Source organism: Microchirus variegatus, assembly GCF_963457635.1.
Source record: "Microchirus variegatus genome assembly, chromosome: 8".
In the NCBI taxonomy this organism is placed as follows: Eukaryota; Metazoa; Chordata; class Actinopteri; order Pleuronectiformes; family Soleidae; genus Microchirus; species Microchirus variegatus.
In genome coordinates, this window is record NC_139809.1 from 9,043,194 (window position 1) to 9,161,117 (window position 117,924).

Below are 117,924 nucleotides of genomic sequence, written 5' to 3' on the forward strand. Positions count from 1 at the left end.
GTGTGTGAATGTCTAAATGGCAAAACTGTAGTGTAAAGCAGCTCATCAAGACTAGAAAAGCTCTTTATAAATACAGATTACCAACTCTTCTTCTTTTGATTTTATTTGGTAGTAACGAGTAGCAAAGGCAGGAAATGCAGTGGAGTCAAAGTAAAAGTTGCCAGACATATTAATAAAGTAAAGTACAGTAACAGTATGTGTACTTTATTATGAGGCCCACTAAACTATTCTATTATTCAGCTGGCTCATTTCTTCACAGTTAGTTACCTGTAGCTTTAACAACTGACTGGAAACTGCAGGATTACGTCTATTTCCTGTGCGGAAAAGTGAAGTTATACATACACACTATATAAATTGTACGTACTGTATACGAATGTGTGTATCGAGCTTTGTCAGCATGACCGCTCCAACTACACTGTCCTTTGTAAAGGTGCGGAAAGCTTATGTACCCAAATGTAACATATATTATATACACAATCGAGCACACACAGCAACGTCTGTCAACTTGCTAACCGCTAAATGTTCATCGTGCAGAGAGGAAAAAAGGAAATGTAAATTATGATGACTTGTTTAACGAGATTAGCATGGCAACACTGCAAGTATGATTTCAAACACCCCTCCCAATTGACAGCTATACACAGTGCGCATACAAACACCCACATGCGCACACATGCACACGCACACACAGAGTTGCAAGCAGAGGAGTGTGTGACAAACTTGCCGGCGCCCCTCACAGAGTGACGCTATAGTTGATTTGGGAATTACAATTAGATTTATGATGTGGCTGCATATGGCTGAGCTCTCGCTTTCTCGCTCTCTGAAACTGCTGCGATTGGCTGCAGCGAGCATCGGCGCCGTGGCGTATACACCACAGCACATTCATAATGTTTGGCATTAATTCACACACACACGCAAGCATGCACACACAGAAGAGTAGAGCTAGGGAAAGAGAGAGAGAACAATAGGCCACATTTACTGTAATAGGCCACCAAAATATAAAGACCAAGAGGAATAGTCCAACTGTGGAGACAAAAAAGCCCTGCTTTGGAAATCATTAGATCCCTGAATGGAAATAAAAACCCCACCTGAATCTTGTGCACAGTGCTTACCCGTGGGAAAGGTTTTGAGTACTTTTCTGCACAAATATTAACATCAGAGAAACACTTGGTAAAACAAGGACGAAATGACAGATTGACTTAAATTTTTATTCATTTATTATTATTATTTTTTTTGATTGTCTTTCTCACCAAGTTGTACTGACACTTTTAGAGCCAAAGCTGGCTAATAAATACAATGAAATGTTAAAACGCACAATTGAATTTTCAAATACAATACTCATCACAAAAAAAAAAAAAAAAAAAAATGTGTGTGACAATAAAACCTGTATTGTGTTTCTGCAGGTCACGACTAACGAGAGCATGAGGTTACCTTTCTGAAGATCAGAGGTGATGTGACTACTATAGGCAACAAAATGTATTTAAATTAATGAAATGATTCTTGAGGAAATGGCAATGGCAGTTTACTGGTGCTCGACATGTACAAGGCTTCCTCAAGAGCACAAACGACTTTTGACTGTTCTAATTTAGCATGATGCAAATGAAACAACTTCACATTAGTCAATACTAAAAAAAAAACGAAAAAAAAAAAACATACAACTCATATCCAGTGCTTATGTTGCGTATAACACTAACATGAGGCTTATTTCCCTGTAATGCAAGCGAAAAACCAATGTTTAGTCCCAGCTTGTGAAGCTTTTACCAATCAAAAACCCCCAGATTATGGTCATGAAGAGAAATATGAAGTCCGCTAAACTGAGCATCCAGAAACCACCTTGAAGACGCAGGTGTCAAAAATGGAAACCTTTAAATTGAGTGTGGAGAAAAGAAATAATGTGTCTTCAGAGAAGGATTGTGACATGTGAGTAAAAAAGAAGAAAAGAAGCGTGCAAACCCAGCGTGGAGCTGACCAGTGGACCACACCGAGATGAAAGAGGAACACCAGACTGTGTGTGTGTGTGCGTGTGTGTGTGTGTGTGTGTGTGTGTGTGCGTGCTCTGATGATGCTATTTTATTTCATTTTTCCCCACCATTCTTCTCTCAATATTTTACTTGTCATCAAAATATACATGCGACGTAAAATACCTATTTGACCCCTTAGCATCTATATATAAATTATTATTTTTAAAACACAACTTTGATGTTTCGGTCGATGCTGAGAACACATTTAAAAAAAAAAAAAAAAAAAAATGAACAAACTAATAAAATAGGAACATTTTGCACATTTTTTGTACCAATTTAAAATACAATTCAAAAACAGTAAAGGGATCCAGAATATTTCAATCTCTTATCCTACAGTATAATATCTCCTACTTCCTGTTCTTGTCCAATGTTATGATGCTGAATGGACATTCACTGCTTTTCAGACTGATCTATCCGTCTGGCCAAAAACACATATTTGCCTTTAGACCAATTATTGTCAGATATGAATGGTAAATGTTAGGGTTCAACACTGTGCCGAAACTTTGCCGCACAATGTGTTTGGCCTCCAGAAACTTCTGGGCATTATGGTTTATGAAAGCACCAGCGCAGTGGAATAGACGAGCAGTCTGTGAGAGCTACACAAACTGTGCGTTCTTGTGTGTGTGTGTGTGTGTGTGTGTGTGACAGAGCGACTGAATGACTGAGCGAGTGTGATGAAAACACATTGTCCCTGAGCTCTGGCTGAGACTGGGCCAGAGGGGGAGCCAGCAGTTACCAAGCAGGAACTCATCTCATCAGAAAGGAGAAAAAAAAGCTGATTGTGTAAGACTTTTTTGCAGCACTGTAACTTAAGACTAGGACATCCCAAGTGAATGTGAATGTAGGTTTGGCACAATTGAAGTAAATTTGTATTATGTCTGGGTACTTAAGTTATTGATAATAATAATAACAATAATAATAATAATAATAATCATAATAATAATAATAATAATGTGATATAAGGGATTTTGTTCCCTAACTTTCATTGACAGTCTGTATATTCCTACCACTCGTTTTGTATGAAAACAAATAAAACAAACAAAAAAAGAAACACATTCACAAGCTGGCACATCATACCTGAGCTGGGATATTAAAAAAAAAAAAAAAAAAAAAGTCTAACACTAATGTCATGTAAGCAGTTTGTCAGAGAAAACAAAAAAGATGTAAATGCACTGTATTTGTAAGAAACAAAAGTAAGACTATAAGATTACAAGAGCTAGGGTTTATATTAAAACTTTTCAAATTTCAAGTCCAGAGTTTGTACAGGCAGAGACCTGTCAGACAAAAGTCTATAGACAACAAAAAAAAAAATCTAAAAAGTAAATACATAATGATAAAAACTAAATCACTCCTTAAACATTTAAGACCAAATAGCCGTTGAAGACCAATTCCTGATGCTTCAAAATCCATGCATGCTCTTTACAAACCACACATCCATGTGTTTTGTCGTTCATTTGTTCTTTGTCCCATTCTCTCACTCTCCCTCTCTCCTAACTCTTGTTCACTCCTATGAAGATTGTCACCGTGTAGAAACTGAAGTTCATCGTCATCGTCTGAATGGATGTCACAATCTATCTCCACCAGGCCTCTCCTTCAGCTGGACATCCATTAGTACATTGTCCAAAAATGTTTTCAGCGTTTAGTTTAAATCCTGTCTGGGCATGCTCAGTGCATGACACAGCACGTCCTGAAAAGTTGCCTGAAGGTCTCTGTAATAAACTATGTTTTTAAAAAGTGTTTCTGCGTATAACAGGAGTTTTTTTTTCTCTCTCTTTTTTTTTTTTTTACAACAGGCACCCTGAGCCACACTCAGTTGGCACTGACGGCTTCCCGCGTCTCATGGTCGCTGCTATAGTCTGACTTGGGCTCATCTTCAAAGTCATCGTACATGTCCATGTCATCGTCTCCGTTGGTGGGATCACTGGCCATATTCAAAGCTCTGACTCCACCGCCGTTGCTGCCGCCGCCGCCGCCAGGCTCGGTCTTTACCCCGTACGTGCTCTTAATGACGGGGATGGCTGGTTCGGGGCTGACGGAGTTGCTGGAGCAGTCTGAGGTCAGGTGCGGGGATGGTGTGGCTGCTGTCGCCATGTTTATGGCACCTGGGTAAACTCCGCCTGGGCTGTTACCGAGAGGAATTGACGGCTGCGGCCTGAGAAATGAGAAATAGGAGAAAATGAAGGGATGTCAGTGAAAGATGTCAAACATTCAAAACTTTCAAGATTTCAAAATGTGTTTGGTCACATCCACAGGGGGAAAATCATCATATCAATATACCAATTATGAGTGACTGACACTGCGGTCCCTGCAGCCATGCTATTAGCGCTGATAAAAAGATTTGCATGAAAGAGACTGCAAGAAAGAAATGAAACACCATAGGTCATAGAACAGTTGACGTATCAATTGCCGATGGTACAACGAGGCTGACAGCTTTTGACAGATTGGATTGTGATTCATGATTCATTTACAGCTTTGAACAAAACCGCTTTGAACCAAATATTAATTCTGAGGCCACTTAAGTTAACAGCAAAGCTTCTCATCTGGTCGGGCATGTGCTAACACAGAGCTCTCGCTGCCAGCTCGCAGCAGCAGTGTCAGCTAAATAACCTGTTGAGATGCAGATGGAATGAGGGTTAAGATTGCTGTCACTTTCCTTACCTAACAGCTCTCTCCCTACTCTGTCTCCTGGAACAATTACCGCTGTGCACCCAGACCGGCTCATTTACACATGAAATTCTTTAAAAACGTTTCTAAAGTGCCAGAAAGCGGATTGTGAACTGGCTACGAGAAGCTATTTGATTAACGTTTTGATTGAAATTCCAGGCCTTAAGAATCATATGCTTTTTTTTTTTTTTTTTGCATTTGCTTGACCACACACAGTAAATGTGGCATTTAGCTTGTGACGTCTGCTTCACTCTTGTTCCCCTTCAAACATCTGCTTACATTTCATATTCCACTATGTCTGTCTGTGTCCAATTTCACTGCCCGCAAGCGCCCGGCATTGTCCTAATTTAATAAATGACAAGCTATTAAAAATCGCTCCTATTCAAAGCCGTGGCCTCTGGTAAATCCATCTCAAACACAGGCCACTGTGATGGCTTTAAACACATCCATGGCTGGTTCCTATTAAGACAATGCCACTGTTATTCCCCTTGCTGTGTTCGCTACACACTAAAAATGTTAAGCTCTTCAGAAAGCGTTTAAAGGGTTTTGCAAATAGAACCACAAGAGACTCCGAGAAGGAACCTTTCATAAAGGGTCTATAAACCCCGATCGTCACTCAACACACAAACCTCAAACTAATGCGTCTTAAGTTAAGAATCTCCAAGCGTTGTATTTTTATATATTCATACTGACATGCATAAAAGTGTCAAGAAATATCTGAGCGAAAAAAGCAAAAGGGAACACATTTGTTGGTTAAAATACGCATATTGAGACCAGTGTATCTGGCACAATGATGAGTTAATTTAAGAGAGACGAGTGAAGTGAGGGGTTAAAGTGTCATGATGTCAGAGTCATGGTCTCTTTAACCAAGACACAAGATCTTAGATCATTGTGTCTGCCAATGCACAAAAGCCACTCTAATAAAAAAAAAAATTTTTTATATTGAATGTGCAGTGGAGGACAGACTACTTCTGTTAAAAAAAAAATACTGCCTACCTTATATTTAAAAAAATATCTGTGACTTAACGGTGCCTTATGTAATAAATCTAAAGCAACTGGCCATAAAATCCTCCTAATATGTCACAGAGACTCAGGAATAATGTTCATATAACAAACTGAACTCACCAACAACAACAGTACAGACAAAATATTTGCATTAAAAAAAATATTTTACAGACTGCGAATCTTGTTTATGTTTTGAAATCATGTTTTGGCATGTGGCGCCACCTACCGCCGTCTACCAATCATTGCAGTCAGTAGAGTCTCAGCTGCCGAGCAACCACGGGTTGCCAGTTACGTCAGAAAACGAAACCTAAAAGACCTCGGTATTTTGAATTTGAATGTAGTAACTGTTTTTGGCCACATTCTTACATATGGCACCTTTAAATCACAGAATGTAAAGAGACCTTAATCAATAAATGTACTTTATTGTATATGTTGAGGAAAAAGACAATAGCTGAGGGTTTCACCCCCATCAGAACCCAGGAATGAAGCAAATGAGTGGGCCCTTATTTATGTAACTTAAATTATTATTATTATTAGTAGTAGTAGTGGTACTATTATTATTATTATTATTATTATTATTATTATTATGCCATTTCAAGGTTGTGACATTAATAGTTTCTCTACTCACCCCACAAAAAATTGCCTCATCTCCTGACGTCGTGACCGCATCAACTGTTTGTACTCGCCGATGCGCAGCTTCTTGCCATCGATGATGCAGGTTCTCTTGGGCCGCGGCTTGTATTTGTAGTTGGGATATTTCTCCAAGTGGATCTTGCTTAAGCGAGCCTGCTCCTCGTAGTATGGCTGTTTCTCCTGGTTGGTCATGGCTTTCCAACGGGAGCCTGGAGCAAACGATTGAGATTTTAGTTTTGTCACAATTTCTGGTTTTGGTTTAGTTTGGCATTTATTACTTTAAAAAAAAATTGTTGTTGTTGTTAAAACAGATGAAATCTGCAATCAATTATTAATCCAACAATACAAACATACTGAAATTTCAGCTGCAGATGATGCTGTTTGAAAGCAGGAGTGGATTACACTCTGTTTCCTCTTAGACACATTGTGTACTTATCATTTTCTTTGGTAAGAGGACCCTCTGAACAAGTGGACAAGGCCATTACGACAGGAATGCAGGACATCTGTGCACTACTCTGACAACTGATTATACACACCACACTGCTCCTCTGTTTATCAAGGTTTATCATAAACTACTCTTGTATTTTTGTGGCACAGGAAACAGGGGAGTTTTTTTTTTAAGGCCACCCACTCCTGAAAGTCCAGCTGTGTTATTATGTTAGGAAGACATGCATTGTACACATGTAGCTATGAACACATACACAATTATGTTCTGTCCTTTTTGTTCCATATCTGGAAAATTGCTGCGCTTGGTGTTCAATGGCAGGAGGATCTCAGAGTTATCATCTGACGATTAAACAAACAATTTTGTTGTAATAAAATAGCAATTAGAATTCTGTAACTGAATTCAAATTGTTCAAATTGCATCAAACAAATTAAAAGCATTTAGGAAAACACAAACCCTCCCTTTACCAGAGTCCAATCAAAGCTCTAAGTCAGTCAGACAGACAGATGCAGCTCACTTTGATAATGTTGCTCAGGAGGAGCATTTACATGCAGACTACATAAAGCTGACTGGGCCACTGTGTTGGACAGTGGAAGTCTTGGGAACGTTACGCTCCGCACTGTGTGAATGGGTATCTGTGTCGACGAGGTCAGTATCAACACGGTTGCTTTTAAAGTGAATGCATCCATCACACCAGTCAGTGCTGACACAGTGGAGCTCTGTGTGCGCATGAGTCCCAGGTTGTAAAACACTAGTCCTTCTTATAATCCACAGAATATTGGTAAGAAACCCTGTGAACTGTGGAAACCAGTGAGCTAACGAGCAGAGACGCTGACCTTGAAATAATCCAAGGATGTCAGGGATGTTTGATCAAGATAGTGTAGGGATGCAAAATGACTGTCTTTTTGTTCCTTAATTGTGGGTATTGTTTTTTTTCTCTAACCTGGCATGAGCCAGTTCATATTTGTGTAATATTTAGGTTTTCAGTTTGCAGTATTTTAAATGTTCAATGTGTGTATCTAATAGTCGCCGAACAGACCAACATCCAATCAAAGCTACTGCTGATGTAGAAGGAAATGAGCTGTTCATAATGTGACTATTGATACTGTTGATAAAGTATTTTTCTATTGGGCTAAATTACAGATCGAATCCCCTTTTTAATCAGTCAGATTAAAACCTTACATATGTTAACTACATGTATTAAATGTGATCAGAGAAAACAATATTTAGGATTTGTATTTCATGTTACTAATTCTCTCTCTTTCCTGCCCGTCATAAAGCTGAGAAATCTCACCGAGGATCTTGCTGATGTTGGAGTTGTGCATGTCAGGGAACGTCTGCAGGATCTTCCTCCTCTCGTCTTTAGCCCAGACCATGAAGGCGTTCATGGGCCTCTTGATGTGGGGCTCATTGTTGTTCCGGCCTCGTGCTTCCCTGAACACTCGCGCCTCAGTGATGTTACTCCCTGTGTAAAACAAAGAAAAAATCACCGAGATGTTCATCTTCCACACTTTCACACTTTGAATGCACACAACAGGACAGATAAGAAAACGCTTGTGTTGTTTGGTTCTTCTCTCGCGATCCCCCCCCCCCTGTTCTGTCTTGTAAGAGGATGTATAACAAAAGTCTGATGGGGGTCTTTGCAGCAGGGATGTCCTTGACACGCTCACACTAACAGATAGTATCTAAATGCATATATACTCCCATATTTACTCGTCTCACTCTAAACTAAACCACGAGGAGCACTCTTCAACCCCTCATTGCCCGTAAACAGCGGTGCTTTATGAGAAACAGGTGGGCGGCGCGAGAAAAGAAAGACATTCTCACAAAGTCAGTGTCTTCACACTGCACGCAGAGAAAGCCAAAAAGTCACTTTCAAGTAAGTTTTTATTGACAATTGACAACAGACCTGTTTTCACCTGTTTTTGTTTGTGTGTGTATTTCTGTCACAAGCACAAATTCTGCTTTTTGTCTTGCACTTAATAACAGCACAACATTTTTTTAAGAGCATAAGATGTTGACGTTGAGCACTCTGTTTAGCTCCAGAGAGTATCCTTCACCTTCCTGTCCTTCTAAGCTTCCTGAGGAGGACAATAAATATTTGTGTTTGCTAAATTCATGTATGTTCTAACTCTCTGGCAGCTGCCTTCAGCTACACCGGAGCTCTGAGATATGAGGTCAGCAGAAGCAGGGCCTCTTCTTTGTGGGGCCCACAGAATAAAGAGCCACTGGTATTTTAGTAACTTAAGGCTCCTTTAACCTCCCCTTGGTCCTCCATTAACTTTCCTTTTTTTGTTGTTGTTATTTTGCAGTGATTTCTTTATTTCCAAAGATTTCCAACATTGGCAGTACTTACCGTCCAGATCTTCTGGTCTCGTCAGGTCAATGACTCGGTGGACCATTTTCCCAGCATCCTCCCCAAGCTTGCCCAGGTGCTGGCTCAGTGTCTCATAGTGCAACCTCTCCTGTAATGTGAAAAAGGTTATGAAGGTCAGTATTACAAAAAAAAAAGCTGCTTGGAATAACTTTGATGGTAATGACAATAATTCTAATTGCTGGGCTAAACTGCGATGGAGAAAATGTCAAGCTTCAAAACCACACTCTTCAAATTCAAAGCAATTAATTTCGCAGCAGCTTTGCTACTTTTGTTTCTTGCAGTATCCAAGGAAAATGAGTAATGATGTTGTTTATATGATTAGCTAACAGTCGAGTCAAAGCTATACTTCAAAGTCGTGCTAATCATCAGTGTCTTCCTCTGTCTCCATTTCTGTCTCCTCGCCTGCCACTCCACTTCTGAGACATGGAACTCCGGCCATCAGCCTGCCTTGGGGCCTTCCAGCTAAAATTACTGCACCACACTCCCAAACTGTGGTGGAAAACATCGAAGCCTCCACACAGCTACCGCACATCCACGCTCCTCCTTTATTCTCTCTGCTCTTCTTGTCCTCTGCCCTCCCTCCCCCCCTCCCCCTCCCTCCCTCTCCCTCCCTCGCTGCTCTCCCAGCTCTCCACCTTTTTCTGGTGACAGAGGCATTTTGTTTGACGCAAGGAATGGTTGGTGGATGAAGTCATGCCACGGTAGCCGCTGGCAGAGTTGGTGGAACTTAAGGGTTGATGTGTGTGTGTGTGTGTGTGTGTGTGTGTGTGTGTTTGTGCGTGTGTGTGTATGTGTGTGTCTGTGTTTATAGATGAGGAGTCGGCGCGGGCCAATGTCAGCACTACAGCAGGGCTGTAATCAGGCCCACCACAGAACATGTGCCTGGGCAGTGCCATGCTCACCGCAGGAAGCAACTGCCTAACAAAGGAGTAAAGAAAAGAGAGGAAAAAAGGCAATGACAGAACGAGATAGAGAGCACAAAAAGAACAAAGTCTGAAATCCAAGTGGAAGTCCTTTTAAAGTTTGTACTGCTGAACTATAGACTGTCAGACATCTGTCTCTGAATGCTGCTTTGCCGAAGATTAAATCAGGAGTTTTCAACTAAACACGGCTACTTTTGCATAGGTGTTTTGTAAGGCATACTTTTTTAAACATCGTGAGTAGTTTCAGACTTGGAAATATTGCTGGTAAATGGAAGGAGACGAGTGGAAAAAACTAACGCAGAGTCAAGGTTTTGGAAAAATGGACTAGGACGACATCAATAGAGGTAGACGAATCCAAAGCACAGATTAACAGCAGACCTGGGTCAAAATTTGCAAATATTCCCTGTGGTTGGTCTACTTTGGTGTATTTGAAAGTTCTTGTGGCATATGCAATAAGGAACTGTCTTTGCTTTGTTTAGTCGAGATTGAAATAGGTCTGGCGTGTGCGCCTGCTGGTTTGATACTGGACGGCTGCCTCTGGAGCAGCAGCACGATTCAATGTTCTTTCATGTTGGTCCATTTATGCTGTGAGCACTGTTCAGTTCTGCTCGTGCGCTTTATCGCAATGAACTACCTGGTTCAATACAATCACTGCTTAGGAAGTTCTGGTGAAAAGACCCCAAGCAAAAAAGAGCATTTGAATAAGAACATGACTAACCACAGACTTAATGGAACACAATACAGAAAATGTGTAGAGGTTAAAAAAAAAAGAAGTAAAGGAACAATTTTAAATGAATTCAAGTTAAATCATAAAAAGTGCTGAACAAATATAATAATAAGTATGGCACTAAACAAATCAAATCTGTGCCGCTACAGTATTTTTGACAGACTATTCCTCTGACTGGGTCTGCTGCTGAATGTATATTAGAAAATTTAAGAGACACCCTACTCTTTCTGTTCCGCCTGGTCTCTCCATGTCTAGGCATTTACTTCTCTCCACTGTTGCCAGGGTAACGCTCTAAACTTTGCTGCATTTTTTTTTTTTTTTTTTTAGATCCACACCGTATTGAGCTCATTACCACAGTTACAACTCGCCCACTGCCAGCACGGCCTGCCTCCAACTGACCCGCAACCGTTTACTGTCTCCTCCTGGACCAATCAAGTTTGGCAACCTCCTCAGTCACCCCCCCCCCCCTTGTCAGTGTTCCCTCTCTCCTCATTTTCTTCATCTTTCTTTCTCTCTTTCCTTCCCCACACGTTGCTGTGTGTCGATAGAGCTGTCAGTCAGCTCTGGTCTGTTTTGATTTCTCCTCCCCTGCTTCTCCTTTTCACCATTCCACCTATTCATAGCCCTTAACACCCAACAAGCAACCCTCCACCCTTTAAGGCTCTAATCCCAAAGACGTAGACACTCAACAGTCTATTTGCAGGTGCCAGACTCCGCTTTGTAGTATGCATTATTATAATGTATATCATTCAGGCTTCAAATACAGCAACATTACGTCGACCTTTAATCAAGACTTGGAACTGTCTGAGCTGTGGGGTTCACAGGCCAGCCTCCTACAAAGACCAAACTCACCAGTGGAGCCAATACAAACGTCTATACAACCATTTCCTCCCTCCCTTCCTCCCTCCAGACTCATTCTGCTCTCCCTAACAGAAAGTGTATGCACGTCGCTGACAGACTTAGTTCAACACGGGACGGACAAAAGACACATCTCTAAGACAGACCATGTGAAATCTAAGGATAAATAAAGTGTTTTTGGAGAGCTTGGAGATTTCAAAACTTTCCCCCGATATAAACCTTAATTAAAAGTCAAGTCGTCGTAAAAAACACTACATTTAATGATCAAATTAGGATTAATAAAAAAAAGTGCCTGGCAAAAACAGAGCTGTGAGCACAAGTGAGCCACTAAACTTGTGTGTCTGTGTGTGTGTGTGTAGCCAGTGAAGGATTTACTGTCAGTTTTGGCAGATTAAGGCAGATTTTTTGCACATTTATTTTAACTAAGAGAGTGAAAATATGAGAGTATGATACAGTATGTCCCCATTTTACAGGACAATTGAGAATCAGATGAGTGATTGTGTTAGATTAGCTACCAAAAGGGGTGTAGTGGGGAAACACTGGTCCTTCTAATGTATTGAGACGATTTACCTGCATCAATCTCTACACTTTTAGGATACAGTATATCTGTAAACTCTCAGAAACCTGGCATTTGCCTTTAAATGGGCTTCAGGGGTGTTTGTGGCTGTTTGGATGAAATAAATGTCCACTGTCCATTTTACACACACAGGGACACACACACACAGACACAAACATGAACACACCCACAGTGTTATACACAGTGGCTATTTCAGTGAGCTTTGGCAGCCGCAGGCCAGCTGTACGCAACGTAAGCGTAAGGTGATACTCAACAATGCCACTAACTGGCCAGGCCTCTTGTGTGTACACCAGCTATAATGACATTAACATGGCCAAGGCCAGTACAGAGCCAGGATGGACACACACACACACACACACACACACACACACAGGAGCTCAGGATCAGTTTCAGCTCTTACCAAAATGTTGATGACATCTATGTTTAAAATGAATACTGTGGGACGGAAATACACAAACACAAGTGAAATAATCACAAGACAAGACTCAAACACCACGGCGACGACTGCCTCGGAGTCGAATGCGCGCTGACAACAAATAGCTCAACATTCAATATGACTCCAGAATACCGCTAAGGCAGTCGTCTCATTCCAAAGACGCCGAATGTGCGTTATTCTTACAATGTCATAAAACAAGAAGACTTGGGCACAGCTTCAAAGTCTCAAAGGGAACCATTTAAGTAACAGCCGTATTCGACGAAGAGAAAACAACACACAAATCCAAGGTAAAGAAAAAAGAGAGCTGGTCCAGTTGCCTCCCGAGGTGGAAGGGGTGAGTCACACTGTCAGCATCCAGCAAGTTCCATCCATGAATTGTTTAAGACAGAGCGAAGCCTTTAAGAGCTCGAGAAAACGCACACACAAATTATCCGTCCCAAAGAAAAATTTATGCATTCAAAGTTAAGAGAAAGAGTCTTTGAGCTGCTGCTGTTGTTAGGTGACGAATAACAAAATGGCAACAAACACCACGGCCTGCTGCTTTCCTCAAAAGCGGACACAATTACTTTGAGACGTTCAAAATTAGCTTTTTTATTAGGGGGCATGGAGCTTTGTTTTTGTTTTTGTAGAGCTGGAAAATATAACCCAACAGACGTACTGTCCCTGTAATGCACTAATCTCAATTTGTGATCATTTCCAAATAAAGGTTTTGTTAAAAAGCTCTTTTAATCATACATTTTGGGAAATGATTGCGATTGTTTGACCTGCAGTAGATGAGTGACATACAAATTTAACAACAATTTATAAGTATAGGCAGCTGAATAATTGATCTTCATGAGCTATATTTATGAGCTATGAGTGTTTACTAGTATGATTACCAAAAAATCCACTAGGGACTGACAGTAAGTACACCAGTGATATATTTATGCCAAATTTTGGATGTTTTCCTCCTGAAAATGCAAAGCAAACAAGTCCAAAAAATTTCAAAACAGCCTATCCTTGGAGTGCACCATTCATGACCTACTTGGGGTTGGTGGGTTCAAAGACTCCACCCCTAAAATATGTATGAGTTCCTCACTCCGCCTTCTCCTTATCCTCGCAAGCAACATGGGACCAGTTGGGCAGGAGAGTTCCTTATTTGACTGAAATTCGGATTCCTCGGAGCATGTGATTGGCTGATCAGACTGATTGAAGATGTTTTGAAAATATGGATTTCCCTCTGGACATGGGATCCTGGTACAAAGGCCCTGTCTCCTTCACCACAAGGGAAAGAGATGAGCTGGGTTAAGAGGTGAATAAGGAAGGGGGGGGGTCGCTTCCCTAAGAAAGACCCTTTAATTGGGCTAAACCCTGAGGCCGGGATCCCCACTCCAGGGCAAGTGGAGAGCCAGAGTCCATTATACACAGACATGACGCGCACACACACACACACACATACACTGATGTTAACACCATCTCCTCTTCAAAAAAAAAACAACAACAACAAAAAAACACTCACTCTGTCTCAGTTAAAGCAGGCACACAAACACAATCACACGCCAAAACCATCACTTGTCATTGGCCCAGCTGCTCCCTCTTCAAAGCTGTTAGCTTCTGGGTGGCCATGAAGATGAGAGAAGAAAAGAGAAGTTCTCGAAAAAACTGCAGTCTGAGCCAAAAGACACTAAATATCATCCATGAATATTCTTCAGACTTGTGCATGAGCTGAAGAGGAACCTTGAACAGCTGGCCAATGAAATGATGGAGGAAATGTGTCACAGGAGCAAGGAATTTGGACACCTACACAGGTTGTGCGTGTGTGTGTGTGTGTGTGTGTGTGTGTGTGTGTGTGTGTGTGTGTGTGTGTGTGTGTGTGTGTGTGTGTGTGTGTGTGTGTGTTACATAGAGTAGATTTCCTTCTCCTTCCCTCACCTCATTATTCTTCATGCTCTGAAGAAGTGTTCACATTTTATGAAGGGAAAAGTTGTGATACCACACTATAAAAAATGCAGCAAATTTTACGAGTAGATGTTCTTGTCATTCATGAGTGATATGAAAAGGCCTTTTTTTTTTTTTTTTTTTTATGTAGTATCTCAAAATATTGCATTCAACAAGGCTGAATCTGAATTATAGCAACACTGCTTTACACTGACGATGCAGCAGGTGGAGGCCCAGCGTGAAAAAGAGCTAAACATTAACATTAAATTACAGTAACCAAATAGTAGTAGTAGTGTATATAGTGTATATGTATATATATCGGCGTAGATGTTGGTGTATGAGTCTCACTCGCTCACCTTCTACCACTTTATCCTCCACCATGAGTCTTTCTATCCAAACTTCATTCAGATCATGTGATTCTTACAGATCCTACAGGTAAAGTGTCCGTATGTTGCTGCATGTGACCACGTGTCTGTCCCGCTAACCTTGTTGCCATTGTTGAGGGTCATGCTGCTGAGGGCGGACAGCTTGGCCTCCAGACTCTGGTGTCCTGACTGCTGCTGCTGCTGGTGGAGCTGCTCCCTCTGGATCTGCTCCCTCATGCTCCTGGCCTCTTGGATGGCCTTCATCACTGCGTCCTGGTCCCCAAACGCTGTGGAATTTAGGCTGGACAGGATGTCTGGGGAGGAGAGAATGTTAAAAAAAAAAAGTGGTAAGACTTATTTTTTTTATTTTAAAAGTGCCAGTTTAGTGCAAGTAACTAGTTTGATCCAATTTGACTGACAATAATAGTGTGGCAATGGGAGCAGCTTCACAACTGTCACGTGTGGCATTAACAGAGCCCTGGATTATTATTTCAAACTAGTGACAAAAGGATAAAGATAAAGCATGAAGAGAGAAATCACATTAATCTCAAACCTATGAGATCTATGATATTTAATCTCACGATACATCCTTAACCAGGCAGTTTTAAGCATGAAAATGACTGAACAAAATGTCTTTTTTTAATCTATTTGCACTAGACTAAATGGCACAATTATAAAATAGTTAAACTCTAAATTACCCGACCTTGTTCTGAAAGAATCACCTGCACCGCTGCTCATGTTGAAATTCAAATATTCAGGTACTTTATTTGCTAATCTGAGATTTGAAGAACCCAGCTTGGTGCTTATGTGTGATTTCATGCTCCTTCATAAACACAACTGAACTTTGAAAATGACCTCATATCCTAAATGCCCTAAACTCTCACGATAGCAAATTCTTGTTATAATGACATTGTTAAAAGGGAAAAAAAAACAAGCTTTTCCCAATCTCTTATCAGACCCAAATGTTGCTCAAATTGTTTTCCAGTCCACTTGTTACCAAACACGACACAATCTCCTCCCCCTTGTTTATGTGCTTCACACGTTTTGAAGCCAACGCTCATTTGAAGGAAAAAAGAAATAAAAGGATGCAAAGTTTCCGTTGCCCTACTCGTTTAATTAGCACACAAGTAGGAAGCACTGCATGCTTGGGTGGCCGTTAAAATGGGCAAAAAATAACTTTGCAAGGAACACAAGTGACGCGTCCTCAAAGCCACTCCAGAAGAGCGGGTGAAATTGTTTTCTGGGGGGATATAATGAGAGGCTTTAGATTGGCCTTAATAACAGATAGCAGAGGTAGGGGCATAAAAGGTCTAGCGCGGGCAGACAATGATGTGAGGAAGCTCTTAAAAACCAAATAACGTGTGCTGGGTTTCACTGCTTCCGCTGCTGGGGTTTTCATTGGGGCTAAATACAGGGCTTTGGACTCCTGTAAAAAAACACACACACACAAACAAATACACACACACACACACAGGTCTCCTCATGAGGTTGAGGTGTCTGCAGTCTATCAGGCTCTGCTGGGTTTGTCTGTGTGTGGCAGGGAAGGAGGGAGGTGTTTGGGTGGCTGATGGTTTTTGTTTCTCTGGTTGAAGGGAACAAAACATTTTACACTAGAGTGGGGACATGTGTGCTCGGGGCGGATGTTCAGTTTAGATGTGGACAACGCAGTGGTATATGCGTGTTTATGTGTTACGTATACAACTATATCAAGTATTTTGTCTTTGTGTCGTGAAGCAGCCTTTACACGGTGTGATCAGTCGGTGAGGCCTTTGCTTCTGCTTGTTTTAGGCAGCGTGGTGGTGGCCTGGTTGACCCTGACCCTGGGAAAGACAACTGTTGCTTTTACTTGTTACCTACCAAGAGAGGTGTTCCTGCCCATGTGGGGGTTAGGGCTCGGGATGCAGCCCTTGCCCATGCCTGTAGGGCTGGTCTTACTCCCAGAGAACAGACTCTGTGTTGGGGATGCTGGGGAGCGAAGAGCCTCAGCTGTCTTAGGCCTGGCGGAGAGGTTGAGTGGCTGTGTGGATCCTTCCTCCTGTGGGCGGGACACATGTGACACGTTGAATGAGCACGTATCCCAATGGAAGTGAAAAGGGACATTTGAACATAACAGCTCAATAAATGTCTTTGTGCGGCACTTATTTGTGGTTCTGAGATCCGCTTAAACACTTGAGTTGAGGTTGCGGTGCAATATTTTCTGGAGTGTATCACGCACCATTGGATGTGACAAATCCAATCGAGTCGCTTATATGGAAGTGCGAGTGATAATCATTTCGAGACAAAGAAAAATGTGGACAAATATTGTCAAAATATTAACATCATTTCTGCAGCAATAGTCATCTATATATAAATCATTGGTTGTTAATTCACCAGTATCTCTATTCAGCCAAAAACTAAACGTTCATGACAATGTTAATCCACATAAGGAGTCCCTGGAAAAAATAGAGTAGTGACAAGTGAACTCAGGCTCCTCTGCTGACAGCAAACTCTTGATGAACGTGGAGAAGGGACGAAGTTCAGGACGGCTGCATCGAGCGAGGGGGAGGGGGATCGGGCCATGCCAAAGTCAGGGGGTGGGCTGAGCATGTGTGGGGTTTAGCAGAGGGTGTGGGGAATCGGAGGAGATTGCAGGGCACAGCACTACTGTTTGAGTGTGGTGAGCTCTGACGCCGGTCTATTGTGACGCCGGTTGCAGCTGTGCCCCACACGCACATGTGGCTTCCATTACTGCCTCGTCGTCAAGCAAAGATGAGGCGCGCGCTCTCTCCAATGAAGGGGTCTGGACTCCTGCCAAACAGCAGCCAGCTCCAGTGTCAGTTTGTGTATCTGCGCGTGTGCGCATCAGTGTGAGACTTTTAAATAAGCACTTTCTAATCAAGGGTGAAGAGTTTAGATCAATGTTTTTTTTTGTTTTTTTTTCCACTTTTACTTGCGCTGATATTTGTCATGTTTATTCATCTTGTGTGGTTTCCTATCTTTTATGATCTGAATTCACTCTTTCTTTGTCTTATTATATTCTGCTACTTCAAATACAATGATGCTGTGTTTCTACCTTCACACTGTATATCCCTGCTTAGAAGAACATGAACTTCTCCATGCTGCTACTTGAACAAGTGACAAGGAGTCATTGTGTAAAAAAAAAAAAAGAATAATCTAGGACTATAAACAAGGCGTTCAAGGCTCTTCAGGAGCAATATGTTCTGTGGGGGGAAAAAATGACTCCCTTTGCTTCAGTTTGACCTTTGTAGCGTAACAGAACTTTTACATGCACAGAATCGCAATGACACACTAAAGGACAAGCAAAATCCAGGAAGCATAATCCAGGCACTTTAAAGAACTTATTCCACATAAATCATTTTACAGAATCACTTGCATCGGCTAACCTTAATATGAGTGATAGGACTGGAAGCCCGCTTCTCATTCTTCAAGGCAGAGGGGGAGAGGGGACCGGAGGAGTTGGGAGCTTGCGGGAGGGGAGTCATCTTGGCTCCTGGTGAGATCTGCATGCTTGCCAGCTGGGCTGCATACAGCTGCTGCAAAAAGGAAAGAAACCAGCAAAACCATCAGGCTATTAACATTGCTCGCCAGCAGCTAGTCAGTGGCTTTCCTCTTTCATTCTCTCCCTCTTTTCTTCTATGGGTGTGTGTCCGAGCCAAACGCACACACACACACAGGTCCTATGGAAACAGATGTGCATGTACACACACACAGGCACACACTTAGCTGTGAGTTTGACAGCAGTGTCCAACACCATTGGAAGAGGGAATGAGTATTCATCAGAAAGGAATTCCAACAAAACATTTTAATTTTAATTTTAAATGATAAACAGTTCATCTCTGACAGTTATTCTTTCAGCAGATGCTGGGAGCAGCTCGTGCACCACTTTAAATCAAGAAGTAAATCCACATAATAATAAGAGCAGCGTCTTGTATCTTCTTTAATTAAATTTTGATCGTCACGACTGACAAAAATGTGATACCTTCTGACTCAGTTGTGCACACTTTGGTAATAAAATATAAAGAAAAATGATGCCTGCCTCAGTATTAGTAACAATAGCCAGTTTCCTTATTTTTATTATGTGAATCGAAATGGAATTTTGAGTGGCCTTTTCAGTAGAGCTATGATATTTTACAAGTCAGGTGTGTAAGATTTTGTTTTTTTCAGCAGAAACTGAATAACAATAAGTATACATTTGTTTCTTTGACTGTACTGTTATTGTTTTTATTAAACAGAATGAGCCTTTTATATTTACATCACATGCATTAGGCTGCCATGTCGGACCACCGTGTTTTTAATGGAAAAATTAAAAGTTGAAGTGATTACTGAGGGCTGCCATAGGTTCTCCTAGGTTTGGAATGATAATTGCAGAATAAACTAAAATCAAGCATGAGAGTTAGAAGACTTTATAAGAAACACTTGACTCGACACTTATACTATCAGCTCAAATGATATTCATCACTGATTTAAAATACGGTGCAACTATTTTCAAATGGGTGTAGTCACATGTGAAAATACTATAAAAAAAAAAAACTTAAATAAAAGACATGGAAATCAAAGGCCAATTGCCTTTATGATTGAGTCAAGAACATAATGCCTTGAAAAAAACTCAACTGATTTTCCATCCAAGGTACTTAACAAAAATCAAAGAGTCAAATACTCGGCCCACAGTCCAGGGTCTTCTAAATCAGAGCGAGCTGGCCCAGACAAACCGCTGCCTGAAACCACTGTCAACCCCTGTCTAAATGCATTGGAGTGTGAGTGCTGGAGAATCAAAGAGGCTGTCCTCAGGAAAACCACCCAGACGTGGCTGGCCTTCACGTCAGACTCCCTCCTCTCCTTCCTTTCGACTTTCCTAGCATTTTTCATTATTCTCACCTCATCTTTATGCTCTCCCTCCTTTCTTACATAATCTGTCTTTCTTTTGTCCTCGTCTCCTTTTGATCTCTCCTCCCTTTCCCGCTCGCTGTCTTGTGTTTTTCTTCTGTGTCTTCGTTTTGTTCCAAAATAATTCCTCATATCTTCTCCCCATCTTCATTTCCATCTCTGGGACTTTCTGTCTCTATTTTTGGTCTCTGGCCCCTCCGTCTAAAAGGCCCCCAATGTGTTGTGAGATCTGATTTCCCTGTAGTCAAAACTGCAAAGTCTCACGGGAGTCAGACGTCCAGAAGCAAAGAGAGAGAGAGCAACGGAGAAAAAGAGTAAGAGGGATAGAGAGCGCTGCGCTGCAGACACATGAGACCACCGTCGCTTCGCTGCTGAAGCACCAGCAGGCTCAGCGGTCGGGGCCAGAGAAATTGGCTGGCCCTCTTTCCACTTCTCTCAGAGCGATATTAAACACAAACAGAAGGGGCCGAGCCGTTGAAACAAAGCCCTGATGTCACACCACTTATTTTCCTTGGAAGGCACCGGGAGTGCTCTGGCCAACCCCTGGCGATATGAGATCCCCGTAAGAATGTGCCTTGAATGGCTGGTGGTGAGGCCTCTCGCGTCAATCAAGCCAACCGCAGAGTTACTTCTGGTGATGCCTGATATTCTTAAAGCTCTAAGGGGACCGGGCGCTGGGGCAAACACACATGTCTTTGAGGTAAAACACACAGTTAAGATCTCACACACACACGCGCGCGCCCATATACACACAGGGTATTTTTTTTTTCTGCAAACACATCCTCAGCTATTATGCTGTACCAACGATTCCATCAGCAATTCTGCATAAGAAAGGGGAACTGTTGAACAAACAAAAGGTTGAAAGGAAGAGCTTTTACCTTTCCCCCCCCCCCTCCTGTTTCTTAAAGACAATCTGAGATTGATTGGTGACTGGGGAGGCCAATGTGCAGCGTAAACAACCCCAACTATAGCTCTGGCTATTCAGTCAAATCCCAAGGGAAGACAATGCTGCAATTTCCTAAATTACAAATTGACAAAGAGGGCCTTAAACCGTGCCTCAGCTGTCTCGACTATCTGACTGGCCTTTGAATGTTAGTGCTAATTTGACTGAAATCCAAATTATTAGGCTGTCATTTTTTATCCTGTTAATCACCAGCATGTTTTTGGTTTTTTTAAACACTCTAGGATAATCCTGAAGCAAGCAAAACAGAAAGTGATGTTGCTGTGGTCTGAGTGTGGGCAGCACTGTCTGGACCAGTGTATCGTAGCCTGCCAACACCCTCGTCTGAGCTTAGACCATCCTGTCCCATTAGGATTGAGTGGAGAATCCCTTTAGCCGGCCTCTTTTAGTGTTGAGCTGCTATTGATCTTAGAGCACACAAAACGAATAAGGGTTTGTGTTTTTCAGCATGTTTGCAGGGGGAGGAGAAAGAGGCTGAAACAACTGCACTGAGGATGGAGAGGAAATGCAGCACTGGGATGGTGAGTAGCATCCTAGATAGTGGAAAAGATATGCATAAAACAACTATCTCCATCTTTCCAAATTTGTTTCGTGGAACAATTGCTTGGATTTTCAGTGAAAAGCGGAAATCCAGTTTGAACGACAGTAATCAGGGTAGAGATCTTGACTCTGGGGCACAAGCGTTTGATCCTCACCTTTGTCAAGAAATCTTAGGCACAGAAAACGAAACAGGCGGAGCAGAAACAGACAGTGGGCAATGTCTTATGATTTCAACAAAAATGTCTGCTAAGCAACTGTATTTCCCTCACATTAGCTGTGCACAAAGGGGTCCTTTCTTCAGCAGGAATCCACTGTTTGTGGAGGGGTCTACTCTGAAGCTCTGGAAACAATTGGCCTGAAAAAGTTCCCACGCTGATAGCAGGAAATTTGTTCTATAAAAATTGTAGGGTCAGGTCATGATGAGTCGCGCACAATAGGTCAGATTTTGCCAAATATCTCTGTTTTTTCTCCAATTGATTAGGGCATGAAGCAAAGAAATAATCAATTTCTACAGTTTTCTGACTCCACTATAGTTTGCAGAAATGGACCATCTCTTGTGCAGGTTAATTTTCCCTGCCCTTGCTGTATGCCAGTTCATGGCTACTTGACCATCATTGCCAGCCAGCTGTCTAAAAGAGTCCCACAGGGCTCAGCTTAAAAAACATCTGGAGCACAACGTGTTGGCCACAATATCTGTCCACTGCACTGACTTTTAAAAGTCCGATTCCAGCTGGAGTGTACTTGACTACAGCGGCAGTAAAAGAGACCGCTAACGTAGAACTTACATACTGTACATACTGGAGAGGAGGCAATATGAAATAAAGCATTACTGAGACTGATTGTTTGTTAAAAACTTTGCTAAGGCATTACGGATGACTTTACCGAAAAGCACACAATTTGTTAAATGTCATGACACGCCACACCTTGTAATGTATTTCCATATAGTTTTTTGTTAGCATGCATAGTGAGTGATGTTGTCACACATGTCACACTTCACACAACAATCAGCACAAGAGTGCAAGAGTCAAAGGCAAATGTCAGACACGGGTATCGTGCAAGACTTAGAAGTGATGAGGAAAGACAAATCACAATTTTCTGTAAGAAAACGGGATTTTGCGACGACCGTTGTCCCTCATTTCCCAGAGGCAGGGCTCATGAAGAAAGCAGAGCCAGAGCTGAGAAAAAGAGAGGAGTCTAATGTGGCACTACTGCGTAACCACAATGGCTATATGCAGGCCAAAGGGCTTAAGATAGTGCGGGATGTTGGATGTATTCAAGTGGGATTTGACGTATCAGAATCACATCTGTTCAGGGCTTACAGCAAATATGGAAATAAACAACCGTCAACCATATCAGAGGAAATGATGACACTCAAATAGACAGAGGTTAGACCTCAAAGGCTGTGATGAGTTCAGGTGATGTTTGGACAACTTTACAGTAACCGACTGAGGAGATGTGACGATTGACAGATCACAGTTGTTTAACTATTAATTAATAAGAATTATTTAAATTAATTTCTGAGGGAAACCAATAGCACGGCAAGTAGTGTGACGAGTTATGCTGATATTTTGACTCACTTTCACAAAGCTAAACCATCAACTTCACAGAATAAGTATTTACAGTAAGGTTGCTATGCAGGTGCTTTCATTTTGTCCATCCGATCTAAACGTGGTACTCTTGTCTTGGTTGTAATCCTTCAATGGCACCGCCAGTACTAGCAATAGATGTAAAACATAAGTGTGTAAATCTCGTTTGGAAAAGGCCTTGTTACCGGTGCTGCTGTCTGACAAAAAAAAAATCCTTAGATGATCTCACTTCTTCACACATATAAACACTTCCCCCCCCACACTCCGTCTCCCTCTTTTATCAAGTCTCCTTCTCAGTTTCAGCCAACACTGCTTCCTCTTTCATTCAGGTTCTTCTCTGCCTCTCATTATTCCACATCTCAGGCAACGTTCGCATGTGAATGAGGTTTGCGTCTCCGACATTATTCATCCTCTTACCTCTCACTCACCGTACGGTTCTTTTGATAATTTCAAAGCCTAACATGGAGATGCTGCTCCGAGACTGCGATCCCCTCAGCGCAGCACGGCGCTTTGCTAAGTCAATAGTGGCTAATGAGGGTGTCAATAAGCAAAATGCACAATACAAAGTGAATAAAGTGAGATAAGGATTCTTATACCATCCAAAAAGCTATGGTAATGACTGACGTGATGAAGCAATATTGTTTGGCTGTGAAAAAGCCTTTAAGGGCTTTTGTCTTCCCCTCTAATAGTAGGTACAGCGGGAGGTGTGACAAAGTCCTGTTGTGAAATTCCAATTTCATGGGTTAAAGATTTCTTTTATTTCATTTTACTCCCTTTTCTTTGCAAATACGCTGAATGATAACCATTATGGATAAGTGATATTCTCATACCACAGGTGTCAAGCGGCAATAAAATATTTGATGAATTGCCGGGGCCAGGTGTTGTGCTGGTGGGGCGGAATTCCTCTATGATCCATCATAAGAGCTTTTGTTTAACGTGGCTGACAGGCAGCAGATAAGCGGGCTAAGCATGTTAGTGTCGGCCTATAGTACTTCATCTTTAACCAACATGTCATGCTGTTTTATTGGAAGTGAGCTCCATTAAAATTCATTAGGAAACAACCCTGTGATCCTAGCTAGTTAATGCATGCTGTGATTGTTCCAGCTTCTACTTGCATTGCCCAGTCATTTAGCTCTCATAAAGCATCCAAGTAGTGTTTCGGGGGATATTTATGAACATAAACTGCAGCAGAGAGCACCTGATAATGTTCATTAGTTGTTAAAAGAAGCAAAGTAGTAAAATAAATAATAGCTGCAGGATGTGCACTATTTTATTTTACCTTTTCTCTTTCAGTGGCACTACCTTATTCAACTTTGTGGACATGAATAACACTTTTTTATATATATATTTCAGCTTTTCATAGGTAAAATACACCAAACATGGTTCGTAATAGCCTTGGTCTCTTGCATAAAAGCTTCCGTGCATCAAGTTTACATCAAATTATTAATCTCTTTCAGTGTGTAATGGAGAGGGGGGAAGCTTTTATTTGATTTTATGAAGAAAAAAAAAGTGAAGGTTTTTTCTTAGATTGAATATGAGCTGCATTTAGTTTGCAAGTGTCTTTTTCTATTTATCTTTCCACTGCTGCACAATTGTCTTGGGTCCTGGCAGCCAGGTTACACCCTCTGGATTAGAGTGATATGTACTTTCTAAATGTACAAATCCTCAACATTATAGCTTTGTTCTTTGTTCTTGCTGCTGTTCATCTTTTGCAGCATTTGTTTATTTAGTTGTGAAACAACCACTCAAGTTTTCATCATAGATATTGAAGAGGCACTTCTTTAGTTTGCTTTGCTTGGCATTTACTCTGACAAAGATTGACCCCAGCACCATGACGACAACAGCAGAAGGAACACACAACACACTTCTCTTCATTCCAGTATGAATACAACAATGCTTGCTGAGTTATATCATTGACAACAAAAGCAATTTGTGAAAGTGCAGCCACGGGTTAGTGAGAATGTTCTGCCAAAACAGACAGAGAAATTAAACTAATCGTAAAAAAGTAATCAATTCAATCTGAACAAAGTTTTCAGGAGTTGAGTTGTGAATCCAAGCAGGATGCGGATTCATTTGCAGGAGACCAGGTGTTTCAGTCTTACCTGTAGTTGTAATGGGCTGAGTCCAGATGCTGCTGCAGCTGCCATTGAAGATGGAATGAACTGCATGGGATAATTATCACCTGCTGAACAACGAAAACAACACATATTGTAAAGCACTAACCCACTTTTTACTTGCAGTCGGCATCTGTGTGTCTGTCTGCCTTTCTCTCTCTGTCTCTCTCCAGCTCCCTCTTTGTCTCCTTCCCATTACCGCTTATGTTTTTATTCATGTCAAATGAAACATGAAGCATTTCATTCGAAGGTTACTAACTCTCATTGTCAGTGCACATGGGTACTTGAGACCAGGCGGAGCAGAGTTTCAATGCAGATCTCTAACATTGTGTTGCACTCGTAAGTTCATATACAAGCACCGTGTGTACCCCCCCCCCCCTACTGTGTGTCCCTAAAAGACTTTCCATGTCCGAGCCTTTGTTGAAAGCAGGCCAAAGTCAAAGGAGAGCGTACAATAATGGCTTTTTAATCCTTTCTGACTTTCTCGACTCCCTTGTGGGACTGGGGCTGTTGATGCTGTGGGAATAAACAGCTTTCCCCTTTACGAAGTAATGGATGATCAGTGCTGTGCAATATCAGGCAAGCACCTAGAAGAATGTATGGAAGACTGGAATGTGCAAGCAAATTATGAGAAAAGAAGAAGAAGTTTTATGGAGTGGCTGCTGTTGTGCATCACGTATGGTGTGTGCATCGCACTTGTGGTGTGCAATGTTATGGCTGTGAGAGGCAGGAGGACATGCTTGAGAGTGCGGGCATGTGTGTGTCTGTCCGAGTGTGAGAAAGTGTGAAATTCCAAGTTGCAGATGTGTTGTGCAACTGACGTGTTTTCAACACACCATAAAAAAAAAGACATTCCACTCCGAGCTGTGTCCAATGTATTGTTCCTGACGTGAAACAAGCAGGGATTATAAATCTCTCCACTCATTTCCAGAACATTCCTCACCTGACACACCTCATTAACATAGACTGGGATTCCAACGTTCGTGTGCATGTGTGCATGACTGTGCATGTGTGTGTGTGTTTACCTGGCTTGTAGGACATGCCTGGTGGGAAGAGGAAACCTTGCTGTGCAGCAGCAGCAGCAGCCAAGGACCTCTGGTCATGAGGAAACAGTGGGATCATCAGCGGAGGCATGTGACCCTGAACCTGAGAGAGAGAGAGAGAGAGTGGCAACGAAGAGGAAGAAGAAAAAGAAGGGGGAGATGTGAGTATTCTTTACATAAAGCATTTGAAAATAGTGAAATAACAGCAACACCTGGACGGCATTTATGTGACATACACAACACATATAAGAGAGACAAAAAAGAAACATGAAATTAAAGATCAATTAAAGAACTTTTTAAAAAATGGCGAAAGGTTAAAGAAAGAAAACAGTCAAAAAAGTAAAAGTAGAAAAAATGAAGATAAGTAGTGGAAGGTAGACAGGAAAATGGAAAATGCATAGAAAGTGAAGAGGGCGTGGTGATACATTCTAAGGAGAGTAGAGAGATTAAAAAAGGTGGATACTTCAAGACAAAATAGGACTAGAAAGTAAAATTACTGCAAATGATACAGCAAAAGGAAAAGAAGGCACAAGACAAGAACCGATAAAAAGAACAACAACAACAACTGTGACGAAGAGACAACGTTAAAGACCAGAGACCAAAGAACAAATAAAGTTGTTTATTCTTGAGAGACAAGTGTATGAATGTAGAGCAAAATGCCTTTAAAACAACAGAGAGTCTTTCATGTCAGCTTGAAAGACTCTTAAAAACTGTGGGTTCAACTGAATTAAGGCACTGTGGGCTCCAGCTGAAGACAGCATATCAAAGATGAGCCTGCGGGAATGTTTTAAGGCTGGCTGTTTTAACCACCGGACTGCCTCACTCTCTTCCCTTCTATCTCTCCCTTTATCTTATCCCTTTCTCTCTTTAGTTTTTTTTTGTTCCACGTTATAAAAGTGTTTGTCTCTTTCCCCCTTCATGTCTCCCTTCCTTGTCTCTGTTCTGTTTTTCTTTCGCTGGTTAGGTTAAGAAGAACATTAAATCTCAATTACGTGGCAGTTTGGTTGTCACATTTACAGATATATAGACGTTAAAGGTATATTTGCATATATACGACTGTGTGCCAATCAAACTGTCGATCACCTCTCCCTCCTTTATCTCATTGTGTAGTCTCATGACTCCTTTGCTTTTCTTTTAATTGATTCCACACCTTTTTTTTGCAGTTACTTTACTGTTTTGCTGTTCTTGACAGTCTTGCTTTCCCCCACTGCTCTGTCATTCATCCACCCCCCTTTCCTCTCTCAGTCCTTTATAATTTCTTTTTTGTCTTCATTTCTTCATGACACTTGTTGACACATTCCTTCTTCTCTTTCTATTTCTTCCGTTCAGTGTTGTCCACATCCATTCATCTCCTTTACTACCAATTCATTAACCACTTGCTCTCCTCCTCCACCTCCTCCTCCTCCTCTCCCCCCTTTTCCTCCTGGGACAGTTTGTCGTTAGAGGCCAAATTTACACAATCAGCATGTTGAATGGTTACAGTATTTCCCTGCATTTGTACTGTGTAGTTACACTGCTGAATTAAGATCCACTGGGATGTGTGTGCATGTGTGCATGTCCGTTTGCAAGAGAGAGACAGATCAGAGTTGTGCATTTGCTGAAATAAGAAAAAATATTGTTTTTGATTATTTATTTTATTGCAAAAGCATTTACCAACAACCTTCTTAAATGTTTCTTTGTTTGTCAAATAAAGGATTTTTTGACTTGAGAAAAGCAGTGAAGGAGAGACAAGAAACAAGGTGAAATAATAATAGGAAATAATAATAAGTAAAAGTAATAGTACAAGTATAACAGCTCTGCAGGAACTGAGTGAAACATAGTACTACACATGCTGCTGGAGAAAATAAATCATGTGGTGACCAGTGCTAATATCGTGGGGGTTGCTGCAAATTAATCAACGTATGGGCACTGATTAGTGTAAAAATACTCTTGTATTACTGTGAAACTGCAGTAGGCCGGAGGACTGTTTCCTGCATTCATGCATGTCTAAGAATGTGGCCACATCTATCTCCAAACCAGCTCCAAAGGTTGTTTTTTTGTGATCAGATCTGAAGAAGCTTTCAGGAAACATTGGGATTTTCAGACCCTTCAGATTTTCTGATAAGATCACTAAAAATGGATGTTAATACCAGGTTAATTAGCTGGACATAAATCTAAATCATGTACCTTAAGTGCTACAAAATCGAGTCCCTCAAGTGTTTTCTGTCTCATCTCGTCTTTCCTTCTTTACAAGGAGTAAGTCTTCACTTCATCAAAGGTCCGTTCTTGGGTCAAAGTCAAGCTCAGATTGTGTGTTTGCATGTGCGTGCATGTGCATGTGTGCATGCTTATGTCTTATTCACAGTTCCCTTTGTGGAGTAAGCGTGCACTTACATGGGTTCATCACCTGACCAGCTTTTCTCACACACACACACACACCAAAAAAAGTGTCCTGACGTCTTGTGACATGTCGAAAAGAGAATAAAGATAGAAGAAAAACAAGTCTGTGTGTCCGTGGTTAAAAAAAGAAAGAAGAAGAAGGCGGAGTGTAGGGGGGGGGATGTTATAGAGTAGGACAAAATGCTCCCATTCATTGTATTCCTATGGGAACACTGGGACTGACTGGGGCTGCTTCACTAGCACAAACACACAAAGATCTCCTTTTACCAAGGGGGGGGGGGGGGGGGGGTGGATGAATGGACTGATGAAGTTGGTGTTGCGGGGGCCCTGCTCTGCTCAGCCCCTAAGAAAACACAAGGCCCCCTTCCTCTAACTGCCCACCAGACACATCGACATACACACCTAGGCACAAGGAACATGTGTACAAGCGCAGACACAGACTCCGAATTAATGTTCCTCTTGTGTATGGGCACTGGGGTCTGGGGCCAATGAGTACATGTGTGGTGTGTCTTTATGTTGATGTGTTTGAGAAGGAGAGAAGAGAGGAGGATAAAAGAACTGTCTGGTTGTGCAGTTGACAGGTACGCACACGCACACAAGTGAGTGTCGCTTGATTTTGGGCAATATTGAGGTAACAATGTCGAAATTCATTCGGCTAAATTGTGTTGCCAAATTGAAAAGTAAAAAGACGAAATACTCTGATCACATAAAAGACATTCCAGGTGGAATATGATGAGTGTTACACTTTTTATAGTGACACATATCTGCACATAAATACCACAAAGATAAAACTTGGTACCACAGATACAAACAAAGTCTTCTAGTGTCTCCAGAACCTACAGAGCAACAGTCCAGTTTTATTGTTACACAGTAACTTGTGAATTACCTTCATTTTATGTCATACCTCTTCAGTATTCTCTGACAATTCACTCAGCATTCAAAATTGATAAGATACAATTGCAGCAAACTATAAACTATTAACAGATCATTCATGTGAATGTGCAGAATCTGTAGGTGAAGACCAAGATTTGGGGGTTTCTGATTTAACTAATCATGTTTGAGCATGCACCTTAACGGACTGTGTGGAAAACTTTGAGAGAAATGGCGTTTTCATTTCTTAATAGCTGTTAATAACGATGAGGCACGTTACTCGACAGGCTGTAAACCACGTATGGTGTACAGATGATAGATGAGTCTTGTTCGGATATCCGCTATCTACACTGGAAAATATTTGCTTTTTTCAGCTTCCAGCTTCCAATCAACAAGCTCAAATGTTTATATTACTTTGTTTGACATGGCACTGTGATCATTTACAATTCAATTTGTGACTTGCGTTGTGTCTCCTGTCCAGGATCATCACTGAGGATGAAAGTTGGCTCGACGTCTAGAACCCAGAGATCGAGTAGCAGCATTTATTCTGCAAGAGCAAGCAGTCTCCAAGATTCAAGAAGGTGTGCCAGGTCAAGAGCACGATCGAGAACACGCTCATCGTTTTGTAGTTGCAGGCTTGTGTGTCGTAAAATACTAGAGTCAGACACTCACTAAGCTTTGGAGGGCCTTGCTTTACGGAGGCTGCCATCTGCCATGTTTCTACAGCAGCTCGAGCAGACAAATCAACTCCAGCATGTGTTTCGCATTTTAAAGTGGAAGCTCACAAACAAAAGATGAACAACAGCCTTCCTAGCATGCAGACGCCACTGTATAGTTCCCTGACACACATGGGAAGGAGAGCAGTGAGCGGAGGAGCTTGTTACAATCTACACTCTCTCCATTAGATGTCAAAAATTCTTGCACAGTTGACGTTAAACTTTGTCTATTAGCCATACAAACTTGACTGGTCATTTTAGTGTCTCTCTGTGAGACTTCTAGTGGCGAGAATTTGCTCTTTTTTTTACAGCTTTAAGGACACAATTCACCTTGGAATAATCACATTTCTCTCGACACTAGCGGCGATTTTAATTGAAGCTCACAGAATTCCACTATGCTCGGAGAATTTCCCATAGGCTAACACACAGGTTAATACACTGCAGTTATGGCCATTATAAAGTCAAGAGTTAGCCATTCTCCATAGTTGGTGAGTCCAATCGACGTTATGGTCCTTCCATGGCTTTCCGAGTCATTGTGTCTGGAGCTGTATTTGCTGACATAGTGGCCGCCTGTCTATCTAATCGCCATTTGTGTGCTCCATTAGTTCTTATGCATGTGTGTGAGTGTGTATTTGTGCATGCTTGTGTATATGGGTGGATTAATGTGTTTGTGTCTATTTGTATTAACAAAGTTTCAGTAGCCCCCAACGACTCAGGAACCTCATCTAACGTCAGTGCTTTATTGACAAGGCAAAAGCTGGAGTCTTTACATGAGACGGTGATGACATGAGCTGTCATTCAACAGGGAATTAACAGAGGCAGCTCATCGGCAAGATGACAGAGATTCTGGAGCTGAATCGCAGCTGACACACGGATTAAAAATGCTGGTCAAACATGCTTGGGTTAGTCATTCTCTGTTTAGTCAGTCAACAGTCGGCCAATTGGGTTTCAACAGGGGGCAGCACACTGCACGTACAGTATGGAGCAGGCCGCTGACTACATCATCCACACAGGAAAATGATACAAAAGGATTTAATAGAAAAAATAAAAACAATAAGAAAACAACACTCAAGGGGCAAGAACTCGAAGAGAACAGAGTAGGGCAGACAAAGGAGGAGCCAGAGGAGTTATAAATGAAGAACAGAGAGAGGGAGGAGGAGGAGGAGGAGTGTGGCTTTGCAGTCATTAATTAGCCCGTTAGCTAGGACCCGGGCGGTGCGGTTAGGGCCTGTGCCTTTGTGGGCCCAAAGGAAATGGGCCACATATGAGAGCCATTATAGGAACTGACTTAACAAAGACACATGTCTGTCAGCCACCAGGCTGGGCTGCTCTGCTTACGGTACACAAAGGGCCCACCACCACTGTGTGTGCGCATGTGTGAGTGTCTATACATTCAATGTCTGCATTTATGCAATCGTTTAATCTTTCTCTACTTTATGTCAGTATAAGTAATCAATATGGTTTAGTTGTGAGACTGTGTGCATGTATAAATATTGAGTTTGTGTCTGTTCGTCTGATGATTCATCACATTGCACACGGGTAATGATATCTATCACAAAGGGGCCTTCGGAAGCATTTCTTTAACCTGTGGACATCCCCCGCTGGCTCTCCACACCATTTAAAACCACATGACAGGAAACCTGGGTCACTTTGAACTCTGCTTCCCCCAACAACATTGCACTCGTTGACAATCACACTGACACCATCCATGCACAGAGAGGAAAGTAGGAACGGTAAGACAGAGAAATGGAAAAATGGGTTAAAGCCAGTGTCCCACTGGGTTTTCATTGTCTCCATTCATAAATCAGACGCAGATAAGCTTCAGTTTATCACATATTAATGCTGAGCTATAAAACGGTCAAAATTTATAGCACACAACAGGGAGTTGCAACTATTCCACTTTTCAAGCAAAAACTTTTTCATGGTTTCTTATTTTTTCCATCTGGACAACATTTAGTGTTTCAAATGGAGATGTGAACAACAACTGGCACTTCTAAAAAGTGGTTTTACCACACTGAGGCCGATTCTTTTCAGCTGAAACAGTAGCATAGCATTTGGTCAGCTCCTTAGAGTATTGGCCTGAGAGGAGCTCAGGTCTGGATTTGATAAGTGGAAACAGACTGGTGCGGCGCTGCCTGTGTTTAAGGCCAACACACATCCGACACAGCGTAAACAGCCCATACCCCAGTGACTAAGCCCTGGAGCTTAGCCATAATAATTCTAAACCTCTGTACAGTAGATAGACCATATGCTTCTTACTAAGCTTGGTTTGTTTGCCAAGAAATGCTATTGTTTTTTACTTTTTTTTAAATAACTTAAATCACCAGCAGTTTGCACACATCCAGCTGTGATATAATATTTCTATCTATGGATATATATATCACCTGAATTTACAGCACGTGCCTCTGTAGCTCTACATAATAACATGCTGCTCTGCTGCATATCCCTTCATCCTGAAAACTAAATATGACACAGTATCCATGCTTCGCAGCTTGGAAGAGGATCCCTGTAAGAGCTGTTTTTTATGGTCTTGTTCTCTCCTGAGGCACAGCAGCCTAATGAAGTCCAATCCAAGCTTTATTAAGATCAGAGGGTGGGGCCTCATAATAAAACAGGGAGAAGTAGGGGGTCGGAATAAACCAACCCTCGTTAACGGCATCGCACCCTCAGAGCATCGTGAGATTCAAAAGCTTGGAATCACAGGGGGATAAATACAATGTATGGGGTGGGACTGGGAAAAAAAAAACAACAGCAAGTGGACTCAGATTGTCACACAATTTGATTTAATTCAGCAGCAATCCAACCAGTTAAAAATAAACCAATAAAGTACAACATGGATAACTTCCCAAAAGGCTATCAGCTACAGTCTGCAAATTTACCAGCATTTGGTCACAGCTGGTGGCAATTTCTTGGTGAATATATATGTATATACAGTCTAGTGATCATAACAATCATTGCATCAGGTGGCTCAGTGAAACACATGTAGAAATAAGAGAAGGAGAAAATTCCACTGGGGGCCATAGAATAGAGCTTTTCAACAGGGCTATGTATCCCTTTATTAGTCAAATGTGTTTTTTATTTGATTGTAATAAAAGTAAATGTGAAAACTTTTTTTTGGTCCGAAATTTGACAATAAGGTCATACTATACTATGTCGTCCAAAATTGTAAAAAAATTTAGAAAAAAAAAATTTGGTCCAAAATTTGACAAAAAGGTCATACTATACCATGTCGTCCAAAATTTGAATTTTTTTTGGAAAATAATTGTTTTGGTCCAAAATATGAAAAAACGTCATGCGTCGTCCAAAATTTGACAAAAATGTCATACGATACTATGTTGTCTAAAATTAAAAAAAAAAAATTAAAATCATTTTTTTCTCTAAAATAAATAAAAAACGTCATACGTCATACTACATATTACACTATGTCTTCCAAAATCACCTAGAAACAGCTTTGTTACTATCAAGGGTAGGTTTTGAACCACATACCCCTGGAAGAGGCTGGCCCCCAAAACCAACAGCATAAACCGCTGAGCTAACGGATATATAATAAAACAGTGTCTTGTCCTAAATTTGGCATAAACCCCATACTATACTATATCGTCCAAAAATTTACAAAAACGTCATACTATACTATGTCGTCCAAAATTGACAATTTTTTTGAAAAGAATTTTTTGGTCTAGAATTTGGAAAGAAACGTCATACGTCATCCGAAATTCGACTAAAACGTAATACTACACTTTGTCGTCCACCTTTGACAACTTTTGAGAAAAAACATTTTTGGTCAAAATTTTGAAAAAAACGTCATACTATATACTATGTTGTCCAAAATTGACAATTTTTTTGAAAAACGTCTTTTGGTCCAAAAACGTCATACTATACTATGTAGTACGTCATACTATACTATGTCATCCAAAATGTGACAATTTTTGGAAAAAAAATTTGGTCCAAAATTTGACAAAAACGACATACTATACTATGTCGTCCAAAATCTGACAAATTTTTTGAAAAACATTTTTTTGGTCCAAAGCTTGACAAAAACGTCATACTTTACTATGTAGTACGTCATACTATACTATGTCGTCCAAAATGTGACCATTAAAAACCAAAAAAAAATTGGTCCAAAATTTGACAAAAACAACATACTATACTATGTCGTCCAAAATCTGACAATTTTTTTGAAAAACATTTTTTTGGTCCAAAGCTTGACAAAAACGTCATACTATACTATGCAGTACGTCATACTACACTATTTTGTCCAAAACGTGACCATTTTTTGAAATGTTTTTTGTCCAAAATGGGACCAAAACGTCATACTATACTATGTCGTTGACCTCAATGTCATACTACACCATTTCATCCAAAATCTGACCATTTTTTTGAAAAAACTATTTTGGTCCAAAATCTGACAATTTTTTTGAAAAACATTTTTTTGGTCCAAAGCTTGACGAAAACGACATACCAAAATTTCACAAAAATAACATACTATATTATGTAGTACGTCATACTATACTATGTAGTCCAAAATGTGACAATTTTTTGAAAAAAGAGATTTGGTCAAAAAATTGGCAAAAACGACATACTATACTATGTCGTCCAAAATCTGACAATTTTTTTGAAAAACATTTTTTTGGTCCAAAACTTGACAAAAACGTCATACTATACTATGTCGTTGACCTCAATGTCATACTACACTATTTCGTCCAAAATGGGACAATTTTTTTGAAAAACATTTTTTTGGTCCAAACCTTGACAAAAACGTCATACTATACTATGCAGTACGTCATACTACACCATTTTGTCCAAAACGTGACCATTTTTTGAAATGTTTTTTGTCCAAAATGGGACCAAAACGTCATACTATACTATGTCGTTGACCTCAATGTCATACTACACCATTTCATCCAAAATCTGACCATTTTTTTGAAAAAACTATTTTGGTCCAAAATCTGACAATTTTTTTGAAAAACATTTTTTTGGTCCAAAGCTTGACGAAAACGACATACCAAAATTTCACAAAAATAACATACTATATTATGTAGTACGTCATACTATACTATGTAGTCCAAAATGTGACAATTTTTTGAAAAAAGAAATTTGGTCAAAAAATTGGCAAAAACAACATACTATACTATGTCGTCCAAAATCTGACAATTTTTTTGAAAAACATTTTTTTGGTCCAAAACTTGACAAAAACGTCATACTATACTATGTCGTTGACCTCAATATCATACTACACTATTTCGTCCAAAATGGGACAATTTTTTTGAAAAACATTTTTTTGGTCCAAACCTTGACAAAAACGTCATATTATACTATGTAGTACGTCATACTATACTATGTCTTCCAAAATGTGACCTTTTTTGAAAAAAAAAAAATTGGTCCAAAATGAAAAAAACGACATACTATACTATGAGGTCCACCTTTGACAACTTTTGAGAAAAAAGATCTGGTCAAAATTTTGGAAAAAAACGTCATACTATACTATGTCATCCAAAAGTGTACATTTTTTTGAAAAACATTTTTTGGTAAAAAATTTGAAATAAACGTCATACGTTGTCTGAAATTTGACTAAAACATCATACTATACTATGTCATCCTAAATCACCTAATGATGCTTTTGTTACTATCCAGGGTAGGATTCGAACCTGGTTCCCCGAGAATAGGCTGGCACCCAAAGTCAACAGCATAGACCGCAGAGCTAACTGAGAAACGACGTGTGTCTTGTCCTTTAAATTGGCAAAAACCCCATACTATACCATATCGTCCAAAAATTGACAAAAACGTCATACTATACTATGTCATCCAAAATCTGACCATTTTTTTGAAAAAACAATTTTGGTCCAAAGCTTGACGAAAACGTCATACTATACTATGTAGTACGTCATACTATACTATGTAGTCCAAAATGTGACAATTTTTTGAAAAAAGAAATTTGGTCAAAAAATTTGCAAAAACGACATACTATACTATGTCGTCCAAAATCTGACAATTTTTTTGAAAAACATTTTTTTGGTCCAAAACTTGACAAAAACGTCATACTATACTATGTTGTTGACCTCAATGTCATACTACACTATTTCGTCCAAAATGGGACAATTTTTCTGAAAAACATTTTTTTGGTCCAAACCTTGACAAAAACGTCATATTATACTATGTAGTACGTCATACTATACTATGTCTTCCAAAATGTAACTTTTTTTGAAAAAAAAAAAATTGGTCCAAAATGAAAAAAACCGACATACTATACTATGTCATCCAAAAGTGTACATTTTTTTGAAAAACATTTTTTGGTAAAAAATTTGAAATAAACGTCATACGTTGTCTGAAATTTGACTAAAACGTCATACTATACTATGTCATCCTAAATCACCTAATGATGCTTTTGTTACTATCCAGGGTAAGATTCGAACCTGGTTCCCCGAGAATAGGCTGGCACCCAAAGTCAACAGCATAGACCGCAGAGCTAACTGAGAAACGACGTGTGTCTTGTCCTTTAAATTGGCATAAACCCCATACTATACTATATCGTCCAAAAATTGACAAAAACGTCATACTATACTATGTCATCCAAAATCTGACCATTTTTTTGAAAAAACAATTTTGGTCCAAAATCTGACAATTTTTTTGAAAAAAAATTTTTTGGTCCAAAGCTTAACGAAAACGTCATACTATACTATGTAGTACATCATACTATACTATGTCGTCCAAAATGTGACCATTTAAAACAAAAACAAATTGGTCCAAAATTTGACAAAAATAACATACTATATTATGTAGTACGTCATACTATACTATGTAGTCCAAAATGTGACAATTTTTTGAAAAAAGAAATTTGGTCAAAAAATTGGCAAAAACGACATACTATACTGTCGTCCAAAATCTGACAATTTTTTTGAAAAACATTTTTTTGGTCCAAAACTTGACAAAAACGTCATACTATACTATGTTGTTGACCTCAATGTCATACTACACTATTTCGTCCAAAATGGGACAATTTTTCTGAAAAACATTTTTTTGGTCCAAACCTTGACAAAAACGTCATATTATACTATGTAGTACGTCATACTATACTATGTCTTCCAAAATGTAACTTTTTTTGAAAAAAAAAAAATTGGTCCAAAATGAAAAAAACGACATACTATACTATGCGGTCCACCTTTGACAACTTTTGAGAAAAAAAAAATCTGGTCAAAATTTTGGAAAAAAACGTCATACAACACTATGTCGTCCAAAATTGTAACTTTTTTTGAAAAACATTTTTTGGTCAAAAATTTGAAATAAACGTCATACGTTGTCTGAAATTTGACTAAAATGTCATTTTATACTATGTCATCCTAAATCACCTAATGATGCTTTTGTTACTATCCAGGGTAGGATTCGAACCTGGTTCCCCAAGAATGGGCTGGCACCCATAGTCAACAGCATAGACCGCAGAGCTAACTGAGAAACGACGTGTATCTTCTCCTAAAAATTGGCAAAAACCCATACTATACTTTATCGTCCAAAAATTGACAAAAACGTCATACTATACTATGTCATCCAAAATTTGAAAACATTTTTGAAAAACATTTTCTGGTCTAAAATTTGAAAAAAAAATCGCTGAGCTAACTAAGATACAATATATGTTAAACTGTGTCTTATCTGGTCCAAAATTTAACGAAAAAGTCATACTATAGTATGCCTTCCAAAATCTGACTAAAACGTCATACTATACCATGTCATCCAAAATTTGATAATTAAAAAAAAAAAAAAATTTGGCAAGAACTCCATACTATATTATGTCCAAAATATGACAAAAACATCAGACTATACTATGTCGTCAAAAATTTGACAATTTTGTTGAAAAAAAAATTCCGGTCCAAAATTAGACAAAAACGTCATACTATACTATGTCGTACAAAATTTGACTCTTTTTTTAAATTACATTTTTGGTCCAAAATTTGACAATTTTTTTGAAAAAACATTTTTGGGCCAAAATTTGACAAAAATGTCATATTTTACTATGTCGTCCAAAATTTGACAAAAACGTCATACTATACTATGTTGTACAAAATTTGACAAAAAAGTAATAATTTATTATGTTGTCCGACATTTGACAAAAAAGTCATAGTTAGCCGTTAGTAAAGTCTTTACTGTTTCACGCCGTAACTCCCATCACTGATGTTAATTCAAAATAAAGCCATTACTAATGAAAGAGTTACAAGGTGGTTTAAGTTAAGGAGAGAAAAAATATGGCGATAAATAGAAAGGAGAAAGTCCAGCAGAGGCTGCACTACAGATCACAAAGTGATCAATGCAAATGTAAACAATTCAGCAAATGGTACGGGACAATTATTGGTTCCCTGTTATGTTGTGGTCCAACGATTTTACCTTTCAGTTGAGGGCAAAGCATAGAATTAGAAGAAATGTTCACCACCACTTTTGTAACTTTCCAATCACAAATGACTCTATAGTAAAGGAAGACAACACAGACTCAGGACAAAATTAGGGGATGATGCGGAAGAAATAAGGGGAGTCTGTAAGGGGCAGAAGTCGTAAGCTGAAAAATGTGAAGAATGTGTATGTGCAACTAACCTGGATCTGTTGCTGGAGAATGTTTATCTTTTGCTGCTGCTGCAGGAGCTGCTGCTGTTGTCTGGCAATCTGCATGGACATGATGAGAGGAAGAGAAAATAGCAGGTTAAGAGAAAACAAGGTTGATTATATGTATATTTGTTCTTCATAATTTGGATATAATAAGAGGGACTCATTGTGGTTATGCTTTATTTTTTGGCAACCTGCTGTTTTATTTGCTTATTTTGTAAATAATCCAGAATTATGTTTTACAGTATCAATCATAAAAAAAGCTGAGTGAAAATGTTTAACCCAACAAAAATCGCTGTTTACTAGAATATTTTTTTAATTTACAGGGGATCCATAGGTCGTGTGAAAAACATGAAATGCGCCGAATGAACACTATTCTCTTTATTGTTTGTGATGAATTACACAGTTTGTCTTTTTTATCCCATAAAAACCCAAGAAAGTAAGACTTTCGAGGATCGCTGTAGATGCATACGGTGTACATTTCTACTGCTATTACGCTATGCAATCAATTTCAACACCATAATGACACATTAAAGCCAAAAAAACAAAGTTGTTTAGAGGCTGTATGTATTTAGAGGCCAGACACTTTGCTGACCGCTCGATGCTTTTTTCATAGCTTTGATGAACCTCAGTGATCTGTGGGAAGCAGCCTGTTATTGCTCCAAGAAACTGCTCCTGGATTCCAGCCAATCTACGTCATTTGGAAACCTGACTAATCTTTGGTGAACATCGGTCAAAACAGAAGCAGGGAGTTTGGAATAAAACAGCAAAGAATGAGTAGACCAGAGCTGCATCAATGAAAGTAACATTGCTCAAGACCACTAACTGTCCTGAAGCCTGATCTACAGAGGTCAAAGGAGCAAGAAGATAGAGTGCGAGTGAGTTAAATGTCTGTTTGACCTCAGATTACGATCTCCCCACCCTAACCAAATCTGCCTCCAACAATTTAGGTTTCTGTAAGTTAAACTTCAACAACAAAAAAGCAACTGATTTATAGTTTTCTAATAACATAATGGAGTCAATGTGTAAATGTGCATATTTTACAAGTCGCACTTGGTTGATAGAGATGTGTTTTCCAACAAAAACATCCAATCATCAAGAACAATATACATCTGTAGTGAGCGTAGCGTGACTTTTACAGATATAGTTTTTATGGTTATGTTTACATACAGCAGTTGCTTTAGGGGAAAGATTGCGGTTAGGGTAAAAACAAAGAAAAAAAAAAGTCCACTCTGACCTCAGACACCACCTGTTTACTTATGTTTATACAAAAACCACAATCTCTCTCTGAGCTCAGCCCAACTGATTTGTTGCCTGAGACTAACCGCAGAATGGACCTAAGACGTGAGCCTCAGAACACGTGTGTTATTGCAGCTCAGTCATACAGAAAACGCCTGTTCTCCGACAAAGACGCTGGTGTGACTGATGGTACAGCTAATTAATGCAATAAGCAGTGTGAAAAGTTCCAATGCAGATCTCTTAACTCACAATAAACCTGTTAGACTGACATGTTTACTAAGCCAACCAGAAACATCCAGCACCCATAAACAAGACGGGGGGGGGGGGGCAATCACACTTATATATCCTTTTTTTTCACAAGGGTTTAGTTGGGGAAGTTAAAATCTTTAAAGGGGCAACGCGACAACTATTTGATTCTGCTCGCTCACACTTAGAAAAGTAAAGCAGCTGCCTCTCTCTTTTTTTTCTTGAGGAGTCGTTTAGTATATTTATTCTGAAATGTAATTACAGGCTGCTGAATGGGAGGCGGCGCCCCATTTGCACACATGTCATATTTCATTAAAGGCAGATTTCTCGGGGTTTGTCTGTAGGGCATTATCCTATCAAGTCTCAACAGCCAAATGACTGGCTGATATTGGAATCTGTCTTTCTTTTCACCCTCTACGTCTTCCCAGGTCCTTTGTAAAGCCGTGGAAAGTGGAATGTGTTGTGATGGGAGGTATGTACTTGTCCAAACAGAGCCTGTCGTATGCCGACCTACAGTAACATGTCGGCAGAGAGCGAAAACAAAGAGCAGCTCACCTAGACACCTCTCTCCCTCCGTCACATGCTTTTTACTCCGACTGTCTTTCTCTGACAACTGAAGGCACGCTTCAACTTTTAAAGTCACAAACGTCGAAAACATAATTTCAGCTTTTTTGTTTTTTGTTGTTGTTGTTTGTTGTCTTAAGAACAACGTTGACCATCATTTCAGTCAGTTATGATTTTATGAACCACCTTCACCAGGAAAATGGAAAAACCCTCAAAACATTAGTGCAACGGCACTCTTTACATATTTATCAGACATTTAACGAACTTTATTTTGAAACTTTTGTCTCTTATAACCAACAGCTTCACCACAGCAAAGGAAAAAGTGTCAGTGTTCAAACTGTGTCAAACTCAACAGACAGCAGCAGTTCACAGGAACACAATGCTTCACATTAAGTGCTTACAAGTAATGAGACTTGGGAACAGCTGATTTGATTATGTTATTTGGAGGTGAATCCAGTTGTGACAATGGTCAATAGTTCACAGTGATCTAGGAGATTGGTCTGCAGAACATAATGGCCATGAAAAAACATCGAAAAATCAGTCTGATCACCTGATTGACCGTTTTTCTTTCCTTAAGTGAAACAAAGTACAGCTGCTAAAAGGATTTTCTGTGTGGAGAAGACTCTCTTTGCTCTTTGCATAACTATTACACGTCTACAAACATCCTCTCCAGCCCCGTCTACCTGCTCCTGCTGCTGCCTGGCCAGCTCCATCTGTTGTCTCTGCTTTTCCAGCTGTGAGGCGGCCATCTTTTTCTGCTCATCATGGGCGGCGAGGAGCTGCTCTCTCAGATTGATCAGCTGGCTGATCATGGTGGAAAGTTGGTGCTCCTTCTCCTCCAGGGACTCTGGTGTACCTGGACAAGAGATTAGAACATGTTATAGTCAGCCAGATGTTTAAAGAAATGAATGATGGAGTTGATTAATCCACTCTAGCTCTGTGGCCAGAGCAGACGACATGACATGGTTGTATTTAGTTACTTCTCAGAATTGTTCTGTGAACATCCATCCATTTAGTTTCTACTGCTTTATCCTCCACACGAGGGTCGCGGGGGTCCAATTTGTCTAATCCCCATATTGCCTGTTCTTGGACTGTGGAAGGAACCCGAAAGAACCCGGAGAAAACCCACCCACACAGTGCACATGGTTGTTAAAATTGCAACTTTTTTCATTTACATTCAAACCGTTCATGTGTAAAACAACATTAAGATGTTTGGTGAAGGTCTGCGATGAAGAAGACTGAAGGGCCATTACTGCACCATGTTTTCTCCTTCAGTTTGTGATGTTTTGGACATTTTCTCAATACAAAATTCCCACATTTTTAACAAATGTCTGCACACGTGTTTGGCCAAGTGAAAACCCTCATTCCCAGATTCCCATAAATCTTGTAGTTACATCGTACTACTTATTATTTTCTGTCTTGTCTCTACATGCTGTCAGTGTTTATAACCCAGTGTCTGCTCTCGAGAACAATAAAATCAGTTTGACTTATCCTTTTAAAATAAGTGGCTGTCACACACTTTTTTTTTTTTTGGCAGTTTTATGATTTGGACATTCTTGGGATCAACACCAGTGAGACTGTCCAGTTTCTAGATTATGTCCAATAAGAAACACTGACAGCAAAACTAAAACGTTCCCTTTTGTTTCCTCTCAAGGCAAATACATAACATTGTTTGACCTCCACTCTCTTCTTTGAGATAATACAAACATTCAATGCATTTTCACCACAGCAACATCTCATATTGTGTATATGCTGTATTTATACGAGTTCAACCCTTTGGATAATTTATATTAATTATAGGCAACGCTGCCTTGCCTCTGTAGCAACAGTTGTTGTTGCTCTTGGATGTAATTATTCTTGTTTAGTGAGTCTTTATCACTCATGGTCAACATTTTCTTGATTTTCCTTTTGCGTGTGTGTGTGTCAAAGAGGTTTCTTTCAGTGTGAATGGGGAACACAGAGAAAAGTTCATTGTGTTCTTTATGGATGTGCATGTGTGTGTGTGTGTGTGTTTGTGTGTGCACGCGCATGCATGCATGAATGTGTGGGACATGAACTCACACACTTTCCACAGTTAAGTTTATCTTGTTTTGAACTTTTTGCTTGTGTGTGTGTGTGAGTGTGTGCCTGTGCGTGTGCATGCACATGTGTGTGTGTGTGTGTGTGTGTGTGTGTGTGTAAGGTCTTGCCCTGGGGCCATGAAGGGAGACTGCAGGGTGGCCCCAACACTACCTGCATACTAACAGAGTCTCCATTGTAGTCTTGTCAGGGCCCTATTGTACCCCCAGATCCTCTCACCCCCCACCCACACACACACACACACACACACACACACACACAGAGAGAGAGAGAGAGATTGCCCCTCAGCACCCCTGTATCAAAGGCAACATTCTCCTGTTCTTGTCTCTTTTTTTCGTGCTTTCATTATTCCTTTTTTTCGCTTTTCCCCAAACAACCCCCCATCAGTTACTGTACTTCCAAGTCCAGATTCCCTCTCCTCTCCTCTCCTCTCCTCTCCTCTGCTCTCCTTCTTCCCATTTACTTTGCTTCTTTTACTTTTTCACAACTTTTCATCCTATCTTTCCCACTATCCCTTATAGCCTCACATCCTTTTGTATCCCCGCTGCCGTTTTCTCACAAGCTCTCTCAGTCACCTCCTCCACTCCCCCTTCTCTTCTCTTGTCATTTTATCACCCTGTCAGTCACCTCAAGCCCTCTGGACCAATTTAGGCCCCATCCCATATCCACACAGAAACGGAGCGAGACTCAAACAATCTTTTGTCTTTGTCGTTTTTGAAAACGCTTCCCGTAAACACGCCGTTGTCTCAGAAAACATTCCAAAAGGCCTGTAAGAGACTGGCTGTGATGCTGCTGCGCCACAAAAACGGAGAAAGAATGAACCAAGCCAAACCAAGCCATAAACATATAAGAAAATATAAGTTATCATAAAGCAAACAGATCAAACAATATAGTGTTGACAACTTAGTGACTTTCTATCAGAACCCTAACTACTTTCTGAGAAGGAAATGTTCAGTTCTGCCGCACGAGTGAGCTTCATCTAACTCTATTTACTGCAGGCAGAGAGACGGTCTGCGACTGTAGACAGAGAGAGGAAGAGAGAGACACACAGACAAGAAAAAAAAGTGTCTGTTTTTGTTATCTACTCCCCTCATTTTTACGATTTTGTGAACTCGCTGCGGACGGGACGTGTTCTAGTGATATCTGGTGTCTCCAAACACAATCGTATGATGATGACGACGACGAGGATAGGGACAGTGAATGCCAGCGTGAGAGAGAGGTGGGACTACCACATCATTATTTTCCCAAAGTAGCGTATTCAAAAAGGGGGCGAGATTTTCCCACTCTGGAACCTATTTTTAAAAAATACATACATTCCATGTGGATGAAACACCAATATGATTAAAAAAAAAAAAAAAAAACCTATGCTGGGTTGTTTCCGTGTAGACAGGCCCTTCATCTTCTTATACAAATGGATACTATATAATCCTGTCGTGTCTCAGAAAACACGCACATGCAGACTTCTTCCCATATTTCCCTTCTTATTTTTGTGAAGTGAAGTCCGTTGTGAAATTGGCACCGTGATTCATCTCTGTGGATTAGGGAGTTCTGTGTTCCTTCAGCACTTCTGGCACCAATAACTATGTCAGATATTTTCCATTTATCAGGATCATTCCCAGCACCTGCTGGGGGGCAACAGTCAAAACAGAAAGCCATTAACGGTTTTCTCCGTTTGTCTGTTTGAACGATCACAGGATGATCTATCGTGCTCTCTGGGGCTTAATGTCAAAACTCATACTTCTGCATTCGGTCGGTGTTAAATGTTGGGTTTTAATTAAATTATTATTTATCCATCTGTAGCACTGTCAATAGATGAATAGTATGTGTGTGTTTGATGTCAACTTTCAATTTGGTTTTATTTCCTTCTGTGTCCTTTCACTCACTATTGAAGTTCATCAGTTTGTGTTTACAACAGCACATGTCAAGCTAATGAATGTGTCAATCATTCTCAGCGCGTATTCACTTATTAAACTGAAGTGACACTGACGCTACAGTACTTGCCGTCCCATCTTCCTGTCAGACCACAAAAACAACCGGGTACATATATATATACAGCATGGAGCTTTAATCTGTGTACATTCAGGCTGAACGGCGTTCATCAATGAGAGAATATAATGAAAAACAAAGATAGATAAGATGCCTGTGTCTCCACAGTGCTGACAGATATACCAGCCCGTCTGACATTACAAACACTTGCAATCCATCTGTTCTTTTCTGCATCCGTCAAATTTAGTGGTAAGATTTAAAGAGTTGCTTTTTTATCTAAATTTGTTTTATACAAATAATTTGTCATATTGTTAACCTACGTTACTGCTGTGCATAATGTACTATAAATGATTCATAAAGTTTATGAGTGAGTGATTCTCTTTAACAATTGTTATGCATCTTCCTAAAATACTTACTTTTTTTTAACAACTCTTCTGTAACAACTTACTGTAACTCTATAACAAGCTAAAACCATAAAGGTACAATGGTGCAGTAGAGGACTTAAAAGGCTACTAACAGGCAACAAGGTTATATATATATATATATATATATATATATAAAAGATTATGAGATAAATTAAATACATAATGTTCAAATGCCACCCGGTTCCCACAATGGCACAAACGGCTGCTGCAGCAGAGGAGTGCAGGCGTGTGTGTGTGTGTGTGTGTGTGTGTGTGTGTGTGTGTGTGTGTGTGTGTGTGTGTGTGTGTGTGTGTGTGTGTGTGTGTGTGTGTGTGTGTGTGTGTGTGTGTGTGTTTGTGGACATTGAGCTCACAAACCTCCCTTGAATAGGTAAGCATTAAAAATAGAAACTACATTATACCCGCATCAAAATGCATGTGTGATCGGTTCCTTTTTTTTTTCAGTTGAAAAAGGGGACATTGATTATCTTCACCATAAAAATAGCGACAACGGAACAGGTCGTTGCGTGAGAAGACGCAGAGCCACGGTTGAGTTTGTGTATTTAGGTCAGTGAGACCAGACTTAATTTCATTTAAATCAAAGAATGACAGATTTTGATGCTTTAATTCATTCGGAGCATTTGATCACGATGCAGCTGGAAGTGTGTGTGTTGATGTGTGAAGAGCACACATGTGTTGTTAAATACTATATTTATGTACGGCGTCTTCAGCTAAACATACGAGAAACTGACACGTGTGGCTCTTTACTCGGGTATCAGGTGAAATCAGGGTGATATTTTATATACATACATATTGTTTTAAAGAATTTTTGCGCGCAAGCGTGCGTACGGTTGGCGCTTCAGGGACGGAAATCATTTCTTCATGTTAAAGTGTCAATTTGTGACACGCAAGAGAACATGCAAACTCCAACATAGAGCTCAATCTCTGAAAATCACCAAAAAACAACAACAAAAAAATACCCACACTCTAATTTTTGCAATCTACAAATTTTAAAAAAAAGTAATTCAAAGAAAATCTAAATGAGCAATTCACCAGCTTTTAAATAAATCATATTCCCCTGCTTCTATCATACAAATGAAAAAACATCATGTTTTTCCCTCATTTCCTTTCTCAGTCAAGCCGTCTTTCACTTAGAAAGGATGACATGCATTTTTATCCCCTCTTGCTGCTGAGGCACAGATTTTCACATCTCCATAACGCTGCTAATTTTCACTTTTGTGAATACCTGAGTACATCAAGAATACGTTTTCCTTGGTGCAATTTATAGGATGTGGAGCCGCTCGCCTCACACACAATTTATCGAGAGAAAAGGAATTGGGCTTGTAAACAGAGTGTGTTCACGACCGGTGTGTATTAAGGAGATCAAATTCACTATCACTAATCAGTGTGTGTGTGTGTGCAAAAATAACCAATTGTAATTGAGTCAAAGTTAAAATAGCCATCACTGCTCTTTCTCTAGTGACAGACAGGCCTGGTTTTATAGGCTCAAGTACACTGTACTGTATCTAAGATGGAGAGCTCTGATGTGCTTGTTTTATCTTCTCTTACCTTTGACCTCCGCCAGCAGCTCAGTGGCGTTCAAGCAGTCAACGCGCTCCTTCCAGTCCTTGGACAGGAGCCGCTCCATGCAAGACGGTTCTACAAAAACGGCAGAAAATAATCACGTTCACTTTACGGATCGATCCACGCTTTGATTCTCACTGAATTCCGCGACATCAATTTGGAAAATATCAAACGTGGGGGAAATTAAAAAGGGAGACAGTTCTTAAAAGTGCCAAGGAAAATTGGAACTATTTCTGTCAACATCATCTGTTGCACTTTCCAAAAAAAATAATTCTTCAAGTCCTCAAAAAAAACGCAGCAGCCATCCAGCTGACCAAATGAGAATGTCAGCATTGTTTTGATACGGGTTCTTATTTGTGGCTGTCCTCTCGTTCTCACAATGTGCCTCGTAGCCTCGGGGTAATAGACATCAGAGACATGTGGTCTCATAAGATTCATAAGGTCTCATTTGTTCAGGGAGAATCCTGCTGTGAACTTTACTGCAACAATGGGGACTTTTCAATTCTTCACCAAGCAGATGGCAGAGCTAGAGCTGAACAGAGAGATGTCCGAGCATGAGTGCGAGTGCTTGCGCATTTGCATTGATCATAAAAAACAAAGTATGCATGTTGTCATACGTATCAGCAGTTAAACTTTCACTTTCATCTGACGCACTACATTTAACTGACAGCTGAACCTTCAGTTCCTCCTCAGATAAAAACAAGACATGACATTTATATTATAGCACACATTGACGTCCTTAACACTGTACTTTTATTCCTTTGGTATCAGGTGCCTTACATTTCCAGTACTCAAGTTTGTTCCTTTTTTCTCTCTCTGTCAATGTCATTCACCTGCCTTAGCTTCAGGTAACAATCCTTAAGACGTAATATTGTATCGTGTTTCAGAAGAAGCCGTTTGGTATATTTGCATTTTGTCACCTCGGTGTAAAGATTTAATTGTTCCTGGCAGCGTCCGCCTTTTCCCATGCAGGATCCAACACGTACATATTAGGGCACAAGCCATGATTCACAGGAACGGTTGAATGAATCCAAGCGTGAGCATGGATTTTGCAACAACATTACTGACTGTCTTCTTTAGCCTTTAAGTAAAACATGGTTCTTCTTTAAACAGAGGTGTTTTTGTTCATTCTCTATTGGACGACAAACAGCCGTAGTCAGTCTCGTGAAAATGAGTTCATATTCAACTGACTTGCAAACAAAAGATCCATTTTAAGGAATAATAACTGTGCGAAAATGAAATTTAGTAAATAAATGGGGGCACATTGTCTACTAGAATCGATTGTATATGCATAAATATTTCGACAAAATGTCCAGAGACCACGTAGGAGTACATTTTGTTTCAAACAGAAGTTTGGTTTAAAAGAAGAAAAAAAACATGGTGTGGTTTTAACACGGAAGCATTTAGACGAATCATGTTTATTTACATTTGAACCAAAGCCGCAATTTCTCCCTTAATCTCAACCTAAGTGCTTTTGTTGTATAAACATCACCACAGATTGGGCTGTGGATGCAAACTCCAGGCTGTGGTGTGACACAGACTACCCACCCAAATCACAGCCTCACAGCGACAATGCTATTATTAATGTAGCATTTGATAAAAAAAAAAAAAAAAAGCTAATGCACATATATTTCCACCACAGTAATGTAGTGCTGCATAAAAACAGGTCTTAGAAGGAGCCAGGGTTCAATCACCTGAAATCAGATCAGTCTCTAAAGATAGAAAATCATCTAAAATAAAAAGCTTTGAACGTATATGTACTTTAAATGTATGTACTTGTTTAAGTGTCAGCAGATAATACCACAGATGGTGTCATTGTCACGCAGGCCCCATGCTGAAACCTCAGCTTCATCGAGGGCGTCCAAAAAAAACCACATGCACGCACAGAAAAAAACAGACATTCTTGGTGACTGTGTGGAAAACATGCCCTTGAGGTCTTGCCTGATTTAGAATGGTTAAGTGAGACAATAGCTCATTTGTGGTGCCTTTATCCCGACAAAAGGCGCTATAGGCATTCATCGGGGCACATGGCCTATTGTGAATGGCTTAATGTTTAGTTTGTGCGTATGGGCTCATTGTGTGGTCATGAGATGCCGTCTGCTAGCCAAGCACAACTTCCTCACTGAGTCCATTAAAGCCTTACGTGTTTACAGTCGGATTATGATTGTTGTAAATAAGCTAATGCAGCTGTTCAGATCACATGGGATCAATGTAAAGGAGGTGGGGGGGGGGGGGGGGGAGAGAAACAAAGAAACAACTTAAAATCTATAGTCATTTCTGGTGGTGATTTCCCATGATATACAGGAAAAACGGCGGGTATTTCCATGACGGCCCAAGATAAAGATACAGTAAAGTAAGGTAATAGATACATGTCCCCTCCCTCAGGACAATTGAATCTACCATTGTAGATTTACTGGAAAAGGGGCTCCAATGGATATGTCTGTGTACGTTTGGTTCAATGGGCGATATTTACAGCCTGCAAATGGGGATGGAGCCAGGACGTGGGATGCTTTTTTTTCCCTCATCTCAAGACCTAAAGCACACTTATTCAGCTAGCGTCGAATGACACAAAATGCACAATTTATGGGAGCACTTAGGGAGGAAACTACAACCTGTAACTCCAAGAAGCATCTGCATAAGTCAACCATGTGTGTACATCCATGCGCAATTTATACCCCCTTTAGCAATAAACAAATCAGACGGGGAGACAGCGGAGGGACGGTAGAGGTAAGATGTAAATTGGGAAGAGGAAGAGGAGAAGAAGTGGGAGATGAGAGAGGATGAGAGGGGAGCCGTTTTACCCTAGATGGCTCTCTATTTGTCGCAGTGGCCGAGTCAGGGATCAAGTGCTGTTTAGATTGGAGGATGGATAAAAATTCCTCACTGTCCGAGCACTGACTCCTTTATAAAGTGGAGAGAAAATGTTGAAGATGGATGAGTTGAAGAAGAGCAGGGAGAGGGAGGAGGGATGAGCAGATGAAAGAAAGGTAGTGGGAGAAACACGGGGGAAAGGCTACGGAGTGGTAAGTGAGCGGAAGAGTGAGACGTTGTTTTCTGAAGAAAACTGATATCAGAACAAACAGGGGACATAAGAGTTTCCCGAAAGGTTCCCTTTGCAACTCCACTTTCTAATTAATGGTTTCACCAGTAGCAGGAAAGTCAGGGAGCAGAGAAAGAGAGAAAAGATGAGTTTGCAGTAAAATAAAGGAAAGGAGCGACAGAAGGAAGATGGCAGAGATAAGGACACAGAGATGTAGTAAATCAGCACACAGTTTACAAGTGAGCCAGTGAGTGTTTGGTGTAAACACACTTTTATCACCTGTGCCTAAGCCAAGCAGCCAAGAGACAGTGTTTTGGTTGTTTTACATGAGCCACAGGCAAAAAGCTGTGTGCGTGCGTGTGTGTGTGCGTGTGTGTGCGTGTGTGTGTGTGTGTGCGTGTGTGCGTGTGTGGCAGACAAGCATGAACACTCCCAAAACACACACCAGCCAAGAACAACAGTGTGCCACAAGCTTCAAGTTTCCCTCTTCTCTGTCTTTCACTCTCTCTTTTTCCTCTCTCGTGAAAGAGAGTTTTGGTTAAAAAGAAAATGCTCTGAGCGCAGAGCAAAGCTGGCGGCTAATTCATCGTAATCGCATAATCTTTACCTTCCATGTAAAGATTTTTAGAAAATGTCTTCATTAAGATTTAGACGACAAGATTTTGACTTTATCGTCTTTTTTCCAGATATTTTTTCCCTGCTTGTCAGGTCTGTTTTTTTACATGTTTATTACACTTCTGTGCAGTGGACAAGCTCCTTGTCTTGGAAACAGATTGTCTGGAGGCTTTGGTTCCACGTGTTTACGCAGCTGAGCAGCGTCTGAAAATGTCATCACTCTCTCTCTCTCTGACTCTGACATATCAAGACTTAATGGTCATTTCTGTGTTTAATTTCAGGTGAAAATATGCCAAAGAATAAGAAGTACTCTTGTGAGACATGCGGTGGATTTGCCAGTTTATTCTTTATGCGTGATGACATTTTAACAATTTAACTTCACTTTTGGATTTCGCTCACAACACACGACCATACTGCGCCAGAGCTCAAGAGCTCTCGGCTGCGCAGGCGAACGCCAAGGTAAAGAGAGAAAACATTAATCTGTGAAATTAGTCAATGTTAAAAATAACAAAAGGCCAATGTTCTAGTGGGTGTCCGGTGTTTGTGTAACACACACACACACACACACACACACACACACACACAGCTGAGAAAATCATTTTGTGGAGTCTCTTCGCTAGTGAAGGTGTGCAAATGAAAGCTGACAGCTACACTTTGCATGTCCAAATTTGTGTCAGTGGCCGGGACTTGAGCTACGAAAGAAAGAAAGAAAGAAAGAAAGAAAGAAAGAAAGAAAGAAAGAAAGAAAGAAAGAAAGAAAGAAAGAAAGATACAGAGCAAGAAAGAGAAGCACAGAGAGAGAGAGAGAGAGCAGCTGTCCTAACAGCTGGCCAGCAGGATTGATGTCTCAGTGAAATAAAACTCAACATATGTCCAAACATGAGAAGACAGGCCAGTCAGGAGGAGGACAAACACACACACACACACACAAACACACACACACAGAAACACACACACCAATGTGAGAACCCCAGTGCACTGTGAAGACCTTACACACACACACACACACATCAAACACACTGATTAAAGAATGCCACTACGCTGCTGACACATACGTCAGAGACGTTTCACACACACACACACACACACACACACACACACACACACACACACACACACACACACACACACACACACACACACACACACACACACATGTGCACACACTCGCTCAGTGTTGTAAAACCATTAAACTGCAAAGAGGTTCGCTCGGCTGCGTGTTAGCATGGTGTCCTTTTCACACACACTATTTTCATCTGTCAGACGACACCCATGTTCTGCAACTCTTGTCGCAGAACAAGAACATGGCCTGAGAAAGCAGCCATGCCCTCCTTCGCCGGGATGGGGGGGGGGGGGGGGGGGGGGGGTGAAGGGGTGATGGGTTTCAGAAGAGCGTAAGCAGCCCTGTGTAACCCTTGTTTCATACATCACCCCCTTTATGTGCACACACACACACACACACACACTAGTGCTCAGTCTGTTGGACAGTGAGTGACCACTTGTAGGAGCCACATGTTATCCTTGAATTAGCGCAGCCATCATCATAGTGACACGACACTGTTGCTCTGATCCAAGCCGATTTATGGGCAAAGTCTTACTCAACAAGAGAATGACGTTCAGTTAATCTAGAATTTAAACTGATGCAACGAAAAACATGAAGGGAACTTACAGTACGTAATCATTAAAACGAGAAATAAACTCTTAAAAGCCATGAACTGAAGGTTTGACAACATTTCCTTGTCAATTAATCTGCGGATTATTTTTCACAGTTTATCAGTTTGTCTACAAATAAAAAGTCAAAACAGTGAAAATATAAAATGACCCAAGACTTAATTACTTAATTACTTAAGCAATGAATAAATCATCACAATTGTTATTCTACAATAACACTTTAAAACTGTGATACAGAAGCATTTATTTTATTATTCATGCTATACATGTATTAAACCGTGTTTAAAAGGTACAATAAAAGGGATTAAAAATGTGGCAAACGCCCGATAATTATCGAAAACATTTTGGGGTTTACGTACAGAATATAATCACCGTATTTTACTTAGCCTACAGCTTAGAGAATTAAGTCAGGCCTCCACATCTCCGAGCTGGGGCTTTGATTCCCGCGTGCTAAAAATAACCACACACTGCTCACTCCCTGCAGTGTACTTCATGTGATATAAGGTGGTCGCGCTGCTGAAAGTGTGCAGCCCAGAATTAGACAAAGGATAGTGTTTGGACAGAATTTACGTGGTGATTTGAAAAGCTCGGCTGCAGCCTGAGAGTTCAGGCTCTGACATCAGCCACCGCTGCAGTTTTAATGTTAGGAAAGCACAGCGTGTGAGGTGCAGAGTTAAAAATGAGAAGTTTTAACAGCCCGATGAGAGCAGTCTTACTCAGACAAAATAGCACATTGATATACAGTAACAGTACTAGTCGACCTTTCTCTAGCAACTAGAGGAAGTAAGAGCCCAAACATTCAAATTTTCTGACATTTCCCAGCTCTTCTTTGTGCGAGAGGTGGGGAACAATGAAGCGCGAGTGAATGCTGAGCTTTAAAAGTGTAAAAACTGTAGCTTGGGCATATGGTGCACCCCAGCATCAACAAGGTCAGCTCTCTTTGGATGTAATTAAATGTCAAGTAAAACATCTATTCACCAATTAATGATGGAGCCCTTCCGAATATCTTCTTCTTTTTTTTTTTTTTTGTCTACTCTCCTATTTTCAGGGTTACATTTTTTTTTCTCTTGTGTTAATGAAGTAAACATAAATTGTGTCGTCTGCAATGGACTATTTATGTTTCAATAGTTTTTTTATTTTTATTTTTTTCAAAAAATTAATGTTTTATGTGGGGTTCTTTTTCCAAATGCTTGTGGCTGACTTTAGAATTTCTTCTATTATGTTTACATGTTGTAATTAATCACACATCACAAATATGAACACACTCACATCCAACGGTCTGACACACACACACACACACACACACACACACACACAGAGACACACACACACACTCACACTTCCTCAGAACCAAGTTCAAGACCCAAGCTTCTGGTTCCACTTTGGCCGTGACACATGAAACCCTACATACTTAGCACACAGACACACGCGTGTACGCAGACAGACACACACACACCTACAGACACACACTGTGTGGTTCAGACACAATAGAGTAGTTGTTTTGGTTCGGGGCCCTTGGGGAGCCGGTGTGGGCGGAGCCTGTGGTTTGGGTCACAGAAGAGAGATCTAACGGGGCTTAGTGTGGGGAGGTGGTGGGGGGGGGGGGAGTCAGAAACCGCTCCACAGCTGACCAAAGAGGAGAGAAGGTAAGTGGATCCCTTAATATATCCCACCCCCCACCCCTGCACACTCCTCTGCCTCGATCTCGATCCTGTTGCTATGAAATATGGAGAGAATGAGAGTGAAAAGGAGAATATGCAGATGACACAAAAGCTCTTTGTGTCATTTTTGGATAGGCGCTACTATCAATTGTCGTAAATAATTAATTAAACAACTAGTTTAATTAATGCATCCCAATTAAATAGTTGTTTTTTTTCAATATTCGGAAAAAAAGAAAAACGTCCAAGGCCAAATTCAGAAATTCTAAAAAGTTGTTGTTTTTTTAAAAGTTATAGAGTCAGCCTTCACATGAAGTGAGAGTCAGCTTTTTACTATTTTCTTTTTTAAACAGATAAAGCACTTTTTAATAAGAATACATATTTCCTTGATGCTATTTGTAGTGCTGCATCATTAGTTCTGACAACCAAAGACATCACTGTCTTACTTCTTTTGAAGAAAACCAAAACATGTTTGGGGAAAAAAATTAAAAGTTAATTGCACTGTTTCACATTGTATCACAGCCCTGTGTGTAAAGGTTCCCGGGAAATAAACAGTTTGCATCACAGTTTGTATTCGTGTGTGTTTAAATCCACATCGTTGACGAGCCGTGTCAAACACGCTCAGCTGAAGTCAAACATGATCCCTCTCTGCAACGACACACACGGTACTTTCTTCTTATCTTGTTGGCCTCTGCCAGATGGTAAATTATCAGTTCAACAAGTTAGCATTTCACTGAAATCTGAGTCAAATAAAATGACGAGGACCTGATAAAATCACGTTTTAATCTGATTCCTGATTCAACATTCAAAAGTGTTCTAGCAAACCGCATCGCATGCGTCTGCACCACACGCCGGCTGGCCCGCGGCCAAACTGTGCAGGAGCGGGCTACCAGGCATATCCCACTGACTGTATTCGTAGTCAAGCCCCACAGGTTGTGGCCCGATCATTAGTAAAGAGATCTGTATCAATTACAGGGGAAGAGATTAAAAACAACCACAAGACGTCCAGAGGGAGACGGCCTGGTGGTAGAGCCGAGGAGAGCCGTGCTGACCACATTATGCAGCTACATTAGCTACGTTTTAGGTTTACAGTTAAAGATTTAACATTGAAGTTTGGTGTTTGGGGGAAAACACAGCCTTCACACACACACACACACACACACACACACACACACACACAGTCTGGTTTTAGAGGACTTGTATTCATGTCCTTAAGACTTACTCTAACCTTAACCAGAACTTCTACTGGACTAACTCTAACTTGCTTTTTGTCCCCACATGGAAGACACGTCCCAATAATGTGACTATGTGAACAGATTTAGGTCCCCACAACATGAGTTATACCTGGAACACACACACACACAGTTTCTGCCTGCACACAATCACAGTTCAAGCTGTCAATCCCATAGAGGACAACAAACATAGTGCCAAAGCCAAGACCTTGTTAATTAGCGAATAAGCTTAACTCTCTGCAACGACCCAGCTCGCCTGTTAAGCTGTCATCACAACTACTTCCACCTGAGTGTATATATCCATAAGCTCTCTCTCTCTCTCTCTCTCTCTCTCTCTCTCTCACACACACACACAGGTTTGAAAAGCTATTTTTTAAGACACTGCAATGTGGACAGCCTAAAATGTATATCCCGTATCCCTAACTTTAACCAGTTGATGCCTAAATCGAAAGCCTATACTTGACCAATTCTTTAGAAATGAGGATCTGGTCCAAATGAGGACCAGGTTTAGTCTCCATGAGGACTACTGGTCAGTAGGTCAGTGTTTATGCCGGATTAGTTCACTGTTGCTTATTTTCGTTTCGAACAATTTTAGCAATACGATTCTATCGTTTCTGTCCTAAACTGTTGTGGAACAGCAAACTGTTTCATGAAAGCAGGTGTAAAACTTTGTATGTGATTCTAAGGAGAGTTTTCACAAATGGCAATAAATAAATAAAACATTTGTATCTACATTCATGCAGAAGATGCAAGAACATGTCAGAATTAAACTAACAGTCTTTAACACAAGGATGTGTCCTTATCTTTGGTCTCCACTGGTCCTGACAAGGTCAGTGTTTTAGGTACGTGCACACACACACACACACACACACACACACACACAAAGAGAGAGAGGTCAGGCACACAAGGCTCACAAGTTTTGAAGATCGGTCATGTACTATAGCTTCATCTACAGCTTAGTCGAGAAGAAAAAAAAACGCTCACAGATGATTTAACCTTCAAACAGTATTACCAACAGGCCTGAGCTAGTAGCTATAAGCTGCTAATTGCTTCTGCTTTTGTTCTTTGCAACAAAAAGGAAATCTCACAGCTAATGTATTATTCTTGGTACAGCATTGAGCGGCGCAGACATTCATGCCGTACACACAATTCAAGGATGCATAAGTCGCTCCTGATCTGTAAACTAACTACACTCAGCACGTTTTGAGCGGTGGTAAATAGCGGAGATGTTAATGCAGGTTCAGTAGTGACAGAGGACAAAGTGAAATTGTCTCTATTGTCACAAAGTAACAGGGTTAAAGGAAGGTCTCATTTATATGTGCCCGATATCGGCCTGTCCTTAAGGCACAACACCTCCAACCTCCAAAGATGAGCAAACAAAGCTGAACAGGTGTAGAAAAATACAGAAATATACAAATGCAAACAAAGAAGTGCAGATCACATCACAGGTCATTGAAATTATAGTATTTCATTTATTGTTCGGGTGTGTGTGTGTGTGTGGGTGTGTGTTTTAATCAGATTTGTTTGTGGCTCGACTCTGACTGCTGTCACTTTTTCCAACCAAGCCCTTCACAATTAAAAACTAGTGAGAATAGCACTTACATGGGTACAGAAATATCTCATAAAATAAATAAAAGTAATGACCAGTCATAACCAGTTTTGTGCCCATTTATGACCCCATTTTTAATCATGTGAAGATGACTGAGAAAATGTGTTTTTCACGGCCTGGGATCGTTTATTTCTTCTATTATTCAACATTATTTGAACATGGAGCAGGGCATCGGGGCAGGAAAAATGTGGGGAAATACAGATGAAACCTGGAATGAACGGAAAAATGCTTTGTGTCTTTCGCTTAATTATGAGTTGTTATAAGTTCAGGTTTCTTGAAAAAATGAATCATTTCAAGGCCGTCACAATGACTTATGAAAAGAAGGCTGGGGTTGTTGGATTCTAAAAATGCATCATCACGATGCCACTAATGCCAGATTAGAAGCTGTGATGTTGCCTGTTTCCATATGATGGGAGGGGCAGTGGGTAGTGTTCCAACATCTGAAAATATATCATTGGTTGGGGTTTGTATAAATACTGAGGGTATGGATTGGAGCGAACTGTTTCCCTTTAGTTTGGGATTTTAAAAAAATAATAATAATATGGACCTGTGGCTTTTAATCCAATGGATAAAAGGGATTTTTTTCCTCAAACAAACGTGTGCAAATCTGAGACCAATTTGTATTCAAACTAATGTGGTAGCTGTTGTTGATGTTAAGCTAAAAAGGAAATGATGTGCTGTTATGTATTTTTTTTTAGAGCTTAGAGGAGCATCGCCTCGAGACTAAGACTACACAGGTCAATCCACAGATTAAACTAGGTGGAGCAGAACAGTGAGGCGTTAATCGAGCCCAATCTCATTTGCAAGTGAAGCAAATGAATTGTAAAGTAAATTCATATGAGCGATTAGAGCGATGGAAAGTGTTTGCCAGGCGTCAGAGCAGAACTGTGGGCACATTAGTTGGCTGACTAAGTTGGCAACGAGGAGAACCGAAGCCATGCCAGACATGTTAACAATGACTTCAGCCGCAGAGATGCACAACAATACAGGTCATGGTGACTCATGGTCAGTTGTCTGTGGACGCTTTATTGCACACTTGCTTTTGGTTTGGCATTCATATATTTAAATGAAATGTGTCCAATCCTGACTGCATGTTTCCTTTTTGTATGAAGGAACTTTCATTGTTAAGAGACAGGATAATGTTTTGGTTATCCACGCAGAGAGGTTCCATTGAACAGAATGTCCAGTGCCCACATACTTTGTCCTGGTGTTCACTCATCCTGGCCTTGAACATTTTATTCACTACGCAGCCTACCAGTTTAAGTGCCAAGTGCTTTAACAGTATCAAGAGGACCTTTTGTGCGCAGCCAGCCCTTGTATCTGCACCTCCACACAATAGAAACTCAAATTAAATGCAAAGATTGTCAAGACCACATCGGACCTTCACCCTCTTGGCTTTAAAGTCTCAGGGAAAAAAAGGGATTCTCTTTGCAGAAACCAGCTGTGTAATACAGCGAGCTGACACAGTCTTGGAAATTTCATGGTAAAAGAGCTTAAAAGCTGAGGCGGCAGTTGGGTAAAAAAAAAAAATAATAATCCCAAAGTACGACCATGTCTATTCATTAGAACCGTCAGAGGCACTTAGGGCTCCACAGTTAACAGTTTGCCGGCAGGGGGTGAGTGCAGCACAAAGGCTAAAAGCGACATCATCCACACTTTAGCTCCTGGCTACAGTGTGCACAGGGGTCAGCCATGTTAGGCAAAGTGAACGCTCAGTGGGTAATAGGGTTTGTTCCATTTGATCATACAGCCAATCTAACCTGGAAGCGCTCAGGCGACTGAACCTTTTTCAGCAGGAGGTGGTGCTCGGAGCAAAGGTCCACATTGTTCAGGCTTTAATGTGCTTGCCATTTGAGTGTTTATGAGCAAATTTGGCCATACTACAGGAGGATTCTGACCGGAGTTAGAATTAGAATACAAGTGTCGGAAGAAAATATGAACAAATACAGAACAAACCTGGGGAACTTTCTGCTGCGCGACACTTGAAATAAAAAACACTTTCTCTAATATGTCACACCAGCAATCAGTATATACGCCTATTTACCAGGAAGGCCTTGCACTCCCTGTGTGCATTACATTCCGTTAACAAAGCAAACAAACAAGAATATCTAACAGCTTATGAAATTGAAATGCCTCGCCTTTATCAATAGCACATAACAAAGCTCTAAATTAGGACGTCTGCAAGGCTGCCTGTTGAGGAGGGATTCCAAAAATTCTCCAAAAGTGATTTGAAAGGCTCCTGGAGTTGAAGGATATAAACAAAAGGGGGAAAGAAACAGCAATTTGAAGAAGAAGAAGAAAATGTACAGAGACAATAGCGAGGGAGACAAAGGTGCGATTAAATGAAGCCGCATTCGTCAAACAAATTAACAAACAGAATAAAGGCTACGGCGTGTCATTGCTCATCACTTTTCAATGCAACTGTTTGCCGCTGAAGAACTCGCTTAATGAAACATTCAGCCTCAGCCATGCACCTATTGATCACTTCCTTTTAACTAAACTCATTAGAAAAAAAGTAGATACACCCGTCAGTCTCTGTGTGTGTGTGTGTACTGTATGTAGGGCCACAGCGCTGCATGAAAGAATTTTTTTTTTATTTTTTTTTTTTACAATGCATCCTCAAGGATCACAGCCATTCACAGGGACATTTACAAGGCCCAGAGACAAGCATTCTTTTTCATGCTAATGCCACATGATTGAGAGTGCCTGGTTGTGTTGCACATGTTTATCTCATTTGTTTTTGTCTTAGCTAAGTGTTTGCAGCACAATCAATGCCACTTGTTAGTCCTCGGGGATAGCGGCTCTACTAGTCTACTAAGTACCAGAGGAAGAGCCAAACTCAATGTGGGGGCTTTTTTTTTTGCCCCTTTCCTTTGGTCATCTTTCCAAATGAGGGAAAAGGGGTTACAGAAAATGGGAGGCAACTCTTTCTCTTTCTGGGTGTGTGTTATGTCAGACATCATGCACCGAATTATCCCTGAGGAATTTCAATATCAGGAATATGATTGTGTTTACACTATTGTCCAAGAAAATATCTTACATTTGCAAGTAAATAATGGAGAGGAAGGTAAATATGGTAAAAAAATTATTTATTAGATTTTCTAGGTTGCATTTTTATATGAAAACAACAAAAATGTTTTCATAATTAATTATCACTAAATGGGTTTTTTGTTGATAGTGGATTATTGTGTGTGTGTGTGTGTGTGTGTGTGTGTGTGTGTGTGTGTGTGTGTGTGTGTGTGTGTGTGTGTGTGTGTGTGTGTGTGTGTGTGTGTGTGTGTGTGTGTGTGTGTGTGTGTACACACCTCTGGTATCTTTTACTGAGAAACCAAGGTCAACCTTGGTTTAAGGTTTGAAAACGAGAAACCTTTTGAGGCGATGGGAAAAAGAAATAAAAGAAGGCACACACTCAAAGTGCGCTTTGATTTGACAGGCACATGTCACAACACATGCACGCACACACACACACACAAAGACACAATTTTCTTCTTACAAACCACACTGTTCCGCACTGTAGATAAGAGGCAGAGCTACCTATCTTTCAACTAAAGAGATGGTGTACTGTACGACGCCTCTGGCTGTCCCATTCTGGCCCACTTCACTGTATCAATAACAAGGTAAAACCTCTAAATGAGAGAGATCAAGCACTCCTCTGATATCATCACGATTACTATGTGCACATAACAGTAAAGATGGTTTTAGATCTGGCTTGCTGTGGGGTGGAAAGGGGCAAGCTGAGGCATGCTGGGAGACTCCAGCGCTCTCCTGTGTTAGTGGTGTAGATCAGACGAGCAGAGGAGAAAGGGAAACCTGTGTTTTCACTGATTGATATTGTGATCTAACGAGCGAAGGGATCCGTCGGTTGTAATCTTAGACGTTCAAAGATCCTCGAGAGGGGATGCGGAAAAGGAAAAAGGAAAACAAAATACAGGTAAAGCTGTCTTTGCTTCTTTGTGTGGGGGAAAGAATGACATCCTGTCTGTCAAATGGAAGGAAATCACATTTTTTATGTGAGTATTAACTCTGTAAAACGTTTGTTATGTGTATGATGAACTACATCCCACAAAACTACGCTAACTATGCATGTGATGTGTGAGTGTTCTGAAATGAATTTAACCAGATTTTAACACAACTGATTATCCTTCATCCTCATCCAGAAACTGCAAATAAATGGCACAGAAGAATGGACTCGTCCAACCTTCTTTTCTCTTCTCACGCAGTAAATTAAACTGCAATTTACACAAACAATGGGCACTTGAATTAAAGGTAAATAATGGGAAAAGAAATCAAATTAGGTGAGAAAACTAAACGGGCTTTTGTTTATTTTCTGGTGGCAGATTGCGTGCGGCGACACATCTGTGGTATCTGTTACTGACAAACCAAGGTCAAATTTAGGGTTTGGAGACTAAGATTTAAGGTTTTGGAAATGAGAAACCTTTCCACATGATGGGACAAAGAAATAAAAGAAGACGTGCACTCAAAGTCTAACTTAATTTGACAGGCATATGTCACAACACACACACACACATATAAAGACACACTTTTCTTCTTCCAAACCGCACTGTTCCACACTGTAGAGGCACAGCTGTCCATCTATACAGTATTATTAAGTGTATTAATGTAAGTGTGAGTGTGTTTCCTTATTCTGTTGCTAAAGCACGCAGAGAAATAACAGACTTACCATCTTGCTCTGTTTTGGTCAGCTCCACGAGCTTCTTCTGTTTCAGCGTGTCCACCACGTCCGCGAGGCTGCCTTTGCGGCGCTCCGGCGTCCCGAACGCGAGGCCGATCATGGCCTCCCCCCGATCCCGGGAACACTCCTCTGGCTTGTGTGGAGAGGTAGAGTTAGTCTGGTAGGAGTAGACTGAGCAGCCTTTATTGCGTTCATTGTCCTGTGGGGAAAAAAAGAAAAGAAAATAAGCACATGAGAGTTCAGAGTTAGAGTTAAGAGTTTCTTTGTGTGTCGTCACTGGATGCATTCTGGGAATTTGAGCTCAAGCATTTACATGTAACACTGACAGATGCGGACTTTTGGAAAGGTCAAGTTTAGGACTGCATAATGTCATAATGTGATGACCACAACGATTGATCTTGGTCATCGAGGGGGGGTTGTTTTGTTCACTTAACACCTTTCAATGGGCTGGGCCTGTTTGTGCAAATATGCAAAACATGGCATGACTGCAAACAGAAAACCTGTGAATGTCCGCTATCTAAAAATAAGAAAGATTCAAAGAATCCAAAATCACAGAAATGTAAACAGAGACAATTATGATTCACAGTTATTACGTCATTTAGCAGACGCTTTTATCCAAAGCGACTTACAATAAGTGCATTTGAACATTTAGGTACAAACAAGAGCTGGACAACAAGTACCTGCTTCAAATATGCCAAACTAGAAAGTGCTATTATAAGTTACTTGTAACGTAGGCAACGTGTTGACAGAGGATGGGCCTCCATGTCCAGTTTGCTTGGGGTCCCCAAAATCCTTCAAACAGCCCTGGATATTGTAACAGTCTTTTCTATTTTGTGCCGCGTGACAAAGTGTGTTTGTGTCCCCCTGATGCTGAGGCAAGGAAGAGGCACAAAGCGTCTATATTTACCAAGACGCTAAGCCCTTCCAGACAACCACATTGTCCCACACAACAGACACTTTAGCACAGGTGTTCTAACACCGGACTATTTCTGGACGCTTTCTCCTCCCCTTACAGAGTGAGGGGGATCTCCGAGAACTTTAGGAGGATTATGTTTCAAAGACAAGGGGCTTTGGCTAACAGCGAGATCTTAAGATGCCCTTGAAACGGCTCCAGGAGACTGTGTTGTGCACTTTGTCTTTAAGCTGAAGATGCCTCTGTAATGAGGATTAGGAGATAGTGTGTCACTTTGTGTGGACTGTTCAGGTGTGAGTTTTCAGGTCCGCACATAATGTTGTCCTCAAAGTTATACAAGCAGCACGAGGAGGTCCTGAGGTCAAATTATACAGTGAAAGGTCACATATTAAATATGTCTCCAGCAGACGTTCTGAATATGTTCCACCTTTTTTGTCCATCTACTATCTCTTTACGTTTCCAAAGTGTGGTGCGCCCATTTTGGCTTCATGGTCCCAACAGTTTCTTGTGTTTCAACTTGTGTGCTTGGTCCAAAAAAAACAACATTTCTATTTATTTTTCCTCATCCAGAACACGCTTGAAAGGACATCGGTCTCCAGTGGTTGGACAATAGGGACAAGTGGAAAAAGAATATTTGACAATGGAACAAAATATAAGAAAAAGTGTAAAAGAAACAGCAAAAGAGGGGGAAAAGGTGATCCTGCTCCATTCGTCTCAAGGTCTCCTAGAATTCAGATGCTAAGTTGGAAATAACTTTCTTTGAGATTTAATTGCCTTGTATGTTCCTACTGTGAGCTCAGAAAGACTGAATGTAACAAACTGTATAATCTAAAAAAAAAACCGACACAGTATTATTCCATCCATCCATTATCTACCTCTTTATCCTCTACCAGAGGGTTGCAGGGGGTTGAATAGTATTATTAAATAGTAAAATTATACAGTGGCACATTCAACTTTCTTTTAAAAGAGTGAATATTACTTTTTTTTTTTTGTCTGAGAAGCATTTTCCTGCCACAACATGGATACCAAGGAAACTTTATTCTCAGAAGTTGTTTCCTTTCCACAGAGGCCTAAGTCAAACACACCTTGTCTGTCAGGGTCCAACAGAACCTGAAGCTAAATAACCAACAACTCACACACACACACACACACACACACACACATCCTCTTCCTCTATACCTCTCTTGCTCACACACACACACACACATACACACACACACACACACACACACACACACACACACACACATACACAGGCTGTGGAGAAGAACTAAGCTCCCTGGAGAAGAACCCTCACCCGGCTGCCTACAGCACTGCCTGCAGCACACAACTAGAGAGAACCACTGGTGTGTGTGTGTGTGTGTGTGCGTGTGTTCTTGTATTTTGTAGCTTTGTGAGGACCAGAAATTGCATAAATTCTACGGAGAGAGGACATTTTGGGAACGTGAGAACATTCCAGCTGATCATCATCACATCGTTGAAGGGCTCTGAGGGTTAAGACCAGGTTTTAGGGTTAGGGTCAGGCACTTAGCTGTGATGATTAACTTTAGAGTAAGGGGCGAGGGAATGCATTATGCATTGTGTGTGTGTGTGCGGATGCATGTACAGTATTTACATGTACACTCAAATTGTGCACAATCGTCATTATGCTCGCCCCGTCATGAATGTTTTATGAGCCGTGTGCACATACTAACTATATTTGTTTTATAGGAACATAATCTCATGATAACATATTATGGTCAGAATTCACGTCTCACCATCACAGCGGGCCCGACGTTCTCCCACTCAATATCTGTGGTCTTCTCTCTGATTGGCTGCAGCTCGTCAGGGTGGAGTTGGTCATGTGACGAGGGCGACGCGGTCTCCTTCGGGCCCTCTTGCTCATGCTTGGCCCATGGCGCGTTGTCCTGCCCCGTCGATTCGTCTTCCTCAGATAGTGGGTGAAAGGGAGGCGTTGTGCGCATGGAAGACATCATTCTGCGAAGAGTAAACAAACAAAAGTTTAATTTCGGTGACAAATGTGCGTGTGTGTGTGCGTGTGTGTGTGTGCGTGCGTGCGTGTGTGTGTGTGCCCAGGAGTGGCGAGGAGATAACAAGTGAGAGATGCTTATCAGTGAAGTTAGTAGAAAAAGAGCAGCTTGTTTTCATTTAGAAACATTTGAATACTTTTAGAAGTAACATATATATACTTTTTAACTTCAGTGCTCATGTATTTATGAGACTTATCAATATTTTACTTGATGCTTTTTAGATGTTTTTCCACACTATGTATTTTCATATTTTTGTCCAGCGCTGAGTAGATACTGTTGTTGTTTTTAATGTTTTTCTTTTAAAAATCAGAGACATAATGTGTGTAATAACAGCTCATTCACACACACGCAGTGTAAAACAGGTCATTCATTAGACGTCCACTAACTCACACACACACTGAGAGAGAGACACACTAAACACACACTATCAAAGGAACAATCTATTAAGCCGTATCAAGGCCTCTCAAGCAGATTCTGTGTTTTAGTGCAAAAATCTCCTTTTTTCCCAGCTGTAAGCCTCAGGCTACAGGGAGTCATTAGGCTTATACATCATTACATTTACTGTAATGACTCCCCGTCATTGCTCTATACTTATGGGGACTTTCATTAGCCACGTTTATCCCATTAAACTCACCTCTCTGCTCAACTTAATTTAAATCTAAACACAAGACCACTTTGGCATTAATTCACCTCATCTCTCTGTCCGTGTGTGGCTAATTAGTCCTCACATCTCAACATGTTCAAAGGCAAACAATAGAGACACACACACACACACACACACACACGGACAGTTCCGCCAAAAACAAACAAACACACACACACCCAACACCGAATTGTTGGGCGATCGCCAACAAAGAGGAAAACATGCTCACGATGTGCTCTGATTCCTGTAAACAGTGTACCCCTCTACACACAACACACACACACACACACACACACACACACACACACACGCTACTTCTGCAAAGTACAACAGATAGCTACGTCAGTGCGTGTGCTCAGTGGGAAACAGTGGGCTGTCCATCTTCCTGCTGTGCACTTTAATGGGTGTGAATACGGGTGTGTATCTAAGATCTGTGTTTGAAGAAACTCACAATAATGAGCCATTTGTGCATGTGAATGTAGTTTAAGTAAACCTTGTGTTTTCCACGTGGGTTATTAAATGGTTAAAAGTTACTGAGAGGATCCTGGTGTCACCTTTTATGACCAGTGTCAACATTTGAAATTGTTAATCAGCCTAAATCAGAGGAGGGTAGGATTGTGTGGATCTGGTTTTGGTTCGCTCTCACCAGTGTTGTTTCCACGTGCAGCTGGAAGCTGTGAAAATGTGCAGGCTACTTTGTTATCACCACACTGACAAACTAAAGTGACAAGTGTAGAAACCTTTAGCAGCTAATCAGCCTGATATTGGACCCCAGAGACGGTGGAGACAGAGCTAAACAGAGCTAGAATGAGAGTGAATATTGGACTCCCATTCATGCAGGTGAACGCCAAGGTCAGTCTGTGTGTAGTCACTGTATAAATATACAACTATAATATTCAGCACTATAATTTTAATAATAAACAAAAGGTGGACTCTCTTTAAATCTTGCAGCTGAAGATGACTTTTGCAAAAACTAAAGTGAATATACTGCACACTAAATTTTTGTTTGTAGCATTATGATTAATGCTACCTCTTTGACATCTGTGCTTGCACTTTATCCAACTCTTATTTTTTTACTAAATGAAAAACTTGCATATATATATACACACACATACACACGTTGGTTATCAACCCAAGCACTGATATATCATCATCGGATATTACTTCATGACAGTTGTCAGCCAGAGGTTAAAATTTCTTCAGACCTTTGTGCAAAAAGTGAAATGAATACATGAGATTAAAGCCTGCCAGAAAACCAACAAACAGCGTCTCACTAATCCGTGATCAATTTGTACAATCCACAGTGGAGCGATGAGAAGCCAGTGGGCAGCAGGGGAGGGTGAAGACAGCGGAGAGCCTATATTTAACTGACAATATCACTGGTGCTGTGTGTTTACAGGAGAGCTTTAGACGTAGTTTCTTGGAACTGGTATCTCATATGGCCACAAATGCGTAGCCTCATAATTTGCCACTGATACGGTTTCATCACGCCGCAGTAACAGTGTTTGCATGCCACGAGACCCTTCGTGGTTGGTCGGTGTACTTCATGCGATCGTTATACGGGACAGATTCGTCGCATTGCTGTTGACTTTGCTAACGTGGTTAATGTTTGACTCTGGACATAAACTACTGTAGCTTTTAGTCAAATGACTTTGAGATAAATAACGATTTGTTTTCAGCACAGCAAACAAGATCTGTTTTCATTTTGTTCTGCACAATTTGTACAAGATGTTGTTTGCACGTGGACAAAGACAAACTATTAGTCTAAACTAAATGACAAAAACAGATAAAGTAAGCCATCAGACTGAAGCTGTTTTTGTCATAACATGAAGAAAACCTTAGATGTAGTTCTAGATTTGATTCTATATTACTACTTTTTCAGTTCACAGAATAATACAGCACCACACATGGCCACTATTGAATTATAACTTTAGAAATTTTAATTTTTTCTTCTTATGAAAGACAATACTGGAGCATCCTCTCTGGTACACAGAAAGAAACTGAGCGATTGTAGCAGAAGGAGCAACTTTCTCCCTATGAATGTTTGGATACATGTGGATGCTCTCAAGAAACAGTCATGTGGTGATAATGTTCCACCAACAGCTGAAAAAACTATTTAATGAGGCGCTCCAAAAGCCTTTTCATATTGTCAGACTTTTAGAAAAACATCAACTTGTTCCCAATAGCTGTCTGGGACTGTGATACTGTTGAGATGGCCAGTTTGATACTGAAACACAACATGCACTGTTGATACACTGGAGATAATACTAATCATAGTATAGTCAGCAGTGTTACTGTTCTCTTTGAGCATTTTTCTTTACGTTCTCCTGCTTCTTATAGCCCTCAACCCAAAAAATACAGTCAACAAACTGTTGCTATAGTGAACAGATAGTTATGTCCGTCTCTAAAAACAAAGACAGTAACTAAGAATCCCTTTGTGAGCGGAAGAAAAATGAAAACCGGGGTCCGAATTTGGCAGGAAAGTGTTGTTCAGATCTGGCCTGGAACCTGGCAACTTGGCAGAAACAATCAGGCATTGTGGAGCGTGGACGGAGAGGGACCTGTGACAGATGAGAGCAGGAGAGAAAGGGCCCCCTCTTAGAAAAACAGTACACAAAGCGCCATTCATAACCCAAGTCCCTTCTGCCACTTGTGGAGCGAGAGAAGGGCTCCGACAAAGGCCTCCGACTGGACCAATTGGGTGTAAAACCTCCAGCCGTCCCAGCTGGATAGCTGAGGAAGTGGGAAATACCAAAGACAAAGAAAGACAGAGAAGGAGAGGAGAGAGAGAACACGGCGGAAAGCTAAGGACATCCCTAAGTCCTGGTCATAAAACACACTAAAACGGAGGACAGAAACACAGAGGAGTGCTGTGTGTGAGCAAGCAGGAACTATAGCAAAAATCTTTACAAAAGGCATCTTTCTGTTTATTGAAACTCGTGTTTTATTTCTAGCAGTGAAACTATCGCTTAACTCGCAAAAAGTCGTCAGCCACTTTTGTACCAACATTTTCCACGGTGTCAGAATGCCCTGCAAATGCCTACTACAATTACTAATGACACACAACGAAAGAGGAAGTCGACTATGGCAAGTACGACAGGTCAAACCTGTGGTCAGTCTTTACACTGTTAACCTGCAGGGCTTTGTTTAAAGCCTGCACAACGACACAGTGACATTGTCTGGCCATCAGTGAAGAGTCTGTGTTGAGACCCCGGCAACTCCCAGGTGAGACGGAGCAGTCGGGCTCTGCTGAAAGGAACATGTGTGCTCAATTATTTCCCTGAACAAACAAATGGAAAAAAAAAAAGAGAGAATTGTCCTTGTATGAGTCCACCTCTGCCCACTTCTAAATCTTGGGTCTGTCTGGACTCTCATTAGATCATCGCACAGAGCTGTAAACAGAGGGCACTGTCATAGGTCAGACATGTGGAATGTGGACACACACATGCTACCCTGTTTTCTCCCAGAGATTCCCTCAGCCCGGCTCTTTAGCCAAAAATAGATACATTCAACGGCAACACCAGTTACCCCCAGACCCGCCAATTGCGTCACTGCCATAATAGCAAGAAAAGCAGTTTTGTTTTCTGAAATTCCACGGATTTAACACGGATCCCAGTGGCAGGAAGAGATCTGCGGCTTGATTTCCCGCAGAGCCAACAAGTAGCTGCTCTATTTCAAAGTCGGGCCGCTTATCACATGCAACTGTGGTATATTCTTAAGACGTTTTTCGCGGCTTAAGTCAAACAATGAAGGGAGGTGAGGTGAAGACAAAAGGCTGGGCGACATGGTCGAGTCAGAACAGCGAGCGCATCGATCAACTGTCACGGATAAATCCTTTGCGCGATCATAAGGTAAACAAGACGCCATTGTGTGACCGTCAGTGTTACACTTAAGAGCTCTGTGTGTTTACTTCAAGTCGAGTCGAGTCTTTGCAGCCACAAGGCGCTAACACGCGAGGGGAAGGGCAGCGTTCAGTCCAGAGCATTACTAAATTCATTCTGATTGAACTGAAAAATGTTCCCACCATCAACGATAGCAAGAATTTATGTAGAACATTGGTTCTCAAAGTGCGGCCCGCGAGCCAATGAATTACAGTTGATAGTTTTAATCCAGGAGCTACTAATCTTGTTAAATGTTTATTGGACATTACTGGATACAGACCAATAAGTGTAAACTGTAGAACTGCAATCTGGTCATTAAAATTATTACTATTTATTAAAATAAATAAATTATTATTAACAGGACTTCTTTCAGTTTTTTTTCCATTGGCGGCCCTCAGTCCAATGTTGGGTTCCTAAATTCGCCCTCAGGTATCAAAACTTTGAGAACCCCTGGTGTAGAATAACTGAAACATCAACTGGAGGATTCAAATGACTGATTATTGGTGTTTTCAGTCTTACTTTCCAACACTAAAGAGTCACTGAAGGAAATATCACAATAAAAGTCATGTTTCCATCCATCCATCATCTACCACTTTATCCTCCACTGGAGGGTCGCGGGTGGTGCTGTGCCTATCTCAGCTAACATAGGGTGATAGGCGGGGTGCACCCTGCAATGAAATTCCTCACTAACTGTTCCACTCTTACAAGAACAACTTGAATACAAAGTGTTCAGTCCTCTAAATGTGTGGTTTCAATGTGGCAACAAGTAACAGTTTTAAGGCACCCCCGAGAAATTTGAGAGGAATATTTTGTTTTGGCATAAGCCTTAGCATACACTTCCCATTACCGACTCTTTGCACCATGTGGTTAAACGGATAAAGGGATTATTCATTATTCATAACACAGACAAACATTGCAATTTAAGGATTTTGTCTCACATCGGATGGACACCTGGAGAAAACAGCGGTTGCCGATGTCTCCATTAGTGTGGCCAATGGAAAATCTTAATTAAAGCCAATGATGGAGCGCTCAAAAAAAAACGATGAATGTGTCGTTTGTACAGTGAGCGTAAAAACACACACCACTATGCCCAGGCTCTGTGTTCAGCCTCTGTACCTCTGTACCTTGAGACCCAACCGCAGACCCCCAGAAATCCAGGAGTGGCCTTGTTGACCAACACCCTCCCTTGTGCTTGTTATTTTTCCTGGCATGCGAACACACCCCTGGCTTACACAAATACAGAACACATAGTATACATTTATCTGCTCCGTGGCAACGATACAGAGTAAACCATTGAAGAGACCACTGAAGACCAAAGTCAACACTCGGTGGCTCAAAAGGAGCGTTTGTCTGTTAACTCCAGCTCGCGGTAGTTAGACGACCAGGTCAGTGTGAATATTTTGTTTCTTCTTATCCTTAAAGTAGACCACATTGTCCAGGTAGGTATTCCATCACATTAACTGTTGCATTCCAACCAATAAAAGAGCAGACTTAGCCACCGTAGCTAATAAACAAGGCGACGTTGTATGATGAAGGCCCTATCATCCTTCTGCACGATTAAATATGTTCATTTTCCTTTTCAGACATGAGTTATGAGTCAGACTATCAGTGATCGTGGAGCCTGTGAGTCATTTTCTTATATCATTTGGTCGATTACTGAGAAACACTGCAGAACCTTGAGATTTCAGTTTGAACGAGGCAAAAGCTTGATGTACTCACTGTTTGAATTTTTCCAAAAAGAACTTCCCTTCCTCATTTAAATCAGCATCTGGCTCCATAAAATTAACTGGACTTTTAAGGCTTTTTAAGTCATTTAGCTTTCATTCATTCACTGTTGATATAACATCCTGTAAACATTGATTTGCGTTGCATCAACCTTCATGATTTAAATCCTTTCTCATCGCACATTACAGGAGGAAGTACACACCACCAACCGGTCCTTATTATCTCACAGGTGCTTTTCTATCTCTTTGGGGACAAACATAATGCCACAAATAAGATAAGCTTGTTACACAAGTTGTAAGCTTTGTTGTGCGTTGACCTCTCCATATGCAGAAGCTGTAAACAAGGAGAAATTGTATCAACTCAAGAATTGAGATGAGTGAGGATAGCCTCTTTACATGGAAGAAAAACTCTGTATCATCTTAGAATTTAGCATTAAACGTGGGTAGAATGCAAATGTGTTTACTCTGCTTTATGCCAAATAAAATACGCAGATTAGGAAATCAAAGCAGGACACATTTGCAAAGGGTTAAGTTACACAAGTGTCATTGGCCGTCTATTTCAGGGTGACATCAACAGTAGAAAGTCATCATAGAAGCCTGTGGCAATACGACAGCTGCCCTCACACATTTTTCAGAGTGACTGCATTAGCCCTGAGGCTGTGCCAACGAAAAAAAGTGAGCGTCGCTAAATAATTACAGGAGTGAAGGGTCTCACTGCAGCTGAGAACAATTTTCAAACACCCGTGTTTGCTGTTGTGCAGCATTGTTAATTTACTGCATTTGTTCATCCCTGTTTAATACGTATGACATGTTAAGTTAAGATGACATGGGGGCACAGGGGGGACTGAATTGCTCTCAAAAAAAACCACAAAGTGGATAACTGTTGTAGTAAATGTCAGTTCTCAGTCTCAGCTGTTGACTTGAACAATATACAATCAAGGCATTATGGGAGCTCACAATGTATCCTACATAAATCTGCTGGACAACAAAGTGCAGACCTTAAAGGGAGCAGAGGAATTAAAGTGCAGGAATGTTGTTTTAGTTTAGTAACTTTGATGAAAGAACGTGTAAATACTTAACTTACGGCACAACAAAAATGATCTGAAACGTGAGTGCAAAAGAAAGCAAGTCAAATTAGAACTTGCAGGGTGTAACATCATCTCCAGGAGAATCCAAACAGGTGGCTTTTAGATCACCCAAGAGGCTCGAGAGCCCGCTAATCCCAGATTAGGACTGACAAGTCATTTCACTGGACGGCCCCATTGTAATCCCAGTTGCCTCTCTATCCTCTGACAATGAGCTTTGTTCCCTATCTGCGAAAGAGCTTCGGAGATTTCCGCAGCTTTGTTAGCATGGGATGTCTGCATTATTCACAGCCACGCTGCTTTTGCTTCGTCAATAAACAACATATTTGTATTCAATTATTGATCGGCCTGAAAGCGTAATGTGTACAGATGGTTCCAACAATTCATCTGCGCTCCCGAACACAGGATTTAATTTCCCTTCACTTTGAAATGTAATTACATTTTTAACACATCGTCAGTTGGTGTGACCAGATGGTTTTACAACACAACAAAATGCTTCCATGTCAAAGTTCATTCAGTGGCATGAAGTCATGTTTCCATTCACACAAACGCTCATCATGTCTCTTCCTCTTGGAGGTAGAAATGCGCAGGATATGTGTATTAATACTGATCTACAACTTTCACTTGAGGACCTTTAAGCTGATGTTTCTTTCTTTTTCTTTTAAAACTTCAAAAAGCTTAGATTTTCCATTTGAATTCATGTGAAAGCTCTAATTTTGTGTTAATAAATTCACCTCACTCTTGAATGTATCTAAAAAAAAGATGATAACACCTGATAAAATCGGTTGTGTTGTCCTGCTTTATTTTAAAGGTGATGAGGCTTTATCTAATTTTCCAATGTGGTCATTTTTAGATTTTTCAAATTTGTTTGATTTATTTGTATTATTATTATTATTAGTAGTAGTAGTAGTAGTAGTAGTATTTATGTATTTATTTATTTTTAAAACAGGTTTTCTACCAACTCGATTCAATCCAATCACAGTTACTTAACAGAATTTTTTTTTCTTCCCACAAAAAAAGCCAAATCTACATTTTAGCTTTCTTGTAACCAGGAGGGAAAAAAGGTAGTGACAACAAGAGGGGAAAAGGACTGGGACAGAGTCATGCTTCAGACCTGAAGAACAGGCGTGGACAGTGATATCTCTTCGTCTCTCCAGTAATTGTATGCTAAGATTTAAGGTAAAATTCATTTATCCTGTTTATTATGACTTATCCTATCTGTAAAGCAGTCAAACTTATCCACTCTGGACATTCTAGTGGTTGCAGAGGTCTGGTCGTTTCAGCGCTGAGCATCATGAAACAAATCTCCTCTCCACACAGTCTGTCTTGTTTGAAAGTTTCAAGCATGTCAGTGTCCCCTCAGCATGTCGAGCCATCACAATCCACGCTAATCCTTTCCACAGTGTGTCCCCTGATCTCGCTGGAGCCAGTGTGTTTAGCTGTGTGTGTGTGTTATGGGAAACAGGTGGCGTGATGTTAAGTTGATATAATATACCTGATACCATGGAGAGGCCACCTACATACTGTAGGAGTACAGCGTATGAATGTTACTCAGTGAACACAGAGGGGCAGAAATGTTCTGTAGCCAGGAAAAACACACTCCGTTTCAGACCTGAGTGTAACGAGGTGTGTTACACGGTGTCTACTGCACAACTTATCCGTCGTCCATTACCGGCACACAGCTAATGTGCATTGTTGCCAGCAAAGCCGAGCCATGTAAAGTGTTAATCTCACTGGTCACAGCAGCTGTTGTTCACATGGGATTAAGCCTTTGATTCCACGCAAATATTTAAGACTCAGGTGGGGCTGTGTACACTGACATGACATGAGTGGAAAGTCTCTGTGTATGAGGCAGTAAATATTTTTTCTAATTTTTCAGCTTCGTCATCAAATAGTGAAATAACAGTATCTGCAGGCATTAAAGTTAGTTTTAGAAATAGGAGAGGAATTACGAGGAGAAACGGAAAGACATTTTTGGAAATGACTACAACACAAAGTCACAAAGCAAACTCACTCTGTTGCTGTTCAGTGTAACACTTTGTCGTCCAGCTGTTCAAATTTGTATCACATTAACTATCCTACCAGGATAAAGCCCCAAATGAGACTCATGCAACACTTTCACAGTTGCTGGAAGCAGCATTTAATAAAGCAGTGAACTCGCTCTCTCGAACAATTTCTCTCTCCATCGTAGCACTGCGCTTACAGGCTGTAAATCACAATTAGGAGGTTCATTAGATATGGCTGATTTATGAAGACGTCGGACTTGTCTCTGGAACTCTCCACTGTATATTAGCTGACTACGAGATCTCATACATAGTTATGAGACATGCTGTTTACTGTATGGCACATAGGGTCATATGCCAATAGACATTAATTATTGAGTAAGACTCCATAGGTTAAATTATTTGCATCTAGATAATAAATCATTTGCATTTGTATATATATATCGTCCCCCCCCCCCCCCCCCGTGCACAGTCCGCAGTTTTAATACATATCTCGTAATCGCAACAAATTGGCGACAGCATCAGAACTCTGTCTCTATTATCAGCAAGTTATCCAGCGTTTGAACGGAAGCCAAGCATTTTGGGAGCCTCATCCAAAGGCTTTAACATACACTCGCAAGCTGTTTGCCCTCTTCAACGCACTCACACACAAATTTGGCCCGTGTTCATATCACAGTAACTCCAGTCTTGAGTGTCTGTGGCTCACATAATACAGTATTGTCTCCCCCTGTAAATCAAAGTGTATTTATCGCACTGCAAATCAGCTATTGTCAACAATGGCCTGTAAACACAGGAAACAGATAAAGTGGTGCATTCATGTCAGACAGTAATGGTTCTCTTAGTGTGCAGTGTGTGTGTGTGTGTGTGTGTGTGTGTGTGTGTGTGTGTGTGTGTGTGTGTGTGTGTGTGTGTGTGTGTGTGTGTGTGTGTGTGTGTGTGTGTGTGTGTGTGTGTGTGTGTGTGTGTGTGTGTGTGTGTGTTGTGCTGTACCACGCCACGTCGTTCACATCTCTGACCTGCTATTCCTGTCCTGCCAAGACTAAATGACTGAATTCACTTAATTACATTAACATAAGAAACAACTGTACAGAAACATCCTGAAACCACAATCAATAGCTTTTGATTTCCAAAGCAGCCCTTCATGAAACTAGGCCTGCATCCAACACCATTTGTTTCTGTCTTTTTTTTTTTTATGTCTTTCTCTCCAGTATGCCTGCTCATCCCCTGGCACCCAACCGGCTGAATCACTGAACCTGAAAAGAACTGTGGGAATAGTTCTAGATTTGTTGCTGCTTGAACAGGTGAGCGCCGACTTGTTCGGGCCTATTTATAGTGAGTATGAAATCCTATTGTTAAGAAGGGAGGAGGTTAGGAGGCAAATTAGGTTTTGCAAACACAGGATAGATGTGAAGAAGAGATAAAAAGAGAGAGAGAGAGAGAAAGACTTGGCTCAGTCCAAAACCCTTCCTGTTCTTAATCTAGACACTCATCTAGAGGAGAGAGGATCAATTACATCGAGCCTATGTGCATTCCTTTAAAACAACATGAAGATAAACATCACAAACAAAATCTGTCGTACACTCTTAGATATAAAAGTGCTCAGGAGAACCATATAAGGTTCTTTGGCTTGTCCTCATAGGAGAACCCTTTTTGGTTCCAGGTAGAACCTTTTTATAAAGGTTCCACCTGGAACCCTTGGTGTTACCAAGGACTCTTTTAAAACACTTTATTCAGGAAAGGGGTTTTAAAGTGTTCTCTGGATCAAAATGGTTCTTACTGGAACCATTAGTGTTACAAAGAACCCTTGAAAAACCTTTTCTTCGGGAAAGGGTTCTTCAGAAGCAAATGGTTCCAGGTAGAACCTCAGCCCTTGTAGAAGAACCCTTTTGGAACCCTTATTTCTAAGAGTGTAGGTGTGTGTATCTGCAAATCACTTTCAAATAACACGAACGTTCAGACGTATCATGAGCACTTTTTTCAACGTATACTATAACAGTTTGTTGTCAGTTGTGACAACAACTGACTTGTGACTAATAATTAGCTTTATATATATATATTGTATTTTTACTCAAAGACGCTTAATTAAGTGTAATAGCAGATTAAGAAAAGTAGGTAATTTTTCACGGAAAGTTAAACAAAGAATTTGAAAAAGGATTGATATCTAAGTTGATGATTTGCTAACTTGTTTTGCATACAACAGTTACAGCGAACGTTGAACAGTGAAACCTAAACGGCTAAACCACACAGGCGTGTGCGTGTCCTCACACACACACACACACACTTTTCCTCTCGACGATTCCTGGTACATGACTAATTGATAGTGACACAGAACAAAGGGGCAGATTACGGGATTTGAGTGTGCGAGACACAGCCACAGGTCAGGACGCGGTTTAGTCTCTAACTGTGATTATGGACGAGGAGGTGTCACCAGGGGACACAGCCAGAGACGACGTATCCGCTCCCTGCTGGCCTGCTCCTTTTAGTGCAACTGTGTCAGGTCTGATGAGTGTGTGTGACGCTTGTGTAAGTGCCTAAATCTACGCTAAATTTACCATGAGTGTCGGCAAGAAAAGTGACAAAACAATGCATTAAGGCTCCAGTATATGTGATGTAAACATTTTAGATGATAGCTCCAGTGAATGAATCCTAAAGTTCAGACACATCTATGAAGAAAGACATTTTATTATTAAGTCAAACCAGGGCTTAGAAAGAGAGACCAGAGAAACTGTGAAAAAATACTTAATTATGTAACTCAGTGCATGAATTATGGCTCAATTATGTCATTAGTTTTAGTCCTACCTCTTTATCAGCATGGCTCTTAATTGCTCTATGGATCAGTTGATTTTGAAGCAAAGCAGGAACGATGTCATCCGTCCGCTTTTGCTACAATGGGGCTCATTGGATTAAGTTAGAGCAGGCTTTGTTAAAAGCTGGTGCAAATCTAATCAAGGGAGAGACCTCAATTATGCTAGCATGTACTTAAACCAACAGATCACTACCAATGGAGGTGTGTGTGCCTGTTGGAACGTAATAAGGAGCCATTAAGGCCAGTTAATTTAGGCTGATGCTTTAAAAAAAAAAAAAAAAAAAGCTTCTAGATGCGATACAGGATGTTTTCTCTTTTGAGAATACTGCAATGATGAAAATGTGATGTTGCTTGTGTTGCTGTTTGGTGCTGAGCTGCGTTCAGGGTCACTAAAATAGTGTTCAGAAATGGGAAGCTGCCACAAATCTCTTAGAAACAGGTGTTGCATTGCAGCAGAAGTAATTGTTGCAGAGAGAAGGCACTTAGGCTCTGACCTTCCCTCTTTCTACCTACATGGGCAACACAGCATTCAAAGACAAATCTGCGATTTTTTTATGAGGTGTTGACGTAAACCAAACTGCTGAAAATCACTCTATTCCAGATATGGCATGGTGAAGAATGTAAAAAGTGAAGCGTATTGTTTGGAGATAAGGATACAGTGGATCACTGTGATCTAAATCACCAGGTGGTGTTTCTCTGTAACGCAGAGCACGACAGCTGAATTTGACCCTGACCACTGCCCTGCGTGACCTCTAACAGTTAAAACAGGAAGCAATTGTCCCGATTGTCAGCAAGTCTGTTAGCATTCCTCAGCAAAACACCTGACGTACAAGTAAATACACGCTTGTCCCCAAAGATATGGACACATTCTTGTGGAAAGTCTATTAGTGAATTCTGACGTGTTGTTGCGTCGTCTGCGTCAGTGTAGATACAGGGAAGCTGGACTGTGCTTTCTGAATGTTTTATTGCCAGTTGTGAAAACTGAGAGGAAACTTCCCTTAGAATCTCATAAATACGCTTTACACTTGCTTTTATGAAACACTTTGTGCTTTCACAACATTTTAGGACAGAAACCATTGAAACTTTTGGCAAAATGATTAAACTGCAATCATTGCGGTCAGTAGAGTCTCAGCTGCCGAGCAACTACGGGTTGCCAGTTACGTCAGAAAACTAAACCTAAAAGACCCTTGGTATTTTGAATTTGAATGTAGTAACTGTTTTTGGCCACATTCTTAAATATGGCACCTTTAAAGACTTTTTACTTTTTATTCTTTGTAATTGTGTATTGTATGTTTGGATCCCTGATCCTTTCAGGGAGTGGATCCCTCACCTGTGGTTCTCCCTAAGGTTTCTCCCCTGTTATAAGGGATTTTTCCCTGGTAGTTTTTCCTTACCCTGGTCGAGGGTCTAAGGACAGAGGATGTTACCAACCCTGTCAAGTCCCGTGAGACAAACTATGTTTTGTAAACTGTGGGCTATACAAATACATTTTTGATTGATTGGATTTGCTTTTACTACATATAGTTATTTTCTAATTTTCTCTATTGAACTGCATTATGGTCTCTTATACTTTTGAAAAAGACTGTTTCAGGAAATGTCAAAGAAGAAGAAGATATTGAGCATGTGCTATACAAACACAGAAAGATTGAACAAAGCCCGGACAATCTAGGGAAAGTGCAAGAGAGAGGTACGAATATGACATCATCATTTTCCCAAAGCAGGCTATTGGTTGTCTACACGAAAAATGTGAGGCCAGCGTTTTTGAGATTTTCCCACTCTGGGACCTGTGTCCAAAAACTAGAGTTTCAGGTCTTCTTCCAAAATGCTGGTTGGAAAAATAAAACTCAAATAGGTACTGCACCAGCTATGGTTCAACTCCAATAAGGAAACGTTGCTGCATTTCTGTTGAATGTCCACTAAAATGCTTCTATGTAACCACAAGATCCACCTGAAATGGTCAATAGGTCATTGCTCATCAAATCCCACAAAGTCCACAACAGATGAATGCGGTGAGGATGTTTGGTGGTTAGGTGAAGCAGGGTGCTACTGAAAAGCAGAACGCATCCTCGAAGAAAACCCATACAGTGGGTATAACAAAGGTTAAAGTATAGTTCCGACTTCAAGTCGCTCACCTCCTTCTTTCTCTCTTAGTCTCCCAGTCTACCCAGTGCATTACCTCATCAGAGGAGGATCTGCCTAAAGCCGCAGCGGTCACACAACAGACAAAAGCGCTCATCTCCAGGAAGCCGCTGCCGCTGCCTGTGGTTTTGGAGAGAGGAGAAGAGAAGGGAAAAAGTGACTCAGCCCCACAGCTCCTTTCTTCTCTCTGCCGACTTAGGGATAAATGAAGGGATAGAGCACAGGGGGAGATAATATTTAGAGCAGGCCCCATTTCAAGGGCAATAGAATAGAGAAAGTGGGGTATGAGCTTGGGTGGTTTGGGAAGTAGCCATGAGAGTCAGTCTATACTGTCGCTGGCAGCAGGCCTCGTACCGTACCGTGGATTTATGTGTAAGTGGGGAGGCCCTGCCGCTGCAGCTCCGGCCGCTGCAGCTCCACGAGCCTCTTCAAAGCAAACCAGATGGGCCTAAGACGGGATGTTGATGAGGCATGAGTGTGCAAAACGCAAACACACATGCGAGCACAAACACAAATAAATTGACACAGACTGCAGCCCGACAAACAACTAAATGCATAACACACAAACATATGTATTTGTCGCACATGTGCTGGTGAGCTGGCCCACATGAATGAACGACTGAATGTGCTGACGGAGAGCGTGGTGTGGCGTGACTTCACCTCTCTTTTCCCACCGTTAAAGAAGTTCCCTGCCGCAAACTTGCAAAGCATTCTGTGCACTCTGAAAGGGACATTTCATACGTGCGGACAAATCAGATAAATGATGTCCATGTCCCAGGTCAAGAGGACATAATAGCGCCTTTAACATAAGGTTAAGCAATGAGAAACTTCACTTAATTGTGTTAGATGTTGCCCATTAGCATTGCTGATTCATCTTACACTGTAACACAGTGAAGTTCACATTCAAAGCTGAAGTAGAAAGGAACCGAGCAGTTTTAGAAGCAGCCAAACAGGTAACCTCAGCGGGTTCATTAGCTCATTAGCTCATTAGCTCGCCACAAATCATCCCAGCGGCTGCTTGTTGTCTGGTCACTTTTCTAACTCTTTGCAAATGACTGTCATTACTGCACCGTTACTGCACTGTTCACCAAGCAAGCTCCAAATCTTTGCTTCTTCACTACCACTTGCAGCTGAGATTAAACGGTGCTGGTTTAACCCATTGACTGAATATCTCAGATAAACTACACACACACACACACACTTGATCTTGTTTTCTTAGAGCAACACAGGACAAATTTGGATAAAGACATATACATTTTAATCTAGTTCTCCGTGCAATATTCAATAACAACATGTGTCAAGACAGATTTCGTAAACTGCCCACTGACTTTGGATCATTCTAAAACATTAGTCATTAGCCATTGATCCCGCAAATCCTTCAACACAGCACCGGCAGTCTTTCTGCCAAAGTCTATAAACAAAGATTCCATAAATCTTCGCTGTCATGACAGGACCCGTGCCCTATAAAGACTGTAATTCTGTTAGGAGGGTCCACCTGTCATCTTACCACAGCGTAATTCAATTTGAAAAGCAACTGCATGTTAAAAGAGACACAATAATGTGATTTCAAGTTTCCAGATAAAATGATGAAATTAGGAAGTTTGATGGAATTAGAAATGAGTTTATTATTATTATTATTATTTTACAGCAGTTTAGCGGTTAAAAAAATTTATTTAACTGAGAAAACAAAGATCAGAGATAAATGATGTTCTTAATCAGTATTGCTCAACTTTTGTTGATGTGCAATATTCTTACAAATCCATGATACATTTAAGAAAATGAAAATCAGATATTTGATAGGGGATTATTTACACGTGCCATAAGTCACTTCTTTGAAACTGAGCCCCTGAACAACCAGCAGGACTCAGATTATCGCCCACAACAGAACACTGAGGCTCCTCTGTCCACTCCTGCCTGTCAGAATCAAACAGGCCACTTGTTGACCTAGCAGTGACACAGCTCAAGGGCCACTAAAGAGGGCCGTAATAAGTATTCTTAAACAGGGGGATTAGCCAGATGGTCAGATCACTCTTTTCTCCAACCACTCCCATCTCATACGTCTCTCTCACCTCTGCTGAAGCCATCACCATGGGCCGCTGCAGCCTCACCAGCCTAATTTCAGCTCGTGTTACCTACGGCACTATTTGACTCTAGATATAATCTTTATTGCTCACGGAGAGAGAGACTCCATTAAAAGGCATTACTGTAGGTCCTGGCGTTGAAAGCTTCCTGGAGTGATGCCTGCATGTGCGAGAGTCTTTAAAAGACCCCTTTCTTCGCCCGAGTGAAAGCAGCTATTGAGGGGCGCACGAGGCAGAATGCTAACTGGAGTGGTGGTCTGCGTTCTGTGTTCTGTGTGTGTGTGTGTGTGTGTGTGTGTGTGTGTGTGTGTGTGTGTGTGTGTGTGTGTGTGTGTGTGTGTGTGTGTGTGTGTGTGTGTGTGTGTGTGTGTGTGTGTGTGTGTGTCAGTCAAGGCTTACAAAAACTGAAGCTGACTCTGTGCATGCCTCTGTTCCCGCCGTCGGCACACACACAAACACACACACACACACATGCACACACACACACACACACACACACACACAGGGAACATCTTGTCGTAGGATCACCAACTGTGAGAACTCAGTACCCTAGGACTGGACCAAACCCATATTTAAATTCTACCTTTATTATCATCTCAACTACATGTAACTGCATATTGTGCTGATGTCCTGCTATTTCTGTCCACAGACAGACAGACAGCCACCTGCCAGAGTTCTCAAAACCACCACTATGGTAGAGATACACTACCGTTCAAAAGTTTGGGGTCGCTAAGAAATGTCTAATGGTACATGGCGTTAGAAGGCTATTGGATGATTAGAAAACCCTTGAAAACCCTGGTGCAATGATGTTATGTTGCTGGATGTTGCTGGGTCTTTGACGAAAGGGCAAAATTATTATTTTGAATAAAAATCATTATTTCTCATCTTGTCAATGTCTTGACTATATTTTATGCAACTCTCTTAATGGAAAACCCATGCATTGACTTCCCTTCATTAGGACGGCGACAACAAACCATTTTGTTTAACCTTAACTATAACCAGTTAATACCCAACCCTAACCGCACCTGAAAGGGCAACTTCACCCAAAGAAATATAACGTTTTTTTTACTAATTTCCAGAGCTAAATGTGTTATTCTTCATATCATCAGACAGTGGTTCTGAGATACATGTCTCATTTCCACAACAACAGAGGACATTGGGATTGAAATTTTTTTTATGAAATTGACAAAAAGTCACTTCCTTCAAAGAAAATCAAAGCCCTGCACTGCCCTACACCTACACTTTTAGAAATAACGTTTTTTCTACAAGGGCTGAGGTTCTACCTGTAACAATAATGGTTCTAGTAAGAACCATTATGATCCAGAGAACCCTTTAAAACCCCTTTCCTGAATAAAGGGTTTTAAAAGCGTTCTTGGTGGAACAATCCAAAAAGGGTTCCAGGTGGAACCTTTATAAAAGGAGCCAAGAAGGTATCTCCTATGAGGACAAGCCGAAGAACCTTATATGGTTCTACTTGGCTTTTTTATTTCTAAGAGTGTACTTACTGTGTTTCGTTCAAGTTTAATGAGTAAAAGATGTGGAAAAAATCTAATGAATAAAAAAGAAACTGGTCAAATTTAATCCGACAAACACATAAGCATCATAAGGATTTTAAGGTTATTCTTCAAACTGCCCTTTAACTCAGAAAGCAGATTCTGCCTCCATGAGGAACCTCATTAAGGACTATGGGTCCTGAAAAGGTCAGTGTTTAAGACAGAAAAAGGTAACAAAGTCATGTTGCAGTTGAGGCTGATAATAATAATGTGATGGAAGAAAACGTCCAGAGAGCCAACAGAAGCTCACACAGAAGCTCATTGTTGTCGTATATTTGTATTAGTCAATGGATGGGGAAAACTTACAGAAATAAGAGACTTCAACTCCAACACCCTCTTCTCACAAAGTCGGTGACTTTTAAATTCATGAACGTCACCTGGAAAAGAAGAAAAACAGAGGAAAACAAATATTATCTTTTTGAGATCACAGGCAGAGCTCACATTTACTAAAGGAGTCAGATCACAAAATAATATTGTGTGCCATTATAATTCCTTCCTAAGTATTTGACATCCAGGTAAGTATAATTTCACTTTTCAATGAAATGACATTCCTATAAGGATGTTGTCGTTGACATTCGGTGAACCAACCCTTTAACAGAGGAGCGTGTTTCCATACAAATCAGGAAACATTTTAAATGAACACTGACCAAAAAAAAAATGTTCACATCACAGCAACATTTGATTTGGAAAGTGTTTCTGGAACCTGTAGTGAATACCTTCTGGTGCCACCTGAGACCGTTCTGCAGTGGACGTTGGTTGGAGACAGAACAGAGGTGCTGTGTGGTGAAGCTGCTGCAGATCCAACAGAGGATCACTGTATTTCTCTCACAGTGAGTTTCACTGCACAGACTCAGCCACGCAAAAAAAAACCTAATCAATGGCAGAGTGATTCTTGTACTTGTAAATTTATCCAAATGAGAGCAAGAAAACAACATTATTAGCGGATGAAGAGATTGCCTGCCTTCACTCTGATTCTGAGCGCTCACCTTATTATTGCCTCGCACGCAAACAGGAACACACTACAAACAGCCATTCCCTATGCCAGGGTCAGAAAAGACAAATAATTAAAGAGGTCAAACTGCCCATCACTTTGAAGACAAGAGCAGCATGAGAGGCTTAATTGAGAGAGGAAGGCCACTAATTAAATAAAGAAATAAAGAAGAGAACAGGATACAGAGAGCAGCGTTTCCACAGAGTAACACATCTGTATAATGCTATGCAACGCGGCCCCCGCCTTAACGCAGCATCTAAATTGTACAAAGACTGCAATACAAACATGCCTTTGATTCGACAATTTGAGGCTAATTGAGAACAATGAAGAAAAAAAGAAAAAGGCCCACACTGGGCGTCTGTGATCTTTTATTCATGCACTGAATCAACCAAATGATTCTCTGGGATGCATTTTCCTCTCAGGGCACAATTAAGGGCCGTTCTGACCGCAGCAACTCAAAGGCGAGTCGGCTCAGAAGTTTGTTGAGATGATAATAATAATAATAATATTGATGATGATAATAATAGTAATGATAAGAAATTGTCGGCGGAAAAAAAAAAACACACACTTGGAAACATCGCTGCAAACATTTCTACAGAAGACAACTTTCTCTCCTCTTCTAAGAAAGAGGAAAGACAAAATCGGAGAGCGGCCAAGGCCTCCACCAAAAAAAAAAGCCACTTTTTCAATCACTTGACTGTGAGTTGAAAACCCATAAGTGCCGCTTACACTCTGCAGCGCTCGCTGACCCGTCTGAACATGTTCCAGATGTCTTCAAGAACCAGTTATTCCGTCCGCCCCCCCCCCCCCCCCCCCCCCCCCCACACACACACACACACACACCACCGCCTCCTCCTCCTTCTTCTTCTTCTTCCCTCCATTCCTCCGCTGCACATGCCTTGCCGCTCATCTGCAGATGGCAGATCTGACACCTGGAGGATGCTGGGTAATCAGCGAGACAGCTGGCTGCCCAGTCGAGGCCAGTCGTTCCTCACATACACACACACACACACACACACACACACACACGTTCACGGCTACCTTGCTGACGTGTACGCGCTCGCACTCGCGCTAGCATGCACACATTCTGCAGAGAACGCCTATAGCGGTGCAGCATATGTTAATAAGTACATGTGGAGCGTGGAGCACACCGCTGCACACACCTGCTTTTATGGCGAGCGCTGCCTCTGTGGTCACACTGTACGTACGAGTCACCCTCGGACAATGCAACAGCAGGCGTGGTGAGGATAACACACTCTTAAACAATACAAAGTTTTATCAGTTATTGTAACTATTCTGAGAGCAGGAGTGCTACAGTCACCGAAAGGTGTGGCAGCAGTGTTTATGAATATAATTTACAATACCTGGCCCATTTAGACTTTCAAGTCCCTACATGTGCACGTTAACCCTTTATGAGCAGAAGAAACAATCCAAACATGCGAGGTGAACACGGCTTAGAACAGCTTGTCGGAATTATTCATCTGAGGGACTGAATTTGGAGACACGTGAGTATTTGCGAGATCAATCCTCTCCATTTGTGTCGCATAGGAGGTGATGAAAAACAACTGTCACACACTGAGACCCGTGTGATTATGTGATTTTGCAAATATTTGTCATCATGTCAGACGTGTTGATATAAGACAAGAAACCTGGACCTGTAACAGAAAACAGTCACAGTCCTGAAGAGAGAAGAAGGACTACACGGCACCAGTCAGCACTCGGACAACACGCATTTAGAGATTTGTGTTGTTGTTTTTTGCCATACGTACACCACCGTTGAAAAGTTTGGGTGCAATATTGGGCACAACTCACACTTTTATTCATCCAAAGAGTTGTAAAATGAATAGAAAATATATCAAGACATTGACAAGAATAGAAATAAAGATTTTTATTCCAAATAATAATTTTGCCCTTCAAACTTTGCTTTTGCAAAACTGCACAAGGGTTTTCAAGGGTTTTCTAATCATCCAATAACCTTCTAACGCGATTAGCAAACACAATGTACCATTAGAACACTGGAAATGGGCCTCTACACACCTATGTACATATTCCATTAAAAAACAGACTTTTGCAGCTACAATAGTCGTTCACCACATTAACAATGTTAGAGTGTATTTCTGATTCATTTAATGTTATATTCATTGAAAAAAGTGCTTTTCCTTCAAAAAATAAGGACTAAGTGACCCCAAACTTTTGAACGGTAGTGTGCACATTATGTGTATTTAATGTTACTTTTGTCCTCTTGTCCAGCACCGGTCACTACTCTCCTCATCCACCTCAGAGGGAGGAGCTGACATTGGAGACCCAGGCTATAAAGCCATTTCAGGCTCCTCCTGACAACTGCAGGAAATAACAGCTACCTTTTTGGCCCACTGTCCAACAGCTGTAAAACAACACATGTTATCCCCGTCCCATTGAGCCAGCAACAAAAAAAACAAAAACGCACCTGTCTGGAAGCGATCCTGAGAAAAACCCAACGCAAGTCCAGAGCCTCGTTTTTTGGCAGAAGCAAATGGCGTAGCAGATTGTAACAAGAGAGGTAAAGGATGCGACTTTATTATATTCTGCGCGAGGCCTTACACCTGCACAATGAATGCACACATTCACGCGGCAAAATATGCACAGTCCCCCAAACGCTGTCTTGTGGCAGCTGTCAGTGCCACTTGTGCAGACACACTGGAGTAAGAACAATGGAACTCTATGAGACAGAAGCGCTCTCAATGAGCTTAACGCCACATGAGGCTCCGTGCTGCCACTTCCATGTCTGCGCCACAGGAAAACGCAGAATGGGTTCAGCTAATCATACGCTAGAATGATTTTTAGTTGACCCATAAATGATGAGCTAATAGCACACGTTGACTCTCAGGACCACTGGTCATGTTGTACAAGGCCTCGTAATGTTTCACTTATTACTCCATGGGCTTTAAGAAGACACTTTTACTGCATTTTACACTTCTGTCTAACCTTTTCCCCCCCAAAAAAACAGATACCTTGATCTTCAAATATGTTGAATAACAAAATAATTTAGCAGTGATGGTGGATTACGTTCACTGGTAACATATTTTTCCCACAATCCTCGAAGAGTGACATCCTAAATGCCAGGGTATGTGCGAAACAAACGATGTTGTCTGGGCATGTCAGAAATGTTTATAGCTGTTCTGAATGGCCACAACTGGAGCAAAGACGATAACAGAGAGGGCGAAAACACAATAAATGTCCATATGAAACTAAGACTGAATGTATTTAAAAGAATTGCTGCTATAGTTTTTGTTCAATTGTGCATAAAGAAGTAAAGTTAAAATTCCTATTTCTTTTTTCAACCTTTCACACTTTGACATTCTTGGTGTAAAGTGGCTGTGACTGTCAGGTTGAGAAAATCTTGTAATAATGTTAATTGCAAAGACTTTAACAAGAGAACCTGGGGGTGTTTTTGCGTTTTTATCCCAACAGTGACGGTACATAAAACATCTCCGCTTAGATGTTTTCTGGTAACGTTGATTAAAAGACAGGGGTTGCAGATATGCATGTGGGTGGGCAAACCGCGACTCAGAACACCTTTAATAAGTGGAACAAGGGGGAAAAGGATGTTTGCATGAGTGGAAAGCTTTTGTGTTTCCCTCACAAAAGACCTAGGTGAACATTACAGAGGCCTAAGTGACAACTTGTATTCTTTCCAAAGTTGTTGTGAACATGAAATATCGCTAAAGGGTGTGAGGGAGCGAGAGGGTTGGTAGGGGCAAGCACCAGCACATACATCTAGACCTCACCCCTCTGCTCGCTACCCTTAGGAGATTACATTATGGTGCTCGCCATTGTGCCACTTCTTCAAGACAAAGCCTGTTCCACTGTGCAAACAGTGCGCCTTAGAAAGATTGTAAAAACAAGAGGTGAATGTCAAAGGCAGAAGTGAATAGGATCTCTCCCTTCTTTTGTCAAGCCGGCGAGGTATGCACAAACACATCGCTGTGTGACAGAGAAGAAAGGAAGGCCTTGTGAGGAAAGGAGCCAGAAAAAGTTGGAGCGTCTTTGCATGAAAAGGCCAATATCGTGAGAAGTCGCCTGGCTGACTCCTGTGTCTATATGAAAGCCCACCACATGTATTTGGAAGTAAGACCCCCGAAAACACGCCGAAGACATTACGCTCCAGACAAAACACGGGGTCGGAACGATGACCCGTGGCTGCAACAGTTTGCAGTGGAAGAGTAAAATAATGTTTGAAGACCAGTCCACCAGGCCGGAGTCAACTCTGTCACGACTCAAACAAGGCTTCAACTGTCAGGGGCAATTAATGAGGGCGACCTCAGCTCCCTCTAATTTACAAGGCCAGCACCAGCCTGTAATTAATTGCTGCGTGCATAAATGTAAATGAGTCCAGTGGGGAAGCAGAGAGAGAGAGAGAGGGGGGGGGGGGGGGGTAAAAAATGCCTGTCAGGCCAATATTCCAGCAGGGAGCAATCTGCGAGAGAGGGAAATGATTTAGAGGACAGCGCACAAATCTGCCGCACAGTAGAGGAGCAGTGACTGAGTGAGTGAATGGAGGCTTGTCAAGGTGGACCGAGTGCTTGTCAGAAATTGCTTTAAAAAAAAACAAAAAAAAACAACAACCAACAAATATAGAGAATAAATGTCAACTTTTTCTCCACCCCCATGTGTTTACAGTTTGCATTCATATGAGAAACATGGGTGACGTAAAATTTTACACAAATCTTTAGAGTGAGTTTTTCCTTGACTAACGAGTGCCTTTTTGTGTCCACAGCTAAAACTAAAAGACTTCTCGTCTGAGATTAGGTCTGGGAGAGTGATTGCATCGCTAACAGTTATTGATCTCATCGGAGCGCCATTATTCAGTCCTTGGCATTTTATGACGCTACTCATATTTGATCTCATCTCAAAGTTGGAGCCGATGGAAAACGACGGACTGCGCACGTTTGCAAAACCCCTGATGGTGAAAAAACGTGGAACTGGGTGCACGGATTACATCTGTCAAGGAACGACTTTAATGACTAGTCAGCTGGACAAGTTCTGACTGGGAACGCTCTATATGTCAAAGAAATCCAGACATCATTCTTTTCAAACGCGCTAAGTGTTTTGGATTTGTTCACTCCCCGCCTGAGCACACCGTCGCCATCGCTGTATCCACGGAGCGGCATAATGACAGAATACGTGTGAAATCAAAGCGAGGCGCACACGCAAGAAAGATGTAATCTTATATGCGGCAGCTACAATAGCAGCTCTAATTCATAGAAATCTCCTGTGCATACGGCCATTTGTGTGAGGAAAGAGGCCAAAGAGAAACCATTGTCCAGTGAAAGTTCTCTCTCAAATATCAGAGGAAAATAAAACACACACACACACCTCACAGAAGCGTCTCTATGACATAAGCTACAGTGCTTTAAAAAAAAAAAAAAAGTCAAATGAGATTTTCCCCTATAACAGGCCTCCAGTAATAACAACTGACATCAGCCTATGCACAGTATGTTTCCCATATTGCACACGGTGTAGACTACAGTGTTCGCTCCTGGAGAATGAGACTAAACAGCTTGCTGAGGCAGCACTTTTCTCTCTCCAGGCCCTGCAAACAGGGGGGAACCTCCTCTCCAGGGACTGTGGCAGAGGGCCATTTTATTTGGTTACACGTCGGCCGCGAGCCAAGACAAATTAGCTACCCCCTCACACAATACTGTGTTATGATTGACCTGATTGGTCATTTCCAAAGCCTCGTCTCAGACGGAGTAAAGTTTACCCCCCCAAAAAAAAAAAAAATCTGTGATTAAGATTAGATGAGCAGAAATGTTGCACCAGCTGGGCTCGCTGGAATGGCTGTAATTCTCCTCACACAATTTGCACACACACACACACACACACACACACTGCGCTGCTATCATTAAGTGCATCAGCCTTGAGTGTGAAACCTTCTGGCACAAATGTCAGCAGAGGCCGCGACGCTGCCAACCGTCCCACCGATGAAAGTATTTGGGATTACGTGGCTGAAACCTGAGGTCTGATCCCAGTCGGCTATAGCGCGACTCCTCTGCACGCACGGCCATCACTGAACACCGACGCTCCACGCTTCTGCTAATCCAGCAGCGTGCGCGGAACACAGTATACCGTGTACTAATAGTCATGTCATTTTTGAATACTTGGCCATGCAGGGCGCTGTAGCCTTGAGAACTTTATTACACATGGACACAACCTGAAGAAGTGATCGCATGAAGACGTACTATCTGTCAAGGCACACTATTTCTATTCTGGGCCTCATAGTCAACGCTCAGCCTCCCTCATTTTCTCTCTTTCTTCTTCTTCTTCTTCTTCTTTTTCGACTGTTGCCTCTATCTCTTCTCTCCAAGACGAGCATGCACATTTACCACCATCTCATGATGACAACAGCTCAATTAAAGGCTTCTTTGAGGCCTGGAAACCATGGTAACGCCCTGCGTAGACAAGCTGGCAGGCGACCAATTGGATTTGGGCTTTGGCTTGGTGGGTGGGACCATGTTATCCTGGCACTCAGCGCTTCACCACAGGGTCATTTCAGAGGCCTCGCACCCCGAGCCATGCTGCCACTCCCCATTACTCCAAACCACTACAAGGGGGAAAGTGAAAGTTAGCCTTACCGCTTTCAGAGGAGGAGGGTGACACTTCAATAGAGGGGAGGAGTCGGCGAGAAGCAAACTATAAGTGCAATGTAAACATGGGTTCATTGTAAAAGCACACCAGGTTTGTTTATAGTTGTTGTTTTTACTATTATTATAAAATTTTTAAGTTATCATGAATCAATGTTGCTTAATTCAGACACACGATAATGTGCACCTGTGTCTGCAGAGATTATAAACTGGATGAATTCATAATGGGGAATAAAGGTCTTTGACAGGCTCAGGGTCATAATCTAACCTAGTTTGTGAAATGCATCAATATAAGATGGTTTATGACTGAAGAATATTTAATTATATACTGTATGAGTCATATTCTAGATTCAAATCTGAAGATCATTTTTGTGGTTTGAAACACCACAAAATACACACAAAAAAGAAGAAGAGAGGTGTGTCTGTGTTCTTCTCTGTTCCCTTTTTTGTTGTTATTATCTTGTTTCAAATGTGTTTGTGCAGGCCTTAGAAAGCATGTGTGTGTGTGTGTGTGTACACTGTCCAAGGCGAAGCACAAAAACACAGTGGTGTGTGTGGTTCTGATTTGTCAGTCTGCACAGCGTTCACCACTTTCAGCAGCTCCCACAAAGTGGTCTCAGAGAGGCGAGCGCAGAGAGCAGCACAGGAGGCCTTTTCTTAGCCACAAACATCTCAGCAAATTTCCTTTTTTTTTTCTATTCTCGTGCCGTGGATCTGGAAACAACTGCTATTAAAACATCTTTGTCGGAACAGTTACAAAGAGCTGCGGCAACATATTCACCAGCATTCGACAGCCGGCATTCGTCCAAAGACGTAGAGCAAATACTATTTTCTCTGTTTGTGTTCATCTATAGGGAGTGCCAGAGGGGGCGGGGCTTATGTGTTGTGACAATTCAAAAAGTCAGTTTGACTGCCAGTGACACAAAAGATCCATAAATCCATCTTCAAACACTTTCATTTGATTGTGAAAACTTCGCGAAGTGAACCCCACCCATCTCGTTCTTAATAAAACAAACCGAGGGGGTGTTTGCCAATGTCACCTACTTTCTCATATTGACACACTGAATTAAGTATACACTGCAGGTCCATGTGGAAGTCAGGATTCATCTCCTTATGTTTGTTTTGCATATTCACATTTCTTAAAATGATGTGTGGAGTTCAGATCGGAACTCTGAAAATGCATCGGTGTTCACGCTCTTAACTCCAACCCCTAAAACGAGCAGAGGGTATAATCTGATATAGCAGCCCACGCTTTACTGAATGAACTGGAGGAATCTGTCTAAAAGGTCCTGAAACAAAAGCAGTGCACTGACTGCAGCTTTAATGGCACTCAGTTTCACAGACAGTGACTCAGAGACAAACCAAAAACAGTCTTGCTTTTGTTGTGTGAGTGTTTCAGAGGGAATGAAGACGCCGCTGCAGCCAGAAGAACTGAACAACTCAATAGTTTTACTTTAGAAAATTAAAACAAAATTAAAGCCACTGATATCATTTTGGGTTCGCTGAAAAAAGCGAGGCAGTTTTTTTTTTTTTCACCCCATATTTGAAGATGACGATAACAAAATGTTAAGGCTTTTGACTCTGAGATCATCTTTCTCCACTCTGCAGCACTGTCAGTGTCAGTCACCTGCTCTCACCCTACAGTCTCACCACAAACACCAAACCTCTCTAAACTCAGTGAAGGAGACGGAGAGAGGGCGACCATGGCACTTTATATCTGTCGTTTGAGTAACTGTATCTTGTCCCTAAAGTGGATCACATCGACTTTTCTTGTCTTTCTTTTTATTAATTTTTTTAGTGCGCATGATCACATCCATGTGCAAATGTTTGCCGTGAGCTGCAAACGCTGCAGGGGGAGCAGCGAGTGTGACGACAGCAAATGTACAGTATGAGCTGAATTTCTGCTACGGATGGACTGATTATCGGCGGCCGATAAGAGATCAATTTATTTATTTATTTAAAATTTAAGTTAACTTTATGAGAGATGCTGCCGAGAATGTGAACTACCTGCACTTTTTGTTTTTTGTTTGGACTTAATATATATATAATATATTGAAATTTTGGAAGCAAGAAGACCCGGGTTCCTGGGTTCGAGCCCCGTTTGGAACAACTTTGTGCTTGTTCTTCCTGTGTGTGCGTGGGTTTTCTCCGGCTTCCTCCCACAGTCCAAAAACATGCGATATGGGGATTTGGTGGATTGGTCAGTCACTCTAAAATTGACTGTAGGTGTGAGAGTGTGAGTGAATGGTTGTTTGTCTCTATATGTGACCCCCTGTGATGGACTGGCAAACTATCTTGGAAAACTTTATGTACTATAGAAAACTTCAGGGAGCTATTTTTTTTGTTGAAGTTTTCATACATATGCTTAAAGGCAATTAAATGTTAAAGTTAAAGGTGCATTATGTAATAAATCTAAAGCAACTGGCCATAAAATCCTCCTAATATGTCACAGAGACTCAGGAATAATGTTCATATAACAAACTGAACTCAACAACAACAGTACAGCCAAAATATTTGCATTAAAAAAAATATTTTGCAGACTGAAAATTATGTGGCGCCACCTACCGCCGTCTACCAATCACTGCAATCAGTAGAGTCTCAGCTGCCGAGCAACTACGGGTTGCTAGTAACGTCTGAGCTACAATGGCGAAAAACGAAAACGAAACCTAAAAGACCTTGGTATTTTGAATTTGAGTGTAGTAACCGTTTTTGGCCACATTCCTACATATGGCGCCTTTAAGTTATTCAAAATTTTGACACCAATATTTTCACTTTTACTGCAAATGAATATCGGCTCCAAACATCAGTTATCGAACCTCCTTAACTAATAATAATCTGTATCTGTATCGGCCCTGAAAAAAACATATCTCTAGAAAGAGTGTGACGATTCCATTTTAAGAGACTGATATACCAAGAAAACCTCAACAGCAGTGGGCAAAGTTTGTCATGGCATCAAGAAGAAAACAACCTGTCCTTTTCTCTGTTTTTTCTGTCATGGTTAATATGACAAACATGAGGCGACAGCGACACATCAACTGATAAAGAGTGAGAGACACAAGCGAGCAAAGGAAAGGGTTGACCTTTGTGAACTTAAGCCGCACAAGACGCCGATAAATACGAGCTGAGCATAATCCTGAACATGACAGCGACACACCCTGATGCTGAACAAAGACCAGGCCGGGATCGTCGCGTTGGTGAAGATGCAGAATAAAGAGGACGCAAGAGTGTGTGTGTGTGTGTGTGTGTGTGTCACCGGGAATCCGGTGTGTGTCAGGTGAGCTCTCACTCTGGGGCCCGTGTAATTGGATGGTGGGGAGCAGGTGGTGGAGAAACAGTAGGTTACCCCCGAACCATTGAAAGAGAGAGAGAGAGAGAGAGGACAGAGGAGAATAAAACGCAGTGTCGTCTCGTTATTCTCTGCTCGGTGGGGAAAAAAAAAGGGATGAAGCCGTTTCCAAGGTTGTGTGGTGGTGGGAGAACAGAGGACAGATCCACAGAGCAGCACACACACACACACACACAGCGGGGTGCACACACACAGATGCTTTTATCACTTAACTGTGCAGAAGGACATGCATGAATACACACAAACACACACACACACACAGGATAAAATATCAAATGCTCATGAGCACACTTGATCTCACACACACACACACACTATACATACACACACCTAAGCTTGCATTGTGGTTCAAAAACCTATGGGCATTTGCCAGCGTGCTTCAAGTGCTCATTCTCCAGGGCCTCAACCTTTCTTTTTCAGCAGCAACACTGCAATTTGGGTGTGTCGTTGGGCCTGAGATAAGTATAGGCTGACTAATATGCACTTAGGACCCAGGGAGAAATACTTAGGCCTAAATGTTTAATTTGTGTTTGTACAACACATGTCAAATGTGGGGGCTGGTGTCTTTTTCAAAGAGAACTGACAACAAATAATTAGGACTCTCCGAATCAGCCACAGGCTCAAAATGGACGGGCGACGGTTTACCCGATGAAGGTGAACGACATCCTCTTTCCCAAAAAAAAACAACAACAACACATGGGAACGTTCACGATCTACAACGTGGAGGTCAGATCAATAAACATACAGCGGAAAAAAAGAAATAACATTATGATGCATCTTAAGCGTTTGACTCTGTTGTAAAGGTCTGATCAATAGCAAATGTTGTGAAAATCGTTTAATTCTTCCCATTTGTACCTTTTTTTCTGGCCCTGTAGCACACACACACACACACACACACAGAGACAGCAGAGAGGGGGAAAAGGCCTCTCAGGATCCAAGAATGATATATTAAGAATAACATGTGAGCGATGGCTTGATTTCTAAGAATGAGAATGAGATCCTGAGGTTGGCCTTGCATTGCGTCAACACTGGTGTGCACATATTCATGGTTTAATGAGAGAAGCACAGGGGGAAACACACTCATATTCATATACACAGAGTGGAGTTGAACACATAAAGTGGAGTAGAATACAATATGATTTAACTCTGAGGAACTAGAACAGTGCAATCTCTGCACGAAGCAAAGCTGCTCTGCAAAATATCTGCTTTAATTCACATCACATGTGGCAAATAATTAAAATAAATAAAATAAAAAAAAGATCCAGATCTCATCTGGCACGCGCGCGGTTCGAGTCCTCGTGGACCACACCAGTGACCGGCGGGCTGTGATCATCAGTTCTGCAGCTACACACACACATACACACACACACACACACACACACACACACACACACACAGAAAAGGACGAAAGAAGAAGATGAAGAGGAAAAAAAGAAAACTTGCATGTCTCGCGGAGAGAAAGAGAGAGAGAGAGAGAGAGAGAGAGAGAGAGAGAGAGAGAGAGAGAGAGAGAGAGAGAGAGAGAGAGGAGAGGTGGGGGGGGGGGGAGAGAGCGCGCGCAGCCATGCAGCCCGGGACAATGTGCTGAATTGGCAGCCTATATATAAGTCTGCCATTTGGACACTCGAATGCCACTTTACCTTATGAGGGAACTTCAGCGCGCAGCACCTGCTCAAAACAAAATGCCATAGGAGATCAACTTCAGCGAGCGACCCCCCCCCCCCCACCAACCCAACACACACACACACACACACACAGGGACACACACAGGCTGACGGATTGTTTTTCAGACAGACACTCTCACTTATAAGAGGAGAGTGTGCATGTGTGTGTGAGAGGGGGGGGGGGGGGTGTCTATAAATTGCTGTGCCGCAGTCCAGACAATTAAACAACTTGTTGGAAATAGTCATTTAGTGCGCGTGCCGCTGCGCGCAGGTCCGAGCTGGCAACACAATTATAACAATTATAAGAGAGAGAGAGAATGGAGCAGAAGTGATTTGATGTGCAAACAAAAAAAATGTGGATTAGTCAAACTATTATATTATATTAGAAAGATGAATTACAGCGGATGTGTTTTCCCAACGTGGTTAAAGATGTGAGCAAATTAAGCAGAAATCAGTGAAACAATAATCTACACTTCCTCCTTTATAGACTTCTTTGTTTTTCTTTTTCTGACACAAATGACTGTGATCTCTCTCTCTCTCTCTCTCGGTCGCTGTGCTTCTGAAAAGCTTCTTATCTGCAGGCGAGCAGCGGCTTATCTCAGAGGTGTAGTGCATGCTCTAAATGCGGGAAACACCCTGCATTGACTCTATCTGCGGCCCGCAGGCCGTTGTCGTGCGCCTTGTCCTCCTGTAGCCTCTGTCACATCCTCGCCGTGAACCCGGGACACAGCGATTGTCCGAGGAGCAGCAGCAGAGACGCTGTTGCTCCTGCAGCATGACTCAAGTTCACACACACACACACACACACACACGCAGTTAACTGCACACACACAAGCGACAGCGTCACCGTGTGAGGCTGAGTGACAGTGAACACTGAGGTTGGCACCGTTTATCGCGCACTCAAGTTAAAGACGCGCACGGTGCGAACTTTTCCATTTTTACGATGGCAACATAAAGAAAGTGCAGAGCCGCTGCCTGACAAACACTGAGACGAGGTCACATCATCATTATCATCATCATCATCATCATCATCATCATCAAAATAAAAGAAAACTTATTTTCTGGGACACTCACTTACATGTATTGTCTCGCGCGGGTCCGCGTTAGGGCTCCGGGTCTATTTTAACGCATGACTCGCGCATTCTTCTGGGGTCATTCGTCGTGAACTCTGAGGGAGGGTTAACTGGGGGCCTGAGGAGTGAGGACGCCCCCCCTCTTTTCTCTCCTCTCTCTGTGTACGCACTGTTTTTTTCTGCAGCGGCACATGTGCGCACACACAGCAGAAGTATTTTTTTGGGTTTGCGCGTGTTTGTGCGTGCGTCTCTTGAGGTCCAGCTCTGGGGCAGCGGGGACGCGCACCAGGACCGTAGAAGTCCAGCAGTGAGCGTGACGCGTTCACGAGCATGGGCGGAGGGCAGTGCATGTGCCCGGAGAGCATCCTCACCATCAGCCCCTGGATGAGACCTTTAACCTCGTTCACAATAAGCTTTTTATACAAATTAAATTTCAGTGACTTTTAAGAAAAGTGTTTAACTTGCCAGCTTTTTAATTTAAAGCCAGGTTCACGTGCACAGAGCGCGTCAGAACTGGGGTTCTACGTGGGTTCTGAGGGTTTTGACGCAACGGAACCAACAACACGTCTGTCAATAGCGCGTGACAGCAGGGATGTGTGTGTTGGGGGATGAACGCTGTTCACCTTAACTTTCCCCTCTGCTCTTCATGACTATGAAGATCAACAGTTTATGAGTGAAATTATTTTTATTCTTAATTTGAGTCACAAGTTTAACAAGTTCAAAGTGTGTGAGAGAGATGGAAATTTATGAAGGAGAACTTTCATGCGTCGAAGTTTCAATAAAGGACGGGCTGTTATGATCCCTGATGCTCTGCTGCACTTTCAGTGGGAAATAAACTGTTCAGAGATTTGATATTTGAATATTCATTTTTTTTTTGCAACAGCAAAATCTCTAAATAGAGCAAAACCTTAAGAAAGAACTTTGGTAAAACGTTTTTATAGATATGTGAAATGTAAATACACCATTTTAAGTTTGAGTCTATTATAGTTCTTATCAATATCAGGTTTATGGTTTGTTATTGTCCCAGAGAGTAAATATTATATGAACAGATTATTTTCCTTTTTTGTTGTTGTTGTTGTTGTTGTCATTAATTTGTGTGACTTTATTGTCAACTAACGATGAACTCATTATATTGTTGTTATAAATATAAAAAGTAAAAACATTTAAAAATAATAATAATAATAATAACAAAAACAAGGTCTCAGTTATAAAATCAATATAAGTTTTTTTTTTAAAGCTGACAGAGAGAAAAGTTGAGTCCAATCACGGCCGAACTGAATCTGCTGCTGTCATCTGTTTGTTGTGAAGCTCTCAGATAAACTCAGTGCGCACCGACTTCACAAAACAACCAGTGAGGACGAAAAGTAAAGTGCGGACAGCACCGGCTCACGGTCCCGGCGCATGCAGCGACGCTGTGTCCAAACTGATGAGACTTGTTCTTACCTGGATTCACGTGTTCGACTCCTCGTTCCTTCTTTTGTGTGGGGGGGCAAACTTTGCAGATTCTTCGCAGCGACGCTCGCTCACAGAGATTCAGCGCAGATGAGTCACTTCAAACTGCCTTCAAATCCCGTGCGTAAAGTCACCATCGCTGGAGCGGAGCGTGTAGTCAGGGCACTTTGGTAACTCCTCTCCGTCTGTTTGCGCAGCGGCAGGCGATCACAAAGTGCGACAAAACACCTCAGTGGCGCTGAGACGAGCAGAGACGGCGCACACTGGACATGTCATTGGCACGATTGTTTTTTTGGAAAAGTAATTTAAAGTTACTTCCTGTCGAGCACTATGTGGAGGTTAAGTGAGAGTGCGGGGCAGTGTCGGGTAAAGAGGCAGAGGCAGGATAACCCCTCCTCTCCCTCTCTCTCTCTCACTCCCTCTCTCTCTCTCTCTCTCTCTCTCTCTCTTTCTCTCGCGCGCACATACACGTCTGTTTGTGTCATTTGCTTTGTGTCATCCATTATCATTAACATATAACAAAGTATAACACACACTTTATCCACCTTCTGTTCCGTGTGTGTGTGAGTGTGTGCGCGAACTTGCGTAATACTGGACATCAGCTGCTCTTGCCACTCTTGGCACATATTTAAATTAATTAATATTTAAATCAATCATAGAAGAAAGAAAGAAAGAAAGAAAGAAAGAAAGAAAGAAAGAAAGAAAGAAAGAAAGAAAGAAAGAAAGAAAGAAAGAAAGAAAGAAAGAAAGAAAGAAAGAAAGAAAGAAAGAAAGAAAGAAAGAAAAGGAATTTTATTTATTACACTGATAAGATTTTAGAGAAAGAAAGAAAGAAAAGGAATTTTATTTATTACACTTATAAGATTTTTCTGTGTCAGAAATTACACAAATGTGTATTTTAAAAAGTTATTCTTAAAGTTTTATTCTGCCTGTGTGTAGTAAAATAGGCTTGTTTGTGTGTTGGTATAATACACACACACACACACAGAGAGAGAGGGAAATATTTTTGAGGTCAAGTCTTTGAATGAAAAATATCTCCTCTAAAAAATGCTTCTCTTTGTGATTGAAGTGTTGTTGTTTGTGCTGTGCTCAAGAAAAAAAAATAGTTTTAACTAAAATAAATAGAGGAAGAATAGAGAGTTCAGGTTCAGCTTTGATAATTGGATAGAGTTTGTTAAACTCAATAATAATACAAAAAAAAGCCTGTTATTTATTTCTTTTTTAACATGAATTTTTCCCGTTATTTGTCGACAGGTTTGAACGTCCTGTCCCGTCTTCATTACACTTACTCTAACGCCACCTTCTGGTGGTTTGAATGAATGCCACTTTATTATCAGAGGATCATTTTAACACAGTTTAATGTGTATGTCCATGACCCCTTTGGTGAAAGTAGAGAGGATGAATGAAAACAGGATGAATGAAAACAGCATTATTGTGGTAATAGATTAAGGGTGCACTGAAATATATTTATGTCAAATGTATACATCTGCATTTGTCTGTCGAATTACTGTATTTCATGTTTTTATTTTTGTCTTTTAATTTGATTTTACTCTATTTTTATGGACCCAAGTCCAATAATAAAGATGTGATTGACAGTCATCATATGTCAATTAATTCCATTTAATTAAGTCCATTTAATTTCAAACATAACTAATAAAAGTGAAAAATCCAACAACAAAAAAAGCATATTTTAAGACATACTGGAGCAAAACGCATCAGTATCATGTCATGAGGATCCAAGAAGTAAAGATAAGTGACATGTATTTAAGGTTAAAGTTAATTCCCATGTGTATTTAGAGCTTCAAGTATCAACAGTACATTTGTTTCAGTGCAAATGACCTCATAAATAAAATGACACATTGCAGGCAAAATAAAATCATACACAACACAATCTTGACCTGCATAATGTATATTGGGCCTGTAGGCCTAGATATTATAATAATATCAACATGTTTAAACATGTTTCCTTGCAGTTTGATCAATTAAAAGCTTGTTTCCCAGTGACATAATGTGATAAATGTGTTCAAATAAATGATTATGGCATAATGTAATAATATATTAACATGCTGAAACCAAACAAAATAATTAAAACTCAAAATAATAATGTTTTGAAGAGGTGTACCTAATAAAAGGCCAGCGGCTGTAACACAACACGTCCAGTGGAGGCAGCAGAGAGTTAAGTCTGCAACACAAGCGAAGAAGAAGAAGAAAACGGAAGCCTGTTGTTGACGACACAGTTGGTAAATCCAGTTAGCCTCTGCTAGCCTCTGCTACATCGGTGGCATGTTATTTTTCTGACATTCTCCAACGCTTGCACTCGTCATGAGTTCTCCAGAGGACAGACACGGGACAAAACGAGCCGCGTCCCCGAGTGAAGTGAGTGCGACAAGAAAAACGCTGCATCACGCGTGGATAACAGCCGTGGATGACTCCAGATGACGCTAGCTCCGCGTTAGCCTGTTTATTGACATGAAAGCTGTGCGTTGAAACCTGAACATGATTCAGTCGTGGATAAAAGTTTACTCACATTTTTACTCATACAAGTTTTAAAGGGGATTTTTAACTTAACACGAGTCAACAACACATCACCGCAGCTCAACTCTATAACGTAAATGTCCTCAGCTGTAAACACTGACATTCTCACGTTAACATTAAGTAAAATGGAAATAAAGTGGTTCATTGTTTTAAAACTAAAACAGTCTGTCATCTTTTAAATGTGCTTCAAGCTATTATTACGACTGCAATTTAAAGATTGCAAAAATGTAACCTTTATTTATCCATGAATTATCAATTGAGATGATCAATGTCAAATCTCTCTGAAATTGTAGCCCTGTAGCTTAAACAGGCTGTATTTAGTTGTAAAACTAGTGTGAATATGTAAGCGATATGTAATATAAACTGATGTGATTACACAAGAATTCAGTTTTGACAAAAAAGTGACAATTTATAAACATTACTTTTACCTCAACAGGATGGTTCGACTCAGTGGTCATCAGCTGATCTAGGAAGTGATGAGCGGAAACAGAAGTTCCTGCGATTGATGGGCGCTGGCAAGGTTTGTTTTCTGTACAAATATATATGTTTAGCGTAATGGGCTAAAAACTTTATGTAATAAAAAATGAAGTTACATCTGATCTAACAAATGCGATTGTTTCTCTTCTCTAGAAAGAACACACAGGACGTCTCGTCATTGGCGACCACAAGTCAACATCCCACTTGCGTAGTGGTAAGATTCATTGTTTAGCTTTTGTAAAAGGATGTATTTTGTTCAGCTCAAATACATTGATAACATATCAAAACTACCCTCCCATGCCACACTTACCCATGCTGCTTTACTGTGAAAGCCCAGTGCAATTAACCAGGCTATCCCACCACACATCCGCCGCACAGATCTATCCACACGTGGATAGGCCTGTAATGGCTGGGTGTGCCTGTTGTGACTGGTGTCTCCTCTGCAGGCCAAGAAGATAAGCAGATCAGTCAACAGCTGGAGATGCAGTACCAACAGGGCATGGACGGGATTCTGTCGGGACGGAATCGGAGACACTGTGGCCTGGGCTTTAGTGAGGTGAGGACTCACACACACAGACCGTGTTCTCTTTGCTAATCTTACAATAGAGGCTTTTTCTCTGTGTAGCGTGAGATTTGGTTGCAGTGGCAAACAACTACAAGCAAATGAGTGGACTGAGCGAAGGCAGGGACACATTACCGTCACTGTCACACACAGGGTGTATGCAAGTTGACTGAACTTAAATTGTATCAGGAGGTAATGATAAAGAGTGGCATTATTAATGTTAAGGTCTGGAAGAGCTGGTTAGCTGTAAATGTAAACATCGTCTGCTTTTGTTCAACTCTCATCCAAAAATTGGTCCACACATTTTTAATGGTGCCACTATGATGGAGACGTCCTTATGTTTGAGCATTGTAGGTTTCTTCTCTGCAGCATCTCTTGATTTTCTTTTTGTAACGTCCATTAAAAGTCTGTCTAACCTCATAAAAAGTTTGAGGTAAGACACTCTCGTCATCTCTAGCGTGGTCTCTGATGTGTGTGCAGAACAGCGTCAGATAAAATACTGTCCTTGTTCTTTATGAACCTTTTTCTCATGTATACTGTTACTCTTTTAATTTAGCCATTACTTACAGTATTTCTGATATTTTGGGTAATTTTATGGAATGTACAGGATAGGCAAAAATAAGCCTCGGCTTCAGCCTATTCCTTTTTCGGTTACAGAGTTTCTTTATAATTTTGTTGTGAGCAAATGTTGACTGTAAGTCTGTGGTAATATTTGCCGATTAATTGCATATCATTTAAATATTTTATATTGTAACCGAAATAAAACTATTCATTCATAAAACTATTCATTCATTAATTCATTCATTCATTACTTAAACGTATACTTATCAAATTATCAGGAAACCTGAAGGCGTCACACAACTACACAACAAATTCTCTTCATATTTTATCTTTTTTGTCCTATAGGCTGAGCCAGAGCCAGAGCAGCTTCCCTCCCCTCCAGAGGACAGTCAAACAAAAGACAATGAGCCAGAGAAGTCCACACATGAAAAAGAATCCACAGACGCCCAGGAAGACGTTTCTTCCAATGCCGACTCCGAGGATCTGAGCTCAGAGGAGTCCGAGCACAGTCCTGACAGCGGGAACGAAGAAGTGAAACACGATTATAAAACGGCCTTCGTAAAGTCAGCGTAGGTCTTGCTGGGCATGGAGGAATTTGTTTTTCAAGTCCGATCTGATGTACATTTTGACTTTCTTTGTTTAATTGTCTGTGATGACTCATCGGTTTAGTATTTGTAATGTAGAAAAGGATCAGTACACATGTCTGCAGTCCAAAATGTCACTTTTTGGTTGAGCAGTATTAAGTCATGTTTTTTTGGTTTGACATTTTAACAGTCTGCTGTGTTTTGACAAAACTGAGTTTACTTTGTCATTCAGGATCATTAGTATTCACATTATTAAGATTCTGAATGTCAATGTCAAAAAAAAGAGTCATTGTTTTTTTTCGTAAACAGGAGAACTGCATCATATTAAAGAAGTGGTTTTTGAGTGTTCAGTTGTTTGGACTTCAAGTAAATTCAGTATTCGTTTTGTGCTGAAAAAGCTCAGAGTTTGGTTTGTCTGTCATGAACTGTGTCCAATGATGTAAAACTGCCCCAACATTTCTATCAGTGAACTGAGGAACAAAGGAAAAGCATAAGAAATGTAATAAAGCTCTTTGGAATATCACCTGTGGTGTGGACCATTTATTAAAACACATTGAACACTTGCTGTGTATGGATTTTAAAATGATTGGGAACATTTTCCACAGGCTTATTATTATCATTGCAAAGTAGTTTGTCATATTGTGTGAATAAGGTGAAACACAAGCATCTCCATATGAATATGGAAGAGTATGAGTATCATTTCAACTTTAATATTTTAAAATATTGAGCTTAAATTTCAATATGTCACCCAGACTGCAAGCCCATCCTGCCTCTGCGTGTGTGTGTGTAAACTGGATCATCCTGTAGGTTTACAGTCTAATTTATTAATTTAGCATCTAAATATGTTCAGCGTGTAACTGTGGGAAAGAGAGACACCAAATAGTGAACTTGTTTTACCTGATATTTATTACGTGTGACGACTTTCCTTTTCTCGAGTGGTAATATAATATATATATATATATACTATTACTGATCCTCGTAAAGTTGATTTAGAGGACCGTGATGATCACTGATCGTTGGAAAAAACAAAAAAACACAATACGGTCAAAAACCAAATTAAAAAATAAATAATGTGAAAACATTAAAACTGTGATCTGAGCATTGTTGGCATTAGCTTTCATTTAACTTGAAAAATACAAACCAAACAGTAAAACAGGTACTAGCTGATTATATGTATAAAAAGCTAACTTACTTGTTTATAAATTATTACTTAATTTGCAGTGTAAGTGCAGAAGCAGCGAAAACTGAAAACATCGACACACTTGATTTTCAGTCATATTAAAAAGGCTTTGTTACAAGTAAATCAGTTTGTTGGCGTCTGTTGAGAAATGTTTAGATTCCCCCTCTTCTCCCTTTGTGTTGGTAGCTCCTGTGGGTCAGTGCTGTGCAGCAGCTTTGGCTGAGAAGAAGACAACACAGTGTCAGGAAGTCAGGGAAATCACAGCTGCTTGTACTGAAGGTCTGTAAACTGTATCAAAGTTGCTTATGCAAAGGGGAAAAAAGCACTTAAATTTCACTTGTTTTTAATGATTTACAGTCTCCTTAAAGGCAAACCTGCTCCAGTTGTTTTATGTGAATAGACATTTAAAGAAAATGTGAATTTATTTAGCACAGTCCTTACATTCAGCTGTGGATAAAAAGTGAGTGAGTTCAAGTTTATTCCTGTAGAAAAATTAAAACACCACTTGCACACAGGAAGTCATCAGAACGAAGCAGCCACCAGAGCAAAAACAACAAAAACAGCTGAACCCAGAGCAAAGAAACCAGGACTGCACACAAGAGCGAGGAGGAAGATTTGCCAACACCAAACACAATCATCTGTCAAAAACACACGCTATTATTCCTAAAGAGTAGTCAAGAAATTTCTTCTAAACCCACTCATTATTTACACCTAACTTAACTTAATATCCGATTAAAATGCTACAGATTACAACAATTACACAATATGAATGAAGTATAGACACTTTCAAAAAGACATAGATCACTGGTTTATATATTATATTATTATAGTTTAAGCTGTACATTACTAATAATCACAGAGCAACAACACACAAGACAATGACTCCACAGCACACAGAGGGGAAATGACAGGTGTGTGTACCTGGAGCAGACATGCTCACCGACTGTCCAGTCACTCTGTCCCTACACACCGTGGACAAAGACAAACCACATGATGCCAGTCTGAGGTTGATTTTTGTGTGTATTTGTGAGTCTGTTGAAGATCTGGTTTTAAGGATTATTGACACTATGGTTACGTTACCATAAAGCTGAGGTTAAAGTAAGTAAGGATTTATTTCTACAGCACTTTACTGCACCTTTACTGTGAAAGGTGCTATATTAATAAACTTCACTTACTTAGTGCTTCTACTGCAGGGATCTGAGTCTTCTGAAGGTGGAGTATGTTTGGAACACAAACCATAAAGGGCTTTGTATGTAAGTAATGTTTTTAACTTAATTCTGTACAGTTCACAGATGTGGGCATTGCTAAAAGTAAGGTCAGATATGATGGAAGGTATAAATAAACAGTTTAAGGCCTCTATGGGAAAGCATAGGTTTGATTTTGGACAGGTTTTTTCATTGAAAATAACACAAAGAAATTACTTTATTATTTTACAGAAGTCAAAGTTTAGATTGTGATTGAGAATAATACCAGCATTATTTTCTGAGGAATCGATATTGGGTTCCAGTGGACAGATACAAGGTTATAACGTTGAAAAAATAATTTACGCGTAGGCGAGTTCACTGACCTGCGACCAGTTTGCTCTTGCGCGATGCCTCCGAGGCCAGAGCGTGCGACGCGTTCATGATCCTCTCCTGTTGCTTTAGAGCCGAGTCCAGCTCACTGAAGTCTAACGACGCAGACTGCTGAATGTTCTGAACACTGAGACACAAACAGGACTGTAAACCAGGGAGATTATGAATGGTGTACTGACAAGACACAAGTCTGAGAGTACCTGTTGAGAAAAATGGTACATTTACTCTGGCTCTTCCTTACCCAATTTTTCTCCTACTCCTCACTCAAAATCAGTTGGGCTATATCAATATAAATGACTCAACTTCAAAGTGAGTGGTGCTTTGATTGTTGCAAACTGAGCATATTTAAGTAACAATGATTTTACATTACCATTTAGGCCTCCAAAAATGAGCCCAGAGACAGAACACAACTGTGTATTATCTGAGGAGTGTTGTGTACCTGGATTTGGCCAGGATGTTCTTGATGCGCTCAGCCCGGCGAAAGCGTTCCTCCAGCTCCTCTGGACTGGCAGGTTCCTCAGGCTCAGACTCGATGTAGCGCTCTGGGATGGGAACTTTTCGAGGTTTGGCCAGCTGCGTATAGGACACACAGTCATACGGTCATGATGTGTGTGTGTGTGTGTGTGTGTGTGTGTGTGTGTGTGTGTGTGTGTGTGTGTGTGTGTGTGTGTGTGTGTGTGTGTGTGTGTGTGTGTTCTTGTACTTGCGTCATACTGAGGACCAGTGAGGGTTTTTAACCAACAAAGTGAGGTCATTTTTACGGAGTGAGGACATTTTGGCCGGTCCTCACTTTGTTTTCATTGAAATCACCTCCTTAGGTTGCTACAACATGCTATACTCAGTTTGTCAAAAATTTGGACCAACAATTTTGGGTCCATTTTTTTTTTTTAAATTTTGGGTCCTTTTTTTTTTTTTAATTTTGGGTCCATTTTTTTTTCAAATTTTGGGTCAAGTTTTTTTTTCAAATTTTGGGTCCAATTTTTTTTTTAAATTTTGGGTCAATTTTTTTTTTTTAAATTTTGGGTCAAAAAAAATTTTCACATTTTTTTTCAAATTTTGGGTCAAGTTTTTTTTTTTTAATTTTGGGTCAATTTTTGTTTCAAATTTTGGGTAAACATTTTTTTTTAAATTCACTTCCTTAGGTTGCTATAACATGCTATACTCAATTTGTCAAAAATTTGGACCAAAAATGTTGGGTCAAATTTTGGACCACAAATTTTGGGTCAATTTTTTTTTCAAATTTTGGGTCAATTTTTTTTTCAAATTTTGGACGACAGTATAGTATGATGTTTTTGTAAAATTTTTGACCAAAAATAATAATAAAAAAAAAAAGTTTTCCAGCACTTTTTGCTCTGGGGCTCCACCTGCAGACATTTTATGGTACTGCAACCAGTAGTTCTATATAGATGTCATTCATGAAGTAGATATTTGTAATTGTGTCGATTTATAAAGTGGAAATGCTGGTCCTCACTGTCAGCAACCCAGTTCTCAGTATGCAGCAAGTACAAGAATGTGTGTGTGTGTGTGTGTGTGTGTGTGTGTGTGTGTGTGTACTGGAGGCTACACCACAACTAGCATTTTGTTTCCTCCAGTAGAGATATACAACACATTAGCTAGATCAGGGTCGTTAAACTCATTTTCACTGAGGGCCACATCAGCATGTTACCCTCAAAGGGCCAGATGTAACTGTAACTAAATGTAACCAAATATAATGTAAAATAAAGGTAACTACTCAGTAACATATTGCTAAATAACTTTCTGTATTTATTACTTATTCAAGTTACAAATATGATGCATTATAGATGTAACTTGGTCCGCGATGGTGATGCCGTCACTTTGCGGGTAAGGCAATCGTCATGCATGATGGGAAATGTAGTTTATGGTCAACGCACGCCTTAAAGCAGCATAGACCTATTTTAACACAGATTTTTAAGACCAATTAATCACTCACGGGCCACATAAAATGAGGTGGCGGGCCACATCTGGCCCCCGGGCCTTGAGTTTGACACATGTAAGCTAGATGATATATTGTGTGTTTTCCATGATGATATTGAATGATTACTTACAAATGACAGATTAAGAGATTAAGCATGTGAATCAAAGAATCTAGCTGTTGTCAAAACGCAAATTGTCACATAAAAACAGTCAGTAAGACGTCCAGTTTAAGCAAAAATCAAACCAGCTACAGCATTTGTCCTATGCACGCAATGATTCTATTTAAAATGCAATGACAACAATACAAACATATCTATATGACCTTCACAGCAGTGAGTACAAAGGTCTGGGAACACCACATATGGAATTTAAACATGGTTGTTGGCTTAGAAGTTAAAAAATCCTGTTTTTAAAAGACTGCGAACCTCATGTGGATGATAAAGTGGTAGAAGATGGATGGATGCATCTATATCCATCTTGTTCTCCAACTTATTCTCGAGAAATGTGCATTCTCTACATCCATCTACTTCCTCTCCTTTGCCTTTTTTTATTTTATTGAGAATGCGACGCATAGCCGCGTTGAGATGTTTGTGCTTTACCTCTAAGCTGATATCCAGGTCGTAGTAGAGAGGCTCGACGTCCACCTCTCGTACGTACGTGGCCGTCAGCTTCATCCACTCGTCGGGCTGAAATCTGACTCTCTCTTTCTGACCCTCTGCACCTCGTCGCTCCTCCTGTCAATCAAACGCCCAGAGAGGGCAGAAGTCGAAATTATACGGGTGAATGACAGATGTTGCTAATGTGACTTGTGAATTGATTTTAAGCCATTTTGGTGCGACATAATCACTTGCCGCAGCAATTTCAGGTGATCAGTACAGGTTAATAAAAAAAAATACTCATTATAATAAGACAAAGCCATGTGGAGCAGGGGCAAGCAGGGCACATTCATTTCTACATTATATGCATTTGTGTGTGTGTGTAAATGTGGAAGTATCACTGCAGTGAGCTGAGCCTCAGGTAGAGGGAGTCAAATATGGATTGAACATAATATGAGCAACAGGGAACGATCAGAGCAAGACGTTTATCCCAGCATGATTTGAAATGATGATGAGGTTTATCATCGTCATTATTCCCACAGAGGAAACTGTTATTTACATAGCACATGTGAAACAACATACTTATCCTGTGATGTATGTGTGTATGTGTGTGTGTGTGTGGTGAGGGTTACTTGTGAGTATCCATGCACACATCCTTGTCACTCCAGCAGCTCACAGTAGAGATCTGATCTGTTGGGTGTGTTCACATGCTCTGAGAAACACTGCAGCCCATGCCTCGGTGTGCGCTCAGAAGAATCAGTTGCACAAAAAACAAAGAGAGAGAGAGACAGAGACAGAAAACCATGCGGATCAAATTTCATCAAACCCTCACCGGATTAGGAAGAACACAGCAAAGAGGAGGTTCAGAAGCAAGAAACTTTTTATTGTCGAGTGTAAATCTCTACATGATAGAAAAAAGGGAAAGAGTTGTGCATTGCTTCCCAGTAACAGAGAATTAGATGGTGATGAGCTGTTCGAGTCTGTAAGTTCAACGTTCTCTATCATAATTCTTCATCTTCGGCCAAAAACTACCTTGTAACTGTAACTGTAGACGAGGACAGATGAGAGCAATATGGCAGAAGAGCAGATTCCAGATTAACACTTGTGAGGAAAACAAGGAGAGGACAGCAACGCCACAGAGGAATGAAATGGCCGGAGAAGAATTGGCACGTTTTGATGCCTGCATTTTAGACGATTATTATTTGAACACTGGCGATCTGACTACTACGGAGCCCCCAAAGGGACATGAGAAAAAAAAAAAAATTTGACCATTTTTTTTTTTAATCTCGAATTTCCAAGTCGAGATCTCGATTTTCCAAAAAATTATGAAAAAAAAAAATCAATATTTTTTCCATATTTTTTTGGAAACTCGAGATCTCAACTTTGAAACGAGATTTCAATTTTATTTTTTTTTGTCTTTTTTTTTCTCATGTCACTTCAGGGGCTCCGTAGTCTACCGATACTAAAATTTATTTGATTTAATTTTTTTTTTACCATAAATTTGCCACTGTGCATAACCTTGAGTTTCTCTTTTACCCATCCATACACATTACCAGTGTCAGAGTGGCCTGCTCCTTGTTTATATTTTTAATTATTGCATGTCAGCCCACTTGCTTGAACCTATCCTGTATATTCACGGTGCATAAAACAGCACGGCATAGGCCACTTAAAAGCACTCGCACTCGAGTAAAAGCGTCTCGTACCAGTTTTGAATGTGGCAGAGTAATTCCCCCACCACTGTTAAATGATTAAAATCACCTTATAGTTCATTTAAAACAATAAAAAAAAGGCTGTAAGAATGAGGATGTTGAATACAAAATGGTGTAAACATGTTTTGTGCTGGTGGAGTTTGATAAAGTAAGAAATGATCTGGTGTTTATGGTTATATGCACTTTACAAAAGGATTAAAATCATCATGTATGTATTGCTTGTGGTTAGAAAATTCAATATTAAGATGTTGAATTATGTTATAACCTGTTATTATACGTCTACCTTATGTTACTTTTACATTCTCAGGTGTGTTAGCACTGCTCGCATTCCCTCACTGCAACAAACGGGCACATGCAGCCATAAGCTATCTCCACTTTCAATAATTTAACAGTTTAAAAAAATGATTCTGCAGTGGAGATGTAGTGCTTCAAAACGAACGGGGATCGATTAAAACGTCGATGGAGGAGGTCAATTTGGGACAAAAGGCAAAGGGATCATCTGCAAAACAAGGCACTTGGATTCCATCTGAAGAAACGAAAGCAGGGAGGTGTGATCATGATTTTGTGCCACTATCTTTCTTCGTTTCATCGGTCTGAAAAACTTATATATTCCATTTTCCCACATTTCCCCACCCCTCCCCACTCCTTTATATGCTCTATATAGCAAATCTCTACAAAATAAAACTGTACAACTGTATACTGAAAATATCCCTCAGTAAATAAATAAAGGTGTACAAGTACACTGTATGTAGATGTACATAAATGGGCTCTTCTCTATATTTTCTGGTGATTAGACGGAGATGTGAAGGCAGAGCGATGCCTTCCACTCCTGTGTTTTCTATATGGATTTACATTCAAAATTGTGTCAGTGAGGTTCCACCAGGCGGCAGTGGTTACAAGGTTCACTTCTAAACTCCTAAACTACGTCGTCCCAGTCCAAATCTATCCCGGCGTTTCATTTCTCTCTTAAAGCGTTAACCAAGCTAGCTACGACAGCTGCAGCGACATCCTGCCCTTTAGCTTGTTAGTGTTTTTTTTTTGTTTTTTTTGGCGGCTACCGTCAACAACCGCTGGTTACACAGCAAAGAGTACTAGCGTGTTAGCATTCCTGCATGGTTAATGTGCAGCTGGACGGACGCTTAACAACAGGGGGGTTGGAGGTGCTGCTCCCTGTGTCTGCTGCTGCTGCGCGGAGGTGGAGGGAAACGTACGGAGGCTGCAGGGTCTGAGGAGCTGGAGGGCATCCTGGAGGAGGAGGAGCGCTGGGTGGTGGTGTTGGAGCGCTCCCCCTGGCTGAGGTTCCTCTTGCGCTCGCGTACCAGCGCCCGTTGGTGGCGCTTCATGCGCTCCAGCTGCTCCTCCGCAGTCATTCGTCCACGAGTCTGGCTGTTCATGAGCTGCGAGGCCTCTGTGGAGGACGACAGACACTCCAAGGCACTCTTAGGTCTCTCCTGGTGAGACTGGGGAGGAGAATAACAGACAGGGGTGACTGAAACAAAGCCAGGATGAAAATTAGAGAGGGGATGGATGGTTAGTAGGCAGGGGAACCTCGTGTAGAGGATAAAGCGGTAGATAGTGACAGAGGATAACAAAGACGGATTTAAGGATATGAAAGTGAAAAGACAAAAATATGTTTCACCTTTCCTTATAGTCTTAAACTCACCTTGGCTCCAGAGCTCCGTGGACCTCTCCTCAGGGTGACGTAGGACGAGATGGTGTTTGACTGATTCAGTTGGGACGAGGATCCTGACAGATCTAAATAATGACAATGTGATATGATGCAAATGCATACACTTTAATAAATGCTAGTATTGTTTCAGCTTCATAAATGCAAATATTTTCTTTGTTTCTTTGCTCCACATAACAAAGAAATCATTAAAAAGGAATCATTTTGGTTTGTGGACAAAACAAAGACGATCCAGAACATCGTCAAGTTCAACTTTTTTTAACGTTTTTAAATTAGATTATATTAGGAAAATAATCGTTAGTTGCAGCTCTAATAAATGCGTTTACAGGGTATATGCAGGAATCCTGGCGTTTCCTGAATTTCAACACCTTTTTAGGACCTTCTCAAAATATTTTAAGACCTTATTGCCACTTCAAGACATATTTATCTTACAAAACAGTTTTAGTTTGCAATAAACTTACATTTTCCCATTTCTGACGATTTTGGAGTTTATTTCGTGCAATTATTTTGCGCTTTGTTCGCTATTGCAAGATGCGTAACGCATGCCTGCGCTTCGTTGTTAAAATAAATACATTCATGCATACTTTGTGCAGACAAAGTCTATGGACAAAATGTAATACCTCATGAAATCGTGATTAAGACATTTAATGCTTTTTAAGGGGCTTAAAGGTGCAATTTTGTAATAAATCTAAAGCAACTGGCCATAAAATCCTCCTAATATGTCACAGAGACTCAGGAATAATGTTCATATAACAAACTGAACTCACCAACAACAACAGTGCAGCCAAAATATTCGCATTGAAAAAAAATATTTTGCAGACTGCAAATCATGTTTATGTTTTGAAATCATGTTTTGGCATGTGGCGCCACCTACCGCCATCTACCAATCATTGCAGTCAGTAGAGTCTCAGCTGCCAAGCAACCACGGTTTGCCAGTTACGTCAGAAAACGAAACCTAAAAGACCTCAGTATTTTGATTTTGAATGTAGTAACCGTTTTTGGCCACATTCTTACATATGGCACCTTTAATTTTCCAAAAAATTGATTTATCAACTTTTAATACTTTTTAGGACCCCGCAGACACCCTGGTTTAAATCCTGGTGAAGACGAATTTCACGAGATCACATACTGATACACTGAACAAAAATAACTACATGATATGATGTTATTTGGGTATAATTATATGCACATAGAAATGTGGCCTTTATCACATGTGATACCTTTGCCTGCAAAATACTGGTAGTCGGTGTCAGATCCAGTATTGAAGGGATTAGTTCCAGGCAGCTCAGGTTCACTCAGGTAAGATCGCAGGTCAGTCTGAAACCAAATATGTAAAAAAAAAATGACCACTGCTTCGATTACTTTTTTTAAACTGGAGAGAAAATGATTCTAGATCATGACATAAGCATACCTTACAGTCTCCATTGACAACATACTGCCCAGTCTCCCTGTCCCTCTTCCTCTCATCCGATTGGCGTTTTAGTCCACGCACCGATGTGTGGCGAATGACCGAGGCCTCCTTGGGGAGAGGCGGCACCACAGGCGGCGTCTCTTCGTAGTCGTAGAGGCGCGGCAGGGGAGGGCGGGGCGGGGCGCTGTCATCCACCTGCAACGGTGGAAATGAACTAATTGTACAGCTGCCGAGGTCTTTAGATGCACGGTCAGACTGAATCCAGCAGCAGTCCCTGAACTTGACACCCTGACACTCACCCACTTTGGCACGGTGCTATGAGGCAATGTATGGGAGAGGATCCTGGGGACGGAGCTACGAGGAGGCGGATGGACCTCTGGGCTGTGAGAAGGCACTGCCAGGTCTGACACCGAAGGCACTAATTTCCTCTCTGTTTGGTCACGTAAACATAGAAACAAAGGCTCAGCTTTTAAATAGTCAATGCATTAAAAACAATAAAGCTACAAGCGACACAATTCACCATTTCAAGTATCAACGTAGATTATGTTTACAGTCGGACTGAAGCAGAGAGTTTCAAACATTATAGTCTTCTTTCGTACAGGGTATATGCAGGAATCCTGGAGTTAATTTCAACACCTTTTTAAGACTTTTTCAAGACCTTCTTAAAATATTTTAAGACCTTATCACCACTTCAAGCGGTCATCAGCAACACCTACTTACAAAACAGTTTTAGTTTGCAATTAAATCCATAGAGCACACTCATAAGCTAGAAAGAATACATTAAACCAAAGGCAAGGTTTATTCAAATAAACAACAATACTTTGACTCAAGTATTCACGATTTTGGAGTTTATTTTGTGCGATTATTTTGAGGCAGGAGGACGCTCACTGTTCAAAATGTGTAACTTTTTTTGCGTGATTTTAATACTTGTTAAGGGCCTTCATTTTCCCAAAATGGTTGATCAACTTCGAATTCTTGACAGTATTACATCTTTTAATACAGTGTATGACATGAATGTTTGACGACTCTGATGGTTGTTTTTGTTGCACAACTAAAATAAACTGTATCTCTTAATTATGTATGGATGATGAAAAGAAGGAAAGTTTGATAGTGAGACCAATGTATATGCAGGAATCCTGGAGTTAATTTCAACACCTTTTTAGGTCTTTTTCAAGACCTTCTCAAAATATTTTAAGACCTTTTCGCCACTTCAAGACATAATTATCTTACAAAACAGTTTTAGTTTACAAAAAACCTACATTTTCCCATTTCTGACGATTTTGGCTATTATTTTGCGCTTTGTTTGCTATTGCAAGATGCGTAACGCGGGGAGGAAAATTAATACATTCATGCATACTTTTTGCAGACAAAGTCTATGGACAAAATGTAATACCTCATGAAATCGTGATTAAGATATTTGACGCTTTTTTAGGGCCTTAAATGTGCATGATGTAATAAATCTAAAGCAACTGGCCGTAAAATCCTCCTACTATGTCACAGAGACTAATGTTCATATAACAAACTGAACTCACAACAACAAAACAGCCAAAATATTTTCATTAAAAAAATCTTTTGCAGACTGCAAATCGTGTTTATGTTTTGAAATCATGTTTTGGCATGTGGCGCCACCTACCGCCGTCTAACAGTCATTTCAGTCAGTAGAGTCTCAGCTGCCGAGCAACCACGGGTTGCCAGTAAGTATTTAAAGGTGCCATATGTAAGAATGTGGCCAAAAACAGTTACTACATACAAATTCAAAATACCGAGGTCTTTTAGCTTTCGTTTTCTGACGTAACTGGCAACCCGTGGTTGCTCTGCAGCTGAGACTCTACTGACTGCAATGATTGGTAGACTGCGGTAGGTGGCGCCACATGCCAAAACATGATTTCAAAACATAAACATGATTTGCAGTCTGCAAAATATTTTTTTTAATACAATTATTTTGGCTGCACTGTTGTTGTTGGTGAGTTCAGTTTGTCATATGAACATTATTCTTCAGTCTCTGTGACATATTAGGAGGATTTTATGGCCAGTTGCTTTAGATTTATTACATAATGCACCTTTAAATATACCCTCAACCTAAAAGCAATTGACAAAAAAGCAAAAAAAAAAAAGGGCTTTCGTCAGTAACACGCTGGACTGTTATCCTCCCCTCACCTGGATTCTGGACAGAGTCAATGGTGATCTTGTAGTTGGCTTTGCTGGTGCTCAATCCCGCCATCACATCTTCAATCCTCCACAGCTCACGCTTCATCTCAGATTTTTCTTGCTACAATGGACACAAACACGTGTTATTTGAAGCTTTCACTTGTAAATCAACGTAGTTTCCCCAGTCATACATTTGATAATTTGAAGATGCTGTCCTTTAAATTAACTTGTGATGTGACAATTATTAGTCATTGTTTCTGAGCTGCAGGGTCAGGCATCACCTGAGGGGTGGCGCTGTCATTCATATGTGTACGCAGCACGGTCCTCAACTGCTCAACCGATCTCTCCAGCATATTGTAGTCCTCCCAGGCGTGTGCCATCTCCTGCAATCCCACACAAACACACAGTTTTAGGTGACACGTACAGTACACTGGACTGTCAAGATACAAAGTTTGTATCTATATACAGTATGAAAACACCTCTGTGGGACGTGGTGAAAAAAATCATTACATATAGTGATATATTAATGAAGTACACACACACATACCGTGGAGAGGCGAGAAATTTGGGCCCTGATGGCCACCAGGTCTTCTTGCAGCAGTCTCTGCTGATAGGCGATCTTGTGGGCGTGGGCCGACTGATCCTGGAACTGCTCCATCTGCTGGTGGGCCATATCCAGTACACTCTCCAGTTTATCCTGGTGGGGAGGGGGTGAGGGATCGATCAGCATGATGAGGTTAACCAAAGCAAACCAAAGTCAGCTGTTGTTTACAGGACACTGCTCTGGAAAGATGACTTCAGTGTGTAGCAGGTGTACTATACTATACTGCCTCTAGGGGGCAGCAGGTTTCCACCATCAATCTTGAGTTTACCTCTTTGGCATTTTCATACATACCTGCATGTAAAGTTGTATATACAGTCATTTCAATGTTTCTTTCATTATTAAGAAATCATTAAAAAACTGAATCATTTCGGTTTGTGGACAAAACAAGAGTTAGTTGCAGCTCTAATTTCAAGTTCAATTTTCCTGACATAAACTTGTTGCATCTAGGAATTTGGAGCTCTGGCACCACTGACAGCTCCATTTCCTTTCCCAGTCAGGACAGTCAAAGAAATCAGCGTCCATGAATCTCTTCAACTCTCTCTGTGAATGTAAGAATCTAAAATGAAAGCCTACTTTGTTTCTATAAAGACCGATAATGAATCATCATCTATTATCAAACAGCATTGGAGCTCGACTGAGAGCGGCAGAGTGGGTTTTTGTCCTTCAGTGTGACATCAGCATGTGCTATGTCTTATTTCAACACTCTCATCCGGTTGAATCATCGAACCAACTGAGGTCCGCCAGAATAATGAGACGGTTTCGAATTGACCGTGGAGAGCCTACGCATATCATGCAGCAGATATGTGAATACCTTGTCATCCTTCAGGGAGCTGATCCTCGCCTCCAGATCCTTCAGGATTTTGTCCTGCTCACATAACCGACTCAATTTGACCTGCAGGGGGAGACGCAGAGCTGAGTAGGCAGGGTACGAGAGAGCAAGGGCATTGACAGAGAGTGTACGGTATACTCTCTTGGGTATCTGTGTTTCTGCAGATAGATAAATCTGTATGATTCGTTATGTATGTATATGTATACATATTTCTTTTTTTAAATATATGAATACAACAGGCTGGTTTGTAACAGATAATATTCCCCTATTCCCTGACGCCTGACCTCATTTGCGTGTTAATTGTTGTGAATGAGCCCATTACACAAAATGGGTGCGACCCACCTGGTACTTTTAATTACAGTGTCAGGGAGACACTGAGCCTTATTAATTAATCCCCGATTAAACTCTGCAAAGGTTGGATCACTATCCTCCTGCAGTAAAACAACACCACGTCCACGTGCAGTGTGATGTGAATAAAGTGCGTGTCCATAGAATTTTTTTTTTTTTTTTTACTGTCTATGATTCTTTTTATACCCTGTGAAATAAATTATTAATCCTGTTGTGATATCTGCGCTGTGTGGCTACGCTGTTGTCGGAGCTCATCAAATATTCATAAAGGACAACACATTCATACATTCGCTTAAAGTGATACATGCAATATTTGTGCTTATGATAATTTCGTTCGTCTTAATAATCCAAACAATTTTCTGAAATTTTCTCACAAATCAATTTAAGTAAAAAAAAATGTGTGAGTACGAATGTATCTTATCTACCCCAGAACTGAGTTTCTCCTTAAAACTTGATAATCCTCAGGGAAGTCAGTCGTGTTCACCTTCACTACAACTTTATGTTTGCCTGAAGACGAGCCAAACAAAGTGCATTAAACTAAAGACACTGCGACAAAAATGAGCTGACACATTTGCCAGATTGTTGTCCTCTCTGAGTTAACAAATCCCCTGTGATCCGGAGACATCCCATAATCTAAAACACAAACTGGACTGAAGTTAAAACATCCTTGCCTGCGTTTTTTTTTTTAACACACTGCACTTACGTCCACATCACTTTCCGCAACCTTGACAGGTTTCCCTGACTCCTTCATGGTTTGACTTCCCGTCACCTGCGAACCAAAAATAAACATGTTCAGGTGTTAGTCATACAGTGACATGACCGTGTCAGAGTCCATGCTGGAACCAAAGGAAATACAGAGCCACAGAGAGCCACAGCTACAAAACTATTACCAGGCAGACTATAGTGGCAAGTTTCTCTTTGCCGTTTCATCCACATGACAACATGAGTGAGTTGTAGCACACGACATAAGCTCTTCCATGTAGAACAACAACAGCTATGGATTCTATGCAGCCCTGCGCGGCATGACAATGGAACTGCCTGAGTTCAGGTGCTCGCTTGAGTTTTGCTGGATTTTACAAGGATGCAGGATCCGACTGAAACGCTTGAACCTTGTGGTAATTCCACAATGAGAGAATCAACAATTTTCATAGAGTACAAATACAGTCTTTCTTGTTCTTGACAGTTAATACTTCATGTGCTCGATCTTGGGGCGAAAAAAGTAAATAAATAAATGAATAAACATCGTGACTCAGAGAAGCCCTGTGTTATTGTCAAGGAGGTCCAGTGTTTTCAGAGACGATGGTAGAAGCAGCTGGCTTTTCAACCACCAAGGGCCACAGCCACAGCCACAACACATGCACTGCTGAGCCATCCCATGCCCACTATTATGCCACAGCATTGCCAAACATTGCCACATGGGAGGGGGGAAGTGGAAGGGTTGAAGGTCACATGGAGGTAAAGATACCAAATGCCAAGCCATGAATGTGGTGCCGAAAGCATTGGGATTGTTTCTTTCTCGAAACACAGAGACTCTCGTACTCGGCTACACAGATGCGTCCCAATACTGACACCCTAATAGAGACATGCACGAGCATACACAGTCACATACACACTTTTTTTCTCTGCAGAGACACACACACTCGGACACATACACAGAGAGCTTACGTTCATTAGAGGCCTGAGTGGCCCAGCAGTGCAGTGCAGTAGTAAACTGTGAACTGCGAGGATCAGGGGCTCTAGAGCTCTGATCTGGGAGTTAAAAAAAAAATCACAAGACACAAATCCGCAATCACAATGAAAGTGTGGCGGCTTGCTTTTCTGAGATGCTTCTAAAACCATGAAAGAGTTAGAAGATCACAGCAAGAACTTGTGTCTGAACATCTCCATTTGTAGCTGAAAGTCTTGGGTGAACATTTGAACATGGGCCGCTGGGTTA

The 117,924-nt window shown here is 40.9% G+C and overlaps 3 protein-coding genes across 3 annotated transcripts in view; 1 reads left to right on the forward strand and 2 right to left on the reverse strand.

Moving 5' to 3' along the window:
• Nucleotides 1-3,434: 3,434 nt before the first annotated feature.
• On the reverse strand, nt 3,435-82,465 carry LOC310930227 (transcription factor SOX-6-like). The gene is made up of 15 exons (XM_083893144.1): nt 82,406-82,465; nt 63,912-64,131; nt 61,230-61,440; nt 46,709-46,798; nt 41,354-41,526; nt 38,613-38,681; nt 26,056-26,176; nt 25,019-25,098; nt 18,329-18,478; nt 16,803-16,980; nt 15,066-15,259; nt 9,122-9,230; nt 8,060-8,230; nt 6,316-6,529; nt 3,435-4,170 (listed from the first exon to the last, which is right to left on the reverse strand). The coding sequence occupies exons 2-15, from the start codon at nt 64,128-64,130 to the stop codon at nt 3,828-3,830; spliced, it is 2,322 nt and encodes a 773-aa protein (XP_083749270.1). The 5' UTR covers nt 64,131; nt 82,406-82,465; the 3' UTR covers nt 3,435-3,827.
• A 16,981-nt stretch (nt 82,466-99,446) lies between these two features.
• On the forward strand, nt 99,447-102,490 carry cUnh11orf58 (chromosome Un C11orf58 homolog). The gene is made up of 5 exons (XM_083893905.1): nt 99,447-99,624; nt 100,220-100,303; nt 100,414-100,474; nt 100,707-100,816; nt 101,729-102,490. The coding sequence occupies exons 1-5, from the start codon at nt 99,571-99,573 to the stop codon at nt 101,954-101,956; spliced, it is 537 nt and encodes a 178-aa protein (XP_083750031.1). The 5' UTR covers nt 99,447-99,570; the 3' UTR covers nt 101,957-102,490.
• A 577-nt stretch (nt 102,491-103,067) lies between these two features.
• Nucleotides 103,068-117,924, reverse strand: part of LOC310930921 (pleckstrin homology domain-containing family A member 7-like) — a gene marked incomplete at its 5' end in the record, with an annotated part of 115,367 nt that continues 100,510 nt past the window's right edge. Inside the window, 15 exons of the mRNA XM_083893985.1 lie at nt 103,068-103,366; nt 104,715-104,848; nt 105,161-105,294; nt 107,256-107,390; nt 110,173-110,412; nt 110,625-110,716; nt 111,869-111,965; nt 112,060-112,254; nt 112,359-112,489; nt 114,217-114,328; nt 114,489-114,590; nt 114,755-114,904; nt 115,623-115,703; nt 116,692-116,757; nt 117,654-117,737. Of these exons, the coding sequence (XP_083750111.1) occupies nt 103,344-103,366; nt 104,715-104,848; nt 105,161-105,294; nt 107,256-107,390; nt 110,173-110,412; nt 110,625-110,716; nt 111,869-111,965; nt 112,060-112,254; nt 112,359-112,489; nt 114,217-114,328; nt 114,489-114,590; nt 114,755-114,904; nt 115,623-115,703; nt 116,692-116,757; nt 117,654-117,737 (1,776 nt within the window). The 3' untranslated portion in view covers nt 103,068-103,343. The remainder of the gene's footprint in view (nt 103,367-104,714; nt 104,849-105,160; nt 105,295-107,255; nt 107,391-110,172; nt 110,413-110,624; nt 110,717-111,868; nt 111,966-112,059; nt 112,255-112,358; nt 112,490-114,216; nt 114,329-114,488; nt 114,591-114,754; nt 114,905-115,622; nt 115,704-116,691; nt 116,758-117,653; nt 117,738-117,924) is intronic.

Coding starts and splice junctions, on each gene's coding strand:
- cUnh11orf58 (XM_083893905.1), top strand. CDS start 99,571: ATGAGTTCTCCAGAGGACAGACACGGGACAAAACGAGCCGCGTCCCCG. Junction 99,625..100,219: donor GAGCCGCGTCCCCGAGTGAA/GTGAGTGCGACA, acceptor TTACCTCAACAG/GATGGTTCGACTCAGTGGTC. Junction 100,817..101,728: donor GTGGCCTGGGCTTTAGTGAG/GTGAGGACTCAC, acceptor TTTGTCCTATAG/GCTGAGCCAGAGCCAGAGCA.
- LOC310930227 (XM_083893144.1), bottom strand. CDS start 64,130: ATGATGTCTTCCATGCGCACAACGCCTCCCTTTCACCCACTATCTGAG. Junction 38,682..41,353: donor CCAGGCAGCAGCAGGAGCAG/GTAGACGGGGCT, acceptor ATGTCCATGCAG/ATTGCCAGACAACAGCAGCA. Junction 25,099..26,055: donor AGGCATGTCCTACAAGCCAG/GTAAACACACAC, acceptor GTTGTTCAGCAG/GTGATAATTATCCCATGCAG.